Source organism: Pogoniulus pusillus, chromosome 20 (assembly GCF_015220805.1).
Source record: "Pogoniulus pusillus isolate bPogPus1 chromosome 20, bPogPus1.pri, whole genome shotgun sequence".
NCBI lineage: Eukaryota > Metazoa > Chordata > Aves > Piciformes > Lybiidae > Pogoniulus > Pogoniulus pusillus.
The window spans coordinates 15914537-16058715 of NC_087283.1; the positions used below are offsets into that span (position 1 = coordinate 15914537).

At 38.9% G+C, this 144179-nt stretch overlaps 2 protein-coding genes and 2 long non-coding RNA genes across 6 annotated transcripts; 1 reads left to right on the plus strand and 3 right to left on the minus strand.

Annotated features, from left to right (window-relative positions):
- Positions 1-408: 408 nt before the first annotated feature.
- On the minus strand, positions 409-7268 carry SNX20 (sorting nexin 20). The gene is made up of 4 exons (XM_064160361.1): positions 7188-7268; positions 4577-4754; positions 2972-3123; positions 409-1692 (listed from the first exon to the last, which is right to left on the minus strand). The coding sequence occupies exons 2-4, from the start codon at positions 4740-4742 to the stop codon at positions 1024-1026; spliced, it is 987 nt and encodes a 328-aa protein (XP_064016431.1). The 5' UTR covers positions 4743-4754; positions 7188-7268; the 3' UTR covers positions 409-1023.
- Positions 7269-12375: 5107 nt separating this feature from the next.
- On the plus strand, positions 12376-39764 carry CYLD (CYLD lysine 63 deubiquitinase). 3 transcript variants are annotated; one of them, XM_064160363.1, is made up of 17 exons: positions 12376-12511; positions 17971-18631; positions 19326-19628; positions 20502-20607; positions 22061-22159; positions 23202-23318; positions 24850-25229; positions 26654-26819; positions 27632-27773; positions 28322-28444; positions 29685-29776; positions 30863-30929; positions 31430-31562; positions 32099-32207; positions 33195-33313; positions 33907-34123; positions 35528-39764. In XM_064160363.1, the coding sequence occupies exons 2-17, from the start codon at positions 18125-18127 to the stop codon at positions 35710-35712; spliced, it is 2865 nt and encodes a 954-aa protein (XP_064016433.1). In that variant the 5' UTR covers positions 12376-12511; positions 17971-18124; the 3' UTR covers positions 35713-39764. The 3 variants fall into 3 exon arrangements, with proteins under 3 accessions (XP_064016433.1, XP_064016432.1, XP_064016434.1); XM_064160362.1 differs by lacking the exon at positions 12376-12511 and adding an exon at positions 12895-13162; XM_064160364.1 differs by lacking the exon at positions 12376-12511 and adding an exon at positions 12899-13162 and having other exon boundaries at positions 19326-19493.
- A 1454-nt stretch (positions 39765-41218) lies between these two features.
- On the minus strand, positions 41219-60658 carry LOC135184519 (uncharacterized). Its single transcript, XR_010306078.1, has 3 exons — positions 60504-60658; positions 42930-43017; positions 41219-41294 (listed from the first exon to the last, which is right to left on the minus strand). It is a non-coding gene; the product is annotated as an uncharacterized LOC135184519 (long non-coding RNA).
- Positions 60659-110315: 49657 nt separating this feature from the next.
- Positions 110316-138432, minus strand: LOC135184223 (uncharacterized). The gene is made up of 7 exons (XR_010305918.1): positions 138322-138432; positions 121904-121979; positions 119871-120009; positions 118505-118576; positions 117852-117964; positions 115259-115305; positions 110316-110346 (listed from the first exon to the last, which is right to left on the minus strand). It is a non-coding gene; the product is annotated as an uncharacterized LOC135184223 (long non-coding RNA).
- Positions 138433-144179: the final 5747 nt, after the last annotated feature.

Below are 144179 nucleotides of genomic sequence, written 5' to 3' on the forward strand. Positions count from 1 at the left end.
AACAGGAGTTAATAACAAGTATGTGATAAAGATCACAGGATTCCCTGTAAACAAGATGCTGCACTGCACAGAGAGCATCTTGTCTGCATATGTTTCATAAGTAACTAGGCATCCTCATGGGCTTCTTTAGTTATTTTAGAAAGTTGTGTAAACAGTATTATCTACTTAATGCCCCAAATGGTATAATAATTGATATGGAAATGGGGCAAAGCTCAATAGATCATAACACAACTCTCCAAGGACTCTTGGAGATGATCTGCTCAGATTTTATTTGAATTTTCTTCCAGCTTGTATGTATGCAGGCTGTGGTTTGTTAGACATACCAGACAGATGTTAGATGAAGAATATTCTCTTTATTTTTTTTACCCTTTTTTTCCTAGAAAAAAAAAAATAGGAATTTATACTTGGACTGTTATCTCTTGTAGATATACTTCAAAGCTGAAAAATGAGATCGTACAGAAAAGCTCAGACTTGTGTGCTGTTGTTGAGAAAAGTAGATTATACCAGATTTCTAACACATGGTAGTATGTAGTGGTTGTGTGATTTCTCTTGTTTAGACTGCAAGAGCAGGGGAAAGAAATGCTGGAGTTCTAAGAAATTATTAAAACTGGAAAAATGCATTTGAAAATAGTTTGTTGTTTCTCTTTGTGGGAAATGATATTGAAGCCTGCTGTGTTTGGCTTCAGCTAGAGGAGTAAAAAAAAGCTACATTCAGTGTACTAAGATGCATCACTTACATTGTTCTTGAAAGGAAGTAGTTTTCACATGAGCAAGCAATGTCTCTGATTCTGCAGATTCTTAAGTGCTTTATTTACTGTATCCTCTTGTGTGTGTAGTTTCACACAAAGTAGGTTAAGTTTGAAATAGTAAAAGCATAAATTGTTCTTTTGAAAACAGAAGCTTTAATTTTTTTCCCCTAGTAATAGAGAATTATGTTAGCCAGACAGGTGATTTCCAGATCTTGCTCTTTCAAGAGGAAAAGGAACTAACTACTTTAATCTTCTATGAACTTCCTTCTTGTGTTCATTGCACGTACTCCCGCACTGCAAGTTCTTTCAGGGTAAAAACCCTTACAGGATCTTTTTTTGCCTTCCATTCTTCCAGTTTTTCTTGCAAAGACAGAAAATCCTTCCCAAGTTCATATGCCAAAGCGATCATTGTTTCTAACAATGGAATGTAATACCTGTGACTGGTATGAACTTGAAGGCGTGATAGAGCTCTTTCTCCGTATTCAAAGGCACTTGCTGGATTGTCCAGGTCCTTGTAGCACACCACGATAGCACAGAGAGTAGGGACAACTGAGATAGGGTTGCCTCTCGTCAGCCTTTCCTGCAGCCCAACCACTTGTGACAGGATTTGCAAAGCTCTGGTGTACTGGCCACCCCGCAGGCAGCCATATGCTTCCCGAAGCTCTGGCCTTGTTAAAAAGTCAAGAAATTGTTTGGATCTTCGGATATATTTCATAGAATATAGAAGTCTCAGGTAATCCTTGAAAGCTAATTTTCTCTCGTTGATTATTTCTTCTGTGAAGTTCCCTGTTAGAGTTTTTTTGGGAAAGGTCAAATCTTCCATTTCCTCACTGAACTCCTCCAGCAGATTTCTGTGCAGTTTCTCAAAATCTGAGTAACGCCGTTCAATTACAGACTTGTTGCTGTCAAAACTCCCTGTTTGCAAAATGATGATTTTATACATCTGAACACAATAAAAGAGAAAAATAAGTGTGAGATGGACCACTCTAGTCCCAGTGCAGACAGATTTTCTGTGCTACTGCTTTGAAAAGACTTGTATACTCCACTTGCTTGTATACTCCACTAGACGAAACCTTCCTGCACCAATTTCATGGATGTAATCTTCTCTACTCCTGTGGCTTATAGCAGTGCTGCTGAATCAGTTGCTGCCTGTGATTATGGTACAAGCTCTGTGTAACCCTGATATTTAAAATCTGCAGTCATCAAATTAATAATTCCCACCTCCTGGTATTTTGTGCTTTTGTCACCAGATTCAGCCTTGGCATGTAAGTAAGTTGCAGATAAGCAATGCACTAACAGACCCCATCCTGCAAGGTGCTGGGAACGGTGAACTACCAGCAGAGTGAAAGACATAAAATCACTTACAAAGCATTTCTGTGGCTGTACTTTGTGTATAACAGCCATGGATGCTACTAGCAACCATCTTAGGGATATAGTTTAGTGTTGACCCTGGAGTGCTGGGTTGAGGGTTGGGTTGGATAATCTTTGAGGTATCATCCAACCATAATTACCATAATAAACGTGCTACTAGCAAAATGGCTGCAAAATAAGAGTGTGTTACGTGTGGTGCAGATAGATTCTCTTCTGATCCTGATCCAAGCAGTGAGGAAGACTATATCCTTAATGTGCATAAAACAGTGGAGCTCCATTGAGGAACACTGAACTATGCCACCACACACCAGCTAAGGACAATGACTGTTGCCCTTGCTGGGTTTTGAATGATGACCATGTTCACATTTTACTCCACCCTGTTTGCACTGGATTATACAGCCACTGGAGCAGTTTCACTCATGTCACCTGTTTTCTTTGCCACTGTGAAAGGGCACAAACCAGTACTAGCATGCTAGTCTATTCAATTCTCTTCTGTGTTCTTCCTTAAAGAGAAATTCTCTCTTTTAATCTTCATAAATGAGCTCTACAGGCACTCCTCGAAAGCTTTCTAAGTGTGAGCTGACTTCTCTGATCTCTTTTCATTTGCAAGCACTGTGACATCTTCCTATACTTTCCCCTGCTCCCTGCTGAAAAGTGTATATATGCCCAGTGCATAGCCAAAACAGATCCCCCCAGCTATGCCCATATGATCAGTGAGAACAGGTATGGTCACTGCTTGCAAAACTTGGCTCTTGGTAAGGCTTTCATGTAGTGAGGCATGCTGTATGCTGTGCAGACCCCTGTAGAGTGAATAAAAATTAATGATCTTATACATTAATTTCTTAGCTTACCACATATTTAGCTAAGTGATGCTCTACAATTCTGGTTGAGGGGATTTCAAACAGGAGTTTGACTTGTCTGCATTGGCGTTTTTCATTCCTCCAGTATTCTTGAAGCTCCTTAGTGGTCATCGAGGAGTTGGGACCTAGGCATGCATTGGAATCTAAAAACCAGTATGTTTCATACATCAGACTACAAACTTTGCATTTGGAAAGAAAATTCTTATGCATTTACTGTGAAAAGAGGCCCTAGAAATACTGTTATTGTAGAAACAGTACCTCAAGACTGATAAAACAAAGTAATGTGGTTGTTAATAAAGACAGGTTTGAATTCTTTGAGTAAGCTATTGTGGTTTTGGGAGATACCAAATTGACAGCAGAATGAAGTTACAGAGAAAATACTGACAAGTATTGTATGTCTAGGTTGTAACCTCAGGCATAGTTTGAGCAGGAGGTATGTTTAATCATCTGACACATATTCAATATTGCCCCTATTCAAATACTGTGTTTGTGCAGTAACAGGTGAAAGCTGAGAAAACATGAATATTCTAACTTTAAAGGAGAAAATCTGATAACCAGCTCAGCTGAAGGAGGAATTCTCACATTCTCTTTTTCTTTGTAGCTGAACTAATGTCTCATTTTGGTGACAAATATTTTATATACCTCTCTCCTTTCTTCTCCCTCTCCCCCCCATAGTCATATACACACATGCATATATAAAAATGTAGAACAGCTGGTTCGAGAGCTTGCTTACAGAGGAGCTTGATGTAGTCTTTCTAAAGGATGATTTCTCTGTATTTGAAATCTAAACTGTGGTCTTCAGGTGGCATATAGGCTAACACAGTGAATAAAAGAAGTGGAATATCTGCATTTCAGTGGGCACACCAATCCCAATTTCCAGTCAGTAAATCAGCTGAAGTCAGTCTGCAGTGTATCTAACATTCAGACAAGGGAGGTAAATGACCACAAATGAATGAGAAGATAGAAGCTTGACGCAGAAATACATAGCTCCCCTTCACTAGTCTTGCTTTTATACATTCTTAATCATTTGGCCATATAGTTTCAATTATCAAGGTCTCCAGGGTTTGGCAAAGCACATATTTCCTCAGACAGGTGGTGCCTATGCCATCTTTGCAGGCTGAAAATCTAGATGAGATTAGATGTTTTGGATTACATATGCCATTGTATTTAATAACAGATGACAGCAATCTTAAGTACAGTAAGTTCAATGCTATCTCTTCATAAGGCATTTGAGGAACTACTGCTTTAGACATGCTGTCTTTGCTGATATTACCAAGATGTTCAGATTTAATGATGTACATAAAGTGCACTCCTGAGACAGGCTATGTGATAATCACTGTTTTGGTCCTTGGTGCATGAATTAAATCTGGAATACATTTCAAGTGTAAGAGATTGAAAAGGAAAACTGTCTGTGTACATATGCACTGGGATGTACAATTGTTTCATTATTTCTAGATTATTACTACGTGCTTAATGAAGGCTTATTTTCAGTGGAGTATAGCAGTTTAATTCTGGATTACTGCTGCAATAAATAAAGCAAGGGGTTTTATATGAAAGATTCACATCATAAATAGCTACATGAAAACTAAAGTTAACCTTGCAGGTCATCTCTTTCCAGGTCATCTTTTCTCACTTGACATGGAATTTCAGCTTTGGGTTGATTTTGTTCTTCATCAGATGGACTTGTGATAGAAAATGCAGGAATTCTGTTTCCAGCTTCCAGAAGTTCCCTCTCTGCTGTGCAATGTGAGTCTTGTTCCATTGCAAGCTATTGCTGAAAGATTAAAAAGCAAGAAAAAAAGAGACATTTCTTATTGAAATGCCTATGGAGGTGTTCCCCAAGGATCAGTGCTGGGTCCAGTCCTGTTCAATGTCTTTACTGATGATCTGGACAAGGGGATGGAGTCCATCATCAGTAAGTTTGCAGATGACACCAAGCTAGGAGCAGGTGTCGATCTGTTGGAGAGTAGGAGAGCCCTGCAGAAGGACCCATTGGCAGAGGCCAGTGGGATGAGATTTAACACGGCCAAGTGCAGGGTTCTACACTTTGGCCACAACAACCCCAAGCAGCGCTATGATTCTATGATACAACCTGGTAATCTCTTTTATTGATTTATTCATTGTACTCTGTAAACTTGTATGTCATAAAGAATATAGTAGTAAGTAGAATTACCTACCAGTGAAGAGCCATTCCTATTACCATTAGAAGTGTTTGGATAGCTTTCTGGCAGATTAAAATTCACCATGAATCGATTCCTGTGCATTTGATCTAGGAATACCTGTGCTAGCAGGGGGATTGTACTAGATCATCTTCAGAGGTCCATTCCAACACCTACTGTTCTATGATTCTATGAAAACCATAAGAAGTTATGTTGAATAAGATTTGGTAGGGAACAGCATTCTTAACTATGAATTCTGCCAGAAACTTCAGTGTGGGCAGACTTTTTGTCCTTGTATTTTGCCCTCAAGCTTGCAAGTATGAGTTCAGATTAAAGTCTTGGAGGTAGGTAGTATAACTAGCAGCCTGGCTCTCTTACACTACTAGAATTTACTGTTCTCAAGACTCTACAACTTGCCATCTGTTCTTAATCACAACCTTAGGGCAAAACAGGGTAGCATCTAACCCAGCAGATTATTTTTGTCATATTTCACTGTGTTAAGTTCTCTCCAAAAACTTATCTCTGTGCTGTGAGAATAACTAACTGAACCTGACAATGGCTAGGTGGAAGGAGAACTGAATTTTCTAAGTATCTTCCATTTACTTGTTTTTATACCCTATATACAATATTTGTAGAAAATCTCTATGCCTATGCTGCTAGGACTGCTATTTTACCACATAGTGATAAAACACCTAACACAATATATTCCTAATCCATAGCCCAGGTTGTTCATTTTGCTGCATAAACATTTCCCCAAGATGGTTTTTCCGTTTGTTTGTTTTTTGGTTGCTTTGTGTTTGTGGGTTTGTTTTTTTTTACGTACCCACCTACCTGGTACATCATTGTGTTGAAATTGGTTCTAATAGTGTCCTAACAGTTTTGCCAAGGTGCTGTTTTCTGTGAGTTAGTACGAGGGAATTCTTGCTTGCAATCCAGCCAGTGGGTGAAAAGCAAGTAACAGAACAACCTAGTTCTAAAATCACCAAAGTCTCCCTGCTACAAATGTAAAAACAATGTCTGAGCAGTGGTTATTAAGTAATGTGAGTTTGGGACAGGGATGTTACTACATATTATTTCGCCTCCACTTGTCTACTGTACCGTTACGCAATGCTGGATACAGAGGTGAGGAAATGCCTTCAGAAGGCCAATTGATTTCTCACAAACTACAAGGCTATAAAAAGAAAAGCAATTACTTTCCCCACTGGAAGCAATGGAAGTGCAAACCACTTCCCTAAACAGAAACCCTTCCTTTGCCTAGCTTGGATAAGCAAGGGCATACATGTTGTCATCCTCCTTAGTAAGACCATTGTGGAAGCCCTTGGGTTTGGATTTGAGACTAGGAGGTCAAAGTTCTCACTGTTCTTCTAGTCTTTCTTAAATTCTGGGGGTTTTTTAGGTTGTTTGGTTGTTCTTTTTTTTTTTTTTTAAACACAAAGAGTAGTGACATTATTGTGTAATTGCTCCATTCTAAAAAAAGCATGACAGTTTAATCCAAAAGCATAAACTTGAAATTATCTGGGTTTAGTGTAATCTCAAATACAGCAAATGAAATGAGGAATCTGAAAATGGATGAACAAATTGAAATTACAACTTTTTCATAGTTGTGAGTTGGTATAACCTTATAAGCAAAACTGTATTCAAGATATATATATATTTATATATAATTTTGTGCCCATAAAATATGTATGTTTGTGTGCATATATATAAACATGCCACTTCAAAAGATGACTTACCAGAGAAAACACAACACATTTGTAAATAGAATGCAGAAGTGAACATTATGATATACGTGTCTTCTGCCTTGAATGTATGTCTCCCTAGGAAACTGTACTTCATAGAAACAGTTTCATTTTCACAGCTGAAAATCACTGTAAACACTTTAAAGTAAGCTACAGTTTATTTTATGTATTAGAAAATTCCAAAATTGTATAAGAACATTGCCATAAATCACACAATTTTATTTGGGACACTCACCCTGTTCCATTTTAGGGTAAGTGCCACTCCTCAACTCTACGTCACACTAAAACCAAACTGTACAGAACACTCACCTGGAAGCAGCTGAAGAGCTTTTAGTTGTGGTGCATGTGAAGTCTGCACGAAGTCATGAAAAGCCTGCTTTGCCTTTTCAAAACACACAAAACTACGTCTGTGTTTTCATCTAGCAGGCGCATTCTGTATTTCACAAAAAGGAAGGAAGAAGCCTTGATTAAATCAGACTTCCTCCTCCAATTGGCTCACTGGTTCAGTGCTGACTAGTTACGTGTGAAATCCCCTATCTGCCTCGAACAGCCCTAGTGCCGTCTGCTGGCAAGGCACGGCCTGCTGTCCCCAGAGCAGCTCCATCAGTGAGGGCAGGTTTGCAAACAGCAGTGTCAGGATTACACATGCAAACACAAAGTCTGGCAAAGCAAAGTGTTCGGCAATAGATATAAACATAAGATCAATGGAAACTTCTCTGCATGCATCTCTGAAACAAAAAAAAAAAATCACATTTAGCAAAAGAGGGATGAAGAAAGAATGAATCAATATGTAAACAACCTTCTGTGGAAAAACTTGCCCCTTGGGGCATCTTTAAAATACAACAGCCTTAACATCCAGTTCAGGAAAGAAAACGCAGATGGTACCACAATAAAAAAGCCTTGCTCCATGTAAACCCGCACTTCTGACAGCACAATGCTTAAACATATGATTCATTTCAAGTATCTTCTGAATTAAAGTTCAAAAAGGAGCATTATCCTATCTGACATGACTACTAAACTTGAAATGGGCTCATGTGCCTAAAATTAACCTTCATTCAACTGAGGACAAAATGTAGACGAATGGTGCATTAATCCACACGTTCTTCAGCCCAGATTCTTGTGCAAGTTCATCTCACTTTGGAAATTTGCTTTAAAGCATCAGGATAGCTATTTCTGGGGTAAATGCTATCTTTTTTTAGTAACGTATGTTTCCCCATTGCCAAAACTCACTCACTGAAAAAACAAGGGATTTTAATGCAGCACAAATGTGGAGGCAAACATCCAAATGACTACATGGATCCCGCCCCACACATTCCTTTAGAACAAACACTTTAAATAATGTAAATCTGAGGCCATAAACTAGCAATGCTTCTCTTCTATTTGCAACATAAAACAATGCCAACTTTAACTTGGATTCATTCGAAATGTAGAAGTTTTGCCAAAATATCTGTCCGAATGATGAAAAATCACTCCCAGGCAGCTACAGCCACCCTGGCAGAAACCCTAGTGTAGATGCCGTTATGCTGGCAAATGCCTTTAGGCCTTGTAGTGTGTTCCGTGAGGAAAGTGATTTAAGTGAACACCAGAAAAGAAATCTGTGCTTGCCAATACAGCTCTGAGGTGTAGCTATACCAGCCAACCCTTTTACTGTAGACAAACCATGAGTTTCTGGCTTGAGTCTCATTCCTTTAAAGTTAGATTTATGGGTTTGGTTACAATTGTAAGCAAAATCCAAAGGGGATTTCAGTGTATTTCACTTATGTTGACAGTTCACAGATGTATCTAAGCTTTGAATTCTGAATCTGTTAATTTATGTGTTGCCATAAAGCAGCATATTATTTTGTGATGCTTAGTTCTATTGTCCTGCTCTTGATAAAGCTAAAAGAAAAAAAATGACACTTTCCAGTATATTAAGTATTTGATTATTTCAGAATATCAAGGTTCTAGATGAATTAACCTGGATAATAATAATAACAACAACAATAACTTAAAAATGAAATCTGTTATGTGTATGGATGACTGACATGAAGCGATTTACAAATCAAGGATGTTCTGTAAAAAATTTGCCTGCCTCAGTAGAGCAAACTTTTATGGTCACAACCAGTACCTGAAAGGACTTTTCATGCCCAGGAGCTATGCTATCAGCATGGTTAGCAGACTGCTCCTTTTGCTCCCATGAGCTCAGGTTTGGTCCAAAGAGTCCCTGGCCCTTCATTGGGACCCGCTGTTAATATGGCAGCATTTTACTTTCTGAAATGTCTATTTCATGAACATATTAAAAAAAAAAGGAGTATACAGCAGCATTTGATACCAGAATGCATAACTACTATCTTTCTTTTTATATTCTCAGTTCCACTTCCAGTACTCCATCACTGTGTTAAGGTGGAACATTGACACTGGCAGCATACTTCTTGCTGAGAGATGGGTAAGTGCACTTGCACCATCAGTTCATAATGCTGTGGTAAATTTTAATGGAAAAGCATGCTTTGTCATAGTTCATATTCAGTGATAGAAAAGGGATCCTCATGCACTGGTTCACTCAGAGTTTGCATTCTGTGAAAGCACTGACTTTGGCGTACATACAGTGTTAAAAATGCATCTGCCAAGGGATGTGGAAAAAGAGTGCTCTGCAGTAACATGGGAGTGAGGCAAGGGTAAAAGTTAGACTACAGTTCATATAGTGTTTTTAATCAGCTAGGTCCTCCATACCAACTCAAAATGAAAAGACTCATTTTAGGAAGACTGAACTGAAAGTTTATGCTGTGGTAGCCAGCCACCAGACAAGCTACCCTTGCAATGCCATGTTAAGAATGCCTGTACTGAAAGACTGTATTTGCCTTCTTGATAGTTAATGAACCAGAAGGGATTCCTGCAATAGTGAAAAACATCCTGCCTTGATTTATATCCTTTATTTAGGCAAGTCACATTTTCCCAGACAGATTCCATAAACCCAGACAGATACAATATTTAACCATAGAATACAAAGCTGGTAGACCCTGGAAAATTGTGAGATAAACCAATGTTATATACAAACTACAGTTTAGCGCCACATTTTATTGGCATTTTATTATAGGCACAGAAAGGTCTTACTCTTGTTAAAAAATGTGGCTCCAATATTACAACTACCAAACAGTCTTCTCTCCTAAGAAATACAGCTTCAAGCAACCTTGGAATCTGCTTTTTTCTTCTGTAACAAAACCTTCTTTATTTTACCAAATTGTACATTGAAACTGTAATGAGAAAATAACAAGAGGAGACAGAAATACCTAACACATTTATCAAAGTTCTCTTTTGTCACTTAACTAATATTTAGGAAGTGCTACAGTGTTGTTTTTGATGCTTCTATAAAAACCTTTCCTCTCTTCTCTAATGCAGCTGAATAAATACCTACCATTTCCATGTTTGAAGTAGTAAAAATATTCAGCTGCTCTGCAGGAATATTCTGCACTTTTGGGATTGTCATGGGCTAAGATGTTGTGTTAAATGAATACCATACTCCTATCCTGGCACAGCATAAAATTCTGTTCCATATTCTCTATATCATGTTTAATTGTATGGCAGTATGTCATTTCAAAGTGGAATTTGTTTACCATCTTTCATTATTGCAAAACATGTCTCTTTTAACAAGACTGTGGTTTAAAGACATAGTTTGCTGTTTAATGGCAAATATCTCGTGCTGGTGTTACTGACAGGGTTTTCAACATGAAAGAAACATAACAGGCCAGTTTTACACTGCCAAAGCCCTGTTATCACTTTACAACTCCTTTATACTTCTAAAGGAGTATGAAGGAGCTTTAAACAGCAGTCTTGGCCGGCCTTTCATCTCTGGTTTGTCAGTGACACAGAGCTCTAACGCAAGCCCAGTGGGTCAATAGGATATTAACTTGGGTTACATTTCACAAGCATGATTCGTTCTGTATGACAATTCCTAAATGGTCTGTGCTGGTCATTTCTCCTGCTGAAATCATAAAGAGTTAAGTACATAATTACATGCACTGGAAAAATCTTTTAAAATATGTGGGGTCTGAGGTTTTAGGTATTCAACATCTAATTATTCCTATCTAGTATTTTGCTGGTTTATTCTTAGAATGTATCTGTCCCTTTTTCTTCTCAAATATAATTGTGGTGTACTTAGGCTAATACCTACAGTTGCATTCCATATGTAATTTTTTTATACCCAGAATGTATACTTATTCAAATTTGGGAAAACAGGATTTATAGCAGACATGCTACTTCATTTTGGAGTAGCATAAAAGGCAGTTCCACAGTGGAGGAGAATGCAGCTGCTGTGCATAGATAGCCACCTTGAGGATTAGCAGAACATCACTTGGGTTTACTGTGTGCACTTCTGCAAAATGAAGAAATAGAATGCATAAAATTTAGTATCTTTTTACTAATATTTATTATTTAAAAATAACTATTATTTTAAAATTATTTTTTGCTTTTGAGCGACTAAATAAAATTATTAGTGAGATCATTCATTCCATAGCAGATGGAAATCTCCTTGCTTCCTCAAGAGTTTTCAACAAACTCCTGCTGGTTTCTGACACTCAGGCTGTGTCCTGTCCACCTTGCACACACCCATGCTAACAAAAGCCTGTATTGTCCCTTCCTGCTAAGATCTGTGCTAGTGACACACTGATGCTTCTGAGCTCAGATGTGAGCAATCCAACCTTGGTCCAGGGCTGCATTGGATCTGCTTGTTGCTTTCTAGATTCTGGAGATCTAAAAACAGAATGGGATTAAGTGGGACAGCCTACAGTTACTAAGTTATATCAAAATATGTATTAAAGAAATGTTAAAGCTAAGAAACTAGGAAAGTGTTTGTCTTGTAACCACCTTAGGTGTGTGGTCATAGCCACACAAAATTCAGACCTGTTTTTAAAAGGGGAGTTCAAGAGCCAGTTTAGAATTCTGTGCAATGAAAAAAAAAGAGAAACCTCTCCTCTAAAACTAAGTGTTGTCTTCTGGAAAAGCTGAAAGGTTACCTAGAGTCCTTAAGCATACTCATCCTGTTTAAAAAATCCATTTTATTCTGGAGTTTATTTAAGAAAAGCTCACTATATATAAAACCGATGACAAGTGCATAAACCAGAACTGTGTTCAGACAACAGTCACAGTCAGAAGTAGGTCAGCTTAAGTAGAGCTACAGTTGGCTTTTATTAAAGTGTGTATCTTGAGTAAAAATATTTCAAAACTGAGTATCAAACCCAGATTAAATCGGAGACTCATGATCAGTCTTCAGGTAACTCTGCAGCCGCCTGCTTCACCAGGGGTACTGGAGATGACCTTCCCAAGTTAGTAAGCGGTGGAAAATGCCGCGACCTGGACACAGCACGGTGTCTAGAGGCCCTGCAATCACCTCGCCGCCGCCTCGGGCAGATACGGAACATCAGTCACATTCTTTCGGTAGAGTTGGGGAGCTTCCCGGATGCAAACTGGGCTCAGCAAGGCCGAGAAATGTATGTTCCCTCTCCCACACTTGCAGGGCTGACGGCTAACCGGGCGGAGGGAGGTGCCCCGCGAAACCCCAAGACGCCAGCACCCGCGGCGCCCCTCGTTCACAGACCCAGAGCCGCCGGATGATGGGTGCTGATCCGCAGCGAGACACGGCCTCAGCTCACCGGATGCAGGTGCGAAACCGCCACTGACCACCCCTCCCCGGCCGCTTCCCCAGCACATACACGGGCCCGAGACCGCCGCCCGCTGAGGCCCCAGAGAGCACGAGAGGGCACAGGCCCGGCCGCGGGCACCAGACACCCTCAGCGGCGCAACTGCCGCGGCACGCGGCCCGTGCAGCCACCCCCGCAGCGCGCGTAACGGCCGCTGGGGGCGCGCTCAGCCGCTGCCCAATCAGCTCGGCTGTAGCTCCCAACGTCCCGCCTCCCTGCTCTGGGCGGCAAATCAACGCCCTCAAGGGGCGCGTTCCACCAACCGCTCTCTCCCGGCCTCCCGCCTCCTCCTCTCTGCGGCTCGTACAATCCCCATGGAGTGGAACCTACGAGTCACCGCCTCGACCTGGCGGCACTCCTCGCCAATCACGCCATGGAGCGATGCCATCGTCGTGCTGTGGTTGGCTGTGTGAGAGGCCCGGGGACAAGAGGGCGGGCTTACCCGGGGCAGCAGGGAGCGTTTCGCCGCTTGGAGCGTTAGGCTGCTGTGACGACGATGGGGGAGTGCGGAGCGGGCTGGGCCTCTGGGCCGGGCGCCGCGGGACTGTGAGACGGCACACGGGAGGTCCCGCAGGCGGGCGGGGCGTCGAGGCCCGGCGCTAGCATGAAAAGGTGAGTGAGCGAGAGAGGGGCTGTGAAGGCCCGGCGCTGTCGTGGGACGTTGCTTGGCGCCGCCAGGTCGGGGTGATTAGTCTAGGTGGCACGGCCTCGCTGCCCCGCTGCGTTCTCCCCGTGGTCGCTGGCCCCGTCCTACAGGTGTGGCGACTGCTGCGGGCGGGGCCCGTACTTTGGCGGCAGGGCCGCGGGGCTGGGCCGCGGTGGGCTCCTGGCGGCGGGGTGAGGCCTAGCGGTGCGGCCAGCTCGAGCTGGCAGTAGCTCCCTTCAGGGCTCGGCGGGAGTGCCAAGCTTGGGCCTTTCGTGCGTTTCTGATAGTTCGGCTGTAAGCCCTGCCCGTTGCTGCGACTTAAAAAGTATTTCGAGCTTTCCTCTCTTGTCCTGCGCATAAATGCCCGGAGAGGGACTGAAAATACTCAAAGCTGAAGCGGGCGACGATAATTATTCTCAAAGCCAGCCTTGTATCGAGCCTTGTGACTTGCAGGTTTAGTACATGTCGAATCATACCTTGCTAGGCGATCAACAGGCACATCATTTAAATGTGATGATGATGAACGAAGTTAAATATGTTTTGGTTTCTGTTTCAAAATACGCATTTCATTTTACTCAGGGGACTTGCCTGTCGAGTCGACAGAAGAGTTCTTTGCAGAGCAGTGATGACGGTGGCTTTGGTTTATACTTGCCAACTGTAGTAGTTCTAGAGTGTTCTCACAGTTGATAATGTTTTTTATCCTTCCCCTGAAGTAGAGTATTTGTAGCACCATACAAAAATGTGGTTTAGTGGAGTTCTTTGTGTTTTCACAAATCATACTGCTCATACTGTTCTCTTGTATCAATATATCAGTGGCTGTTTCGAAGATATGATTTCTATTTTTCTGACTCATGCCTTGTATTGTAGTCACGGAATTCTGTGTACATTGAGATGCAACGAAATTTATTTATTCCTAGCCTTAACCTTCCTTTGAAAACGATTTTTGGGCTGTTGAAGAACATAAGTTTGCATCTCAACTGTTTTAAACTTGGTATTTAGAGTGAAAGCTTTAAGTACAGTCACTTTTGCCTTTTCAGTGGAATCAGAGTAAGACTTTCGTGTTTATGCAGAAACTTGATAGCTGATTCAAACACCTGTCTGTAGTTGCTGCAGGGTACAGAGTTCTTGTATTTCATAGCTAACTGGTTTTACGGTGAGAACTCTGTAGTGGCAATAGTAATGGGAAAGAAAAGAAGTTAGGGAAGATTTGAAGTTGGGTGTCTTACTATGGCCTACCTCTGACAATTTTTAATTGTTTTGTTTGCCAAAGCATGTCTTGTTGCAGCTATAACTGCGTTTTGCCTGTTGCCTCCCAAAAACCGTTTGCACCTGAAAATAATTAAGGTAGTGGGTGGAGCAGAGCAACACAATTGAACAGGTGTTGACACTTCAACATTTGTGGTGATAGTGAAGTGCTCTTTGGTATGCATAGAGTTTTGTAGTTGCTGCTATGTGGTGCACTTGACTTGTTGCTAATCATGATTTGTTCGGTTCTGAAGTTTGTTTGTTCTGAGAGCTGATAATTTATTCTGATCTTAGTCTGACACATGTGTGTTCGGCAAGTACACCTGACTCGCAGAATAATCAGTTCCATGATCTCAGAGGTCATTTCCAAGCAAAACAATTTTGATGTGGTTCTATGAAAAATGTCTATAAAAACCCCAATCTTAAAATCAGTGATTCATGTACCTGAATTTCTGATATATTACCAGAAATTCACATTCTTTTCAGCAAGCTTTTCTGTACAGTTAAAATCCTAATTTATCAATGTTATTATTCTAAAAGAAGAGAACTCGGGGTTTAGAGCTGTATATTTTCTTTGGCAGGGACAGTGGCAGTAGATAAGTTTTCAAAGAAAGGCATGTTATATAGTAATAATGAACTTTGTCATAATGGAAATCGTTTTGATACAGTATTCAGTGACTTAACAACTCCGTGGATAAGTAGAGCTGTGAAAGGCTGACCATGCACCCTATAAAGTTAACAGCTGTGATTAGGTTATATAATGACAACATGTTTTTGCACTGAATTCTTTACTACTAAACACGTGAAGATTATGTAATATTGCAGCAATGGACCTGCAAGCAGAGTACACTTACTGAAGTATATAACTAATATTCTAAGAAAAATAAATTAGAAATTATTCTTTAAGATCTTGAACCAACTTCTCCTTAATATATTGTTTCCATGAATACCTATGAAACTTAATTATTCCTAGAAGTGGAACAGAAAAGGCATGATATCTGTATGTCAGGGGCAGTTATTCGCAGTATTTTAGGAGTTGATTATCTTTGGGGAATTTTTTTCAGAAAGTAAAGTGTATCAGCCTTTGAAAATTGAGAACATAAAATGAAATTATTAGGAATAAGACAGCATCTGGAAAAACAAGGGGAGGGAGCTAGGCAGAACTAGGATGGAACTCTAGAGTCTGAGTAGACCTGTAAAAAATAATGATCATGTAATCGTGTTTCCTATGGGATGGAGAGATGCTATTGTGTTCTTCATTAGTTCCCTCATAAAACACTACAATTTCAGTCTGCTACTGTGTCTCGGTTCTAATTTAAATTCGCAGAGACTCAGATAAATTTGATAGAACCAATAACAATTTGTAGAGTGCCCTCCCCTCTTCCCCCTCCTTTCCCAAATAAAGGAATTAGAAGTAGAGAGAGAGGAAAGGTAAGCACACCCAAATAAATCAATCTCACTCGATTTAGAAGTTAAAAAGAAAAGTTTAACAATAACTTAAAAGAGGTATCTGAGGTAGGGAAGTTACAAAAGGTTAGGGAAGGGAAAAATAGCAAATACAAAATGTATAACTACAACCCGAGTTTGTGATGGTGGCTTTGTCTGCATCGTGGGTGGTGGCCACGTGGTAAAACTGCTGGTAATGGTGGTATGATCGAGGCAGGGAGATGCAGAGAGGTGCCGAGTGGGTGCAGAGCCTGAGGAACAGGAAGTCCCCCTGCTTTTATGGGACAGGAAGGGGGGAGTGGGCTAACCATCCCCTGGTGGTGTTCAGACCCACCCCTGGGGAGTGGTCTAGACCACTTAGGGTCAGGCTCAGGGTTTCTCTCCTTGGAGTGTTAACCCTATGCATACTGATATCAGGCTTTTTTGTTAATCATCAGCAAACTTTAAAGCTCATTAATGTATATCAAACAAAACTGCAGAAAAATATTTTTTAACTTGAAAAAAGATTGACAGCGTACCAGACTTCATTCCAGTGAGGTCTGAAACTGTCCAGATTCTGTCCCTCAGATGTTAATTACTTTGCAGATGCATATAAATCCTGTGAGCTGCTGCAGCAGTGGTGTCAAAGTGTGATGATGACACTGACACCCACGGATAAGGTCTGTGAGGAGAAGCTGCTATGTTCAGTTTGAATGGCTGTGTGGTACAAGAACCTCACGAGGAAGCTCAGCAAGTCAGCACAGAAATGTGTGACTTGCTAGTGACTGAAAGGTGCTACTTTGCATCAATTCCAGGTCCTCTGTGTTTGTTAGTACTTTTCTTTGTGGAAAAGAGTTTTGTTAAGTACTCTGTCCGTTTAAAAACATGATGAAAGTAGGTACAGTACTGTAGAATTCCATTGCTCTCTGATGGCTTCTGATGCTGGGATCTAGCTGAGCAGGAAAAACAGCAATAACTTCCCTGATATTTGAATGCCATCAGACAGAAGATCTGGAGGAGTAGAGTAGCAAGAGGAGGCACAAGGACAAAGAGTATTTGCTTTTTATTTGCTGGAGTTAAGGTTATAAATAACCATTGAGATTCTTCTTTAACTGTATGCAAACTGTGACATCACAGATTACTGACAGGGAAATTGACATTACAACATATTCTTAACTTGTACATTACCCTTTTCTGTCCTCCTTAGGAGAAAGAAGTCTGGTTAAGGTACTGTAGATCTTTTGTTATGTATCCAGTATGATCTGAACTGTACACATACATATGCGTACATGCGTTTTACTTTTGTATCTGCTACCATGTGCGAGGAACTTCTATCTTCAGATTGTTCTTCTGTAGTTTATTGACTGTGAACTATAATTCTTAGGATGACACTTAACTAAGGTGTTTTCTTCCAGAGTATTTTAGTACTGAAGATGATCTACTTCCTACATCATTGAAATGAATTACCTTTCTAAAATGCTAAAAAGAAAAGCCTCTAGGTTTTTCCTCAGAATTTCACATTGCAATGCAGGCACAATTTGTTTTTCATATGCTGTTGATTGCTTACTGGAGCTATTTATATTATTTAAAGAAATGGCTGTTATAAATTACTGAAGATTCCATTTTGTATTGCTCTGTACATTGACTCAATTTTCCACTTCATTAAATCAAAGTGTTATGTGGGATGAGAGATTCAGTGCACTTTTTCAGCAGTAAGTACACTAAAACATGAGAAAAGATCTTCAGAGTGGAAAGCTTCTATAAAATATTGTTTGTAAACTCAAGCAGCATATTTATTCCTGTTCAACTGAAATTAAGATTTCTTTTCCCTTTCACTTATGTGTGTTTCCTCCTTTTCACTGCATTTTTGCTTGGCCCATGCTTGAACATTCACAGCAGTAACAAGTAGAAATGGGTATGTTGGTCATCAGCAGTATTATGTCTGTTTGAATACTATGCTCACTGTTGGAGATTTTGCTGAACTATTCTTACTCTGTAGAAAGAGTGAGGTTAGTCACAGATTTACATGATTTTCTGTTATGTTGCTCAAGACTAGTTGCAGTTCTCTGGTTTAATTTTGCCTTTCCCCCTTTTTTTATTCTAGGCTTTCTGCTCTGGATTTAGTTCTTTGCAAAATGAATATTACATTGTTCCACAAAGGTTGGACCCACCAGTAGAATTTGTCAAGAACAGCACATGTAAATCAAGAACTTATTTTTCTTCAAGACTTTTGTGCAGCTTTAAAAGTTTTAAGCACAATGAATTCAGGCTTATGGAGTCAAGAAAAAGGAAGTTCATCTTACTGGGAAGAGCGGATCTTTTACTTGCTTCTCCAAGAATGCAGTGTCATAGACAAGCAGACTCAAAAGCTCTTGAAAGTGCCCAAAGGTAGCATTGGGCAGTTCTTTCAAGACCGTTCTTCTTTGGGACACTCCAGAAATATTCCTTGTAAGGGCAAGAAACTGCAGATCGGAGTAAAGATTTTGGAACAACCTCATGCAATCTTGTTTGTGGATGAGAAAGATGTTATAGAAATAAATGAAAAACTAGCTGAGTTGCTTTTGGCCATTACTAATTGTGAGGAAAGATACAGTCTGTTTAAAAGCAAAAGCAGATTAACTAAAGGCATCCAAATAGATGTTGGCTCACCTGTTAGAGTACATCTAAGATCAGGAGATGATAAATTTCCTGGAGTTGTTCGCTTCAGAGGACCCTTAATGCAAGAAAGGTCCCTAACAGGGATATACTTTGGAGTGGAGTTGCTGGTAAGTTTGTTGGGTTTTTTTTGTGAGGAAGAAGCACCATGTATATTTTGTAAGATGAGCTAAATATCTATTTAAAGAGGCAGCCGTAATTTTTTTTTAAGGGCTGATGGCTTTGTAGAGCTCTGAAGGTCAAACGGCAGCCAGTTAAGATAGAAGATGTTGCTGTTGTGTGCTCCAGTGATGTGTTTCTGCAAAATTAGTATCAGCCATAAGCTTTTGAAGGATTAGATTCAGGGTGCTACTTTTGCACTCAAGGTACATTTCTCAAAGTCTTCTTTAAACTTTTCCCAAATTGTTTGCAGTTCCTGCTAAGAACCTTGGGGAGTATCAGGCCCAAGTATGTCTGAAAATCAGCTTGCTTTATTTGGCACCCAAGTGGAATTTTTTAATGCTGATGTCTAGTATGAAGTAGTCTTGTATTGATATGGCAAAAATTTGGTGGTGGAAGATTTGCATCAAAAAACCCCATGCTTTTCCAAGTGGAGAGGCTTCTGCCTGCACCTGTTTTCTGATGACATCTTACTGTTTGTTCCTTAAGAGGGTGCATGCACTTGCCACAAATTCTGGCAATAGAATTCTCCCAGTATAGTGACAGTAGATTGGGCAAGTTCTTACTGTATTTGCATAAAAGACACTGCTCATTTTTTGTCTGTTGTTTTTTTTTTCCTCTGTTTCTTCCTCTTCCAACATTTAGGAAGAAGGTCGTGGTCAGGGCTTTACTGATGGACAGTACCAAGGCAAGCAGCTTTTCAGATGTGATGAGGATTGTGGGGTTTTTGTTGCTTTGGACAAACTGGAGCTGGTGGAAGATGATGACAATGAACTGGAAAGTGACTATGCAGCTCCAGTTGACACAATGCAGGTAGAACTTCCTCCTCTGGAGATCAACTCCAGGGTTTCTCTGAAGATAGGAGAGAGTATAGAGTATGGGACAGTTATATTCTGTGATGTCTTACCAGGAAACGAAAGTTTAGGATACGTTGTTGGAGTGGACATGGTAAGAAAATAATCTGACTTTAATAACTTTTGCATGTGTGTTACCTAGTAAATGACATGCAATATAGATGAAGAAACATTATTCACAAGCTACTTCAGTGGAGGCTGACCTAAAATGGAAAATAAGCACTTGTGTCCAAAGATGCCTCTTGGTGATAATTGGGTGGTTTTTTGCATCAGGTAAATGGTATCCTATTTGATGCTAAACAGTTCAGGAGAAATAACCGGTTACTCTGAGGAGCCTCCACTGAGCTACTTGCAATGTTAGATGTCAGTCTTGAAGTAACAGAGTTGAGTGTTTGTCTTGTGAGACTGGCTTTGTACTGCCTTTAAAAAAGTAAACTGGATGCCTTTGTTAGCTATTTTTAAAAGTTTTTTTTTCACATGTTTTGATGTGTTTGACATCTTACCGTAAAAATACTGAGTTTTAAGTTCAGAAGTTCATCTTTCAAGAAAAAATGTGAAACTTGTAATAAAGAATGATTTCTAGCACTTCCCCCCCCCCCCATTTTAAACAGCTTTCAAATTTTAGGTAGTTAAAAAATATTTTGGATTCATTGATCAGGTACTTCCATTTTCTTGATTGCAGTAACTGTTGCCGAACAGTGCACTGGAATTGTTCCAACTAGTTTATAGAGAATGGATTTTAGTAGAATAATGCTTATTAAAATAGGAGATACTTCCCAGAAGAACAGTTTTTGTGTTTTGTCTTCGTAATCTGTAATGTTTGAATGTTCTAAATAGAAAATTTGTGACAGGGAAGAGTAGAAGTTGTCAGTCCTTGCACTTTCCTACTTTTTCCATTCTTAAAGTAATATTCTGTACTACGTAAATCCTTTCTCAGAATACATGTAACATGTTTTTCTGTTTCTAGGATAATCCTATTGGAAACTGGGATGGAAGATATAATGGAATACAGCTGTGCAGTTTTGCAAGTGTTGAAAGTACACTTCTTTTGCATATCAATGATGTTATTCCAGGTATGCTCTGCTTTCTTAACCAGAAGGCAGGCTTTGATAACATCTCAGCCTAGGCACAGTTACATGATTAAAGTAACACTGCAGAATGAATATCCTACATTCACTTCAATTAGTGTAACCTTCTGTGTTATGCTTCATTTTCCTCCTACTCTGCTATAGTCTCACTAGTAGACAAGGTTTAACACTGAACAGAATACATGTCAAATTGTGTAGTATTTACAACACTACACAGTTGTATAGTGTTCATTAACGTGTTAGTGGGAATCTATTTATTTAACGTTGTTCGGTTTACTCCAGGAGTTTAAATATCTCGGATTAGAAAGATGCTCTTTGTATGCTGTATTGATAGTCATGCATTCTGTAATGACTTGAAAATTCATGGGACAACTGGAAAATTCACTGTCCACAGTAATTCACTGAATAGTGTTAACTTGTAACCACTACAGTTCCTCTTCTGAAGAAAGAAAATGTTAATGTAAAACTTGTTTGTACTGTATCTGGAGACAAGTACTAATGAGTCTGCAGTCTTGTACAGCCTGTGGTCCATAACCGTTGGTCTCTTTACTTTGGCTAACTTTTCTTATGTTCACTTGCTACTTCTTGTTTTAGTTGTGTGTTTTTGCATGAATTCTCTTTTCCCTGAGGAATTATAGAGATTTCCCTATTTGTGGCTGTTTGAGCTAGATTTCTAGCTCAGACATTAAAAAATTTGGAACAGAGAAACTTAGAAGTGGAAGCTCTGAGGGAAGAGGTGAACATTCTAGGGATAAGTCACATAATGGCAGCAATGGATAAGTTAATATAATTTCATTGGAGCATCAAGAGCTTTATGTCCGGAAGCACAGCTTGTACCTTCCCCTTGCTACTTCTGCTGTGCCTGCTGCTGTCTTGCCCCCACCGCTGTTTTGGCTGCTGCTGCTGTGCTGCTTTGACACTGCTCGACCCCTTCCCCATCTTTAAGGTTATTATGTTTCTGTAATAGTTTATTCTCCTTGTACTGTTATATTTAGTTTAAACTATAAGAAATACAATTTCATTTTTCCTGACTTTTTTCCAAAAATCTGTGTTGTAGTGAGTTTTCCAGGGGAGGGATCCAGCCTAACCCAGGACACCATTTTTAGGAAAAGAACAGTTGGTTTACATGTTTTTGTAGAAAGCAAAGTTTATAATCTCTTGCATCTGTTTCCTATAATGGAAGGATGCACATACATTGAAGAGCATGAAGTCTATTTTGATGTCTCCAAGAAACCACGGTAGATCTCAGAGTAATGTAATTGCTGGTGTGATAGAAGCAAGTCATATACCCTTAAAATGGTGGTTATGTGCCAAACAAGGATTTAATCCACTCAGTTTTACAATTTTGGATGCTGGACCTTGGTTCATGAACTTCTCTGTGACATAGTGAAAGCATAGAAAAGGGAAGCTAATATTCTCTTTATATACCATGTCTTAGAGACTGTGTCACAGGACAGGAGACCTCCCAAGCTTGCCTATACCTCAAGAGGTGGTGGTGACAAAACCTTATTCAATCATAGTAAGCCAAAGGCTACAGGTATGTATGGGAAGTGATATTCTTTACCTAGATAAGAGGAGAAATTTCTATGACTTATGAAGTGTTGCCTTGCATTTTCAATCAGTTACAGTTACATATCAACTTAAATTTCTCTGGAAGCAGTATGAGGATTTAACCATAATAAAGGTGGTGGACAGTTTGAGTTAAGATTGCTCAAAATACTTCAAATTTAATGAAAAACAGTTTGAGATTTATAAAAAGATTCAAAACTATATTATCTAGTTGTCTAGTACAACCAGCTCAGGGCTGCATTCTGATTTTCCAAAAGTGTGGTGTGTGGTTGGTTTCATTGGTGGTGGATGTGTTTTTCAAGTTGTAACTAAACCTAATTTACTGTTGTTTTCCTCTTCTGCAGGACTAGAAAAATCCAAATTTGTAGCCCAGGAACAGTTCTGCTTAATAGCGAATATGTTAGTTTTTCTGTTACTCAAAACTCAAGTCAAATTCCTGAAGCACAAGGTTTTTCCTGACACTGGTTTTACACAGAGCTGAAAACCTACCTGGGGAAAAAAAAAATCTGGAAAGGAAAATTTTATTGATTTGTATTTTAAAACCATAACCCAAAATTCAGTGTATTTTGAGTAGCTATTTTGGCTTATAGAGTACTAATGACAGTGCAGTTTGTAATTGGACTTTAGCATTGTATGCTGGCAGAGATGGTCTTTACTAAAGTAGCTGTGGAATTGGATTGATAATTAGTTTATTCTGAATTTGGTTTTTTTAAACAGAAAAACCTGCTTATACCTTTTGTTTATAGTCATGAAAATGTTGCACTTGAGGAGCATTTTCTAGTGCCTTTTCAGGTTGGTGACTTGAAATTTCAGCTTAGAGGATGAAGTTTGAGAGAAACTTCTGCCTTAATGCAAGCTTAGAACCACGTTAGCTTTGATGGGAGAGTTTGCTGTTTTGTGGGAAGGTGTTTTTGTCTCCTTGTCTAACAAATTTACGCTATGGAATGTGCGTGTAGCTAACCTTCTGTTAATAGAGATTCATCTCTTTAATAAAATACATTATTTTCCAGGATCTACCTCTGAACCTGGGAATAGAAATAGATCAGAAGTCTTCTACACATTAAATGGCTCATCAGTTGACTCTCAGCCTCAAACAAAAGCAAAACCCCCATGGTATATTGATGAAGGTAAAGAAAGATGACGGCCTTTCGTGTAGGCATATACTTTGTTTAAAAGACAAATCGAAACTAGAGTGAATTGATGTTCTTCAAATAAAGCAAGTGTGAGTTTAAATTTAAAACAGTTGGATGTTGTCTTGGCAGAAGACATGCTAGATCATACAAAGAATCTTGGAACCCTCATGAAAATAGGCTCTGTCTTAATTGACAGACCTATTATGTTATCCTGTGTGTAGATGACATTTTTGGCAGTGTCTGCAGTGCTGTGGAATGCCTATGTCTTGCAGGCAAAATAATAGCTGTGACTTGGAAGGAAGGTACACTTATAGCCAAGTATGCAGAGAAGTTTATTTTGCTGTCTTTTTCTAGCTCATACTACAGATTTAGGGGAACTAGTATTCTGCCATGCCACCAAATCAGTCTGGAGTAGGGGAAGAAAATAATCTGACTAAGCATACATATTTCTTTAGTATTTTAAAAAGTTTTTTTTCTGTAAAATCTCTTTGAACTCTTACAAGTATGCATGCATGTACTTAGAAGGTCAACTTATTATTAATTGCTTCCAGATAAGTTTGTTCTTTTTCTGGTCAGCTTTTCTGCAGTGTGGCTGGCTTTCAGCAACTGAAAAGTAGATACTAAATTAAGACTGTTAATTTACATTGGAAACCTGTAACAGTAGTGTCCCTTGAATTCCACAAACTGTAAAAGAAAATGGGTTAAAATTGTTCTTTGTTACCTAACAGATACTGTTCCAACAGTTTGGAACTCTGTTTGAATATACTTTATGATAATATTTAAAATAAGGTAAAAATCCTGTTTAGAAAGGACCAAGGAGGGAAACATTTACTTTAATTTTTGATCACTAACTTCAGTTAATAAAACTGGAAGGAAGGAAATAGGTGAAGAGACTTTTGCTCTATCGGTACCAACTTTGTACTAGAGACCATGTAGAAAGATGCAGAACACTTGTGCTGTTACATCTCGTTGTGATCTTATTTATCAAGCACTACGTTAGTCATGACATGTTTAAATCCTTTATTCTTTATAGACACTGATAGATTGTTTGTGTTGGAACCAGAGCGTATTGTGATAGAGCCAGAGGAATAAACACTAATCCATTTGCAAATCGTGTCTGCAAGCAATTACTTATCTTGAATGAGTTGTGAACACAATTCTTTCTGCAGTCACCCGGTCCAATGACTTCCTCTTTTTGCCCATTGGAAATCATAACCCTTGAGGCTGTTGCACTTCAAAGGAAAAAAAAAAGTTTTCACTCTAAACCTTTGTGTAGTCTTTTGCTAACATCTCCTGTTTATTTCTGTTGGTTGCTGTAAATGTGGTAGGGCTACAGTAGTGTCTTCTCAGCCAGCTCAGTCTCACCGGTGTTGCCAAGTGAGAAGCTGTTCCTCATACAGGACACTCATTAAATCAGATGTGGTTGCAGATACACTTTACTGGTTTGATGACTAAGTCTTCCATTTTGTAAATCGGGGGAAAAGCCCCTCAGTATTTACTGACCTCTTTGTTTTGATTTTAACAGTTGCTGAAGACCCTGCAAAATCACTTACTGATTCATCTCCTGGATTTGGGCATTCTTCACCACCACTGCAGCCTCCTTTAACAAACTCTGTGTCTACAGAAAATAGATTTCACTCCCTCCCTTTTAGCTTGACAAAAACGTCAAGTACTAATGGCACTATTGCACATAGTCCTCTCTCTCTATCTGTTCAGTCAGTCATCGGTGATGTAAATACTACAGCTAACCAGGAGAGCCCAACAACAGCAGGCCCACTTGGGAACTCGCATGGTCTTGAGGCAGGTTCCCTAGCTGAAGTTAAAGAAAATCCTCCTTTCTATGGAGTCATCCGCTGGATTGGCCAGCCCCCTGGAGTGAATGAAGTGTTAGCTGGACTGGAACTGGTAAATATAAACTCTTGTCGCTAGGAATATTAATTGCATGTCCCTGGTTTTGTTTGTGAGAGTTGGTGCCTGTATGCTTTACAATGCAGTCAGTCAGTCAGTTTGGAGGAGTTTGTCCGTACTCGTGGCCATGCAATCCCCTTATGACACAGGTAAATTCTTGGGTGAGTTCTGACTTTTCATGGCTGCCCCAGGCAGGGTATGAGTTGTCTTTGTGTTGCAGTGGGTAATTGAATTTGTAGGACTGTTTAAGTGACCAGTGGGCCAAAGGGCACTCCTTTAAGGTATGTTAGGGAGAGGTAAATTGAACAAAAGCCAACTGTTTTTAAAGGCTCTTTGAAATGCAGATTTACATGAAATACCCTGGCTTTAAGAATGTCAATATTTTGTTTCTTTGTCTTTTGCATACCAGCAAACAGGCAGGCAGAACCCTAACACTGTTTTTGGTAATGGGTGGTAGTGACATTGTTGATTTGACAGAATGTTCTTCATGTGTTCTGTGGGCCCTTTGTCAGTTCCCAGGTGCAGCAGGCATGAATTTGTTGCTATATACTAACATTGACTCCGTGGCAGCTGCCAAAAGATTGCGATTGGCTAACAGCTAAATGAAAGTGATGCACTTAGGGAGATGGGGTTCTTTACTTCAGGATAAAGCAGTGTATAGATATGTGGAACAACAAACACCTTTAGCAAAGCAGGTGAGAGTGTGACTGGAATTTCAGTTGCTACAAGAGGTCCTGAAGCTTGTGGGTTCTTTGGGTGAAATTCAAGCTGTATGTTGCCTCAGACGTTTTAAGCCTGCGGTTTAGTGTGCCTGGATTTCCGGCTATGTCTGTCACACATTTCTGCATTAAAACCTAGCAGGTTTTAGTAAGTAGACAATACATCTTAAATCATGTTAGCTACATAAGCTGTTTCTCATATCTAGTTTGTGTAGTTTTTCCTTGGTGTATGTTCTGAGGCAGGAATTTTACTGCACAAGCTACAGTCACACAAAGTATTCAGATGCTTTGTGACCTTTGTGACTGAGTTTTAAAAGGCACACGTGTGTGTGTGTGCTCTTCCTAACTACAGAAGCAATCTGCTGTGATGGACTAGCTTAACCAAGTTCCTGAAGTTCACTAGGTTTAATTCTTGCTGTCCTTTCCTACCCCCTCCCAAGCTGCTTCTGATACAATTTTTCTTTAATTTTGGATGGAGTGAAAGTTTAAACGTAGGGGGAAAAAGTGCAACTCTTAAATTTCTGCTGTAAAACCAGTTAAAGAACACCTTAGCTGAAGCTTCATATACTAAAATGCAGGAACATTGTATATCAAGCTCTAGAGTACTTGAAAGGGGTGGCTTAGGGATAGATACTTTTCCAAATGTCATACTGCTGAATTCTAGAAATAACAAAACCAATTAATTCTGCCTTGAATTTTCAGGAGGATGAATGTGCAGGTTGTACAGATGGGACGTTTAAGGGAACTCGCTACTTCACCTGTGCTCCAAAGAAAGCTCTTTTTGTTAAACTCAAAAGCTGCAGGCCAGACTCCAGGTTTGCCTCCCTACAGCCTGTTTCCAACCAGATTGAACGCTGCAACTCTCTAGGTACTGGGCTTCTGCTTAATACTTACCAGCTGGGAACGGACAAGGGTTTTGGTTTCATTTATTCCTGTAATATGTTCTTTGTATTGAACACTAGGAAACCTGTACAGGTATTACTTAAATGAGTTTAATATAAGTTCAGTCTGTATAGAACGTAGTGCAACTGTGGATTACTTTTGTTATGCTTTTAAAACAAGAAGATATTCATATATTTAAAGACATAACACTAAGGAATTTTTTGTTATGCTGTACATTTTTTTTTACTTTAGAAGCTGTAAAGCAGTCTTTCTGAAGATGGTATTTGCAACTCCAGCAATATGATTGCATTATCAGAAATAAAGGCAGTTATTTTTTTCTCTGTCAAATTATTTTTTATCTAAATCTTGAAAGAGAAAAAAACATGTGTTATGGTGGAAGTTTGCTGTGAAATGCTCAGGGTTTTTTTATAACTTCAGATATTATAGATTTCTTGGGTCACATTGTGTATTGCCTGGGACAACAGCGAATTAAAAAGTGATACTTGTAAGATAGTGTGAACAGGGCATTTGTAATGAGGAGAGAACTTCATTCCTAATGGGTAAAATTAATTTGGTGCTGCAGGCTTTCTGAAGCACTGTACCGTGCATTGTCAGTGGAATGTAAGGCCTTGTTCTCTCTGGAAGACAGTGAGTCTCAGCTGTGATAAAATGCTGTTCTATTCCAGAGAAGGAATGCTTACACTAAGGCAGCAACTTAGCTGTAGAACATTAATAAGAAATTCTCAAGGGGGATAAAACTTGAGGCTTTAAAGTGTCTTTTGAAAAAAAAAATTTCAGCCTTTGGAGGTTACTTAAGTGAAGTGGTAGAAGAAAACACTCCTCCAAAAATGGAAAAAGAAGGTTTAGAGACAATGATTGGAAAGAAGAAAGGTATCCAGGGTCATTACAACTCCTGTTACTTAGACTCCACCTTATTCTGGTAAGTTCTGAATTTGTATAGTGACATCCTGTGCTAGAAATGCAGAATTCGTGGTCTTTGTTGTAATGACTGTGTAGTGCTGTGCAGCTTCTGAAGTTTTGCACTGCAGTTTTTGACATGTGACTGTGCTCTTCTGATCTGAACAAGCTCTGCAGCATATGCTGTGGAACATGAACTGCTGATAATGTCCACATTGTACTGGCCCTTGTGTGTCTATACGCTTTTTGACTGAGTCTCTGGTCTGTAATGGTTGAAAAATTAAAGACTATGCAGGCCTGGGGGTGGAGGGAGGGAAATGTCTCATAGAACTTCATTGCTGAATGCTGCCTGGGATACTGGTTCTGTGCTTTGCTGCAGAAAGAATACTGGGGTAGACTCCTACTGTTTAGTACAGCTATGTTGTCCTTTGTCCATAATTACACTTCTGTGAGTTTAAGCACTTTAACTCTTCTGTGGCTTTACTTGGTTTTTTGTTACGTTGCTTAGGTATTTAAATGGTTATATCTTCCAGAATCAAAACAACCTTACTGTTTGCTTTTTCTTTGTAGCCTGTTTTCTTTTAGTTCTGTTTTGGACACTGTGTTACTCAGACCTAAAGAAAAGAATGACGTAGAGTATTATAGTGAAACTCAAGAGCTGCTGCGGACAGAGATTGTGAACCCTCTGAGAATGTAAGTAAAAACATGAGCTACTCTCTGGTCTCATGTAAATTTTACCCTAGGTCATGCTGCAGGCTCCAAAAGTTTGGGTAGCTTCTGCTGCCAGTCCATTCAGTTTGTTTTTTTCTTTGAGTATTTTTTACTTGTTTCCAGGGTAAATTTAATCAGTGCTAGCTGGAAATAATTCTATTTGGCACTAAAATATTTCCACTAGTCTCTGTTTAGAAATGTAGTCAGCATAAAACTATTGTAAAATTTATATAGCTATGACCAGAAGAGCATTGATAAATACAAGTTACATTTGCTTGCAGTATTTGTATGATTTTAATGCTATCCTTGACAAGAAAAGTATTTGAGCTATCTTACATAGAGTTTTGTAATTGGATAGATTTGGCAGGGCTTCAGAAGTTTCACTAATTTTAAACAAGTGGTCAAAAAGCTTTTATTTAAAGAACTTAACATGAGCTTTGCTAATTTCTTAGACACAATAAACAAAGGAAATAGGGCAAAAATCTGCATGGAGAGTTACTTGATGTTAGTTTTATTTTTTGTTAAACATGCAAAGAATACAGTTGTAATGCTGATACCATGGGTGGTCACTGAACAATTTAGCACAGTTTTGATTTCTGGAATAAGTAGATGACTCCTAAACTCTTGTTCTTAGTAAGAATGTGCAAACTTCGCCTGGTGTGTTCTAAGGTTCTGTGGTATAGGTAGTAGGTTACACCCCAAGCAGACAAAATCTCAGGTGGTTGAGAAGGACAAAGGTCTTACTTCTGCCTTTCCACTGTACTTAAAATTTCCTTTGCATTTCTTGTAAAGTTTTAGCAGAAAACTCCTTGCTTCTTAGGTCAACAATACAGCTCTGTATCTCTTTCTCAAATACTTATTTTGTTGTTGTTAACAGCTCCCGTAGAGCTGTTGTGATGTGATATGCTGAAACTGTTGTATTAAGCAGTGCAAATTAGGGTGAAAACAAAATTGACTGATCAGTTGTGTAACAGCTATCTGGGTAAGTTAATGTTGTAAAACAGCTGTGCAAGAACATTGAGCACTGCCCAAAATTTGTTCTGCATTAAAAAAACCTGAAAGTCAGAATGAACCTGAGAAGTCAAGACATAGTTGTAGATGAATATTGTATGCAGTCAAAGGAGGATTTGGAAGCCTGTATTTCAGCATTTAAAGGCGCTTTTCCCCCTTCTCTGAGTCAATAAAAAACTAGCTAATAGCTTCTTCGACCCATTTATCTTAGATATGGATACGTATGTGCTACAAAAATAATGAAACTGAGGAAAATACTTGAAAAAGTTGAGGCTGCATCAGGATTCACTTCAGAGGAAAAAGGTAACTGGGGAGGTTTTCCTTTCTTTGAGCTTTTTAAGAATGGTAATGTGAAGGAACTGAAGTACTTTGCTATATATAATTATGCCAAAACGAAACACACAAGTATGTCTCTGTAGCAGTAATACCTTTATCAGAGATTTTGAGTGACCATTGGGTGAGAAAAAGGTTATCCCTGCTTCTTTGGGTCTGTAACCCTAGCTGAACAGTTTCTGCTGTGACAGTCTTTGACTGGTTCTTTCCTTGCCTTCCTACACCCATGTAACTCCCTTCTAGCAGTTAGGGGCGATCTAAAACTGTTTCTCAAATGAAGACACTGATAAGACAGGGATCTTTCAGAATATCACTTTGGTCCCTGAGGTATAATCTTTGCACTATGACATTTCATTGTCACAATGGTTAAGAATGTAAGTATTTTAAGAAATAAAAAGTGAAAATCATGTTAGAAAAATTGGTTCCCAACCTTTTGATCTTCTGCTGCATGTGATTAGCATTAGCATTGTATTCTGGAGCTGTTCAGTGTTCTCCCAAAAAAACCCCAAATTTCTTTAGAAATGCTAAATGCTGAAAACCAGTATTTATTGCAACTTGTGGCAGGAAGAAACATTCCAGAAAATTCTGTGTTGGGGCAGAATAGACCTCTGGGAAGCTAGTGTTGGCTGCATTCATAATTAGAGAGCTTGGTCTTTGGATGAACTTGGTGTTACTGTGTGTCTTGTCTAAGTGTTGCTGTTGCTAGTCACCATTCTCTGCAGTTTCACTGTTTTCTTCTGAAAGCTTTTATTTCTCCTGGAAAAGCTGTGGGATGCCAAATGATTCCTCTGAAATACAGAGCATCTTTTTGACCTTTACTGGAAAGCTTTCTTACCCCTGTCGAGCCTGTGCCTTTTAGGGCCATTTGACACCAAAAGAGTAAATAGAGGTTTGTGTCATGAAAATGTTGATAGCTTTATTAACACTAGAGGATTATGGCAAGCTGTAAAAATGAACATTTTTTTCCTGTTAAAATTTTAATTTATAATCACTCTTGAAAAAATGTATCTGCTTTTGCACACTAACAATACTTCTTCTTTTCCCTTCCCTGTCTAGATCCAGAAGAATTTTTAAATATTTTATTTCACCATATTTTAAGAGTTGAGCCACTGTTGAAAATAAGGTAATCTTTTTCTTTTTTTTTGAACTCGTCTGGTTGTAGAGGCTGATAAGGAGAGACTGAATGTTTAATTAAACCCAGTCTATCTTTTAAACTCCGTACTTGGACTATCATACTGAATTGTTGCTGCTCCTATTGATGTTTTATTGCTAAAACTCTTGCCATTTCAGTGAAAGCTGCTTTAGTGTGTTTGAGTTTTTGATGCACGTTCTTAGGATGTATCCCATGGGCATATGTTTTTAAAACATACTACAAAAGTGATGCTGCTTTTGTTTTCTGAAATAAAGTTCTTTACAATCATCCTGCGCGTAATACTTGATTGCCTGCTATCGAAGCACTTTGTTGTTGCTGGCTTTGGCTTTTTTATTGTAAAGCACACTATGTTTCAATGCATAGAAGATGTTGAATAGACTATTCTCTGGAAGACATTATTTTCTTAGCATGCAGTCGTCATTACTGTAGAGCTTCAGAACCTGTTTGTTTTGTTTTAAATGTGTTTTTAGATCAGCAGGTCAGAAAGTACAAGACTGTTACTTCTATCAAATTTTTATGGACAAAAATGAGAAAGTTGGAGTCCCAACAATTCAGCAGTTACTAGAGTGGTCGTTCATCAACAGCAACTTGAAGTTTGCAGAGGTTGGTGGCAGCTGTTTGCTTTGTTCAAAGAGATTATGCCTAGATATTTGCTTATTCAGCAATGGGACAAAAGTAGGATTTGGAGTGAGAACAAAATGCAGACCTCTTGGAAATAGAAATGAAACTCTTTTAGAGTTGACTTAGTGACCTACATACAACCTTTGGCTGAACAGCCCAAACTAGATAAAGAATTACCAAACCAAATCTTAGTTACTGCCAGTAAAGTTGTCTTAAGAACTAATGTTTTGAAATGCCTTGTTTGTAAAAAGATTTTATTTCTTCCTCATTCAAATGGAGGAGTGGAGTCTAGTACTTGATCACGATTGGAACTTGAGACAATTGACAGTGATTTAGATGCCACTTTACTGTGTTTTGTAGTTTTTTTAGCTGTACTTTTAGTATTTATTTTGCTTACCATCTTGTTAATTTTGAAGTCAACGGGCTCTAATTTTAAATAACACACATATATTGATAGCATGTCTCTAAATTTACATAGTTCTCAAGCTCATTACGTTATACTCTGGCATTTCACCTAGGCACCCTCTTGCCTGATTATCCAGATGCCTCGCTTTGGAAAAGATTTCAAAATGTTCAACAAAATTTTTCCCTCCTTGGAACTAAATATAACAGACTTACTGGAAGACAGTAAGTATAACATGGTGGTGTATAGCAAAGAGAGAGTTACTGAGCATGACTTAGAGTGAAAACAAGTACTCCAGGTACTTCTGGTGGGTTTTTTTAATTAAATAGTTGACAAGGTCGTGTGAGATGCACAAATGGAGGAGAAAGTAAAGTTTATTGGCCAAAATGTTTCTGTGTGTTTGTTTTTTTTGGTGACAAGTTATCATTCAGAAGAATGTATAGAATAACTTGATTGCGGTGTTTAATTCTCATGTATCTGTACAACGAATTTCAAGATGATGATTATTAGCAGGAACACAATTCATTAATATGTGTATCACTGATTGCTTAATAGGTATTTTTACGGTGTTATCTACATCAGTTTGTGCTGCTTGTTTCTAAGCTTTTGGTCATGAGTTTGTCAAACTCGGGAGACCTTGCGGTTCTTACAGGAACCTGCAGCATGCAGTGGTGGTGCTCTAACTATAAATCTATCACCATTCTTTGTGAACTTAAATTTCTGGCATTTGTCTTCTACTGAATTTTTCATTGTCTTGCCTAAGGAGAGCGACAGAGTTAAATTTGAGATAAAAATTAATTACGGAAACTGTCATGGCCTTTTCTTTGACTGTTGTGGCCATCAGCTTACAGGATTTACTGGTTGGTGTTGGTTTTTTTCCTGGAGTAGGGAGACATGGAGGCTAAGCCAGCTGTATTAATGTGATGAGAGAGGACTGACTTGATTAAAAAAGCCTGGTTTTACCTGTTCATGCAATTAACAGAACTTCATTTTTATCATCTTCTGTTTTGCAACTTAACACTCTAGCAGTTTTTCCTTTTATTCCACATTATGTCAGTATATTTCTGCTTTGATTGGCAGTCTGGCTTTAGCTTTTTTAACTTAGCATTTCTACACCAAGTAGTTAACCTCTTTCCTTCCTGTACCCTTTATTTTAAAACCAAAAAGCAGCCATCCCACATCGGGGCCTAATGTCTTCTTTAAAAATGCAGCTCCCAGGCAGTGCCGTATATGTGGAGGACTTGCTATGTATGAGTGCAGGGAATGTTATGAAGATACTGATATTTCTGCTGGAAAAATCAAGCAGTTCTGCAAAACGTGCAATACGCAGGTAAGGTCTGGTCTTTGGTATTCTGCTTGGGGTTAAGCCAACTGGTACCTGCTCTAATAATCGGGAAGGCAGGAGATCATAGTGAGACTCTTGTCAGCACTAGTGCAGCTATGTATGCATAACAAGTAAAACTTAGCCTCTGGGGACAAGGCAGGAGCCTCATTTGTGTCTTCAAAGGTATTCATCTTGTTTCCTGCTAAAATCATGGCAACTGCCAAATCCAGGACTGAATGCAGGGGAGTGGTAGGGAGTGAGTTTTAGATATGCGCTACCTTGTTTGAACTGCTTCATTTTGAGAGATCTTCGGTATTTTGCGTGAAGCTGTCACAGCCGTGGCTTGTTCTCAAGCCTCAGTATAGTAGAAGATTGTGTTAAATCTGACTTCAGTTCTAATCTTAGATTTGAGTTTTCCAAGCAGTATTAACTGCACTGGTGGGAAAAAGTAAAAGACATGTTTATTCTGCTGCTGTTACTACAGTTCCTTCTCTAATATCATTAATCTTCAGTTTAACAGTACTGTTCGTTTTACCTGCCACTGAAACAATCTTATGGGGTGCTTTTTTTCCTCTTCTGCCACGTCATTTCAATTGTAGGTTCATCTTCATCCCAAGAGGCAGAGTCATAAATTCAATCCATTATCACTACCCAAAGATCTGCCAGATTGGGACTGGCGACACGGATGCATACCAAACCAGAAGATGGAGTTGTTTGCTGTTCTCTGCATAGAAACGAGCCACTATGTGGCGTTTGTTAAATACGGGAAGGATGACTCCGCCTGGCTTTTCTTTGACAGCATGGCAGATCGGGACGGTAAAGCTTTTCTTTATTCTTAGTAGTTTCCTCTTATTTTTCACCTACATTTAAAAACTACTTTACATTCCAGTGCTTTATTTTGGGACTATTAATGTTATTTAACTTGATGCATCTGATGCTATTTCATAGCAGCCACTGATTTGCATAATCTGAATATAACCTAAATTGGATACCTTGCTAAACAGAAATTACTGCAGAAGTTTTTTAGCTGAAGTCTTTATACATTTTTCTGTACTTTGGGTGCTTGGCAGAGAGAATTAAGTAATCAGCTGCAGGAAGGTGTTATTTCAGTCTCCATTTAAGTGCATGTGCACCATTATCACATAGCAGATATTTTTATTGCTTTTCCTTAAATGCCTTGGTATTGGTGTCCTCACATAATGAAAGAAATAGTGGCACGTTGCAACATCCATACCATTTCTTTGAATCTCTGTAGAGTTAGGATTGGAAAACAGTTACCCTGTAATAATACAAATGTCAGTAGAACAACTGTTCTCTTAAATACTGCTGCATTAAATATGTTTAAATAAGGATTCTGTTCAGGTCTGGCACATGAGAAAAACAGCAATAGTTGCAAGTGTCAGACATAGTGATAGTTCTTGTGTGAAGCATTTTTTAACCCCTCTATACCAGTATTAGTTTAATGGGAGCAGAAGAATGTTGCCTCCTATTGAAAATTGCTGCAGGATTGAAGTCTCTTTCCTCTAACAGCCAGAAGGACACAAGCTTTGTTTTGGAGTGCTTGATATGTGCATGGCTGAAGTCTGCAAAGAACCACTTTATTTCAGGAATGTAGCTCAAATGAGATACTCACTACTTTATCTCCTGCTGATCTTAGCGGGGGTCGCATCGCAAATGCTTTTTCTTCAGGAAGTGCTGTAAGCTGAAACTGTCTGCTGGAATAGAGAGTCATGAGTGTCTGTACTTGTGTTGCTCGACTTTGCTCGTTTTTAGATGGAAAATGTCCAGAAGCAAGCTCTACTTTAGCCTTGCAAGCCAGGTACAGACACTCATGGTTTGGACGTTCGTCAGCTGTTAGCTGTTGTGTTAATGAACACATTCAGTAGCTTTGAGGTGGAGTCATTCTCACAGTTGTACAGATATTTTTTTTAAGTATTAATGAAAACCCGAAGTTGTTATTCTGGTGGGGGCTTGGTTGGTGTTTGTGCAGGTACACGTTTGTTAGCAAACACTCTAAAATTTGAGACCAGCTGCAATTTTTTTGAACAATCCAGCTTTCATCTAAGTTTACCCTGCAGCAGTCCAGAATGGCACATGTAGGAATTTTTAGAAGGCATTTTCAAGAATTGGTGATGCTGTCACAATTAGAGCGCATCATGAGGGCAAATGTTTGTAGACACTTTCCTGATCTATTTCTTTTTCTTTCCCTGTGGTCAAAAGGAGGTCAGAATGGCTTCAACATTCCACAAGTTACCCCATGTCCAGAAGTTGGTGAATACCTAAAGATGTCTCTAGAAGAGTTGCACTCACTGGATTCCAGGAAAATTCAAGGTTGTGCAAGAAGACTACTTTGTGATGCCTACATGTGCATGTATCAGAGTCCAACAATGAGTTTATATAAATGAACTCTGTCCTCTGCAAACCTGGAGAAACAGTGTGGGGTTGCATTTGCTGCATTTTTTTGGTTAGTTTTAAGGCAACCGTTGCCGGCAATGGATGCGATGACAAGGAAGGTGTCGTGAGCAGAAGGATTACTGTTCCAAAAACTACATGTGGAATTCTGTCATTGAAGTATTTTGCACTCTAGGAAGTGTGCTTGTGTGTGTTTGTTTTATAAACAAAGTGAAGTTACTAAAACTTAAACCTTTAAGTGCATTGATTATACATAGGCTTTCTTGAAATGTTGAAGGTGGAATATTAGCAGGAGAAACTTCCTTAGTCCATTGGGAATGTAAAGCTAGAGATAATGTTCTTGCTTAGTGCATTTCTGTGGACCAAGGATAGTCATTTTCTTGTGTTTCTTTACTGTCTGCCCCTCCACCTCTCCCTACCCTTGACTGGTTAGCACCACATATTCTCTCTATCTCTCAGAGAAATTTTAGACTGTTCATAGCCTATTAACTCTGTTCTGTTACCCATCTACTAAATTCTTTTCAGTTCACACATTTGCATCTTCAAAATTGAACACTCAGAGATGTGGATTCCTAGCTTGTGAAATTTAGGCACACAGATCGGCTATCTGTTAACTTGCAATTTTTGGAGTGGGGAAAAAAGAGCAGAGAGGGCATTAAAGAGAAGCATAATTGCTGAAAAATAAAATTAGAAGAAGACATCTGTTAACTTTCATTGCTAAGTGTCTATTTATAAAGAAACAGAGCAGTCTGGAACAGAATAGCAAGTTTGTACAAGCGATTTGAGGACAAAACAATAAAACAGTGGATTGCCTCAGGGAGCATTACTGAAGTGGATGATAGCCCTTGGTAAAACAACTGACTGCTGCAGTACTTTAAGCTACTACCTGGAAAGATGTTGCCCAGCTGACTCTTCATTTAGGATTACTAATGAAGAGTATAAATATCTGCCTGGAAAGCTGAAACTGTAAGTAAACGCAAGTCAGAGTTTTACTGTATACCAAGTACCTAATGAAAACTAACTTGAAAAGCTGCAGAATCAACGTTGATGTAAAATATTCTACTTTGTTGGTTCCTGTTTCAAATGAAACACTGCTGTTTTAGTTGCTTCTTTTGTCTGCGCTGACTGGCAAACTTGCAACTATATACAGTAAAATCTGTACAAATTGAATATATACGAGCTGTACATTTCAACTCTGAGATGTTTTATATGGAAAACATCCTTTTTGGGATCAAGTCTGTAGAAGGAGAAGTCACAAAAAGTAACAGAGAAACAAAACCCACTTTGAAATAGCCACCATTTTAAAGGCAATGGAGACTGATCCCATAGTGTAGAAAATTTGATTACTTTGTACTTCATGGAAAACCTGAAAGTTTTCTTTGAGACAGGCTATACCACAGAGCAGTACTAGAGAGAGGGTTGAAAACTGCTTGAAGGACTAACTTACCTAAAGCAGGAGGCTCTGAGGGATTTGGTCTGTTCCATTAGCATGAAATGCACTCTTATGTTTTCACTCTCTAGAACAAGAAGGTAGTTATTAAAAGTGTCACTTTTGCTTTTGCCTCTAATAGTCTTCTGGCTTCCGTATTCCCTTGCCTTATTTACCTAGCCTGTGCTCCTTAGCAAACTGCTCTTTAGTTTCAGTACTACGATCTCTTGATCTCTGCTGAAAAATTTCAGTGAGGGTTTAGGTGACAGACTTGATACCCTTCTGTCAATGGAGGGCTTGTCCATTGGCTCCTCCTTGGCCACACAGAATTCTGTTCTCAGACAGCAGCTGCAGCTTTTATTGAGAAAGATACCATAGAAGCATCTCATGGGCAATATAAGGTTAAAAAGGTGAGCTATAGGTCTAGACTAAGCACCTCGTTTATGTGAGGACACTGACATAAGCAAAGCAGAATAAGGTAACCTACCTTCGGCATACTGAGGAGGATGTCCACCCACAGCTTCTCAGTACCTCAAGTGATGTTTTTAAACAGCAGTTTGCAAGAAAGAGCAAAACAGGTCTTGCACAAAAGAAAAGGCAGTTAATGATAAAAGAGACTCTCAGCTTGCTGCTGACAGTTTGCTGTCTTCTCACTCCTAAGCCACAGGGTGAGATTCAACATGAACGTAGTTGGTAGTGGCACCCCTTCTGAACAAAGAGCAGACGTAAAGGCTTTACAAGATGGAAAAAGCACAAAGCAATGTTCCAGTGTGAATGTCTGGATTCTTTCCTATCTAGAGTTATTTTCCAGTTTTCCTTATGTGTTAACTTTCATACTTCCATGTGCCTTGCACTCATGTCATCTCCTCCCCCCCATATATGACATACTACCTGAAGTTAACAGTGAACCTTACCTCTTCCTGAACTCAAGAGCCTTGGAACCGCTGTGGCCAGCAGGGAGATGTGGATTTGCCAACCATATTTAAGTTTTCTAGATGAATAATCTTGTAGCAAAATACCTTTTTTTGTCTTTTTCTCCCCCCATTTGTAAATACTCAATCTCAGTTTTCAGGATGCATATTCTGTTAGCAGAAGTGAACTAAAGTGGATGGATGTAAACAGACTGCTTGGGTTCTGCCTCAAATCTTCTGGCCTTGGACTGGAAAAGAAGTTGTGAGAAACTGGTAGTAGAAACACACAGAAAAAAGCCCTTCACTTAAATGCATTACTGTTCATACTTTCTGGTGACAAATACTGTGTCTTTCAGGCAGTACTCTGCAGCCTGCTTTTGGTCCTACTTGATACCCTTGCAAAATGGGAAGTAGTTTTGCAAATGGTATACAATTACAATGCTAGTTTATTGTTTGTTATGATAAGCAGCGATGTCTTCTATAGCATAAAAACCAGTTTGTTTTGACAATTGAATCTTTTATCATATGAAGTACTGCTTCATGGTGGGCTGTTGGATTGGAGTTAATCTGGCAACGTGAACGAAATATTGTGGAAACTAACCCAAATTTTTATTTCCTTTCTTAGAAAGGAGCACACAGACAAAAGTGAGTTCATGGTGAAAGGAACCTTGTAAAATAACTTACATATAAGGGAAAGAAGCGTTTTTTAGCACATATTGTAGGGGAATTGAATATGCTCCTTTGAAGAAAGCCTGCATTTTAAAGCATCTACTGCTGTTAAATGCAATGCCCAAAGACTCTGGTGACTAAGCACCAAACTTTTATGTGTTTAATGCATTTGGGAACCTCCCAGTCAGATGTCTTTTTCTTATATGGTGAATGTACCCATAAATTAATAGCACTTAGGTCGTGCTTCGTAGTTTGGCTCTTAAGTTCTGCTAACAATGGCCTTAATCTGTGAGTAGGAGAATACATAGAAAATACAGTTCTTGACACTGGTGTAGAAACAAAGCTTCGTAATGTGTAAGCTTTTATAAATGGGGAGAAAACTTGGACCTCTATACAGCTCTTGGTACCTACTCTACTAGCCATTTTTAAAAATGGGAGTTTGCATAGGTAGAAAAAACCTCTAATAATAATAATAATGAATAAATCACTGCTTTGCTAAATTACTAATTTTGAACACAGAGGGTAAAGAGAAAAGGTATTAGTTAAAGGTGATGCCATACACATTACTAAACCAGAACTCAAACACCCCCAAGGCAGGGTGAGAATGCTTGTCTTTTGGCAGGGGGGAGAAAATGTAAGCACTATTTGAGTAAAGGCCTTTCTAATGTGTGATACCAATCCTGTGCTCCCGAAAATGTAGTGTGTTTTACTGAGCAGCCTGGGAGATTTCCATTTTAAGCACGTACTATGTGTAACAGGAATTACTCATAATCGTAAGTGGTTCATTTCAATGCACTTATTTCTCTTGTGCACTTTATACTCCACTGAATAGATGAACATGGTCACCATGATCCCTAACGATATAGCCTGTTTAATACAATACTGAGGCACAACATGCTGCAAACTGGAATTTTATGTTTCAGAACTGAGTTGGTGTAAAAAGCAGCTTGAAAGCTTTGTGGGTTTTTTCCACTGTAACAAAGCATGTTCTTCTCTGTTCTTGATGTTTTGCTAAATAAACATCCCATGTTCTGTGCACAGAGTCTCTTAAACTTAGAAAGGCTGTCTCACAGTGTTAGGGAAACAAACCATTGTGTCAGGTTGCCCTCAAGTAGCCTTAACTTCTCCTCCCGCCCAGTGATAGAGCAGAATTAGCTGCTGCTGGAGAGGAATGTACCATGTGCTCTTTCTGTATTAATAGTAATTAAAAATACTATTCCTATGGCTCCTTTCTTCAGGGGCTTGGAGTTTTGGGAGTGTCATAGACTATAGTGAATACAGTGTTGCACTAGCTTTGCTTTGTGTACTCGGAGAAAGATTTCTTAAGTGTGTTTTTGCCAGTCTCAATTTCAGCAGTTCTAGGAAACTTGGGAATTACTGTACTGTATCAAAGCAGGTCTCTGTATACCACTTGTGTCCTCCTAGTTAGTGCTTGATCATGCAGTGGAAAAAATGCAGGCTGCTGTAGCTGACAGTGGCTTGCCTGTGGGGAAAACTCAGTTTACTTGTAAATGCTGAGTAGGCCACCTTTTTCGACCCTAGATTATAGCTCCTCCTGGGATCTTGCTCTAGCTTCAGTGCTGCTTCCATAGCTCCTATTTAGAAGATCTGCACACGAGTTCTTTGTCTAGGGAAGTACTGCTCTCTAGTATTTCTAGGTTTAAGCTCTGAAGTTCCCGAGTATTGCAATACTACTAATAATGCGAAAAGTCCTACCTGGGACTGTAAAAGGAATGCTGTTAGCATCTTAAGAATCCTCATTTTCATGCAAGTACTTAAAAATAGCTTTTCCAAATGTTTTAGGAACTGTATTACCTACTTCTGTAAAGAGTTACCGCCTTTGTTTTTCTTAAGTAAGTTTTTCTTCTGCAGTAAGGTTGCTGTTTGACTTTTTAACAGGTGAAGCCGAACCCTTCAGTGCTCAGAACATCAACATTCTTAACAGCAGTACCATCCATCTTTTATTTCAGCAGAGCTGGGTACTGCTGAGCGGCTGCAGCCTTACCTGTGCTTCTCGTGTTCAGTCACACGAGGGCAGTGCCTGCACCAGCTGGAAACTTCTTCCCTAATGCTAACGTTACGCCTTTTTAAACCGAAGATTTAAATGCGTGTGTGTCAGTACAGCTATTACAATCCCATCTTTAGTGTGCTTCTCTTAAAAGTACTTTTCAGCTAACAGAGTTAGGTACACATAAAACTTGCACAGATGTATGCATGTCAAGGTACACCAAACCGAATGTGAGGGGCCTTTAGCTCAGCGTGGGGCAGTGTGTTAATTACCCCCGTGTGTCCCCTGACAGTTCATAAACGAGGTGCTGAAGATTGAGCTGGTGCCTGCTGCGTGTTGGGGCAACCCAAGGGGCTGGGCTGGCACCTCGCACACCAGCTTAGGTGTCGGCAAAGTGGCGTCAGGTCCTTCTGCACCACAATGCTTGTCGCTTTCAGCCAAGCAGTACAGAGCAAAGCTCTGGTGACAGCTACTGAAACAGGCTCTGTTTGTGTGACTAAAGCAGATAGTACTGGCTGATGCAAAACACCTAGGTGATCTTGGGGCATTTGTAGAGCACTGTGGAAGCGAATGAAAACTAATCAACTTGAAGGCGGTAGTAAATCCTCTAACAAAAAAATTCATGCAAGAGCATGGTAGAAAAGAGGCACAGTGCAAATAGGTCTTCAGTGACTTCATGAGAAGCAAGGCCAGCTGTGGCTGCTGAACTTGCAGCCCCTGTTACCCCTAGTTTCTTCCTCAGAGAGCTGCTCCTGGCTAGCTCAGGAAATGGGAGCTAGCTGAGGCCCACCTTTCCTGTGGGCTGGTGCAGGAATTGGTTTTGTGGGCCAGAAGGGAGTCAGGGTAGATGGAGTATGCATCTTCAGCTGTAGTGTTACTGGTGCTTGGGTCAGAGAGCACCTGATGGTCACTGGCATCAATTTGCTCTTCAGGCAGATTTTTACTGAGATGGAGATTTGGTGTGCTCAGGACCCTGAGGCTGCCCCATGGAGCTGCAGATGGGAGTGCAACTCCCCCACACCCACCCCAGTACCAGGTAAGCCTTACTGCTGTCTGTGGAGGGCTGTACTGCTGGGTATTGTGGGAGGCCCCAGTGGGTGACTGCTGGCACCAACTACCTTATGGCTCAGAGTGATGCTACAGGTGCCTGTGCCAGCAGGGCACAGCGTGGGCTTCCTGGTGTGGGTTGGTCCTGATACAGTAGGGCGGTGCTGCTTAGGGTATGGCTGTGCCACATAAAGCAAGTAACTATAAAAAGGGACTAAAGAGAACATGCTGACTACTGAGCCACAGCACAGCAACCTATGACCTCTGCCTGCCTATGTCCATGACTGGAAAGGGTGCAGCCTGCCAGTCCCACCTCAGCCCACAGCCAGCACTACAGGTATTCATGGATGGTAACAAATAGAACGTAGTAGTTCCAAGATCCGCTAGTGCTTGCATGCTATTCACTAGGTAGCATCTCACATTTCACACTGCATGGGCTTTTTTTAACCGTGAAAATTTTCCCACCTAGCAAAGTAATTTGCAAAAGGTAATTTTGTTTCTACTAACCTATTATAATAAGTCAATGAATATATAAATTAAAATGCATCAGTTAAATATATGATGAGATGGGCAACAACTATTAATAAATGCAGTGCTAGTTGCCCAGAGGTGAACAGATTTCCCCCCTCCTTTTGAGTCAGGTAATGATCACGAAACAACCAGCTGCTAAACATGTAAATGAAACCAAGTTCACACTGTAATACTGTTCTTCAGCCTCATTATCATTGTCACATTATCGGTTCTTCTGTGACTTTTCCTCTGAATTTTTAAAGACAGGGAGGGGATATGCAATTATTTTTAAACATCCTTCTACCAAATGACTGTCTGAATGAACCCAGGCATGTTGCAAAGGTGTTAGCTCCCTTCAGTAACCTACCTAGTACAGCATGAATTAGTTTTATCCCAGCAGAGCTATTACACACCCAGTGCTGATATATAGGAAAATCCCAAAGAAAATGCTGAGGGATGGTAGTCCCTTTAAAACAAAGTAAATATTCATTATTATTAAATATCAAATACAAACCAATCCAAGCAGAGTATAAACTAGTGTATGTCCTAGTTTTAAATATGGCTGTAAATTATGAGGTAACTGCTACTTCCAGTAGTTTGATGCTGCTGTTGGGAAAAAGCAGAATGACTTAGTACCTTTTTGCCCGAGTTCTTCCTGCTGTGGTAGGTGTGCTCCAGGATGTGTCAGGTTTCTTCAGTTCCCATCTATCTTCAGTACTTTCCCCTTCAAAATTAAGTGCCAGAAAGTAACCATTTCATAGGGACATGCTGATTTCTTTTTTCAGTAGCCACATAAGTGGATCCCTTGTCACTTCGGAAAGTGCACTCTCTCTGTCAGTCTGTCTGTCTCGCCTCTCCAGGTTTGTCTTTACCCACCTATATGCTTTACCACATGAGATCACATTATTACAAAAAAAGTGTTATTGAAGGAAAGTGTAATTAATTTACTGACTTTGCCCCAGCCTGAGCTGACTGTGGCAAGAATGAACATGGGACTGAGGAGACAGGGCACTGCCCCAAACATCAAGCTGTTTATCTAAAACTTTCTTATATTTAGAAGAATAAAGATTTTCTCCCTCTCTGCGCACAGTCTGAGAATTTCAAGGGCAGGTCATTAGTTAGCTGCAACTTCAATGAAGCTACAGTGGTTGATTTATTGAAATAGATGGCAGGAAACAGAATTATCTTAGCAAATTAGTCTGGCTGATAGGAAAGGAGGCCAGTAGATAAGACGCAGTGCTGACTGCATGCTTCTGATGGAGCTGCACTGATTCACAGCTGAGGATGAGTTGCTACGCTTAGGGAAAGCGCTCAGCAAGAACAAAGAATTCAGCTATGAACGTGGCCGGGAACTGCGTGCAGTATGCTACCTGGAAGCACTGTCCTTGAGACTATCTGGCTGCCCTGCAGCTTCTAGCTAAGGTAAGAAATACTAAGTTTTTATACAATTCAAACACACAGCAGAAGGCCATTTCACAGAGAAAGCTGGACAACTGTTTTTCAACGCACATATTGCAGTCAAATATACTTCAGCTGTATTTATCAACACTAGTGAAGCTACTTCCTTAGTTTTCCATTGCTGCTTGCCTTTAAAATGCAACAGCAGCTTTCATGAGGGGGACCTTTGGCTGTCAGTTGAGTAGTGGAACTTTTACTAACAATACATAGGTTTAGATGAGATCTTTCATACAGACGAAAGCAAAAGCATCCAACTCTTCAACACTTTACTAACTGGCTATTCCCAGTTTTCTTGTTCACACAGGAAAAAAGAAAGCAAGCCCAATTTAATAACTTCACTGTATATGTTACTTATCACTGACTGCAACTGTAGTGCAGAGAAGCTCTTTAGGGGGGAAAAAAAAGGAAGATATAGAAATCAAAAGCTCATGTTTGAGAGGAATTTAATTTGGGAGTTGTGAGCTGCAAGAATGAGGAGTGGATTTGTGTGTGTGTGCCCATCTGGTTGTGTAGAGGGCACAGTGATAATAAAATGAAGCAAGAGCTTGCCTGCCATACATCATCTGGCCACCACTCCCTAGAGCACGCTGGCCAGAGTCGGGACTGCAGGACAAAAGCCTTCAGGTGACATTGCTGATGCATTGCCATACAAGGTGCTCAGAAGACATGAAATGAATATCACATTTTCTAAGCCGGCATTAGATGTGCCTCCAACTTTATGTTAGGCTGCTGAGGATAACACGAAGGATTTCTTTCAGTGCAAACTCTAACTTTGCCAGGCAGCCCTAAAGGGTCCCCCTCCAGACAACTCATGGTTTTAGTATCTTCCATCCTTTAGAAGCAATTCCTCCCCACGTTCTGGGATGCCCACAGTTTGGTCAGGGATGCTGACTGACCTCACAGAGAAAAATTTTGGAGCTTAGTGGAGTAATTGATTTTATGCACAAGTATAAAAATTCAGACTCATGGAAGACCTCATCATAAGATCGGGCTGAGAAATGTATGCAGAAGTCCCAGTCCCTGCAGATACTGGTATCAGTGGGTTTTTGCCACCTGGAGCACACCTGGATTAATGCATTTATCAACAGCGTGTAGAAATAAGTGAGCAACAGTTTTCCACTGTTTAGTAGCATTCATCCTGTCTCTGCAGAGTCTGAGAAACCTGCTAGACCACTTACAGCCAGAGCTGATGGCCACCTTTTTCAGTTCTTATGATGACCGTGAGGAAACTTAGTTACACATATGGAGAGAAACGCAATGATAAACATAAAAGGGGTGTGGGGGAGAACCCTTTCTGCAAGGTAAGAACTCAGTGATAAATAGATCTGTGAATATTTCCCAGCCTCATTCCTCACTTGCCAAGTCTGATGCTATTTTCATTAGGTCATGTTACCATACGTGTCATTTTATACAAAGGTGCAGTATATCACAACTGGAGGTTGAGGTGCTTGTAGTGAACACAAATGAGCTTGTAATGGTCCATCTGCTTTGATTTTATTTAGTGATCCCTCAAGGGCTGGAAGCTAGAGTGAGAATAACAATGCTTCAACCCATCTGCTATTGTAGTACCAGCTCCAGTTGAATTATCACATGTTCTGAGTGGCTGGCATATGCTGTGACATAAAGCTACAAGGAAGTGTTGCTCTCCAGCTGTTGTGTTGACAAATACTTTTCAGCCAGTCATTAAGTTCAGCTCAATAACCAGGGGGGAACTGCAGCTAAAAGTTGATTATTATTTTATTTTAAGCATTAGAAGTCACTAGTACAATATATTTTATTTAAAAACGTGTCACTAAGGGCACACATTGTATATGAGCCATAACAATAAACATTTCTTTGTGATGCCCATAAATTTTTGTGTTATGGGATTGGATGGGCACCTCTGTAACTGACAGTGTAAATCTTAGTAATGAAACTATGGCTAACCTTGTTTAAGAAGTAGCACATGTGAAGCTGTGTATGTCAAAACTTGCTGGCTTAGCAGTGCCATGGGCCATGACCATGGAAGGAACAAGTCAGAGATTATCTGAGCCCATATGAAGTGACAGATAAATTTTCTTCAAGATGAGGGAGAAAGCAACTAGAGACCCGTCTAAAGACCTCTCCCTGTTGGATGCAACAAGTTCATATGGCTTATCTGGCATTGCTCCTCATCTGGCCTGCAAGGTATGACCACTGTTTTTTTCTTTCCTCCCTTTTCCCGTGTTTGTGGCTTGATGAATTGCTCAGGACACTCTGGAGATACCATAATTTGTGTCCACACAGGTAACTGCTTCAGAGCAAATACTAGAAGAGTATTTGGGGATCTCTGCTGACAAAAGTCAGATCCTTGCCTTCTCCTTCCTGGCTCTCCTCCCTGTTCTCTCTGTGCTCTGAGGGTATGGAATCCACCACTGTATCTGAGAACAAAATATAAGGAATTTCCCACAGATTCCAAGGCCAGATGTATGTAGGAAACTTGAGGCCTCCTGCACAGTTTAATGCTCTTCTACTTCTGCAGTTAATGCATCCAGAGAGCACCCAGGCCTTTCGGACACTCTCCACATTCACCAGATACATGATTAGTGAGAGTAAATAAAAATCGGTTCCCGATAGCCAAAAACACTCTCCAAAACTTTCATTGCTGCTGACAGCCCTGCCGCAGGTGGAGAAGGAATTAGTGAGAGGTTACAAGCAGAGGACACTAAATGACAGTCCCAAATCCTTACAGAGGCAGGATAGGTGCTCTGGAGCATGGTTCTTGTGCATTAACCATCGCATTAGGGATTCGGGTCTTAAATACGCCTTAGGCACGTATTTTGTCTCTGAAAAACAATAGGCCCTGTTCACACTGAAGCGCTGCAGCTCTGGAGGTTTGTATTTCCTATTGTATCCAAAGACCTGTGGGTGCCAGCTGTCACTGGTGCTGCCGTTGTATTATGATCCCCTGGCTAGTGCAGGAATTGTTGATTACGTTGCCTTTTGAATTAGTTGATTACCATGAATAATAGGCCAACAAGCCTGTCAGCATTTTGACTTTAACTATAACTGTTACAATTAATTATGGGTTTAATTAGCATATATCCCTAGAAGTAGAGAACATAATACTTCACGGGTAACAGATGATCCTGCAGCTGTAACATAAAGTGTGATACAGGTTGGGGTACAGATAGTTATTAATAAATGGCCCCTATTGTTTGAGGTCCTTATTTGTACAAATTAGCAGGCATGACACAATCAACCCAAACTGTATAATTTATAATAATTGATTTCATTTTGACTGACCACCAGTCGGCCTACTACATGCCCTCAGAAGAAAAATAGCCCTATTAGGATAAGTTTAATCCTAAACATAGCTAATGAATCCTATTACTTTAAGGTCATATTTGAAGCTTTTGTTAATTGTCAGAACCATTTTAAATTGATTAGAGTTAAATTAAATCAATGTAATGTTTAGAAAAACAATATTTCTAATGGATGAGGCGAGGCTGACCTCGAATAAACATATTTATCAACCGATTTCAGTGAATGAGAAGGCTAGCAGCTGGGCTCATAATTCACAATTGTCTATAATATGGGAAATGTCACTATCTAGGCAATTAATTATGTCAGGTAATAAATCTGTTGCTCACAGTTGAGCATTTGCCAGTTGGGGTGACAATCCCCTCAGCAAGGTTATGATGTTTAGAGACACTTTGCGGTAGCAGAACTACATACAACTTTAGAGGGAATGAATGTGCTGTTTTCCTAACTGCCAGCATGCCAGACTGTGACAAGTTAGTACGGAATAATTCCTCTACCAGCTCATGTCAAACAACAAGGATATTCTACAGTGAAAAAGTTTTGTCAAACAGTATTTGCTAACGACCTTTTTGAGGCTGTAGTGGTCAGAAGGCATTAACGGTTCCTTACAAACCCCTACTGAAGTGATTGGTTTGCAGTAAATACACTGAGTGGCAAGATGCATATAACGACTAGAGAAACGATTCTTTTACACAAGCCTGAGAGTGTGAGAAATGCAGAATGGGTTAACATGAACTAGGCTGCATGATATTTCACAGGTAATGATGAGTGCAGTTTAATACAACAAGGCATAGGAAAAATGATACACAGAAGCAGGATCAGTTTAAGGTTAATCATGCACTCAGCAGCTTAGGAAAATGTCTGGCATTATTGCAGACAAATAACACAAAACATCTGTTCTCTGGTTTATGTTTTGCCCCAAAAAAGAGCAAAGGTAAACTACATTTTCCTAAAGAAAGGGTGAGAAAATAGTTTAAGAATGGCACAGCAGTAATCAGAGACAGGTAAATTCTCCTTTGTATAGTATTGGGCTTGCAGCATAAGCTGTCTTTGTTGAACAGCTCACAGAAGAAAAGACTAAGTGTAAGTAAAGCAATATGTGATTTCTATCGAAAAAGAGTAGGATACATGATGAGAAATTCACTACATTAAAAAGAATCTGCAGCACTTCAAAGTTTCCTAATGCTTTTTGAGGTGCTTTACTTACTCTCTAGAACTAGACTTTCCACTTTGCATGTTGACTCAAGATGATTGTGGCCATTTGAGCTAGATTTCTAGCTCAGACATAAAAAAAAAGGGAACAGAGAAATTTAGAAGTGGAAGCTCTGACTGGAGAGATGAATGTTCTAGGGATAGGCCATACGATGGCAACAATGGATAAGTTAATATAATTTCTTTGGAGCATCGAGAGCCTTATGTTTGAAAGCACAACTTGTACCTCCCCCTTGCTGCTTCTGTTCTGCCCACTGCTGTCTTCCTCTGCCACTGTTTTTGGCTGCTGCTGCTTTGCTGCCGCTTGACCCTTTCCCCGTATTCCTTTCCTTAAGGTTATTGTATTTCTGTAGTAGTTTGTTCTTCTTATGCTATTATATTTAGTTTAGGCTGTACAAAGATTACAATTTCATTTTTTTTCTCTGACTTTCCGAAATCTTGAGTTGTAGTGAATTTATTTTACTGGAGGAGGGATCTGCTCTAACGTATCAGAATGATGTATGTGTTGTGGTCAGCACGCTGAAGCCACGCTGTGTTTGCAGCGAGAGAATAATCCTGTTACTGAAGTCTAGCCTGCTTTTGAAGCGTCAGCTGTGTTTTCTTACTTCGGATTCATCCGTAAGCTTCATCACTGAATTTGACCGTTAGTCCTGAACTGGACTCATAAAAGGTCATATTCTGATACTTGTAATCCAGCCAGTTCATACCATCTCTGCCATTTTAAATTCTGCATACAGAAGGTATGATGCACTTGCAGGGTCACGCCGCACTTGCATGTATACGATAGACATTTTGGAACTAAAGTGTTGGCTTCATGAACCAGGTGTGTGCCTTCAGTGAACCACACCAAATGCCTTGTAGCAGTCATGAGTACGTTGTGAATTTCTTAATCTTGAAATAGATCAACAAAGTAGTTGTGAAAAATAAGTACTCAAATGCAAGTCATAAGCTTACAAACAATAGGAACAATAGTCATAGTGTACAAATAGCCTCCTATGAGAAGAAGAAAATGCAGAGGCCTAGGCCAAAGAAGACAGATCGTGGTTACTGAAAGGTCCCGGTAGCAGGTTCCACCCAGACATGTCTTAGGAGACAAAAACTAAGAAACATAACTAGAGGTCATCTGACAGGATTAGTGCTTTCATGTGAAGCACCCAAAACTCCACCCTATGGACAGGGTTCTTTGATCTCTGCTGCTCCTCTCATAGAGGCTACAGGCAAGGCTCAGACCACATTCACTCTCCCATGATGAGAAATGTTTTGGTTCACACAGTCCAGCTTCCCCCATGCTTTGGCATGAGTCTGCTTTGAGGGCTGGTCTGCTGCGAAAAACAGCTGCTCAACCACCATGCCTGATACGATTGAGAACGATGGATCGCAGTAGGTAAAATCCAGCTTTGCTTTCTATTTGGGCTAGACTCTTCTAGACTCTTACATTAATCTGTTTGTGTTACCGAAAATTAAACAAGCCATAGCGCAAGAGAAATTTGCCCTAAGACACACAGACTTCATTTACGGTGGGCTGCAGCTCATACCTGACTTCAAATCTCTGGCAGACGCTTTGCAAACACTGCTTGCAATTAAGCATTTAAATGACAGTTGGCTCCATTTGTATATAACTTACCACCAGGTTTGGAAGAATATAAGAAAAATCAAACCACTGGCTGAGAAACACAGAGCTGCTTTAGGATATTAAAACAACTTGTGTGCGAGAGAAAGGAGGAGAGACTGTGTTTTTGTGTGTGTGTATACAATGACTATTTAATTTCTTGGCTAAAAGTCCTCCCCCCCCCACACCCCTCTCCTACATGGCGAGGAAAATTGCTCTTCTAACCTGTCTTCAAAATGTAATAACTTTGCTTGCAACCAACCACTGTAGCCCCTGACTGGACTCTGAATTATTACTGTGAGACGAAACATTTCTTTAACAAAACTGAGTCCTTTAATATCCCCCATCTCTGTTATTAGATGGACGAATGAATTTTACTTTGAACATAACATGTGGCATTGTCTGAAAATTGCCGGTATGAACTTCAGTTGGCAGGTAGTTTCTTGCTCTCCTCGTCAGTGATTGCCATTTATTATATGTTGCACCTTTATCTGTCAAATACTGCAGAGCGCTATATTGATTTGTGTCTGCTGCAAAGCAAAGGTCACTTTGATCAACATACTACAAAACCAGAAAAAGTAGGGTTCTGACATTTCATTACCTGGGAAAAAAAGGACTAAAATAAATAAGAATATGTTTGAGAACAGAGCACTTCAATATCACACTGTGCAGTAACTGTAATTAACAAAAGAACTGCTCTATTGAGGTTAAAGAGAAAAAAGAGAAGGCAGGTTTTCTTGCAGGGACTCTTCTTTACATGAGTGATTCTGTAACATTGCAGCTGTGATCTTACTGAAGGGTTACATTCATTACAAATCAAACACATTGGCTTCTCAGAGTCAGACTTTTAATGAGCAAGAAAACTCAGGGACTCTAGGAAGCGGGGAAGATTTTACAAAACTTCTAACTTTGTCTAAGAAACTCCAATGAGACTGGGGACTTTGGGTGCTACACCCAGGTGAAGTGATGGTCCCAATCTTAGCAATGCACAGTCAGAAGACAAAACAAAGCATAGGAGCTTGCTTAAGATCCACGAAAGGCAGAGCCAAAAATTCAGCCCAATCTCCCTTTTCCAGCTCTAGCTCCCAGGAGCTTGGATGTCTTTCACAACTACCACACAATTCAAAGATTTTTATGGAAAGTGGTGTCCCAGTCTTGTTATTTTCCTTCAGGCCCAGTGTCTTTGAGGCAACGCCTATGTATTACTTCACTGGGATCGGCAGATACTTCCTTGCCTCGTGTAAATAAAATAGGCCTAACATTTCTGTGGAGGTTTTTCATTCTTGCAGAATCTTCTGGTTTACATTTTGGAAACTTGCTTTTAAAATCAGCCTGGCATTTTTTCATAAAGCATCTGGTTTTGGTAGCAACAGTTTTGCATCTGTGGGTTTGCTTTTTGTTTATTTGTTTGTTTTCCCACATGCAGCATCCAGATGCCCTCACTGAGTGTACTCTCAGCTGAGCTGCTAGGGTTTTCCTGGAGCTCTTACAAGTATTACTGCTCTACCTGAATACAGGTAATACAGTGGCCAAACTGCTTTTCCATCATGACTGCTGTGAAGTTTTCTTTTTCCTGTTTTTATACATAGCATTTATTTCTTTACCTGAAGCCACATTTGCATTGACATACAGCAAGCAGTTGCACCTTTTGTTACACCTTCGATCACTGGGTGCGTATCACAGCTTGCATGGCATACGGCAGTGCTTATCATGTCAATAACAAAGGCTGAATAATGCAATTCTTGGTTGTAATTATCTTTTATTATTATCAAGGGTCATTCCTGGGCTCTTCATCCTTTCATCTCATGTGGAATTTTGGGCTTCCTTATTAATTAAATAGCCAGTGTGATTGAATTAGCCAATTAGCTCAGCCTGAAGGGATGAGCATTGATCCAAACAAAGGGGCCTGACTCCATAAACTTGTTGCTGTAAGGAGAAGTTTTGCCGGGAGCTGGCTGGCAAGAGTAGGCTTGTAGGGGCTGGAAAACTGTTGTTTGCCTATCCTGATTAATTTGCAATTATTGGACCAGCTTTAAAAAAAAAAGTATTGGGACACTATCTTACTAGGAAAGTACTGTTTATCCAACCTGAAATCTTCCAGAGACACATTTGATTTCACTAAAAAAAAAAAATCAACCAGATGTTGATATATATGGTTCTGCTGTAACTTAAAATGTGCAAAGTTTAAACTGAAAAAAGGGAAAAATCCCTTTTAAGATTAAGAAAGGAGTCCTGACTGTCCTTAGGCACTGGAACAGTTTTGTTGTAAAAACCTGCATCGCAGAAAATGTTTGTCTAAGCGAAAAATTAGACTCCGGTCTCGAGCCGTTACTTTGGCTAAATAACGTACGTTCCCTAAACCTAAAACCCCACACAGCAACAGGGCTGTGCATCTCTCTGGGGTCTGTGCCTAAAAGGCGTGCTGGATAGCAATGCAAATGCAGTTCATCTCTCTTGTGCCTCACTGTTCTCATTCTCTGTTTTCCTCCCTTTATCTTGACATGTTTACTATTTTCCCTACACTGTGCTTCACTGAATAGCAGATCAAACTTCAAAGCAACTTTTAGTTTGAAATTTGTTTCCAAGCTCCTAAGCTATTCTTTTTCTGACAGCAGTGGATAAGAAATTGTCACTACCAGTGGTGACATGTCATCGGGAGATACGGGAATAACAGATGGGCAGCAGTGAGATAGCAGGAAGTAACTTCTTTAAAAGACTGTGTTGACATCACCAACTATGAGAGCAGAGGTAGAATGACCCCGAGAAGGGAATCCAATCTGCTCTGCTCTTTCTGACTCACAGGTGCTTTATTTATTTTCATACATAGATCCTACTGGATTTAAAATTGTTTGGAGCATTAAAACTGCTATGTTGGAATTCAAGGAACCTATTAATAAAGGATTAAGAAAAGGATAAATGGATTTAGCCACCAGCTTCAGTGTTTTAAGTGATGCCACTAAAATGCTAACTAGGACTACTGATGTAATGGGCATAGCTGAATACCATTATTAAGAGTCAAGAATCCTTGATTACAATGTAAGATCAATGGGTTATGACATTTTGATGTCAAGCTGATGGATCTGACTTTCTAAATGAAGAATAATTGATTATGGCTCTTCAAAAGTATGGCTCATAATCAGCAGATGTAGGCAACTCTTGACACCAACCATGCATAATACCTATTACGGTATGTCCCAAGTCATTGCTAGGAGTGTGTGGCCATGATTTTTTAATTATTCTGATTACTGCAAGATATTAGAATATATTACATAAAACAAAATAGTGCATAGTGTCTACAAGGAAAGCACCAGAGAGGCAAGTGCATTTTGTATGTAACAGATGGTCCACACCATATAAGAAACCTGTTCCTTCTGACTGCAGGAGGAAACCGACATAAAGCACAACATGGGCTTCATTTGCTGCACTTTATAAAAGTCTGTGATAAATTTCTCTTCTGAACCAGGAATGGCAAATACCCATAGGAAAACAGATTTCTTGATTTATAGAGAGCTGAGTTAGTGCTAATTACTTTTGAAAATCTCCTTTTATGCTGCACACTTTTTTTTTTAAATGTGTGTTTTATTTATAGTACATTACAGTTCAATCCAAAGTTTTCCTCCAGGGTGGAAAATTTACGTACAGTGGATAACAATGACATGGCCATGGAGAATATGTTAGATGCATAACGAAATTCCTGGTAATAAAATAATGCTGAGTAGTCCCACCCAATACCTCCTCTGTACAGAGCTCTATTTTTGAAGGAAGTTGATATTACTAACACCCTAAATCTAATTTTATAAAGGTGTTTAAATGTAGTCTGTTGACCAATATGTTATATTTTGTTGTCTCCTTCAGAATTCTTGGAAAAGCCCATGGCCTGTGAAGGAAAATTCATCACAGCCCCTTCCCAGTGAGTCTTTTGCTTCTCTGGCCATCAAAACCCCGCCGCCTAGGGGGTACCTTCACCTGACACCTGCCTGCTGTCAGAAGGTGCACCACTCTTCTGGAGCTACATAGCTGGTAATGTGCCTAAAAAGTCCCTAAGGCAAGGTAAAAATCAACTGTATGTCCTTTCTCCCTGACTGCTTCCCTTCCACCTAATGCATTAGTGTTTCAGTTTTGTTTTGCTTTTTCATTTTCAGTAATTCTCCTATTTGATTTTACCTTTTCTGGAACACATCTGTATAATTTTTACTCTTCCACTTGATGAAAAGAGAGGGAATTTAACTGTGAAGACACTTTCTAGAGGACAACAGCTTGTACTGCTTAGACTGTAAAAAATAGGAAAAAAACCCCAACCAAACAAACCAAAACCCAAACCTGTAAAGTCTACTTACTGCTCTTAAAACTCTGTGTATATTTGCCCTATAACCTAGTTACTTAAGTTAATGTGGCTTATTTGAACAATATGGTTTGGGGTTTGTATTGCCTTGACAGTTATTCAGCATATAAAAGCTATAGCTCAGCCATCAGAAAGCAAAAAAAGGACATGAAATATCATCTGTTATGCACATCAGCAGATCTTCAACGTTGTAATGTTAACAATTACAGAAACAGTATTTCAGCAACGTGACACTCAAACTGCGTTCCACGGTCCACTGTGGGTCCACGAAACCATGTTTCACTGCTTTCCAGAGACACCGAAGTGTGTGCCTGTTAGAAGTCTGCCAGGGTGTATGCACCCAGATAGTAAAGACGAACAGTGAGGTGCAGATGACGGACATATCCATGGACATTCATAGATAGACCCATGAGCGTCCAAATGCAGGACCAAGCCTACTGCAAGTACTGTTTAGACTTGATCATCTTTGAACTGGCTCCATGGAGTACGTTCATTGTGCTTTCCTCTAAGAAATATATTCATGTATGCCAGTAGCACTTACTAAAAGCATACATAGAAAGCTGTGGTAGCTCATCCCTGGACTCAGTTTCCAACTTTAAGCCAAATTTGGTGCTCAAATTCCCATGGAAATGTTAGCTCAGGGTGACGAAAGCAGCTACTCTAATCTGCAGAGTGCTTGGGACAATCACTTTCTTCCCTTATTCATTTCTGCAAGGTGTTAACCCAGAAACGGTAATCTAGGTGTCATGAGGAATTATTGAACTCCTTGTGTAAGAAAGATCTGTATAATTTGCTGTGAGTGACATCTCATCTTAGTGTCACAAGGAGGTGATAGCTGGATGATAACACCACTTGTTTCTTCCCTCATCAAAAAGAAAAGCCTAGCAAACCAGGGAAGACCCTAGCAAAGCATCAGAGTTGTTTGTTATATTAATTATTATTATTTTTCAGACTGTAAGAAAGCTTTGTGCTTGGTGCTGTACAACAGAGGAACGAAAGATGACCTCAAAAAGCTTTCAAAGAAGAGCAATGCTAGCCACAAAAAGATGGACTGACATGATCCTGGACAATACAGTAGTCTGTGAATTAAAATTTTTGCTCATTTCCATAGCGTCAAATGAGTCAGTTCTGATTAGCCGAGCCTGGTTTAAGAGCTGGAAGAGTAACACTGCCAGCGTGAGCTGGAGAGCAAGTGCAAGAGATGATAGAGCTGTGTAATCATCATGACAGTTGGAAAGAGAAGATTCTCCTGCACAGTAAAGAAGCTCCTACTCTCTCCCAGTCCTGAAATCCATTTTTTGTTAGGATGAAGGTCTGAAGGACGAGACTTGAAGAACTGGATAACAGTAGGTTAAACAAAAACCCAAGACTCTGCTGAATATAACTGGCAAAGATTTTAACCACTGCATTGGCAAAGTACAATTTGAAAGGAGTGCTGCTTGTCAGTGTTGCAAAGTTAAGTGTAAGATTTAGAGTAGGAAGCCGATCGCAGTTTTAGGACATCAGGAGGTCTTATTCCATCAAAATTCCTTCTAGCCAATGAAGAATCAAAAAAAAAACCCCAACCAAGCAGTAATCTATGGTCCATTACTTAGGCCATCACTTGAGTGTTTCAAGGCTATAACTTATAGATGTGATTTTCCCCACCCCCCATCCCACCCCACAGAAAACTTGTGATTTTATGTGCTTTTTTATGCATGTATTAAACAAATGGCACAGCTGAATAGCTTTTCTTAAAAACTGGACATTCACCAAAAAGAAGTTTGCCAGCACAGACAATTAGGCTTTCTTCTTTTAACAATAGATTGACTGACTGGCACATTTGAAATGCGAGCGTATTTTTTATTCCCCCGTTCACCCTTTGAGCTGATAAACATGAACAATGGGAAACAGCTGGGACAGGAAAACATTTTAGTTTGTATTTTCAAAGCAAGCAAGAAATAAACCCATCAGTGGGAGCCAGATCACATCTTCTGCCTTAGGGGTACTCAGCAATTGGGGGGAACAAATACGATCCATATTTTTAATCAAACATTACATATTTATTAATGTGCAGCTGGCCTATTGTGTGCATGATTTCTTTTTCCCTTTAACGCTGTGCTGCGTCCGTCAGCCTGACATTGTTCTGTAACTGACATTACTCTATAAGGATCTGGAAATGCACAGATTTAACAGGAATCATTGAGACAATTGCTTTCTGTATTATTAGGTCTGTGTGACGTAGGTAGCATCTGAAATTCAATCTCAGAAGAAAAATAAGATATTGTTCTATCAAGGCAATTTTGTGCACCTGTGATACAGTAAGAACATACACCCCCACCCCCCTCTTTTCCTCCTCCCTTATCTAACTTCGTGGCCATTTAATGATGTGTGCCACTCTTTTGTGAAAAATGTTTGGGCAAATGTATTTTGATGCTTATTGAGATTAAACTTTCAGTACGTCTCCCCGGTAGCAAAGGTTGGGCTGTTCATTAGTTGGAGGTTTGGCCTTGTCAGGTTCCATTGACTGTTGGCTAAAAGGATCACTTTATCATCATTTGTCTGCAATGGAGACAGTCTTTATTCAGCCTTGATTCCTCTGGGGTCACAGCTGTCATAACTTCACTTGCTTTATAATGTAGACCCCAGTTTTGCAATCCCCTTAGGTAATTGTTTGAGAGATTCTGTTTACCTTAATATAGGTAACATGTAATGTATAAAGGAATACAAGGAAAATTAAGGGATTATATTGCTTAAAACATCTCCTTCCTAACCTACTGCTTGGGATCAATCATTTGGAAATTATGTTAAACTCAGTTCCTATTTTGAATGCAAAAGGAAAAGATACCTTGTCTTTATCCCCCTGGAGTTTCCCTCTTAGATGCAGATCCCTAGACAGAATCCTCAGGCCTAATTTTCCACTAGTGAAAGTTGAGATAATGCCACAGATTTTGGCAAGGCTACAGCACTTTGGAGAAAAAGGCCTTAACTTTCAAGGTCCTGTCTCTAAAAGAAGTCTGGAGAAGTTTGGGCTTGTCTTTATTTTGAGGGTCTACTTTGGTTTTAGCAACACACTAAAATTTGTAACACAAAGTACAAAGATGTTTCATCATGAATAACGTATTTCCTATTTTTTGGTTCTCTTTTCGTTAGCTGCTTGAAACTGCTGCCTCCAACCTTTTTACTACATAATACATTTTCCTCACAACCACAGAGACTTCAGTGGGTGACGCAGGAGATTCTTTTGCTAGGTCTCAAAGGGAGCCAACGCAAACTGTAAAATTCCCTCCTAATAGCATGTTGAAAACTCCCTTTGCTACACTTTGAGCCCCAGGTTTTTGGTTCTTTACTGGGCCAAGACCTAGGCATTGGCTCACTGCTCTGTCTGCAGAAGAAGGACTGCCAGCCAGCTACTGTGCAGGACTTACAGGCAGATAATATTCAGGCTCCTTAAGGCAAATGTTGTTCAAGAGGTGGCTCCTCCTCCAGTGTCCTGGAATACCAGCACTGAAGTGAGGCACACGTTCTATGCCAACGATTTGCTGAAAGCTACATTTTAACTCAGCTTGGAACAGGAGCCTAAGGTCCAAGTGCTAGTGCTTTTTTTCAGGCAGAAATCAGCAAAATGAAGGATGTGCTACATTTATCTCTTCTCCAAGGGGAACACTCAGCCAGGGTCTCTGAGGAGGGGCTCCGTCTACAGAGCTCATCCAGTTTTTCATCTCTTGATGAAACTGAAATTATTTCCCAGCAAATGAGGTCAAAGAATCAGTTTGTCTTTATAGCACTTAGTAAAACATGCAATGTTTTACAGAACATACAACAGCTTCATCAGGGCACCGAGAGTAGACCACCTCCATTAGGACATCGTGAGATGCCCATTTTTGAGTGCCTTGGTAACTGATACATTCGCCTTGCAGGTTAGATGTTTGCTGTGATAGAACCAGCACCGGCCTGACTGCCCAGAGGAGAGGGGCTAACCACTGTCAACACTGGATCTTTTAAAAAGAACTTGCATTGAAGGAGGAGGGGAAAAAAGCCAGACCTTGATTTTCGCACTGTTACTACTGCTTTTACAAACTTTCCTCAAATCTTCTGGCAGCACCTACTTCTCATATCTTTGAAGCATTTACACAAAAACAATGGTATGAGCAACAGAAAGTTGCCACACTAAGTTCTTAGCAGCTTGACCAATAAAGTGTTACTTTTCACTGTTTAGTTTTCAATAGAAAGAATGTTACTGTAGTACACACGAAGAGCGCACGAAAGAACCAGTTCCCAGCAAGAAGTCCTAGTATATAGGTACGGGTCCAGACCGACCTCTTTGCAGGTAATTTCTCAAGGGGTATAATTTCACAAACTGTAATTATTAAAAGAAAACCTAACAAAAAATTAAATCCACCTCATGGTGGGAGTCTGAACTTTAGTAGGGGAGTTACACTTTCCTTAGCATTTGTGGAAGTTTGTGGAAGCTCAGACACATGCAATAGTCCCACACCTTCCTCTTCAGGAGGATTCAAACACCAAATCCTCTCCACAACTCACTATTTCTTTTTCAGACTGTTTCCTGAATAAGTGATTGCACTTTTAAAACACAACATACACTCTATCACCATCGTATTCTCAGTCATATCTTGTGTGTGCTTTTGTGCACCAGCATGTGTTGATTTTCCCAGTCACTATCTTAACTAGAAGTTATGTCCATTTAAGCTTCTAATGCAATGTCAAAATTCACTGCACTGTAGTATCTTAATTACAGTTGGAATTTGATGAGCAAACACAGAAATGGAGCCATAATGCTGCGAAAAGTTTCTCTATAATCATTAGCTTTCAGTACTTTAAAAACTATTTTCTCCCAATATCCTAATAAGAAATCAATTCAAAACAGAGAAAATAAACATGGCATAGGGGAAAGACCAAACAACCCCCTTTCAAAGCCATCTATTAAAGGGCTGCATAAAGACTGGATATAAATACTTGTTTCTATGTGCACTGCTGTACCATCCAAGAAAAGAGCCTTTAAGACAACTCATCTTACAAAGGAAAATGTCACTAGTTATAATGTGGATCATTAGGTGTACTACAGTGCATTCATCTGCTTGTACCCCACTTTGATTAGTATACAGCAAAGATGGCCACAAGCACTCAGAAAGTTTTATTGAGGTTTAAATCTTCATTCAAATGATGTAAAGGGGCATTGAATGAAGATTTAGAACTCTATAAAGCTCCTTGGCAGTGTCTGTGGCAATCTATGCCACATAAAAACTGAAATGTTTCTACTTTGTTATTGAAACATTTCTCCTGTAATTCTTTAATATTAGGTAGCAGCCTCAGTGTTGGTACTTTACCACATCTGGGAGTATTTCTCTCACTGAGGAGCTTGCCTGCTATCAATTGTGCAGGATATTATAGAACGTACACACTGTTGATGTCTAGGAGATAATGGAAGAGGAATTGTTACTGCAATTATATATTATTATGCTTTTCAGAAGATAATGTGGGTTCATTCATGTGAGTATTTTGAACTAGCAAATACCCTAATTACTTACATGTCTGTTAAAATCCTAAATCCAGTGAACGTATCTGACGTACTGTTGCATTTTTATCTGGTCATTTGCACACAGACTCTTTATTATTTTCCTCTGACCTGCATGAACTGTGCAAACAAGGAACACAAGTGGCTTGCACATCTCCTTGGCAGTTTTAGTCTAAGTAAACACTCAGTGAAGTACAGGCAGGGCACTGTAACCAAGTGTGCATTTTTCCGGAACACAGAATTAGCCTGTGCAAGAGCAGGATAAATGCAAACGAGCTGACTGTGCCGTAATGACAATTTTACGAAACCGAGAGCATGTGTGTTGTTCCAACTGTCCTCGGCACTCCCTGCTAGATTGACACAGGATGTGTGGCTCATTATTCACCCATTTGCTTAACCAGAAAACAAAGGGAGATGATTAAGAAACATCAGTATTCTGAAGCAGTGATCAAGCTGACCCAGTTGAGGAGCAAAGAGCAGCATGCCCAGCCAAGAAACACTACAGTTGTCTCACGTAATAACTGTAGACTTATGGCCAGCATTGCTTTGCAGACTTTCCTGAGGTAAGGAAGCAGCAGGATGGAGGTAACAACAGACAGGGTCCTGTCCCTGCAGCACTCTCATCCTCACACCAAGTGACAGAGTATGTTTGGAGAAAAGATGCATGCTTTTCTAAACTCCTGCTGAATAATCCACTAGAGGGAGCTTATGTATAACCTCTGCTAGGCCAATTATGTCAAATGGCTTGGTCTTGCATATCGAACAAAGATGAGGTGATTGTAAGTGGCTTACCTGCCTTGCTACTCTTCTCCACCTGTTGTCTTGGAGCTTAGAAGTGGCATTCTTGGAATTTGTAGTTCTAACCACAGCAGTATTTGCTCTTCTCAAGTGGAAGCGGCATTCGCATTGGTGTTAGCTGACATTCACCTTCATCATTGACACACTTCAACCTGAAAAAGAGTAGCCATTGTTGAACAAACACTTCAGATGGAAAAGCATAAGAAAGGTTTACCTTACTCTGTCTTCTGTCATTGCCTGTATAAATTCTGCCTGTAAAACAATAATTCAATCTCCACGATTCTCTCAGAGGAAACAGGCAAACAACCTGTATTGCAAACTGCTTCCTTTTTCCAGCAGGACAAGGCATTCAGCACAGTGTTTGCCCGGGACTGCTTGCTTTCCAAGTGAAAAGCTGTCTCCTTTCTCTGGGAAAACAGCTGATACAGTATTTGGTGTCCTTCACAACATTTAACATGCAAACACCTCCAAGTACTTCCTACAATGACAGCTAATAAAAGACAGCTTTAACACTGTCCTATCAGAAATATGAACTTTAGTTTAGAAGCAAAAATGTACTTGCAGTTACAATTCTGGCTAAATCTAGAGATAAGACACTTTCAAGCTATGTACCCACACAGTACAGTCTAGCTACGTACTCAGATACACTATCAAAAAGCTTATCACAAAACTTAAAATTGCCGTATCCTTTACACTCATTTTGTTGCCTTTTTTCGGTTCTATTTTTCTGTTAGAAAACTTATGACTACACTTCAGCTGTCACCAGCTTTCAAGGTTATACTGATAGGAATGAGAAACATATTCCTAATCTGCATACCAATGCATTGAGAATGCAAAGGCAGGCTTTTTGCTATTGAATAGATGATGATAAGGTCTTAAGTCTTTTGAATTTCTTGTGTTGTACTTGTATTATCATATGATTTCTTAAGCCAGAAATGAATATGTAAATTTCTTGCCACTGACTTGCTCCAAAATAATGGACATTACACTTACACAGTGGCAATTCAGAGTGTAAAATTGATTAATATTTGTTTTCAAAATGACATGCAATGATGTATGGATCCTTTTACAACTTAAATTAATACTTTAAAGAGATGAATGGTCTCTACAGAGAATGTTAAAGGTCAAGCTGAAAAATTTGCATATTTATATTACAACCAACTGATAATAATTGTCGAAACAGAATGTAATGTGGTTCGTTTTTCATTTTAATCTGGTTGTACTCAAACACAGGACCTCATTAACTTCCAGCAACTAATACAGCATTATCAGTCCCCATAAAACAGGCTTGCCTTGAATTTATGAATTTCAAAGACTATTTCCAGTGGTGAATCACTGTTAAACACTGGGTCAGCCACTAGCATGTGCACTCCGTGTCATATGCCATAGAAGCATGAAAGTTACACCTGGTCTAAAGTGCTTGAGAACGCCATGGCCAGTTACTTGCTTGCTGGCATCTGGAGTGGAATTTGAAGTGCAGGGTAGGTATCTTGCCTTTGATGGTTGCTCAAAGACAGATCATCTGGTTTTTTTTCTCCAAATAACTGAAGTCAGGAAATGCAATTTCATTCACTTCCTACATTAGGTAATATTTTTTACCAGCTAAAAAAAAAGCGCAAGAGATCGCAGAATTACAGAATACCAAAGGTTGGGAAAAAACCTTTGGGAATTATTTAGTCTGACGCCCTTGCAGGTCACCCACAGCAGGTTGCAAAGGTGGGTTTTTTATTATCCCCAGAGGAGAAGGCTCCACAAAGTCTTTGAGGCAACCTGCTCCAGTCCCCTCTTAAACCTGACAGTAAAGAAGTTTTGCTTAAGACACAGATTTTGCCTAAGGAAAATGCAGAACACTGGATAAAGAAGGTAAGAGACCTCAGAGGGTATTGAGCATACAGCCCATGTAAATACTATTTCTTTTGAATTTAGATAGCAACAGCAAGAGAATTAGTATATCATTTTCTGAGGAAAAAAACATGATACAAGCATGCTGTCAACCTATTTTAGGTAGTGCATTGTACCAGGCATTCTTGTACCAGATGTGTCAGGAAAATGCACTTCTTTAGAAGAATCTTCACAGCTTGGTTAATTTCTCCTTCTGAAATGCATATTGAATCTTCTAATATAGTGGCTTATGTTGACAACTACAAAAAGGGTAGGTATTGGGTTAGGGTTCCTACAAAGAGTAAAATTGCTAAGCTAACTTCCTGTAGCCCAAATGTTGTCTTTAAGCAAAGAACAGGTTGGTTACATCAGCCACTTGGATGCTTTACACAGCCATGGGCAAGTCTTGAAAGGCTGAAGTAAAAAAGAAGGAACTTTACAGAAACTCTGTAAAGAACGTAAACATCTACTCTGCTAATAACAGGAGCTTTTACTTGAAGGAACTAAAATCTCAGTAGCTGTAACTGTTATTTCCTGTGAATCTATCCAGACTTCCCATTATAACCTTATGAAGAACTAACTTGTAGATCTTCCTGTTAACTGCCAAATACCTGAAAGACAATCTGCTCTAACTGCACAGTGACCGGACATTCAGTTATGGCCACTTTGTGATGTCACAGGGATTGACTCTTTGGATAGTTCTTGCAAAGTCAGTAAAAATAGGCCACGTGAATTGCTGAATTCCTCAGCTTTATGGAATGAACTACATTGCATCCACAAAACAAAACCACAAAAAGGACAGGCAAAGTAGTAAAACCTCTCCTTCAGCATATGAATTCATTCATCCTACATGCTGGTCACTAAAGAATGGCTAAATAATTGTTTTTTTTTTTCATGTTGAAGGAGATGTTCCTTCATACAGAGCTCTGTTCTGTGACCTGTGCTACAACACATTCCTAACTAACTTGGGAAAATGGAGAAGTGCCTATTCTGTGGGTGATTCAATTGCTAATTGAACATTACCTAGTACAGACAAAATTTAGACTGATCAAGACTTTGAGAAGAATCTCTGAGCAACTTGGTAATAAAATGGCTGAAGAGGTAAGATGCTGACAGAAGAAAACATTGCATAGTTGGGGGGAAAGAAGAAGATCATACCCCAGACCAGAAACACAATATGTAACTCTAAACAACACATTATCACTTTGCTAAGTGAGGAAGTCAGTATGGGCAGTAAATATTAATTCAATGCCTAGGCAAGGAATAGAAAACCCCCACCATTTTATATAAATGCTACGCACAGTTTGTGAGTGCTTCTTTCTGTTGCACCTCAAACGTGGTATTACAGAACAGCATAGAAAAAAAATAACAAGGACAAGCAAGACTTTGAATGGTTTCTGAAAAATTTTGATTAGGAAGGGAAAGTCTGAAGGAAGGAGTTGTGAAGAGTCCCATAGAGACGTGCCTGAACATGGAAGAGATGAACTGGGAATAAACAGCCACCATTTCTCATACTATATCAAATAGGGAGCAACCTGTGAAATTGGAAAGCAGTACATATGTAGAAATACATATTTCTTTACGTGGTTCTTATTTAAACCAGACTTCCATACTATATTTGGATGTCAAAATCATGGGTGGATATGTGGGTGGTTCACAAGGTGACTGGAGAAAACTCATGCAAGAAATGTCCAACAAGGATTATTGGACAAAATTATATAGATATTTTGGATTAATTTTGGATTGCTGGAAATAGTAAGAACACAACAAGAAAAACTTAATTTTGTTGCTCCAGGCTTATGATTGTTTTTTTGGAAATGTCTACAGGAGACAGGCTGGATGGACTGACAGACTGGCACAGCGGCAGCAAAATCAAGAACTGGAACATGGGAATACCTGTTCTACTCTAATCACAGCCAAACAGACCACAGAATATTTTGGTTTTCAACTGCACCAAACATGCTGCAAATTTCCTCAATGTAGCAAAATTCTTAGCTAGTAAGCCTGGACATTTCTAGTATAAGTTCTGTCAGTCCCTATGAAGCAATGAGGGTGAGTTAAGTCATCAGAAATAAATATATATACATGGAAACTGTTAGCAATACTGTTCCTCTTTTCCCTAGAGACAGCTCCATTGCAACAGCCTTGGAAAACACACGCACACACAGAGGCACACGTAGAGCAACAATCAATAGATACACTTAGAAAGCCTGTTATACCATGTTGTGCTTCATGGATTTTGATAATATCAATCATAATTGAGTTAGATATAATCCCTCTGACTTTCAGTACGCTGGGGTCAGCTGGGGACGCAATGCCTCACTTCACATCAATTACCACATATAGTAAGGTGGTGGTAAGCAATTCCGTTTGATAGTTTGCAGCTATAAATAATTATATGGCAATAGCAGTAAAGTTGGCTCTTGGGCACAATACAGAATCATGAATTTTCATTTACTTATATCTCAGAAGCTGTTAGGCCTACTCGTTTCAAATGTGAACACTGATTAGATAGACCAGTCTTTATATTAATATAGTATTTGCAGCTGGTAGATGCTTTTGAATGAATATTTTACATTTATTCTTATTTCACTATAATATTTTCATTACCAGCACGACCACATGATGTAAAAGGTGTGATTAGAAATTGCTATGACAAAGCAAACTTGTTCCCATGCTCCTTTAACGTTTTGTGCCACCCTTCATTCAGTTGAGGTGGGGTTTCAGTAAGCTGTATAATTCTGAGCAATTTGAAGACATAGAGAGTAAAGCAGGTTTATTAATCAGAAGAGCGGTGCAGAAAGGTTGTAAAAAAACCTGCCTTTTTTACCTCCTTGCTTTGGCTGGGTACCCATTCCCTTATAAATGTTGCAGGTCACAGCATGCTCTGTGTTTTAAGAGCATTGGTTAATAGACACGTAGTGGACATATATATGAAGTCATATTAGGAATAAGGTAGAAGCATGGAAAGGAGCTTAGCTAATTTAAATTAGAGAACCAGAAGATAAGCAGGCTGAGGAACATCTAAGGAAGGCTGGATAAGTGCAGGAAGAACAGGATGCTGATGAAGAGAAATGAAAGAAGTACAAAATCCAGTCTTCCTAAAACATATGGAGGTACCTCCATGGCCCATAAAAATGCAACCAGAATTCACTTGAAGCTTTAAAAAGCAGTACAGAGGTGGGGACTGGAAAGACTGAAGATTCAAAATAGTTTGAGAATTACAAAACTCATTTGACTTAAAAGATCACTCATTTAAAGAAAAATTATAATCAAATGTTTTCCTAAATGTGATGAGTGTCAGTGTAGAGGGAGAGTGTTCTCCATGTCTTCTCTCACACACGACACAGATAAGATATTAAATATTGCAACAAAGGTCATATTTTTGGATGCTTTTCTAGAATTGAACTGTACATGAATTTTGAGGAACACCTACTATGCAAAGCTTTTAGAGACAAAGAATTTGATTCAAAAGAAGCATAGACACAGCTGTCTGGTGGTTGTCCATTGAGAGCAGACATTCTAGGCACTTCTGAAAACTAAGCTGTATGCTCTCTTGAAGAGTGTCTTGAAATAATGCTGAGACTCTCTGCAGAACTAACACACTGTGATTCATTGATTCTTGTCTTATCACAAGGTGGAAAAGGTTGTGGAAGTGAAACATATTTGGTCTGTGGTAATTTCTTCATGTACAACATATTCCTGGCAAGAAGAAACCAATCACAACTAGCAGCTTCTGCCATATACCATATTGCACCACTGGTCAGAGAATGAATATAAGAATGTTCCACATTCTCTCCTAGGGAATTCTGTGGCAGAGCAGATGCAAATTTCACTGCTGAAGTTACTTTCATAGGTGCATATGCCACAAGAGTGTGTTGCAGAGCACTCACACAGAATTCTACTAGCAGCTTATAAATGTCATGGGGCTGGAGGTGCTCTAAAGGAAAGAGGGCAGGGGAAAATGGTGCTGGGGAAATGAAAGGAATCAAATGCAAGAGTGCTGATGTGAAATGAGGTGGGCATGGCTATGCACCATTAGAAGGCATTTAACAGTCAAGAACAGAAAAAAAAGCCTCATCAGTGAGGTGTTGCCGTGGGACCTAGCTTTTAGTTAAGAGTCTTCTACTTTACATCACCCCGAACCTGAGAAGTAATTGTGAAAACTAAGAGTGTTTTCTCCAGTAAGAAGAATAAAAAAAAATGTTCGGCAACCTGAGAAAGAATGAATCTGGGGGAAAGTCTTTTAACCAGGAGAAAGATTAATGATGACCTAGCTATTTGAACAAAAGTTAACAATTTAAAGGAGAGGCAGATTACGTGTGCCAAAGGAATGCATAGCTGTCACCAGTACTAGATGAATCACTACAAAATACTTTCATAAAAAGGGGAGGTTTGATCCAGTAAGAACTCTATCTTTACTTATGGCTTGACAGGATGCATCTAATTTTAATAACACGACTTATGTAAAAACTACGCAGGCATGGTTTTGAAAGGCCCAGGTCACAGCCTGTGGAGCAGCATCTTGCTGATCAGAGAAGTGGTATTTAGCAGCATGAATTGAACTGCAATCAACAAGGAGCCTGATTTGTGTTCCAAACTAGTGTTTAGCAGCATGATCTAAACTGCAATCAAGGGAGAACTCATAGAATTTTCTAGGGGGAGCAAATGGATAGTTTCCAATCTCGTTACACAAAATATTTGCAGCAGTTGAAATTAGATTGGAAAAGATCCCAAATTATTTTAACATGAGATCTGTAGGAAGAGAACTTTTGGAATATGTGGCAGAGCAGCAACTTGCACAAAAGTAAAGGTTCTAGTAAAATATTTACTCTGAGCGTGCATTTCAGAATTCTTTGGCATTGCATTACTCGTGACATAACAAGCAGGTATTTTGTGCATCTATTTTTTGTTTACTCTGTTATTGCACTAATTTCTCTGCTCTGGCTAATGTTGCAACACCTGCCCAGGCTGTTGGGCTTTTTTTTCCCCAGCAAACTATAATGCTTCCTGGAAAAATGGCAACGCATCTTGATAAGGTGGCCTGTGTCATAAGCCAGTCTCCTGATGTCACTGATCAGAGAGCTGAAGGGCATCACATAAAGAAAGAATTGCTAGGTAAAAGTATTGTTAAAGAATTTGGCATCCTTACCATGAACCTGATACACTGTGCAACACCACAGCTGGCACTGTTTTCCCTGTATTTATGTCATCACTCTGACACTACATTCCAAAGCTGGTATTTTGCAATATTCTCACAATTTAATATTTTACCAATCGCCTCCATGCTGATTTTGTACATTTTTTGCTTGTCTGTTTTGATTCTTCTCCTAACTCAATCACAGTTAATAGTGAATCCGGAGATCTGGCTACCCGGCCTGTTGCCATACCTCTGCATATTCATGAGTAAAATCTTTCCATATCCACATGGCAAACCTTTCAAACTGTCATAAGGAAGAAATAATCACCTTTTCTTTAAAACCTAACAAAGCCCACCAGAGCTGTGTTCTTTGTATAATAGTTAACATTGCCACTAGTAATCAATTTATTTTACTGGTAAAGACAGTATTCTCATGACAAGTCAAAGACCTTTGGAAACAGTACATCTGTGCCTGCTATTTAAGCACACACAGACACAAAGAAGCAGAATATATTAGAAACAAAAAATATGTCAGCTTGTATAATGGTCCCATTGTTTGCTCCACCAGAGAGGGATTGTGCCATAACATATGACGCTGAATGTGCTTTTCTTGTTCTTCAGCCTTCATAATAAAGTATTTGATGCAAATACCCTAATCACACGGAGAAGATGCGGATGTTGTCCTTCCTTTCACTGCTGTCCCTGTTGCTTTAAGAAATCCATTTTTATGAATATTAAAAAAACCAAACAAGCCCAAGCAACAAACCACAAAGAACCCTCCCCAGCAACTCATCAGAATCCTGCTTTAATGTTTTACTTTTAATAGCAGGTGCTTGATTCACACTTGGCTCTCTATGAGCCCCCTCTGCCAGACACTGAAGCTAGACGACTGTAATGTTCAGTAAATGACACCTGTCTTGCAGCTTCTCCTTTAGGCTGCTTAGTTACTTTGCATGGGATAAAACAGAAGAGGCAAGAAAAAAGCAGAGACCAGGATACATCCTATGCAAATATAAAATTGCTCTGTGCAGCATTTCCTAATGGGTAGTGCTCACAATGTACAGGGTTTCCAGAGGTGTAGGAAGAGGTAGAATAGGTCACTTCACTCATTTATAACACTTTACTTCCTCCTGAGCAGAGGAAGTCTAAGGTGCAATTCTGAATACAGAAGGTGACCTTAAATAACAAGGAGCACATTGACCTTTAATTACACTGCATGGATCCTAGAATTATCCAGTACTAAAACAGCTCACCCAGTTCAATATTTCTGTTCCTACTCATTCATTTATCAATGCTTGATAAGGAATGGGAAACAACTGCTCACAAGAGAAGCAAAATGGCAGGAATAACTTTGGAGGGGTCTACGGCTTGTAATAGGGCCCAGCAGCAAAGGGCTATCACAGGCTCACCTTGGCTACAATCTGGGAAGTGCCATTCTCTGTTGAGAGGCAACAAACTGCTTGGCAAGCCTGCCTCTTCTGCGGCGTGTACGCAGCTCTGTGCTAACGTTCACACACTGCTCAAAAGCTGCTTATTCTTCTGTAATCAGAAACAAATGGGATGGGGAAGCACTCCTCTGTGAAAGCATACTTTGTAGTAATGGAGCTACTTCTGCCTCCAGCCTAGTCCTAGCTGCTGCACACCTTGTGAATTTTTGCAGCCACCTTCTGGATAAACAAGACAATTTCCAGATGACTTTTGCCTCATGAGACTTCAACACATTCTTCCCAAGTCATTTAGTAGAAATAGAAGAATTCTTTTCTGTCTGTCTGGAGCTGCTAAGCAAGGACACGGCCGGCAGATACTTCTCTCCTTTCCCTTTCTGGGTGCTCGTTAATAGGGCTATTGAACGCATGTCTACATGAGAGTATTGCACACGGGGCTTAGCAAATCCATGTCTTCCATGCTATGCTATCCAATCTCGCACTTCTTTTCCTCATGAAAACCAAGGACACCTCACGTGTGTGTGAGCCAGCTACTGCGGAAAGCCGTAGCACACCAAAAGCAACTTTAAACCAACGCTCATTACATGGAACAGCTTCAATATTGCCTGCTGCAGCATGCAGCCACTACGAAACAACCAGAAGTAAAACTGGAGACGCAATTAGAAAGGTCTGTTAAAAGTACCTGATATTATGCGTGTAGGTCCATGTGGCCATTAATGTCTGGCAGGAGCAGAAGGGGCCTACAGTGGAGAGCCTAACGGCTGGAGCTCCTCGGGACCCATTAACAACCTCGGCAACCCTTCCCCCCAGACACTGGACAATGTAACAGAATTCCTACATCTCAAAAGCCCACTCTATAAACAGAGATGAAATCTGAATATTCAAACCTTAGGCCCTCCTGCTGAGCACAGCTGAGCCTGCCGCAGCTTAACTTCAAAGGCAAGAGGGCCATGAGAAAGGAAGCGAGGCCTTGCGGCACACACTTGACTCAGCACTGGGGCCTGGCTAAGCTCCGCGGCTATTGTGTGCGCTATTAAACAGCGCCGTAATGTACACAGCAGAGCTCCGGCGCCGCAAAAACAGACTCCGCGTTTGGCTACTCTCACACAGGGGCAAACGCACCTAATTATTACTTGACTGTTAATCTGCATTTCAAAAGGCCAATCCAGCTCTGAATACATGACTCTTATAATGTGACTTACTGTGGGCTAGATACAAATTTAGGTTATACACTGAGAGTAGGACATAAACTTTTCCTCTGCTGTTCCAGGGGTTACTTTGTGCTGGGACCAGCTTCAGAATCCTGGAGCATGTGGTTAGGACTGGGCACAGGACAACACCAACTCCCACACACCTGATCTGTGCGGTGAAGCCAGGGCTGCAAAGCTGCTGCTGACCAGGGATAGAAATTGTGATTCCTGGGGCACATCTAGAGTCGGGTTCACACTGCAAGAGTCAAGGCTTTGGTGATTAAAAAAACCCAAAACATTCAGGGATTTGGCAATCCAGCTGCAGTTGCCTCGATTGCTCAAGTATGAAGTTGCATTTTCGGTATTAGGAGCACGTATTCAAACCAGCAGCACTTCAGATGACTGTCAGTGGTAGGTCCTTGTAACTGAATGCTGTCTTGATTTCCAACTACTCCTCATCACATTCCATACCCCCAAAAAATTAATCATTCCCCCAAAATATTTCCCAAAATGGGATGTTTGAGATTCAGACTGCAATAAGGTAATGAACTTTGTAAGGGAATAGGACAAGAATAATCTTTTGTCTTACTGTGCCTTGTGCTGATGCCTAGGAATTATACCCAGTCTTCCATCTAGCATACCACGCAAGTAAGAACTTCACACGCTCGAGCTCAAGCAGGTGGTGGATTTACTTGTTGCTTCTTCTATCCTTAATGGGAACACACACATTTATCCTTGGCTCACACTAACTTCTCTCTCTGAGCTCTCAGATTGAACCCTGTTATGCCTTCTTAGCAGAGCACTTTTTGACTATAAAAGCTAAAGTTATAAAAGAATGCCTAAGTATCTCAATGTGTCCTTGTCAGGCTGTAACAGCATCACTGCCTGTCACTGAGTGCAGTAGCCCTCTGAAGTCTAGATGGTAGCAACAGAAATGTGGGCTGATAACACACTGATAGGTTCAATTTTTCACTGTCAGTGAATGAATTTTGATTAAGCAATTGCATTAAAAGTGAAAGGCTTGCAAGAACATGCAACGAGGGGAGTTGCAGTTGGGAAAGTCATCTTTACGTGGAAAGCAGGCACAGAAGTCTATCCTCATGGGTATCTTTAAAGAATACAGATCTGTGATTAATCTTACTGTCCATTTTATGTCGTATAAATGTCACCAAAATCTCAGCATGTATCTGGCAGTAAAAATACTTGGTTGTTACGAAATAAAAAAAGTGAGGTGATGATGATAGTTTTCCATAGTTCAGCACATTGTTTATATCACAGATCGCTGGTTTGGGGCTAGGAAGAGTAAAAGTAGAGAAGAGGCAGTCATTTCGGGCCCTGATTCTGAAAGCTTTACAATCTAATTTAACAGAAGGACTTGCACGTACGAATTCCACATGCACAGCTACGTGTGAACTCAGGCACTAAATATTTACTCAGTAAACTGTCTAGCTGGCACACAGCTTTGGCTCAGTAGAGCATAGTAACAACTATAAGTTGAGCTGAAAATTCATATAATCAAAGAAGAGTCTTTAGCAGAGATTATTTTAATAAGGCAATAGGCCAAAAGATCTGACACAAAGTGGCATCTATAACAAGAAGCCTTTGCCTTAATACAAGTGAATGCATACTTGCAAGCAAAGATCCTGGCTTGTGCCAATGAAGACATAAAGTTGCTTTTGTTTAATTGCTGTCCACCTCACATGTTATCCTACCAAGACTGAACACAACAGAATGACCATCAAGAAACTCAGTTCCTTTAACAGCTCTGAGAGATCCCTCCTCTTTGCATTACAGCCCATTTTTTCCCTCTCCTCCCCACCTGAGAAGCAGGCATAAGCCACATTGTTATCTCCAATGGAACTTCGAAGGCAGTACATCAAAGAAAATCTTCATCTGTATCTGCCTTCCCTCAGCATCCTGTGAGACACACTCTTATTAAGTCCACAACATTTAATAAGACAATAAAGAGGTAAGAGCGTGTCTGGAAACATGTCAGTGAGATTGCTAATGCATAATTTACAGGAAAGCAAAAACAGGTTTTGATTTTGAGTTGATTATCTACTTACATCATGGTTTTGAGATGATTAATACAGTTATATTATGCTCAGCCAGCCACTATTTGTGCAATGACAGATTAAATATTTATTTTAATTGCTACCTATAAACCAAATTTGTTCTGAAGGTGCTGTTAGTGTATTTATAAAACATGTTTGATGTTAGCTCAGTTGATTAAAAATTGTAGTTAATTAGATGAACAATTTATCACACTTTTTCTTGGTAATCCTAGCAGACCAGTCAAGGAGCGAACTGAGATGGAGGAAAGACATCCTTATCAAGATCTCAAAGAAGTGCCCTCACACCAAGGATGGGATATGTCTGATGAGAAAACTGTCCTGCTAATGATGAGCCTGATGGATGTAGATGCAGAGAATACCAGTGTAACATATCACAATCCAAATTTTCCAGGCCATCATGACCCAAGCATTGCAGAGTGGGCAAGAACATCAACACTATTCACTTATTGCTCACAGCAATTTGAGGTTATACTGATTTTTTTTTTTCTCCAAGGTGTTCAATATAGAGCAGTATTTATTTTTTAAGAAGATACCCCAAAAGTTAGGATTTTGAGGAAGAAAAAGACAGGTAAAAAAGCCACCTTTTCAATCTGCACAAATCACTCAATTCAAAGTTTTCATACGATTAGGACATTCGAAAAGCTACTGGTTTCAGATAAGCAATACCTAGACACCTCACATCACACTATTACACCTCACATCACACTATTTCAGGGCATTTCAAATATCTATTCTTAAAGCATATTTTATTACAATTACAACGATAAATATTTCCTTGACAAAAGAGACATAAAAAATGGATTATAAGGAATAAATTTACCTATGTCATCTTTTTTCCCCCTTCATCCACTAAAGATGGAGAAAATGGAAATCGAAATTCCTCAAAAGCTCTGAGAGCTCCTAAAGCTATTGCTATATTTCATGAGAAACCAAAGATATCACCTTGTATAAATTTATTAAAAACTTTCTCTTAGTCATGGCAGATAAATCCAGGCACATCTACACTCTGAAGGAGAGCTCCTGAACACTACTGCAAATGCAGAACACCTCTGATTGATGTCTACAGAAGATTTTATTTTCAAAGAACATAAAAAGGTGTTAGGAAATAATTAAGAATACTATAAAACCTCCTTTTCTATGTTATTTAAAGGCGCCTTTATAGATTCATCTGACTGTTTTTAGAGAGAAAAAATATTGCTCATTATTACTGGACTTGTGACTGGGAGTCAATTCTAAATGCAACTGTCATTTTAGCTTAGGTGAAAGTAATATTCATTATTAAGCACAGGTTAGCTGTAGATGTAACAACCAATTCCTTCTGTATCATCGATGGCAAGAACTGATGAGGAGCACAAGTTGCATTACAAATAAATATGAGTAATTCCTTCAGCATTATTTCACGTTTAAAAAAAGGATCTGTCAATCTGCTCTAAGAACTGAAACTACTCTGATACAAAACCATGAATTAATAACCAGCATCAAAGATTGTCTATGGAAAAAAAAATAACCCTTTTCCATTTGGATTGTGCTGATAACATTTATTTTTCTCTTTCCATCTGGAAACCCTGTGGGTATCATGAGAATTGTAGCGAAGCTGATTGGGGTCATGTGTGAGGGCACTAGGATCAGAGCCAATGTCACGTCTAGCCCCCTGCAGCTTCAACAGCTCCCAGAGAGAGTGTAAGTACAAATCTGTGGCATATTGGGAAATGAGGGTGGTAACAACTGAGGTCAGTGGCCAGAGTATTTCAAATAGTCTTGAGATCAGGGATCAGTTCTTAACTTGCAGCAGATATATTGAATGGAGTTTCAATAAGGAATGAGGTTGTCTCCTGCAGAAATGATGCTCTAATCCCATTCCTTTATGAAATTTGGGTACAATCACAGAACTACATGAAGCTCATAAATGGCATGTGGAAAGCCTTCTGTCTTAATCTGGCACAGAATTAAGAATAGCAGATCTCATGCTTCTATTTTATTTACTCCTTTAACAGCATTGCCAAGAAGAAAATTAGAATACAATTAAATCAGTATTTTAACTATAGCAAGAATGAGTTTTCCAGTCCCTCAAAGAAAGGCAGAAGTGACAGAAGTCTATAGCACCAGGAATAACCATGGGCTTCCATACACTGCTCTTGCAATGACTTGCTGAGACAGAAAATATGTGGAAAATGTGCTGTCTATACAGTATTTCGTATCATAAAGTATGAATTGATTTGTCTTGTATGAAATTGGATTTCAGCCATAGGAGCTGTGAAACACCATCTCAATTCAGCAATAACAGTGAACCACAGAGTTTAAAGGTGCTGCTCAAGGTTACAGAAAATCAGTGAAAGCTGGGACCCTCAGCCCCACTCTCTGCCCTACCTTACAAAAAAAAGTTAACAAACAAGTACTGGTACAGTAGCTGTGAAGACACTAACAGTCACTGCCTTCAGGCAACTCTGTTGAAGTCAGCAGAGAACTTTGAGAAGCAGCCTTTCCTATAAAAGCATCCACAACTGCCATAAAAAAAGACTATGGGGAAAAATCGTGCAGAGTAGCAGATGCCTTCTAAAACTACTACCCCAAAAGCCTAACTGCTGTGGCACACTTCAGTGCTCTGAATGCAGTGCACTAATCGCCCTAAGCCTTAGGTCACTGCCATGGGTTGAGTTGGATTCGATGATGATAATCAGCACCATACTCTGCCCTCACGCCAGCTTCAAAATGAAAACGCTGCTTGGAGCAAAGTATTATGGGGCTTGAAGTTTGTATTGCAACATGAGAGGCTTCCTGTCCCAGTTTCTGGATTTGAGGTGTTGGGTTTTAACACTGCTCAGGCTGCAGGGAGATCCCTGGCTTCTGCTGTTGCTTTCGCATTTTGCTATGCTTTTCTGCAACTAGGCTCAGGTAAGGCTCAGGTAATTGGACATTGGATCACCGTCAACAGAACTCTATCTCAAACCAGAGGGTTCTGGTGTTACTTTCCCTCCAGTCTGTGTGGGGAAAGAAGGGCTTGTGAGAGTGGGCTATGTCAACCCAGGACAGCCGCAAAACCACTTGGAGCATGCTGAAAGCAAGACATAGCCAAAAGGCCCCTCTCTCACAAACTCTAACTGATGGTTAGAATACAGTATAACTTCTGCAGTGAGAGCTGCCAGAATACATTGTGCTCCTGACCCTGCTTTCTGCCACAGGCCAGCACCCAAGTGGCAGCAAGATCCAGTCCTTCCCACCTCGACTCTAAGGTGTTCAGTGTCCCTTGGAGGAAGGCTGGCTGGCAGACAGCATGAGCTAGGTGGGCAGCGGTGGCATTTTGCAGCGCTCCTTGGATTCTGGTCCTGGTTCTGCTGCAGGATTGGGTGGATGTGCCTAGGTAGCAGGACTGGACTATGCAAATTCAAAGCTCCCTGCCTCCCAATAAAGCTTGCATCACCAAGCTTGGATCATATTCTTTCTTGCTTGCACCTTAAGAACCATGTGGCAAGACAAAAGAAACTGAAACCCTGCCTTCAATTTTGCTTTTTGAGTGCAGCTATCAACATGTCCTCCTTGGGGAATTTGTGCCTATGGATGCAAGTCCATGAATCTACTAAGCCTATGTATGACATACATTAAAGCACACAGATCAACCAAGATGCCAGCTGTTGTAAGCATGTGAAACCTTCTTGTGTTCTATTAGCAGCAATTAAGTATGCCCAACTTCTCAAGAGTATTGGCAGATTCTTTAATTGAGGTGAAAATGAATGAGTGCATTATCCTGTAACGGGAAGCATTTTTCTAATTGAAATAGTTTGATAACTTCATTTGACTTTATGACTTTTTGTGTAGACAAAAGTGAATTCTCTGGGCTAAGGACTCTGAGTGACTGGTTATCATCTCCAAACGGGGTATATTCCAATTTCATCTTGCCAGTATGCAAAGAGCAACCAAAGATTTAACTTTTCATCTTTCCTAAGAGATGAGTGTTTTCATCCAATGTGTGGGCGTGAGATGCATTTATGTCATGTGCATTGTTTCAGATCCCACCGTGAAATTAGCGCTCTTAAAGTGGCCTTTCCAAACAAAAATCTGTTACGTGATTATTTGGCACTTTATGTGCATGTTTATAGACAGGTATGAAACTGTACATACATGTGTATGTCTACATACATATGTATATAGATCTGTGCAAGAAGGAAACACAAGTCAAAAACTGTTCTCTAGTCCACCACCTATACTTTCAACCTCCTCAAAAAATACAAGTTGCTGAAGGAGCATATTATTTTTTGGTCTCTCCCCAGCAGCACTGCACTGTTACACTTAAAGCTTCAAGAGCAGATAAGCACGTCCAGGAGAAGTCCAGTGCCCTGTTACTCAAAGCCACAACGTCGTTAATCGCATGGTCTCAGGCTTTCAGTAACAGTAAACTCAGCAGACAGCCTTCAGAAGAAGGGTCTCGTACGCTACCCTGTGAAATTATTGCTGGACTTTTAACTGTGCTTTAACTGCCAAACCAAGAACATTTCCTAAGTTGCAAAATTCTTTACACTGTTTCAAGGTTTCTTTTTATTAAAGCAAATTATAATTAGAATATTTACCCACTGTTTTTTCACATCAGGTTATGACAGCTGGCCCATAGACTATGCAATGTATAGTCTGTTGCCTGAACCCTAGCACGTAAAAGCAGATTCTATTGAGATTATCACAGATGTGGATACCTGTCTAACTACAAGAGCTATCCACAGCACGGAGAAGTACAGTGGGGCAACACAGAGCTGTCTGAGACCTGCTGCTATAGGCAAGTTCTGCACTGCTTACTGGAGCCCAACCACAAGACAGGTGTACTCAAGTGTTCCTGCACTGGCTAAGCACTCCCAAGACAACCACGCTTTTGGGCGCCAGTTACAGGGAAGGAAGGTCAGTACCCATATGTTTTAAATAGTCTGTTTCCACATGAGAAGCCTTCAAGGTTCGTTTATATCCAAGGGCTGCAGATATTCTATGCTATCATTGTGTTCTTTTGTACCTTTAAGCTGCCCTTTTCTATTCCAAGCTCCCCCACTCCCACTTAATATGTTGCATCTTATTTCATGCTGTGACACCATTAGTGGAACCTAATCTCCTCTCTAAAGTAGACTATTAGTGTTGGTAGGGGCCACTTATGAGGTCATACGCTTGCACAACACTTATCTGAAGTAAATGCCTTGTAGCTAATCAGGAAAAGGTAACATGCCATCGTCCTGCCCACAGCCTCCCAGCATCCAAATTCCACTCATTTATAGTGATAGAAAATCCAAGCAGTCAAAGCTTTGTTGTTTGGTTTTTTTTTTCTTTTACGTGACAGAAGCAGTATCCCTTAAGTGACTAGGATAGAATGAGAAGGGAATAAACAATTAGGCAGGGCTGCTGGAACAAATCCTTCTGTTTCATTTTTCTTCTTCACTTGTCTCAGTGGGAGTAGTTTTACCTCCTATTGACACCCATTGTGCTCTTGGCTGCTCGCTATGATGCAGCTGTTTTCTTAATGCCTATCAACCCTCTGCCTTTTTACGACACAAAGGTGACTTGTTAATACAAATGTTGTTGAAACCTTATTAACAGTGAGCCCCAGTTGTGATCAATGATACTGCACCTTGGCAGGGAATGTATCAATGCTTATGGATTCATTTAAAAATCATCTGCACAAGGGTGCAGATTTTTTATTTAAAAAACCTACCCATAGGAAATATGCCTGCTCTATTAGACTGACATTTCAAACTCTACGGGGTGCAGTAACACAGTGTTATAGTTCTACTGTTTCCTCTGATACTTAGTTGCATACCTACTACTTTCTATCCAGAGACTAACCATATTTAAACTGAAACTTAGTCCTTCAAACCTAGTTATGCTCAGTCCTCTTAATAACGTACTTCAGTGCACCTGTTCTTCCCCAAAGGTACTTCCAAAGGCAGAACAGTCACATGACTCTCAACACCCTATTTATTTCCTTATCAAAACTTCAGCCCAAACTAAATATTACCACGAACTAAATACCAGCTGAATTGTCTCCAGACTGACTAAGCAAAGTGATGATATTATTTCAGAAAGGATATGACCCATCCAAGCTGTATATATGAATGGCCACACCTCAAAATGCTATTGCTTTCCAAAGCACATATACAACTTTAAAAGATGACAGACTGGTTCTTCTTTCTGTTATGGCATCACTTACATGAATGCTGGTCTAGTCACACCAGCAGCTGTGTGGTAGTGCAAAGTGGTATGTGAGTAAAAGCAGAGCAGGAATGATGAAATGTTACAAAGACACATGTAACTGACACTAGAGTGTCACTAGAGCCACAGAAAAGTGCCACATTCAGATGGGAAATAAGCCCAAGCAAATTTTGTTCCTCAAACATTCTCACTTCTTGATCAGGGTATTCCAAGTTATTTCCTACTTAATCCACTCAACCAGAGACATGATCATTGGAGTATGCAGGGATCAGTTCACCCTAGAGAATAAAAGCTTTTGGTGTTCAAAACATGAAAGCTGAATCATTCAGAAAGTGAGCTACACTGCTATTGTAATTCTAAGCAGAAGAACTATGTAACACAGCTGCTTCATGCTTTGAAATCTGTTTCCAGTGTGCCAGTGTCATATATCCCTCCACTCCAGATCATTACACTCCTGCATGAAACTAATCAACATTACAAATTGAAATTAATCTAGCAAGCACACTGTTTCTCATTATAAAATTATTAGGTTCCATTACACTGTTTTAAAAATCCACACAGGGATTAGCTGGAATTTTGACAAGTGGCAACCACAAAAGCAAGAACAGCTTTTAATGCCCAATTTAGAATTCTTCAGATTTTGTACTCCTGTATTTCGGACCTTTGGTTTGTCAGCTGGAACTCTGAGTCACCGAGTATTTTATGGTGTTCAGTGAACTCCAGTATGAGTCATTTATCAGCTTTCAAGTATTTTTGGAATTGTATTATTTTGCTTTAAAAATGCAGAAAAAAATTACTAGCAGAAGTGATAAAAAGCCCAGCCTTGTAGATTTGATAAGATCATGTGACAGAATCAGAGCATACGTACATCAGCATAAAAATTAATTTAAGCAAAAATTAGGTCTACAAAGGAAATGAAGGACTCAACAATGAATTGTTAGAGAGTTATTGTATTCTGAACGGGACCCATTTACTGGAGCTAGTTATGGTTGCCAAAAAGTTCTTGCCTCAGATGCTCTCCGTGCTTACAATACTTATTTCCATACTCTGCTGCAGTGTACCATTTCTACAGCATTCTGCAGCCACGCAAGATTTTTATGAGCACTAACTGATTAAGAACTCGATTGTAGGAACATCAGATACTAAATAAAGTGTATGATCCAAAGGTAATTTCAGTTGGAGACAATGAAGAAAAAAAAAAATCCCATTGAAAACAAGTAGCCCTGCTAGAGTCTGGGACACAGAGAACTACTCCAAGTGCTGAGGAATGATTACTCCTAGATTTACATAGGGGAGTTTGTTCTTTTTCTTTTAAATAGTGCCTAAAGCCATTGTATATCATAAGCAATAGCTTCAGCACAAGGACCTGAAGCATTGGCCTCCCTGGAAGATAGAGAAAATAAAACTATACAAGACACATGAAGAGCAGTGGCAGATAATGAGGACCATCCAATGCTACTTTTCATGCAGGATCAAACTGAATGACACTTAATCATGGTTCTCCTGAGAAGAGATCAGTTTTGGCTTTCGAGCAAAGCTGAACTACAGCCACTTGGATTGGAGAAATAATGGGAAGCACTGTGACAAAATCTGGAAGTTTTTCCTCTGTTGAGAGCCAAAGTTCTTGTGTCACAAGATTTTGCCTCAAAGAGAAAGTTTCCTTAGATGCATGGCTGTGTTGACACTCTTATTCTTGCTTGAAAGTAGCTTTTCATGTGTTGTTTTGAAACTCCTTACTAAGCAGTATAAACCAAGTCAAATAAGAATGGGCTCATGGGGCTTCTTTGGATGGAATTAACAAATTTACACTTTAGTGAACTCTGAACAAGCCTTCCCTGAACACACAAGATCTCGGCCAGTGAGAAGTTCACCATTTTACAAAATAAAGCTTGGTCACCTGGACATTAACTGGATGGACACCTGACCTTTCTCTTTGCAGTGGGAGCTACAGATCCCAAGCCTGATCCCAAATGTCCTTCACTGTTGTCAAGTTTTTGAGTGGCTAAAGGCTGAATTATCTGCATTGTCATAGTGTGATACTGTGAAGAGAGACAGTAACTTCCACCCAGTTTGTCCCAAATAATTTTAATATCCCTTCCTACTGCATATCCCCATACCTACTGCTGATAAAGAGTGTCATGCAAGTGATGGACCTCTCTTTCCATACAGTTAGCATTCTGCTGCAAGCAGACTAAAGCAGTGGAGAGTCCAAAGATCCCGAGACTGGTCATTCAGCTTTTAGCACACAACTCTCCTATGAAGACAGGTATTATTAGCACTAGCAAGGTATCTTTTGTGAAATACTTGGTCAGAATACTATGATTTGTCACTGTCAAAGAAATGTTTTCTTATTGAATTTTTAGAATAGATCCTCTGTTTGAACGAGAGGAAGAGAGCTAGGGCTAGATTCTTCACTGGCAACAGAAGGGTGTTCAGTGCATTGAACCATTCAAAGTAGAATGTTTCTGCACGTCATTGATCTGATATAACAGAGTGTAAATGAGGTGTATCTGGAAGAAAATGGTGACACGGCAGTCATAACTCAAACTATTAAAAAGAAAAAGGTTGCAAGAACTTTAACTGTCTTAATGCAGAAAATGTACCTTTGAGAAAAGTTTCCCCACACGCTTCGGCATTACTGCACTTAACTGATGAAAAACATTAGGGAAAGATTTTTTTTCTATCACCAGAAAATCTGTAAAAGTAAGATTGTTGCTTGGACTTCAAACTCCTTCCTGTCATGCATAAATGACAGGTGCCAGTTGCAGCAGTTTTCTGTTCTCCTTTCTGGAAAATTTGAATGGTGCTCCTGTGATGAAAGAGCCGGCTGCCCACCCACATTCACAGCTACAATAAGAAAGACTTCTACGATCTTTCTTACCACATTTTTTCGTTTGAAGGTAAATTCTCCAATGTCAGGTTTTAGAAAAATGACTGCTTAAAACTCAAGAGACTAACAATAAAGGTGGTGTGGGGGTTGCAGCTGGTCATGCTATCCTATCAAATGAATTAAACCAGGTTTTCATCCAAAGGTAAAAAAACAGGTATTGCATATCACTTAAAAACAAAGGATAAATATTTCATTAGCATTTTGGATGACAGGTTGCTGATATTTTTGCTGATGTTTTTCTGACAATACACCCTTGATATTGTAACAGTGTTGTCTCAGTCAGCCTAGTACATCATGTAATTCATATCGTTCAAGCTTGTTTCAGGTATGGGTTCCTTTTCCATTAATTATATTCCAAACACATGTATACGTACCAGAGCTGTTGGGATGTCTATTTCTATTAGTTTAACAAGCCCTAGTATTAATGAGATTGCTCTATAATTGAACCTTTTCATGGGTCCCTTGGTGATGAAATTATGCTAATCTGAACCTGCAACCACAAGGCATCCATCATACTTGATCAAATAGTAAACATCAACAGTGATATGCTAGGAGTGTAAATGTGCCGTTAATTATTACATAAATAACCAAGCCGCATTATTTCATCTCTGTATTTGTGCAACTCAATAAAGTGGGTGAAGACTCAGTGTACCAGACTTCCACTATGTGGCAGCATGGTCCACTCAACAACAGTCTGAGCCCGTAAAGACTGTGGAATCCTGAGGCCTGATATACTTCTGCGTGTGTATGAGAGGAATGAAGGTGGATGTAGTTCATCTGCTCTGAGCCGCTGTTGTGGGAAACAAGGATACCGATCAGTTACGTACCTTTCAAAGGGAAGAAGCATGCCATTTCCCAGCTGCTGGAGCCGTTGGCTACTAAAGCATGTGTGCTTTGGGGATCACCAAGGGTTTTAAGTGAGGGACACAGATCTGCTACAGGATGATTTATCAACTTCATGTTTGCAAGCTTAAGCACATAAGATCTTACATACCTGCACTTGCCAAGATGTGAAGATTTGAAGAATGCTGTGTTCCTGTAGGCATCGCTTCCCACCTACGGTCACACCGCACTAAAGAAAAGAGGGAAAAAAAATTATCAGGCCACTTTTAATTAATAATCCGAGTAGAAACAGAACTGTCACAGTCCAGACAAAAAAATAGCATGCTTTTTGTGTCCATATTTTTATTAGGTGCCCTGTACTTTAGAACTGTCTGCATATCAATGCAAGATGCTTCTATTTTTTATTTCATATACACAGAGGTGAACAGGAGAAAAGCAAAGATTCTTATTTTGTTGGTAGCATTTTGGCTTGACAAATCACAGCCCCAATATTTATCTAGTGACCAGAGTATTCATCCACAATTCATCTGCTCTAGGCAAAATATCTTCCCAGAGATCTTAGGAGTACTGTGATCGAGATGCATACTTCACTGATGTGAAATACATTGGTGCCAGATGTCAGGGAGCAGTTTCTTAAAAACCAGGTAACGTCTCCTTTTTGAATGTACTTCACTAATTTTTATACAAGGGAGTACAGTGTGGTGATTATATTTGCCTTTTAACCCAGTTTGACACATGCCTTCCCTCTGCACTTTTAATAACTAGCAGAACTATTTTAACTGTATTTGTGGGAACAGACATTCTGTAAGCCATCAAGCTACACATTCAATTGCTACCAAAACATAGGGATATTTCTTGTGCTTTTTCACTATCCATTCCATAGAGGGAATATATCATTCGATGAAGGAGCATTCAACAATATCTTCAATAATTTTCGAACATAATTAAAACTAAGTTCTCTGGATTGATGCAGCCCTGGGGCACTGCAACACAGAGCACAACGAGTTGCTCACAGTTGATTCTACCGCTGTTAAAACCAAGATAGAGTCCTTGTGGCAGGGCCCGTTGCGGTATTTTGTTACCTCTACCAGCAAGTGAACTACAAAACCTCATGCTAATTTAACAAGAAATATGTTGGGACAGTTCAGTATATTTCTAAAAACATTTTCATCAGGTTTCATCTCTTTAAAAACATTCCCATTTTAAGACGTTCCCATTTAAAAACATGAGTCCTGAGTCTTTTATATGGACAAAGACACAGAAACGAGATGAGAGAGCATCGCCTCTCTGAGCTCCAGGCTTATTGTGCATTTATTCACATCCTGATAATGACATTTTGCATTCCTGAGATAGTTTGTCCCAACTTTCCCTTATTAAAATTGATTTATTTTGAGATATACAACAATAATGGTCAGAGTTTCATAATCCAGAAATAGCACATCAAAAAGTACAAAGACATACTCCGTCTTGCAACTTCTTCCCTTTCAACATTTGTGTTTTGAAGTGGAAGCACAGGAGACTGCTTGTGCAGCACTCCTCTTCAGAAACTGCCACATTCTGTTGCTGCTTACTTAAGCTAAGCAACACAAATCAAGCTACTGGGAGCAGCACCCTTTGCACACAGCAGTGCAGATTTACCCAGACATTTTTTCCTGTTAAGAATTGCCACTGAATGTAGTCACAGAAAATCTACCTTAAATTATGCTAGGAGTGAAAGGAGTTAAAACTCTCTCTCTGGTCTCATAAATGCCTTACAAGTCAGACGCTGGACTCAATTCTGACATTTACTCTGCCGACACTGCTCATTTCAGCAGCCTGACTTACTCTAGTTTCAAGCAAGGCTAGTGGCAGGCTCTTTAAGAGATTTTTTTTCCCCATCTGTTCTTTTTCTTGTTTTTGACAGCATTGCCTAATGCTGCCATTTCACTCACAAGTGTTTCTGTAAGTATCTCCTGCTGAATCAGCAGCTTCTCATACTGACTGTAGCCACGCCAGATATATCAGGTTCACCCTGCTCTGTGCACACCTATGAGTCTTAAACCGTACAGAGAAACCCTGTGATTCAAAAAGTAAAATATCAAAATGTCAAGGGACTCCAAAAATTGAAGAGACATGAAGAAAGAGAGTACCCACATCCAGAAAAAAAAACTATAGACAGTAAATAAGAAACTAAACATGGCACACGCAGTGGCAGGCACTGTTCCTACAGATCTGTAGGTGTCCCCTGAGTCTGCGTAGGCTTATACGGAAATAATTTGCTCTTCACAAAGACTATTCCTTCCCCCTGGTGAGGTAATGGCACAACTACCCTAGCCAAAACAGCATCAGGGTGCTTAGAAATTCTGTCCTGCAGGCATGATTTCCACAAAAGTGTTTGCTTTCAGATCCCTTTTTTTTAACCACAAATGCATAGTGTGAAGCTTGCAGCCTTCAGAAACATCTGGATCACTATCACAACATAGGCCAGATGCTGCACGAGAACATCCTCAGTTTGGGTTGAACTAGGACATTTTTAAATACTCACATTCTGCTCTCAGTGTTTTCAGTCTCAGAGAGACCTTGTACCAGTGCTCATTGTCTCCCTTTTGGAAACCTGGATTTTTTATCACCTGAGCTTCTCTAATTTCAGATTCCAGTTACTGAATTCAATTTTTATTTCTTTCTATATTGATGATTCCTTTAACAATGCAGATATATAAAACAATCCTCTATTTTTCTGTTGAACTATAGCAATAATATACCATAAGCATGGAACTTCTAAAGACAGAAGTTTCTTAAACATTTGTACCATTATTTATCATAATAACCAACTCTATTACATACAGATTGCACATTAAAGTCACTCACTGAGGTCTCATTTCTTCTTGGCATTTTAAAAATAAAAACTTCAAACTATTCTTACAGTTCCTAGTTTATAGTTATCAACAGAAACCTGTCCTTTCTTTGTTACATAACTCTGTATCTTTTAGTTGTTATTTTCCCTTTGCTTCCAAACAACAGCTCGCACCTAAAATACTACTGCTTTCTTGTTAAACATAAAAAAAACATAGACAAGAATTCAAGCAGCCTCCAACTATAAATGTTTCTATTTAAACTAGAAAATCTTTACCTAATTTACACCTTTATTAATTGCATTATTATTGTTTATGGAGACCTCCTAAGTTTCAAATCTTGATAATACATTTACTTTGACTAGCTGCTTGGTTCTTCTGTTTATAGAAGTCACCTGTCATAAGATCTGTCTGCAGTAACACTGATCCTTTTTTATGTGAGACAAATACATTTTCAAAGCACGAATGACATGCATTTGGACTTCTCTAAATAAGTTAAGTTCTGTTCTATTTTCCTAGTCATACAAATCTCCCCATTAGAGTTCAATAGCAACTTTTGTCCAATTTATTATTGACAACCAATTAGGATTCTTAACTGTTTACCAGAAATCCGCAATTGTTTCTTGCCTGCATATTCGATATTGCAGAATAACATAGATATAATACTTAATCAGTTTCCCTGATGACAAGTATGTTCATTAAGAATGACTATATAATCATATCATAGAAACATAGAATCAACCAGGTTGGAAGAGACCTCCAAGATCATCCAGTCCAACCTAGCACCCAGCCCTATCCAATCAACTAGACCATGGCACTAAGTGCCTCATCCAGGCTTTTCTTGAACTCCTCCAGGGAAGATGTCCCCACCGCCTCCCTGGGCAGCCCATTCCAATGGCAAATCACTCTCTCTGTGAAGAACTTCCTCCTAACATCCAGCCTATGTGTCTATCTAGATCATTTTGCTCGTGTCAAGGATATCCCTCTGCAGTTTTAAATCAATATAGTCCTGATCCTTCCTAGACTGGGAGTTACCCAACCAATCAACCAAAATACAATCAGGAAAAGCCAGCACTTACATTGAAAGCCAATCGAGTTAAGTAATTAGTGCAAATTTTCTGAAGTTCCCATAATTCAGAAACCATCATTCAGACATGTCACTGCCGAAATTCTTATCTCTTTCAGTATTCTGGTTCTAACTAATTTATCTCACAAATCTCAAGATGAATGCCAATTCAATTGCATAGAGATTTGAAGCTTTCAAGAAGCTACACTTCATACAAAACAATTGACATTATTTTTCCAGATACTCAGAGAGTCACAGGAATATCAGTTGGAAAGAAACACTGAAAGTCAGTGTTTCCAATCTTCTACTTGGGCAAGGGCTTCTGTTAGCACTACAATAGTCAGGTCTTTCTGTAAATGATTCTTGCAAATCAGCACAGGCCGCATAACACGTCTGGGCAATCTGTTCCAGTTGCGCAGGCATACTCAGAACATCACTGTCCACAATAACATAACTAAGGACTCTGAACTATGTATGTGCTGGCTTCGTTGGGAAAGAATCCCAGGCCAGCCATGAGCTGCAGGTCATTAGCAGCTCTGAGTCAGCCAAGGCAGCTGACGTGAGTTGGTTTCATGTATATGGCTTTATGTCTTGCTTTGACCTTGGTAATTTCATTAACTCTGTTTTCATTTCAACTTGGGGGTCTTATCTAATTTTCCTGAACCCCCTTTTCTGGTGGAAAGAGGTGATAGAGCAACTGCTGCAATTTAGGCCCAGATATAGGCTAAACATATGTAACATACTGCAAAGACCCATTAATATCAGAGATTTTCATGTAGTCTTGAAAATCAAATGCCCACCTTATTTAGATATAGATGGGTGAATCTGACAGTTGCATCTATCACAAGAATTTGGTCCATATGTCAGCCTATAATATTAATTTTTCTCCCAGTCCATGTAACATTTTCAGATATCTTTTTTCCTCGCAGCTGATTACAGAAGTTACATGCATCTGAAGTTATTTCTGGCGCCACAGTAACAAAAGTATCAGTGCACAGCACTGGACTGCAGAATAATAATAAGCTGAACTTTCAAGGAATTCAAAATCCATCGGGTAACTATTCCAAAACTCCTGAAGCAGATTTGGTTTTGCACTCTTCCTAATATCTCGTGCCTGCCAATACCTGTCACCCATCTTTTCATGAACATCTCAATCAGTACAACTGAGACAAATTAGATGCCTGTGGATATTCTCATGCATTAAATAGATATGCATGCTCAGAATCACTAAGGGACAAGAGAGGTGGCCAACCAAAATAAAGCACAAAAATGTAAACGTTACATGAAGGGTTGGTATTACTGTTTCAGTGATATCCCAGGGACAGAGGTTCTTAAATTCCAGCTGAAAACCTTAGAAGGCAGTGTCTCAGAGAGCATAGCTGTATGCATATATATGTTTGCATGTACTTAAATGGCCCTCTTTTTCCACTGTAGCTACAGAAATAAAGTAATTTTCTTTTAGATCAGCCACACTAACCTTGCTGTCACTGCAGCTGGATTCTTATCAGGAATCAGACAATGTAGTTTTAAGTCAGACCTGCTATCATTGCTCTAGATGACAGACTGAAATGGTTTCCCAGGAGGTATGATACTTGACACTGCCCACAGACTGACCAACTGCAACGTTCTGAGCACCTCTTTGAAGAGGTGAGGATGGATAGGCTATTACTCTGGGATAAGGGCAGTATACACTTTACAGCCTAGGAGTAATGATTACAAGCTAGAATTAAACTACTAGCAGTCCAGCTGCTATGATAGAGGTCAACGTTGTATCAGGCAGTTATGGAAAACAGAGCCTAAACAGGTTTGCATAAAGCAGCAGTGTGGCCACATAGACCTGAACATGTCCTGGCTTGCCCAGACATGTTTTTCTGCTCTCCCTCCCTCTGTTGTCGGGAGAAGCAGCTGCAGAAAAGGAAGACAAAGGGGCCTGGTGCCTTTATGTCTGTCCAAACTTCTTTACGGGGTACCTGAACATGTTCATACACTTGTGTTCTGCCCAAAAAGGTAAAAGCAAGCCCTGACTTCACTTAATAGGGCTAAGTTTGTCTAACTGCGATTCTGATTGGCTAATCTGTGTCCAAAGGCCCATTAGACTCAGACTACATAGATAAAAGAGATGAGCAGATAGCTGCAACGTGCTTGCTGCTTCCTCCACTGCCTCCTGCCTTTATTGTGCTCTCTCTGTGACAATGCCTCAATGCATCCTGCCATGCTCTGCTGAGCTATAAGCTAGCCCTGCACTCACAGCCTCCTCAGCAAAATTTTGTAAACTCTTAAAAGAATCCTAGCCTTCTGTCCTAAGCAGAAAGGAGCTTCCTAAGTCCATCTAGTGGGCAAGAGGTATATTGACTGTAAGAACTTCTCTCCCAGTTCAATTGCGTTTAAAGCTGTATTACTGCTAGTTATTTGTTCTAGATTCAGTTATTCCTTTATATAAAGTTCTCATGACTGTTGCAAAGAACCTAGTTAAAAAAATTCTTGCTTGAGTAGTGAGAATGCTGAATATCAAAATCAGCAAAGAGTATTAATTTGGAAAAAAATCCCATCTCACATTCATTAACTCCACTCCATAACAAGCGGAAAATGACACCTTCCCTCCACCAAGCAGGAACTACCCAAAAATGATACACAAGGCACATGACACAGTGCAGCAATCAAAGATGGCCAGTCAAAATGTTGGCACTTACAAAGTGTCACCACAGTGCCTGTAGAGCCTGGAAGCTGCTAAATTCATGCAGTCTCCAGAGACAGATTTTCAGGTTCAAACCCTCAAACTTAGTCATATTAAGTGGGTGAAACTTCATGGCATAACAGCAGAGTGAGCAGGGAAGAAAACAGAGTCTCTGTAGAAAGAGGAAGGAATGGCTTTGGAATTGGATGTGGTCAGGAAATTCAGCTGACAATCTCCAGAAGTAAAGTTACCATGGGCTGGCCTCCTGCCCTAACAAGACACCCTAACTAGATTTCAGTCTGGAAATGTCCACAGGACTCACATGAATACACCTACCTTCCCCTTCCCACACTGGGCTGTCTACTTAATGCCCCAACAAGCACAACTTTTGCTAAGCAGTAGAGTCCGCATTTACCAAATACAGAAACACAGAATTTACTGCACTAATAACTGTTTCCAGAGACATTTAGACTACTTAGCAAAAAGCTGACACTAAACAACTTATTACAGGTACTCAAATTCATTGACAGCCTTTTAAAAAAAACAAAAAACCTGCTGCCTCCTCCAAAACCCTTGGAGGAAAAATTAATCTGTAGACCTCACTGACCTGTGCCACTCCTAACCTGTTAGATGTTCAGGACTGAATCTGTTTCTTATATTTATTCTCTGACCACTCCACTCACTTTGTTTGCCTTCCTAGGCGTAGCCAAGCTTTTAAAGCTTTCACTGCAATCATTTAATGAGACCTCTTATACAATAAAATGCTCAAGGTCATAGGTTGAGTAAGACCTGCAAAAGATTAAATGTAGGTGTAGATGTGGTCCTACGCTAGGGAAACTGTTGAGAAGATAACAGCTAACTCCTGGCACTCTCCTTTGAAATAAAAAAAGGTTAGTAGAGGAATCATCATGTCATTTTAAAGATCACTTCTGTACTTCCTTCATCTTTTAAATTTGTATTTCCACCTTCTCTTGCTCAAAAGATTGCAGACTTTCTTAATATCACACTTCACATTAAGATCAGATTCAAATCTGCAAAACTCAGTGAAGTTGTAACAGTTAATTTTAGCCTTGTGTCCCACAATCAGGTTTCAGAACCACTATGTTCATTAATGCAGCTATGCCTGCAAAATCCTAATGTTGACCACTGAAAGAGTGCTGTGAAAAAGCATTATGCCTTCCTCAAGAAGTCATACAAAACCCCTGAAGTTCTACAACAATTGCTTAATACTTTTCGCCTGACAGCCTAGAGAGATAATACTTTTCTGGACTGGGTTACTCTTTGCTGCACAGATTTCATGGCTATACAGTAGATATATATTATCTGTGAAAAGGGGTAAATGGAAATCTAATTAGATTTCATTTTAAGTCTAGCTGCTGCAATTATGACTTCTGAATAAAAGTGGTTGTTATTTAGCAGGGTAGCTTAAGCAATGCACATAATTATTATAATTATTATGTACCTAATGATATCTAATAGGAATCAGCATTGTAAATAAATGCTGTAGACTTCAGCAGGGTGGCCTGCACTTTGCAAAAAACTAAATAACAAAGGTTAATAAATATGTTTGCAGATGATTGTTTTACAGGAACCCTGGGCAGCACTGTCTGTTGGAGATTAGCTACATTAGGACTCAACAGACCAGAAAAAATCCAGAATAATAGTCTTGATACCAGCTTATAGATGCGATGCATCAAAATAGCTAAACCAAATTCCTTCTTCCACCAGCTCCCATTTCTACTCAAGTATAACCTAGACTGTTATTTTTTTTCTCATAAGATCGCTAAGTGGACAAAATGCAATGTCTTTATGCATCAAATACTGTAAATGAAACAATGTGAAATGAACTAGATAATCAGTTCTTCTGTTCCAAGCTCTTATTTAATTTTCAGAATTTAAGAACATAAAATGTATGCTGCTGTTTGAAGAGTGGATTGCAAGAGCTGCAGATGCAGCTTAACCCCTGTTTGCACTGTATTAGCAGAAGAATTGTATTTATGTGATGAAGATAACGTCCACTGCTGATATAGATGACACATTACAGATTTAAAATTGCATGTGTTTGCAAAGTACATTTCAGTATCTTCCATTTCCAAAGCCCATTGTGTTTTCAATTATCTTCCCACCACAGCAAACTAGGGAGAGACTAATCAAGCATAATGTCTTCACATACTTCCCACTATGCCTTCCTTAGAGAGGTCAAAGGGCACTGTCAGATCATGATTGCAGCTTGCTCTGCCATGGGAAACACTGGTATGATTTACAGTTTTATAGTCTCCATCACTAAATGTAGCAATTTTTAACAGCATGCTTAGCTACAAAAATAATTAAGCATTTTATTTAAAGTTTTCCCACATGACCTTTCAGATAATTTTAACTTTTAATTTTTTTTTGTAGTGGTCAATTAGGTTCCAGGAAGGAAAAAAAAAAAAAGGATACCAACCTGTGGAAAATATCCCAACAATGTGTTTAAGACTCATGCACTCATATGAGTGTAAATAATTTCTAGTAACACAGGTAATACAGGCTGCAGATGAGGGGGAAGGGTATGGATCTCTCACATATTAGTGGATGGGTTTTTAACTGACTGCTGCCCTAGAATAAAAGGGCATAATCCAAATAGTCACCTAATTGCCTCCTGAATTGAAGGTTTGTAGGTCGGCGCATAAAAGATATCCCCAGGCGAACCTTCCATCAGATGTGAGAATTGACCACCCATTCACTCACTCACCTCTTCTTTGAGGCTGATTATGTTAAACTATCATTGCTGTGAGACTAAGCACCTTGTTGCACTTCTCTATCACATACAACAGGCAGTGGCAGTATCAGGTCATCTGAGGAGGGGAAAATTTATCTAAGATTCTGCAAATTACTTCATTTTATACATCCAAGAGAATGAGACCTCTAGGACACTTGAACAGAAACATATGGATAGAAATCATCCCTATGGATGTGCCCTTCACTGTTTCTGAAAGGCAGAACAGTTTAGAAGTTTTACCCCACTGTACAGCTATCATATACAAGCCTTACATGCAGACCTAGAAACAGCACCTTACAACATGTACCTTAGAATATGGTCCTTTAAATACATGAAGCATATACCAACAACGAGAATGAAATACCGCCGTAAACCTAAGCTAGGTTTATTAGAATCTACTAAAGGTGCAGCTGTCAGAGTGAAAGTAATTGGTCAGCTGAACATTATTTCACAACATAGAAAAAGGGAGCGATGCTTTTGGAACAAATAAGAGTGCTCCTTTCTGGGTCAGCTTTCAATGCAGGAATAATGTGAAATTATGAAGTTGATTCAGCTCAGAAAAGGCATAATTTTTTTAATCACAATATTTTTTAAGCCACAAATGGAATTCATTTTAACATTTCATGAATTAAAGATACACTTTGAAATTGCATCTAGCTTCCTAAAAGCATATATAATAGATCCATACTGCAAATTTAGGCACTAATGTAAACCCAGTTCTATTTACATTTTGATTGCTACTTCATATCTATCAATTAATGTACTGTACTCATAAAACACAACCTTCACCACCCTGCTGATGTGAAGAACTTTCATATACCTTTCAGGCTCAGTCTCTACAGATTTTGTTGGCAATGCTAAACATGAAGTTAAGTACTATATATGTGTTTTTATCTATCTAAAATTTATTTATCCAATATGCTATCAACTAGTTTTTCTTAGGTGAATACTAACCCTTCAAAAATACAGCCTAACAGAGCATTGAAGAAACAAAATGCAGCCTGTTGCATGCATGTTAATACTGCTTTAACAAATTGCACTTGAAGTCAACTGCCCTATTTTTCACTGATATTACTAATAACTTTGATTCAAAGAGCTAACATTATCCTCTTTTTATTTTTTTAAAAAGTACTCTCCTTAACTTTCCATTGGCTTTAAGAGGATTTTTTGGTATGCATCGCTAGCAAGGTGGGTCTGCCCATTACATCCCAGCAATAGGAACACATAGGAGGCCAGTGGGCTTAAAGAGTGACCCTTTAGTCAGTGAGTAAACATCTTAAAAAGAAGCCAAACCCTACTTATTTTTGCATACATATGATTTCAATAGTATTATGCAGGTGAACAAGGCAAGCTGAGCTAGTATTAATGTGTTTGTTTACATAACCAATCTGCAAAACAAGTCAAAATATGCCCCAAATGATGCAATTTGAATATTCAGATGGAAAAACAGGGTTTCCTCTCTCCCTTCTTCTCTCACCCACTTAAACAGCACTTTCAGCAATTAAGATCCAGTTTATTGATTCTTCCAGCTGCTAGGAAGAAGGTGGTTGCTTATATTGGAAGACACAAGTCAGCAAGTCAGAGAAAGGGCTTTTCAAAGCAGGCCACATCTTAGTGCTTCAAACTTCTTTAAAGCAAAAAAGATTATTTATTTAAAGCAGGTTGAATGTTGTGTTTTGTTCTGTGTTCAAATCCTTTGATAGCCACCATGTGTCTTTCCCCTGAAGCTGGTGCTGTAAATGCAAATGGTTTGTTAGTCATGGCTACACTGGACTATTTAAGCAGATCAGAGGCCACAGATCAAACTACCAGTGTGAAGTGAGGAATAGACATCAGTTTGCTTTGAGGAAAAATTATGCCATAAGGAAGCTAGCATTCAAAAACAGGGCTGGGGCATGCACGTAGGCAGTACAGCTGGCAGAGTTAGCAATCACTTGTATGCAAATAGGTTGATGAAAAGCTTTGTACCATTGCAGTGGGTCAATGCCCACCAGGGTGGATTTCATGGCACTGGCCACTGAGCTCTTGAAAGATCAGGTTGCAGTGCATCGATTTAAAAGATCTCTTGCAGAGATTTCAAACTCTGGCTCCACTAGTATCAGTTATACTGGATGAGACTGAAAATTTGTTCTGGTAACTAGAGCTTGTTCGTATTTATTGCACATCCCTCCCAAGAGCTGCCTCCTCCTCAAGCAGGAATTCTGGTGCACAGCAGTGGGAAGTTAAGATCTGGGAGTTTTTTATCTTAAAGCTTTCTATACATTTGGCAATATAATTGGCACACTTATGTGCTACCTAGACAAAGAAGCCTCCTAATTCATGTGCCTCAGTTATGCAGTATGTTGCATGTGTAATTATAACATGCTAAAACTGAAATACTGCCATTATGCTTGAAACAAGATGTTTCCATGGGCAGGTTTGTCATTACATGAAATGTCAAAATGTACAATGTTTAATCTGCCAGAAATCACTTTTCTGCAAACAGACTCCCAAAGTTGACTATAATCTTGTCTTTTTTTCTCCCCACTCCTTTATTTTCCTGCACTGAAAGGCTTCTACTGAAGACAATTAAAAGGAAAAAAAACTGAAATGGGAGCAAACATGATACCAGAAAATTATTTGTTTGTCCTCAGCAGAGGAATGAGTGGCAATTTAGGCCATCAAGTACCTTCTCTTGATCCTGCAAGGCTTGAAAACATAATTGTTTGTTAAATCTCCCTCTGAAGAAAATATATCAATTTGGGTTTGTGTAGAACCAGAAAATAAATGGATTTTTATGATAAGCCTATGTTTGGGAGGATTATTTCAATTTGCTACATAGATATGACCTACATTTTTCAAAAATCAGTAATAATTTCCCAAGAAGACTTTGGTTCTATTTATACTCATCAATTTGTTGTGATTGAGAAGAAATTGCTTCTGAGATTTGATTTTAAAAATGTTTTTAATTTCTGGTATTTATAATTTAAGAGTATATAAAGAAAGGTCATATGTTGCTTCCCCATCAGTTCTGAGTTTCTTTTTGAAAGTGTATACACTTTAGCATAGTTTCTTGGTGACTAGCTAAATGAAAGGGAAAACCTAATGTTAACACAAAACCTTTAGAGGTGAAATCTGTAGTTTTGTATGAAGGTCTACTTAAGGACACGGAAAAGGAAGAGATTACATATCAAAGACATGTTCTACTCTAGAAGAGCACCACCAAGTTGAACAAACAAATATTTGTCATATGAACTAATTTTCAGTGTGTATTACAAGAATAACTTAAGGACAGTTCTAGCTGACTTTCATACTCATGAGAGTTCTTTAATAACTTTGAAAGATGGAATTGAATAGCATGTCTCTTTAACTGCAAGGGTGTTTGTCATGGGTTTAGTTGAATTTGGTGGTGATATTCAATACCATGCTGCTGTCACGGCAGCTTCAAAATGAAAGTGCTGGCTGGAGCAAAGTATCACAAGGTTTGAAGTTCAGATTGTAACATGGGAGGCTTCCTGTCCTGGTTGCTCCTAGTTTCTGGGTTTGGGTTGGTGTTTTCCACTGGATGAGCTGTGGGGAGGTTGCTGGCTTCTGCATTTTACTGCACTGTTTTGCAAGTAGGCTCAGGTAATTGTGCATTGGATCATTTCCAGTAAAACTCAACCTCAACCCAGAGGTTTGGGTTTTTCCTGTGTTACTTTCCCTTCCATCTGTGTGGGGAGAGAGGGAGCTTGTCAGAGCCCCACCTCTACATGGTTTTCACATTTAGCTTTGCCTACTATAAGCACTTTTAAACTTAATTTTTTAATTTAAACTATTTCATGAACTGAAATTGTGGCATTTACACAATGCTTTAATGATGTCCCATGTAACGTAACAGTGACCATCAGGCCTAAAAAGCTGCCCTACTGAAATTAACACTTTAGTTTGGATGTGTACCAAGGTGCACTAGATCCCAGTGTTCAGTTATGGTGAAGCAATACTCAGAAAGTAAGTCTTTCCAGAAAGTGCCACAGATGATGTGACACACAGAGTTTCTCCCACAGGTTTTCAACAGAAGTATCTTCCCAGTGTAGTACAAGTATATTTTTCCGCTGAAGTGCATCTTCAGATAAGATATAAGAGTAGGGTTTTGAATTTCTGTAGCTACCATTGGCCCAGCTGATCATCTTTTTATCAAGCTGTTAACCCTAGCTTCTTAATCAACTACAAGACTCAGATAATTACATTCTACATTCCATCGTGTTTAAACTGCTGGTATCAAGTAGCTGTGTGATGGTCAGATTTGGAGTGAATATAGAAAATGTCACCTTTCCTGGAAGAGGAGAGCGTAAACCTTTCTATTGGATTTGTATACCAGTTGGACACTGACCTACTTCAGTGCCAAACTCTGTGTACCTTTAAAGAACAAACTATAACCATTTTGAGTAAAGTAGCCTCAATGAAGATAAAAAAAAAAAAAAATCAAGAGATGTTTCTCTGCCTTCCCTTATATGGGAGCTTTTAGCTCAGATGCTCAGCTGAAGCCAGTCTGAACAGATTTCATCACATAATTCTTTGTCTGAGGGAAACAATGGGACCCTCAAATTATCTAAACACACCAAATTCTGGCAAATGCAGCTGAACATGAGCAGGAGGAAGATACTGTGAGAACTACTGGTTAAAATACTGACAGCATGCTGCTGGTAGGCAAAAAATATAGTGTGGAAGATGAAAGTTTATGTTTAGCCTAACATATCACCTGTTTAGCCTAAGTCTTACTATGCCACTACTGATAATGCAGCATTTAGCACAGCTCTTGGAAGCAAAAGATTACAAAGATGAATGGAAGTGTGGCAGGCTGGAAAGTAAAAGAAAACTAAAAGTAACAGGTGAGAACTTTATTACTTTTAATGATTTATTAATAAATTCTATCATATTGAGAGGTAAAATGCATATGTAAACATTTATATTTAAGGTGGTAAGATACTTCACTGTCCTTCTTGAGCAAAAGTTACAGTTACTATTTCTGTACAGAAGCACAGTAGAAGTCACAGCTAAATAATCTGCATACAAGATTGCAAAACTGCATACCTGTGTCTAGCTGGCAAGCTAAATGGCTATTTGGGCAAATGTTTGCTGTGGTTGCACAGGTTAGTGAAGTGAACTTGAGATATCTGACAAAACCTATGTGTTTCACAGTAGATCAAAGAGGTAAAGTGAACTGTGTAAGGAAAAGAGGAGGGGGAAGAAAAAAAAATAAAAAGGAGTGATTTAACCAAAGAATTTGGTTCCAAGCATACAGGAAATTAACTATTAGTGATGAAGAATCAAACCTGCCAGCCTTGAATCACAGTTTGTTTGCAGACATGAAATCATCTCAGTACATATTCAAAAGCTTGCTGTATGTGTCTAACACACAGATGACTCAGGAAGTTTCCCTATGTACCAGATCAAGAGACCAATCAGTGATTCTTCCTAAGCAACACCTTCAGAAAGCATTTGCTTGAACAGAATTCCAAGAGCACTACCAACCCAGTTCTTTTCTTATAAGTTCCAGTTTTCCTGCTGTTTTAATCTCCAAATTAGATCTTTAGAAGTACCCTGTGGTTACTTCACTGACATACTACAATTTCAGGCATAACAGAGCCATGTGGTATTCACAAAAGCTTAAAATCAAAGAGTGATTGTGGTAGGCATAGGCAGAAATAAGGAACAGATACAGTGCAACTGCAACATCTTGAATGCTACTGCCAAGCCATGCAAATAAGTCTATCCTTATTTTCAGAGCAGTTACTCTGAGCTCCCATCATCTGTTACCAGTCTTGGCAAAGGGTATTGTATAAAGGTTATCAAGCAGATATAACCATACTAAGTCATAGTATTACTGATGACAGTATGAAAAACAAAGTGCCCACAAGCCATCAGGAGTGACAGTCTGGGCAACATGAACCTATTTCTTGCAAGAAATTGTCAAATTCAAAGTCTTCCATTTCTTTGTATCTCACATCAGGAAAGTCCTAAGGAACAACAAAAAAGCACTATCATATAGAAGCAGTTTTGTTCCCTTGAACCTCACTGTCAGCTATCTCCCAAAGACTATTACATAAACCACCTGGATCAGGTGTCTGATTACAATAAGACTGGAGATGATGTTTCATGCTGTTCGTGATGTCCTGAGGACTCTGGTGTAACAGCAAGGGGAAGCATTGCCCAAGAGGATGAGTGTAAGATTGTATCAACTTTATCCCTACAGAAGAGGTATTGTTCAATATCTTACAACAGCAAAATGCAGTTTGAGTCAAAGTGGTACCATGGCTGACTTTCTATTTACAACCTCAGCGTGTTTCCTAATGCTGCAGAGCAATTCTTAGCTTCTGAAAACTTCCCTAAATCCTCTATCAAGTTTCATTACAGGTCTTGACTGGTTCCAAATAAACGTGCAATAAGGAAAGGAAAAGGCCAATCCCTGTAGTAATGTTCAATTACATACAGTTCCTCACCAAAGTCAGATTGCAGTCTTAGTTGAGTAGATGGTTGGAAGCAGAATTCCATGAGGGTTTAAACTGTCCTCCACATATTTAGCACACAGATGTCTAGAACACTGTGTATGAAATACTTTTCAAACCACCATGCACAGACAGTTGCAACCTGTACAGTTAATTTCAGAGGTAGGAAGTGCATATGGCTTGAGGTACTGGAACTGACAAACACCAAATAGACCTATCAACATGCAGAAAGTAATAGTACGTGCACACAAACACATTAATTCTTGCTCTCCTCCCTGTTACACTGCCAGGGCAACTCTACTGTCCACCTGCACACCATGAGGCTCTTGAGTGACCAGTGGCAGAGCACAGCGACTTGTGCTTCTCTCCACTGACCATTTTCTCGTCACACATTTACACAGCGACAGTGACAGATGATAGACTGAGATCAGGACAGAGGTGGATGATAACACCAGAGCTCGCCCGTTCATACAGCTGCTAACCACCTTTCAGGTTTCCCAGAACGTTTCCCCTACAGCATTCAAGCACAAATAAAAAGTAACCCAGCACTGCCGCAGTCTGCAGCTGCCACTACTGCTACAAAACTAACTAGTAACTTACATAATACAAACTCTGTGCTCAAGAACACTGACAATCATGGAAAATCCAACAAACCATCTCTTTCAGGTAGAGGTTGCTTTTTTGTTTTGGGTTTTTTGGTTTGTTTTTTGTTTCTGCTACACAACTTTTGTCTTTATCCATTCTCCTCCCTCACGCAACTGAGAACATTACCAAGTTTGAATTTAATTTCACAAATAATTGCAGCTGGGCTGTTTGGGTTTTTTTTTTTTGACAAGCAGTATTTTCAGGGGGAAAAAGCAATTTTATCTTTCCAATTTTAAATGATGTTTTGTTTAAAGTCGTAGTTGTATTCAACTATAAATAAAAAGCTCTATCGTTAAAAAATTCAACTAAGTGAAACCAATGATTCACAGGCAGGTTAAACCACAGATCTGATAAGGTTGATTACTCTGATGTATGGTCATGGTATATAAATACTTGTGGTAATTCTAAATGAGCTGCTACCTCTAGACTGCAGGTGTGTATTCAGAAATGCTACCTCAGGCACCAGAAAGCTTCTCAAAGTGACTATAATAAAAGTACACTTATCATTTTGCCATGGTAGCTCAGAGATGACCATGTTCTACACTGCAGCACACTCTTATATGCTCTGCTGAAGACTGTTCTTAAGGTCCTAAGATGCCCAAACCCCAAATAATTCAAAAGAGAGTGCAGGTTTTGCAGTGAATATCTATTCTTTTCAAGTCAGCACTCTCTTAGAGTGCAACACACTATTTTAGGTCTCACTCTAAACCTCTCATTTAAGTATGCTGTTGGTGTAGTATTTTGTAACTTAATTACTTCTATTAGGATACCAAATTGTATCTGCAGACTAAGACACTCAGTACAAAACCCTTTTCTTTTGCCAAATACCAAACATGACACTGTTACATTTTCAAGCTCTGTACCCAAAAAGAAAAAAATAGAGGATTTTTATAGAGAGTCTAAATGTGTAACTAGGCAATAGGCTTCATGTGTTCTCTCCACACTCTAAACTCATGACACACCATTATCTTGAAAATTATATCACTTTGAGTTTCTCCTAGGACAAGACAGGTGGATGGTAAGGAATTACCTGTGTGGGTTTTTGCACTTTAGGCTTCCTACTCTTTGTTACTCATCTTTTAATCCCTCCTCCTCACAGATTCCTGTATACGTGAATCACAGGAACATAAAGAAAGTGAACAACAAAACCTGCCACGAGTCTGTGAACAAAATGTTCTGCAGATAGTAAGTCTCTATCAAAAAGGAATCTGAAACTGTGTTACTTTATGCTTTTAAAAAACATCTGTCAGAGGTTTTTTGGATGAGTATTGGTCCCAGTCTTAAGAATGCAATATACAGCAAAGCACACTCAGAATGAAAATAAATCAAATAAGACTTTTAAGAAAAGCTTTGTTAAATGTACAGTATTTGCCTGGATATGGAAAACCCACATATAATTTATTTACTAGTGAAGAAAGAAGTAGCATTGTTAAAAAACAAGATCAATTAATCAGCCTTACAAGCAAAACAGGGATAGTCTCTAGTTCTCAATGCAGATTTAATCTTGTAATATTAAAATTAGCAGAGTACTGACAGCTAAGCCTATGTAGTGTTATATTCACACTGTACTGAGAAAGTTTTCTAGTAATGAAGGAGAAAAGGAAATGACAGTAACAAAACTCTTGTTTCTGTCTTTGAAAGTTTGTTATTGAATTGATTTAATTATGTTTAAATCAGGTCTGTAACTAAACCCTACTGTAATTTGTCAGATCTCAGAATGCTTTGGTTAACTTGACAGCAAATCTTTGTGTTCCACTACCTAGAACACCAATATCTTCAGAAATATTCCACAACCAAGTGCTCTTACATAACTTCAGTAGATTGCAAGTCCATGGTTTCTACTGTTTTTTTTTCCTTGTCTTCAAATGGTGCCCAATGGGTTGTTTTTGCTACTCCCTTATAAGGAATTTTGATTAACCTCCATTAAGTGACTAATTTATCTAATGCTATATTCTGAGTGGTTCCCTTGAACCAGCTCCCAATTACACCAGCTGACAAACAGCCACTGCATTGCAAAAAAAGAGAAAAGAAAAAAATCCATATTTTTAATGACTCCCTTGCTGTCCCCCATATATGTCATGCCATATAGCTTTCCACCATCTGCACCTCTTCCTTTATATATATATATATATATATATATATATATATATATATATATATGCATTTTGTATTATAAATTGCCTAGCTGTGAGGTATCTTGACATTTGACATAACAGCAGGGCTGGGGGGAGTGTAAGTGCTGATCATTAGATTATTGCTGAACTATTCTCTCCTTTCCTCACCTCCTCCCTGTGTTCCCTGGAGACACAGGTGTTAATAAAATCAAACAAAATGAAAATGGGTAAATTATTGCAAGCTATGAACACCTACATTGTGCCATGCCTCACTAGTTTCCAATACCACCTCATTCTTGAGACAACCAAAGAAAAAGATGCAATTTCATCCTGTACACTTGGTGGTATAAGGAAAGGACAAAAGAGACAAGATATTGCAATCCAAAGGTCAGTGACCCACTCCCTTGTATAATTATAGCATTTCATTTATATCCTACCAGTCTGTCTTTGGATGGCTGATAGTAATTTATTAGCTAAAAATGAGCTATTAAAAAAAATTCCTTCATAACTAGTGCCTGAGCAATAAAGCTGTACAATCTTACAAGTAGATGAGCACAAGCACTAGTTTGTAATTCATTTTCTAAAAACACTAATAAAAAAATATTCAGAGGCACATCAGATCTAGAGATCTACACCTAAGTCTCAATGCTGTTCTTGAGGAATCCTGAAAATGGATTTTTCAGAGATTTATGGGTCTCAACTATTCCTGACTGTAATATGGATCAAACTGAATTTTTCACAATGGATGTACTTTAAACCTTTCTAAAATATACAGTGTATTTTGTGCTCCATTCTTCATTTCCCATGATAAAGCACATACTAAATATAGATTCCCTCAAGCAGGCTTCATGCAGCAACAATAACTATGTATGAACATTGATGTTGAACCTTTTGCTAATATATGTTAACAGCTTATACATAGATTTGATGCTTGTGTTTGGTCCCCTTATAGGTGATGCGGTAAAGCTTGGTGTAGCAAACCATGTAGGGGCTTCCTGCTTCTTTACAGTCACAAGCAAATTAAAAAATACAAATAATTAAAAATAAAGATCAACCATAATAAGCAGGTAGTTCTAGTCTTCGTTTGTCACATATGGCACTTCAGAACTTAAATGATGTGGCCCACCTTTAGTCATGAGTCTGATAGCTATCATAATTGGAACAGTACAGCAGTTTTTCACATTATAATCTACTGATTAACCAGACATTGATCTCTTCTTCCTAGTATCAAGTGACAGAATGAGAAGAAATGGCCTCAAACTGCAATAGGAGAGGTTTACTTTGAGTATTAGGAAAAAGTAAGCATTGGAATAGGCTGTCCAAGGAGGTGGTGGAGTCACCATCACTGCAGGTATTAAAAAACTGTGTACACATGGCACTTTGGGACACAGCATAGTGGCATGGTGGTGTTAGGGTCAATGGTAGAACTTTTCCAACCAAAACAATTCTACGATTCTGTAAGCACATGAGGGAAAAAACTCCAAATCTGTAGAAATGATTGAAGAATCACTCAAGTCTATTCTCATCCAATATGCCATGCAATACCAATGGCTTTACAGACTCGCTCTCTCTAGCACAGCAATGTTTCACACCTCGATGCAAACCACTAAAATGCTATATACTATACGATTTTATTAAGAAACCAAAAGAGAGAGAAATCTTTCTAAAGGGCTGGTGTAACAGAACAAATCAAGTGCTGCCCATTAACAATACTGGAAACCTAACTATCAATGCCAGATACTTCAGAGAGCTCCAAACACAGGTCACACCCAAGTTTCACTTACATGCCAGATACACTGAAATCAAGATTACAGCTTCTTAGGAAAAAAAAAAAGGATAACTTTCCATTTTGAAGCTGTCTATTTAAGCCAGACCACAGTAATTAATATTTATGAAGATGAGGGCAAGAAACATGCTCATAGCAAAAGAGGATTTTGAAAACAAAAGAACCTGTGAAGACACTGGTGGGACTGAATGAATTGCACCTGAGACATCCACGCAGCTGGCACACTGAAGTGAGATTAAGGTAGGACACACAGAAGCACCTTTTTTTTCTTTTTTCTGCTTGGATCCACATGCAGTCTAGGAGAAGTCTTGGTGCTTACTCCAAACACACTTCCCACTTCTTATTTCATAGGTTTATTTGACTGCTCCAGACACCAGCATTTGATTTCAGGCTAAGTAGCAGTGCCTGGAATGTGTTAACTTTTTTTAGTGGTAAGTACTAGATGTGTTATGGATTTTAAACCTGCATGTGTTGTGTATTTCTAGATTTATATCTTACCTAAATATAAGAAGTGGACAGGAGAGCTCCAGTAAGAGCTTGTCAATGGTATTTTCAGGTGAAAAAAATAAGAAAAAAGGTGGTTTTGATCTGCAGAAAGTGTACAAAGTGCAACAATTAAAACAGAAGGGCCAGTACTGGTAGGGAATCAACTTCACTTGGAACTCATTAAAATTTCTTTGAAGATGAAACTAATTAGATTTCAATGAGACCTTGGAGCAGAAGCTCACACTGACATGAGAATATTTAACCTGTAGTCTACAGTGCTTCAAGCAACTGATAGTATGATAAATAGTTGCCTGGCTGTAGTAACCACACAGAAGGAAAAAACAGATTACCCTAATCAAATACAGTCAGGGTGATGTTGCCTGTCTCTGTGCTCCACATTTCATTCTGCAATATTCTGAAGTTTGCAGTTATAAAAATGGAAATTCCGAGTTCTTAAAGAGGAAATTGTAAAGGATTTCTTTTCCTGTCACCTCCAAGAAAACTTTGATAACATTCAGGGCCAGTTCAGCTATGCTGATTGTGCCAGCTGCGTTGAAGCCAGTGGATCACTGCCAATTCATAACAGCTGAGCATCTGATCTAACGACAAGGATTTATTTACTACAAGCTTATTCTAGAACTTTCATCATCCAAATCCATACCTTTTTTTTTAAATTAAGGATATTTAGAGCTAAACATAGTATTTGTTGTCAGGTGGTGGAGTCACTGTCCCTGGAGGTGTTCAAGAAAAGCCCGGATGAGGCACTCAGTGCCATGGTCTAGTTGACTGGATAGTGCTGGGGGATAGCTTGGACTGGATGACTTGCACTAGTGACTAATTCATATACATATTTCAGGATCACCACAAAGCTCAAGCCAGGACTATACAGTGCTTTATTATACAGGCATTTTTATGCTGTTTATTTTAGATGAAGAAGAAGTTGCTCCAGACAGTGCAAAAAAAGCCAAATAATGATGTCAATAGAGGCCTAAAGCAGAGCAACTTCATTAGGCAACATGCACTGTAAACAGTGCTTTACAGTTAGATCACTGGAAAGAGTCAGAAATGGGAGGACATTTACACAAAGCTCCATGCCATAAGGGTGTATAATGTCCAGAGAGTTGGGTGAAACCATAGCTATGAATTCTATGATTCCATATCCTTCCTCTTAAGAGAAGGTGGCATTTACATGGTAAGCAGTATGTAAAGACAGTGGGGAAAAAAAAACAAACCAAACCCAAACCCTCAAAGAATTTGCCATTTAATCTCACTGCACCTTCCTAAACAGGCAGATCCTGAATATACAGTGCTCAGCAATATTTTATCAAGCCTGGGCAGAATTCTCTTACAGAAGGAACACCTGAATTCTTTTTAGCATATAGGTACTTTCTGCATGAATCAAGAATATCAAATTAAGACAATACTTTGTACTGTGTAAGAGATTCCCCTGAGGAGCTTTACAGACACATATTTAGAATACACCACACAAATTTTACACCTTTCTAATCCTAGGCAGTGTTTCCTTTACCCAATTTTTTTTCTATTAACAAAAAGATACCATTCTTATGCAACAGTTTGAAGTTTGAGAGTACACCTGGTGCCAGCAACCAGTGGCCCCGGTGGTCCACCACACGGGGGGGTGCATCTATCCCTTCCTTCCTTCCTCCCCCCCCCCCCCAATATTGCAGCCTCCTTCACTCACAGCCAGATGACTTCTCCTCAGGCATGTCTCTCCATATCCTCACTGCTCTTGGACCCTGCACTGCACGCAGTCAGCAACCTTCTCTTCCTGACCAGCCTCAGAAGTGGCACTTTTCTGCGAGTCAAACTCCTCCTCTTAGTTTCCAGCTGTCCCTCATTAAGGTAACAATGTGCACACCGCCCAGGCTTGCTTTCCTACTTTCCTGCCAGTACTGGTAGGGAATCAACTTCACCACAGTTATGTAAACAACAACAAAAAACCCATTGAATTCTAAAAAGAAATCATCTAGGAAGGAAAAATTAAAACATTTTATGTTGCATGTACTAAAGAAAGAGGAAGTTATTTTCTTCATTTCTGCTCTATAAAGAGCATGTTCTAGGAAGAGTAAGTGGTTATGTGAAGCCTTTTGATTTTGAGAATAATCTTTGCCTTTGACAAACAAGGTTTCAAGTAATATGTTTCTGCACACTTGAGTTGCATAAGCAGGCTTTTGTAGGTCCACAGGACAGCTAGGAAACTTGATGTAATCACTTGATCACCCACACAATGCTTGCCCAGTATCCATTCACATCTAAAAAGACACATACAGAAAAACTAAACTCCATACTTAACTACCACAAAATACAAAGATCTAGCCAGTTGTAGTTACATTAGCCCTATAAACAGTTTTCCAAGAGGTGACGACTCTAAGGCTCCACATGAAAGAGAACAGGAAAGTCACTGGACAAGTATAAAGCAGGGGCAGGCCAACCCTCAAGAAAAAGCTAAGTCAGAAATAGAGAACACCTGTGGGAAACTGATGCAACACCTGTGACACACACTCAGCTACTGCCAGTACTGCAAAAGGGGAATTGTGCATGGCATTCTCCTTTTGCAATCTTACAGAAAGATTTGGTTTGAAGAATGAAGTTTCAATTGGTTTGTTTCTCTCCTTGTAATAAAAACTCTATTAAACTCCAAATTTGACATAAGTAATTAAAAAAAGAATCAATCTAATTCTTTAAACAGTGGTCCCTTTCAGTAAAGTATCTCCCCATATCTTGACATGGGCAAGGTTTGATGCAAGGGAACCATAAATTTGACATTTAGCCTCTTGGATGCACAGCTGAGGCACAGGTGGCCCAACAGTGCCCTGTCAGTAGTGCAGAGCTACAGTGATGTACTGATTATTACAGAGGGGAGATTTTTGGCTGTACACTACATATTGTTTTCAAATTGCAGTGTATGAAAAGAATGGTTTGAACCATCAACAGAGCTTGATAGTTAGAGCTTGACAGAAAAGACTTTAGAAAGTCAAAGTTTTTTATTTAAATGAGAATTAAATCTTTGGAAGGGATGATGAGGAGTGACTGTCACAAATACATAATATAATTTGCTGGTAATGAAAGAAATGAAAGTCCAGTTTCTTGGCCTGGTAAAAAAAATGCTGGAAGTCTGCATTGCTCATATCCCAGCTGATTGCCTGTACTACCCAAGAACTGTTCATCTTGGGCATACCTATCTTGAAGTTCCCTTTCAGACCTTTTACAAAGCACATGATGAAAATATCCATTGAATTTTACTTTTCCACAAACCACTTGCAAGGGGAGGTGACCCCAAAAGCGAGGAATGGAGGATGCATCACCTGGTAATATACTCTGTTAATCATCATAATCTTTCTGAAAAATCTGTTAGCTGATCAAGTATCTCAGATTTTAAGATGCTAAGCACTAGCTACAAGCTACTAACAATATTATTGCAAACTAAGTCTTTTGCTGTCATTTTGCTGGAAATTCCAACACTGGTGAAAATCAGAAAAGTTTGATAAGAGCCTGTATCACTGGAATATTCCTCATCTGCTTCTCTGCGAGTGGCTGCTCTGTACAGAAATATAGTTATTGTGTTACATGGAGCTGCCGAAAAAATGAAGTTACACAAGATTGGTTCCATGACTGTTCTAAGTAAGAGTAACAAAGACAAGGCCATTACAGTGTGTCATTGTCACAAAGCTCTGTCCCAGTCACTGGCAAAAGTTCCAGTTGAACAATGTGCTCTGCAGTTGCAAATGTTACCTCGGGATTCAGCTGATTTATGTTGCAAGTAGAATTAGAAACTCCTACTATTACTTTAAATAATCCAAGCAAACATTTTAGTAGAAGGAAGGAGAGAAAAAAAAAAGGAGAGAGAGAAAAAGGCTACTAATATTAAAGTAAACTTACATAAAACTCTCCCAGAACACTACTGAATAGTTGTCACTCTAAATCCCAAACATTTGACATTTCTACCACAAAGTAAAGATATTCCATTGCTGTATAGCCCTAGAACCAGACAATCTAGGACTAAATCTGAAATCAGAGTTCAGGCACACTGTAGCATTTAACGTTTGGAAAATCCTCTGCTCTTGTAGTATGTGTAATCCTATTATGTTAAATTCAGCTCTTAGTTGAACTTCACATCTGTCAACATAGAGTGTACAAGGCACACATCAAGGGAGAATTTAGCTCAGCATAGGGAGAGGTTTAATATTTGAAATACATTTTATCTTTTGAAAGCCATAAGTTTTTCCAATAATAAATGTTGAAACAAGACTCCCCAGGGTCGTGCAGTCTGTGTTCTTTTGCATTCAGCTAAATGTGTTATTAAGGAACTAAAATAAAGAGAAATATTGTCATATGCTTATGTAGTGTAATATGTTTGCTATCATTCTTCTGACACTTTGGACACTTTGTTTAACAAGGAAATCAACATCAACACCCTAGCTGCTGAGTACTTCCAGCCTGAGAGTTTGTGACGAGCCTGGATTGTCAGCTCACAGGCTGTGTGCGTGCCACCAAGCCAAGAAGCATACTGAAGCACAGGGCAGGAGAGAACTGTCTGCCTGGTGAATGGTAGATCTTAAGCAGCTGGTAAAACAGCATTGCTGCAGGCAGCTGCTGGCCGTATTTGGCAGACAACAGCTGCAGACATCAAAGAGAGTAAAGGAGAAAGGAAGGTGGAAAGACTGAGGTAAAAAGGAATTAAACTTAGAGTGCTTTTATGAAGTAGAAGAGTTACTGGGGAGGTGTGGTGTTTTTGTTGTTATTTGGGGTTTTGTTGTCCTTGCCTTTTTCTTTAATTCTATAAACATACTCTAGTATTATCAATTTGCCCAACTTCTAAAAAGAGATGTAAGAAATACTTGCAAACATACACATGGAGCACTCAAGCATCTTACTGGAGTCCCAGAGGGTTAATCCCATACAAAACCCCCTGGGTTCTATTGAAAAAAGATGCTCCAAAAATCTCAGGTAGAATCCTAAAGGTATATTCCTTCAGGTAAGTAGAAATCACCAGAGCAAGTAAATTCACTGTGACCAGTATTTACCATCATTACAATGTCTTAGTTTTCTTACACTGGGTACAAGGAAATAGAAATCATAGCTTCTTACAATGTTTAACATTAGAGAAAAAATCTCTATTTAGCACCAAACCAGAACCTGATGAGGCATTTCAGTGTCACACTTGTTTATTAATGGAAGCAATTTTATTGCTGTTTATTTTTTTTGGAGACAGATTGCCTTTATAGAGATTTTTGGTGTAACAGTTATCCATAGAGCTAGCTACCTGTCCATTTAAATCACAGGCACTTATGCACTTGAACTTACTCTATGCTTGCTTGATAATTTGTCTCTGTTCTACACAAAGACATTATCCTCCAACAAACAACGCAACTAGGTAGGTGTTTGAGCAAGTGGCAATTCTCCATTCAGCTAGCCAATTTAATGTAAGATACACAATATTTTATAAGACACTGATCTGCAACTGCCTTTATACCTTTAGGCTTTGGAAGTCAATGACATAATGGTCTTCATTTATTATAAGATAAACACTTTCTTTTTAAATAGCAAACTGTAAACAACCAATCCAATATAAAACCCACTAAACAGCTCCCTTGAAGGTCTACTGGAGATTGTCTAAGGTTGCTTTGTGTTGATACTTTACCTAGCATATATGGAATGTATAGGAATGTAACCTCTATGTACGTATGCCTATTTTTTATTAGTCTGTTGGAACACAGATGCAACTAGAATGTTAGAGTTGGATTCCAAAATATTTAGAAAATAATGAATTGGGTTTTATAAATATTTTTACCTGAATATTCAGTAACATAGTTGCTGTCAAATGTAATTCAACCAATAGTCCTCCTCTCTTTTTCTCTTATTGGCAAATCTGAAATTATTTCAGTTCTGCAGTCTTGCTCATTCAGAATTCCCAACTCTCAAAACATGATTGCAGAAGCCTTGCTGTAAAGCTTAAATCCACCCAGTTCTCATTTTCTGCCAACAACAGCACCTTCTGTTTATGTTCACACTGTATGAAATGTAAATATCATGGCATGGCTCGACATCAGCACCTGAGTCTGGATGGAGCTAGGACAGACTGGTCCATGCACCACAATCCTGAGGTTTAGATCTCTAGCTCTGACTTCATAGTAAACTCAACTGCTAAGCTATCAAGTCTTCCTCTTTTCTCATTGCCTAGAGGCTCCATCTCCAGTGCATCCTACTACTGAGCAAGCTCTGCTCCAGCAGCCTTTACTCCCTAAACTATGATCAAGACTTAGAAGCTTGTTTCTCCCTGCAGTCTTAACTAAGGTGCTTTTTAAGGCATGCTATTACTCAGAACCCTGCCCAGCTTTGCTATCACCAGCCCAGCACTTCCAGAATACAGTCAAATGTGTATCACTTAAAACTTCAAGGGCTAATTGCTCAGTAAGGAAGACTTTAATTGCTGTGAGATTAAAGCTTTAACTGCTAAGTGGCTGGGAAAGTTCCAGTTCATAACAACCAAAATTCACTAATATAACATTTTAAAATGCCCTTGCATAAAAACTGGTGTGTGAAGGCCTAGATGTGAGATGGTTAAGTGTTCCCAGGATTAAGAAAAAAAACCTGACTGAATTAGCAATGGCTAATTTGAGATTAAATAAAATCTCAGTGTTCATCTTCAAAATGTCTAAATTATCAAAAAACATTTTCCTCTCTCCTTATCCATCTTGAAAACATATCAGAAGAAAGATATTCAGTTCCATCCTGACCCAGTCTTCAGGATGGAGACTGTTGCGTTCTCACACTGATAGGTTTACTATTGATTGTCAAAGCTACTGTGTAACTTGAACTTTTCTCACCTTCTAAACCAGTACTCCCACCTTGATTATCACAACTTCAGAGGAAATACTGCCAGAAATGAAGCTAATTCCCTGCAGATTATATATTCTGCTCTTTTACTCTGGGTGCTAATGGAGCTGAATAGAGGTGCTTTGTGACAAACAAAAAGCCTTATACTGGATAATGAAAAGAAGATACAGACAAGTTGAATTCAGCTAGAAATTAGACCGGACTGAATTCCTCAGTCTGCCTTCCAGTTTCTAGAAACTGTAGAGACAACATGAAAATATGTAAGTCTATATTCCTTATCATCTTTCCATGGAATTTAGTCCCTACTCAAAATTCCAACCTATTTCTTTAAGATCTCTTTCATGTCACAAGAGCTTTGCAGTGGGCTTGGACAGTATTCCCAAACACAAAACAAGCACAGTGGCTCTTGCTTTTACCTTCAGAGTCACAGTGTGAGAAGCTGCTGGCGCTCTGATGTTCTGTCACTTTTTAATGCAAACTCTGGAAGTTCATGGACACGATGCTGCACAATCTGAAGAAGATAAATCACAGTTACTTCAAGCCAGCTGACAGCAGTTTAAGCAGCTGCAATCATCAACCACCAAGGGAGTTTCTTCTTTTATCTTACTAAATGCAAAAGTATACCAGGAGCTGGTAATATGACTGGACTATCAGGAGTCCTGCTTTTACATAAATATCAGGCAGCGGTAAGTAAATTCTGTTGACGAAATGTAATAAAACAAAGACGGTTTCAAATATGACCATTCCCTGATGCATTCTGTAGCCCCGTCTTACTCACTTATTGCATGCTGCTGAGATTATAAGGTTTGCTTTTATCTGTCAGAAATCAATATTTCAAACATCGGATAAAAGAGGAAATTGAACTGGGAATAGGCTGAAGTGCTGTAAAAACTACAAAGCACAATTATCAAAAAGCACTTAAAGTACTTAATAGGACACACATATAAAAATGCTCAAATTAATGTCAGGGAACCATAATGAGAACTTTTTCTATGCTTTTTGATCCAAATGCAATGTAATTCGAGTGCAGCTTGGTCAGTCAATACAGTTTTCAATTTATATGAAACCCCAAGGATTTCTAGCAATCATTTTGCTAGAACCAAACCATTACATATGATTGGTTAATATTTCAATTTATTGAAAATACATTATTTTGGGTAAAGTGTTTAAGTTGTTGAGATTTAACCATTATAAACAGTTATGATAAAAATAGATCTTTGGGTAAACAAAGACCTTACAGTCAAGCTTTTAATAAACACTAGTATAACTAGAAAATTGGATTTTAAAGGGAGTAGACATAATAAGGAAAAACTGCAAATACAGAGTGGTGAGATGAGAAGGAAATGTTGTGTAGAACTGATCTTCATCAGCAGGCATTAAGCTGAGAAGGGATCTCGTTGTCAATCATTGGAAACCATGGTTATTTTATGGGAAAAAAGTTCACTTTGGTACTTTCCCATTAGATTTAGATATTCATTTATCATCTTTAATGCTACTGAGCAGGAGGGATTTACAAAACTATGCTAAATCAGAAATCACTGCAAATGAGCGTACGTGTCTGTATGCACATACTAGCATCTATCAAAAATAGACTGTGTGACCTTAGATAATTTGATAGGAAATATGAAGAGCTGCAACACACAGAGGAGGTATAGCTATGGTTTGAGCAACAATGACCCATGCTAATTAAATGGCTATATCAAAGTGTATCACTCTCTTTTCTAACCTACGCCCCACTTTTCTAGTTAGGAATAACAAGGGATTCTTGGGAAGTCTTTTTTTTGTGGAAAAATTACTCTTTAACACTTATACTTTACTTCTATAAGTTAACCATGGCACATTTTTCATGTGATGGACCCTTAGCTCAATCACAATTAAAATATGCCTCTTAAACTACATGAATTACACGTGACTCCATGAACTTTGGATCTAACTGTGGTTTCCACTAGAAAGATGTTTCACTAGTCAAACATCTTTTCATCACCTCTTCTCATTACAGTTTTGAGCCTAATCCAGTACAATTTCTTGATTATGACAGGCTGGAAAACAGAGAAAGTAGGTAAGTTCAAATTTTGTTGCTTCTTCATTTTCAAGATGCAAAATGGAACTTCAGTCCCTAGATTCCTTATCTGGGTCGTAATTCACTGTTTTAAGTGCATCCTCCCTATCCTTTACAGTTCTTCATACATCTTGCACTATTCTGCTTATCTCCTCATCAGTCTTCCTCCCTTCCAGTATATATTTTGTTCAACAAACACTGCCATCCCAGCATACTATTCTGTTCTTCTGGCTTTCTATATGTCATTTCTGTCCCCCCCCTCTGCTTATTTGACATGGCTTGACCTTCCTAAATCAAGTTTGGAAGCTTGCTACCTTTTCAAATTTCAGATATTTTTGAATACTTACTTTTAGTTTAATGCATGTAAGAAATTCCATGATCTACGAGGATTAAATGTGGACATAAATGTGAAAATAGTAGTATTTCACATAAAATATCCAGACCAAAAGTCCTTCGTTTAACATAATTTTTAAACACGTAGCTAAAGAGCAACATATGCACAAGACATGCAAAGATAAAGCAGCTGCATGCACATAAATTGAAACTGAACAAAAAGCCAGAAATGCAGCCATGAGTATACGATCTGAAAAATGACATATCATTTACTATCCACCTGTAACTGCTATCTGTTCATGAAGTAGGACAAAGCCAGAACAACATCAGCCAAACCCCAGAATCTAAACTCTGATTGGCAATGCAGAAGTTTTGTTTGAATAGCAGAAAAAGAACCTGGGAGCAAGGACAAATGTATCTGTATAATTTCAGACAGTTTAACCTGTTTGTGCAGCTCTCCAAAGACAAAGAGTTCAAAATTCCCCTGGCAAAGGTTTCAGTGCTTTATTACCTTACTATTGTGAAAGTTGGGTTGTTTTGTTTTTTTTTCAAGGTCTAATCTGAATCTTTGCTACTATAACTTAAATCCTATTTCTTGGCCTACTTTATGTGATGGAGAATAGGTGTAATATTCTATTTTGTGGCAAATTTGATTACATAAACAGTCACCACAGTTTCATTCCAACCCCACTCTTTCTGTCTGCCCTCATACATCATGTTTTTTTCTGAGAAGTGCTCCCAGACCTGGAATACCATTACAGACAAAAAGAATAATGGTTTCAGGTATTAAAACTAAGTGAAGATTCCTGTTGCCATCCAAAGTCTTCTGTAACTAAAGAAATCAAACTCTCATTCCGTCAAAAGGGCATAAAGCTGCTGTTGCTTCAGACGGAAATCCTTTTACATCATACAGCTTCTTTCCAGCATAAAGGTTATGTGAATAGTACAGTCAGGCCCTAATCTAGACAGATAGTGATTTATGCAATTCACCATGTAAAAAAGGTGTCAAGACTCTTTAAACTTAAGCTGCCACAATAGCTAGCCAAAATCTGTCTTCTATAATTCTGATGGTGCATACCTTAAGCAAAATGCAACATGATTCAGTGGGGAAAGAAACACCCAAACCCAGTGTTTTTACATGTAAAAATAACTTTGACAAGACTAAAAATAAATAGATCAGTTGGATACCATATTCATTTTGAATGGTGTTTTGAATTTTCACATTTCCTGATTCAACAGACAAAGCATACAACCCTTTCTAAATAAGATATAATTTCAAATAACAAAGTAATAAAGAGCTATTTTGGTTTATAAGACAGCTTGAGTAGAAAACATAATATGATCTGGTAAGGCAGTTGTAGTTATGGCAGTAGTAATTGCACAATGCATTTCACAGAACATTATTCTATTGCACCTTATTGTATTTTTTCTTTCAATTATTAAATTTAGAAGCTTAAACTCAAAAGCAAATGCACTTGTCTTTACACACTTGAATTGTTACTGCCATTTAAAGCTAATCAATGTTTTCCTTTAGTACCATAATAGCTTATTTGCAAAGCACCTCTTTTAGAGAAATTTACATGGTATTCTGGAAGGAAACATGTTTCACATTCTAAGAAAAACTCTCAGTAAAGAGGGCTTGATTCTCATCTCAAAGTTTAGTGCAACACTGCACAGTCAAAATTGACTTTGAGGGCTTAAACATGTGTGCACAAAGAGAGTTGCTGGGAGATTACACCAGTGTGTCCATACCAGGGAAAAATCTGCACTGAACACTTCTCACACTGCTAGAGAAGCCCAGGAAATGAATGTGAAAGAGCTCAGGATATAAATGCATGCATTCACTAATGTGAACAGGGAAGCAAATGGTTTAAATCTTCTTATTTAACCAGTGCTTAAATACGCATCTCTTGGAAATAATATACCAGTCCTGACAGGGATGTACAACTGCATGAAACTCATAGGAACTCAAGGTCTCACTGAGTGGTGGAAAGCCCAAGCTACTCCAGTGGTCAATATATGCACTCAGAGGGCAGTTTGATACAAACAGGATCGTTCACACCACTTCCTCCAGGAATGTAAGGGAGATTTCTAAATGACTCTCTGCAGATTCCTCCAGGCGAAGAGCAGAGAAATAAAGCTAAGCAATACAAGCGCCCCTAATATCTCAACTTCTGTAGCTATTCAACAAACAGAAATCTTAGTGAAGGAAAACTAAAGTCACAAGCAGGCTCTTCTTCATTTTCAAGCAGGTAACTAAGCAGGTTCAGGCTATGTCTGTGCAAACCCATTGATTCCAGTAGGATAGCACATCTATCACTAGTATGAATTCATAAACACAGGCTACTAGGGCTTATAATATCTACCACTAGCATGAATTTATAAACATAGGTTACTAGGTGAACATTTGTAAAAAGCTGTTACATTGCCTATGATCAGAACTGAGAATTTTATACAGTTTGTCCCATGTGTCTTGTTTAGCTTCCTCCATGCTACAGGCCCATTGCAGCTCTGCAAAATATGTATCTCATTCTATCTCAAACACAACATTTTCCAGAATACTCATTCTGTATCACGACACCTTCTGCTTATACTTCCAGAGTCTCTACTCTTACCTTAATCTAAGGATTGTTCTCAGCTGAATGTCACCAATAGGAATAGTGGTAGCAGGTGACCTGCTTTCCAGTATTAGTCACACAGTAGATGAAGCTTGGGCCTGCTCTCTGAAAGCTTTGTAGATTTGCAAGTATGTGTTAAAATCACACAAGTATCTGACTGCTTTAACTAGCATAGCTGCAGTATAGATTGGGTAACTGCATGCATAGAGAAGTAAAATCAGCAGTTACAGAAGTTATATTTCAGGCAGAGGAGTATGATTCTGTATGCTCTTCCCCCTCTAAATACAGTGTATTCTTCAAAATATGACTCTATTAGAGCCATAATGAGAAAAAAATTAAAGGGATGCAGAATTTGAATGCCAAGGACAGGAAGTTATTCATCTCACCAGACAGATCACAGCAGAATTGCTTACCTATGGAAAAGTGCAGGGTTCAAAAATATGTGCATTTCAAGATGAGCCTAGCAACAAAAAAATAGATATTAAAATTAATCAAAGCCCCTAAAATTTCAATTAATTATAATAAGTTGAGTTGAGGAGTTCAGAGTGCCAAGCTTTGTTAAAAGCAAGAAACAGATTTGTAATTAAAAGCACTGGACAGAGCAACTGTCCATAAAGTAGTGCAACAACCTATGCCAAAGCATTCGCCACCTCTTATTTTACTGCTTAAGACTGAATAGACTGAAGTCTTGCTCCTTTGCTAAGTTACATGTTTCAGAATTAATCCTGTAGCCTGCAGCAGGTAGCAGATGCTTTATAGGGTGACTCAGAGCAGACAGTCACCTATTACTGCTCATTATTTAATAGGATTGCTTTAACTCTACAGGGATTGCCTTCGCTGTTGGACAGTTCCTCTTACAGGTTCATGTTTTCACAATTGTTTCCCAGGGTTTCACACCTGCATCTAGAGATTGCATTGACTTCAGCTGGCTCAGTGTGTAACAAGCAGCATCTGGGAGAAATTTCTTGTACAATTTGTCCTAGATGGGCTTTGCCAAAAGCACATTTTGGTTTGCCTTTTTTTTCCTTAATAACTAGAGATAGTAGCTAATTGTCACTTGTGTACAGCACCGAAGGAAAATATGCATTTTATGACCAAAAAAGCTGTGAGAGTCCATGGTATTATCATGTGATGGATAAGATCACTTTGTTTGTAAAGTTAAAAATACATAAAAAAATGCAGTGTAGGACAAAGTTTAACAAGGGCTCGTATGAAGGACAGAGGTGACAAATTTCCCATGCTTAACTAGAAATTGCAGAGATCCTACAAATCTGAGGCAGACTCATGCAACTGGAATTTACTTAAGTTTTGCTGAGCTTAATTTCTTCTTCAGTAAGAATATTATTCTTTTTCAGCAATTCTCTACTTCTGTGAACATGATTTTCCTTTGGTTGATCTTTGATTTCAGAGAAATACGTGGAGTAAAGCAGTGGGAAAGGTTATCTATTTTAACTAATTCAAGAAACTCCACTGACTTCCATAAAGTTATTCCAGATCTGTTTCATTCTAACTGGTAACAGATTTTGGTTCAGATTCTTCTATAGCACCAAAAATCTGCTGAGGTAACAGCTGCCACATTATACATAATATTATTTTCTGCATATGTCTGGAATCATATTTTGCAGTGCACATATCCATGAATTGGAATTCTATTATTTTAATCATCTAGAATGCACAGCCAATATTTTGCATTCATAGTCTTGACAACAGTTTATTAGAGGTCAGCAGAACAGTTTGGCATTTTATCAGTTTACCATCTGTAAATGGTGATGATGTGCAGCATCCATTGCATACTACATGTACTCTCACCTTACAGAAACTGGTTCATCCCTGATTTCCTTTTATTATGCAAGAATCTGAATTTAATTTTATCTTCCAGTCTTAGTACAAAGCCTTTTCAGAAGAGGTATTAAAAAAAGCACAAAAACCCTCCACCCTTCATATCTAAAAAAGAATTTACCAATCATATTAATTTAAAATAATTAAGATTGAGGTGATTGAGAATGAATTTTAGGATTTTCCCATTATTTTCTATTCTGGCCAAAATAAATTCCACTCAAAACTATAGATTATTTCCTCTCTTTAAACACAGCAGAAGATGGTGAGATAGCGCTGGGTAGATGCACAGTAGTAATGGGTTATGGAGATTTTTCTCTCTTGGGTCAATCTTATGAATCCAATCCAAGATAGCAGTGATGAAATGTGTCATTTTATGGTGTTTAGCATGAAATCCTGACCCTAAGAGGTCAATGGCAAAACATCAGTAGTGCCAGGATTTTCACCTTTTGAATCTCTGGTGTGCAAAAAAGAATTAAAGTCTGACTAAGCATCCATTGACTTTTATGGCAGTTATACTAGGTTCAAGGTCTAGTGCTGCTCTCTTCAAGCTTTGAGCATAAGAGCTGGATCTTTGGGATGGTTCAAACACTTAAAACTGTAGCACTAAAACTACAAACTTTCAGCCTTGAAGCAAAATGACTGATGGACAAGATAATATAGTGATGCCAAACATGCACAGTATCAAAACAATACCTAAATGCTATGTCCTGCTATCACTTCTGTTGCCCACTCCTAGGCTTACAGCAATAGCACTTTTAATCCACACCCCACTTCCAACCATTTCTTATTTCACTTGTGAGATCTAGAAGATTGAAGTCCTGAAGCCTTTTCTGCTGGAGAAACCACTATACACAAGCTTTCCTCTCAGGACAACAGAAGGACAAGCAGGCATTCACAGAGGAGCTGTGATTGGGAAGCAGTCTTATACTGAGGTGTCCAGAGGCATTGTCCACCCACCATGTCAGTCATACCTAGTCCAGACTGTGCTCCCTTTCAGTGCAAAACGAAAACTGAGCACCTCTGAGGTGACTCACAGCTGCTGCCCACGGACCTAACCAGTGTCAGCAAAGGTCCAAACACTGATGCCTAAAGCACACCAGCCAGGCAACACCGAGGAAAGAAATAAGCCTTTAAAGCGAGTTCTTTTCAGCAGCAAAATAGACTCACCCATGTGGAAGCCATAGTATGAGGTACTTCATGAACAGAGGCTTATGCCTTTTCCATAACTGAGCAGAGTTCAATTTTTCTAACTGGGACTGGAGAATTTGTAGGCAAGTACTCTGTGAAAGAAGATGAAAAGCTATCTTTGTATCTAGTGATTATATTGGCCAGAGGAAGTATGAGACATTGATTCTTTTGTCCTCCTTTATCAAACACACACCCTCTTCCTACACTGTCTGGATTACTCCACTCCACTAGGCTGAGCACTGGATAAGGACTGCTTTCTCTACAGTTATTAATTTCTCTTGTTTCTTTATCTGAAAGAAAAATCCTTATCCCAAATGACAGGAGGTTCCAAACCTCATGGACTACCATGTTTGTGGCTCTCAACAAATTTAGCATAGATTGTGGTTTCTTCTCTGCACTCTGTCTAATTTCATTTATGGTCAACTTCCAGGAAGTTCACTACCACAGAATATGAGATTTTTACACAAATAATAATCCTTTGTGTTAAAATGACTAAATTAACAAAACAGAAGTCATCAAATGTTCTTCCTGGAATGATAAATTCAAACAAAATCTTTATCAATTCCCTCACATCAGGCAGAGGTGGCTTCTTGTTTTGTTTGGTAGCAGTTTGTAGAAAGAACATTACAAACCATTTATAGCCAGGGGTTGCAGGACTCTGACTCTCAACTCTTGCAGTTTTTCAGGCTTGATAAGGCTCAATTCTGAAAAGGAAATAAGAATACTGTTCAAATTTGGAGTGTTTATCCAAACTGGAAACATCCTCAATATTACATTATTTGTTCACGCCCCTCAAAAACACTACAAGTACACACATATAAGAATTATGCCTTGCTGTAACATGTACTTTCCAGACATATCTCACTTGTGCAAATGCACAGCTCAGGCATGTGTTTCTGAAAGTATTTAGCTATGCTGAAAACCACCCAGGAATTAAACTAGATGAAAGCATGCTGAAGAAGTTGTTGGAGTTTAATTACCTTTTCCTTTTTCCTCTTCAGTGGGAGTTCTGAATTCTGGAGGAGTAAAATTTCAGTCTCTACTGTATTGAAATGATATTTTTTTAGCACTCTAATCATTGTCTCTACTTGACTAAGACATTTCTGTGCTAAAGCAGGTGCATTTACTTTTCATGTATTATTTTACTAATCAATTGAAAAATTACCTCCATGAATGACAGAAGTGCAGACCTTTGGAGTATTTCATTAAAAGGAGCAAACATTAATTACAAATCCAGCCCAACCTTTGCGGACATAAATTATGGGAAGGATCTATTTTCTCCATGCTTAATTGCAAGCAGTGACTAGCTCTTTAAATTATTATCTCCAAGGCATGAATGAAATTAGAATGGATTTGACGATATTCTCAAGGCTTATTTGTATCTAAATAACTTGGCTGTGTACTATCTGGTGACATAAGGAAAATTAGGTGAAACACCTTTGAGGCTCTAAACAGTGGCTACCGTACCATGAGAAAAATAGGACTTGCAAAATCAAATTGGACCCTTAAAGTCTTTGCAGTCAGAGAAATCCAGTGCAGTTTTAACAAAGGGGTGAATGATATAGCCTATATATTTTTCTTGTAATCTAAATTCTAAAAATTTTAGGTGTTTGTAGCTTTCTGAGGCATTAACATCTCAGGCAGAACTTTCCAGGTTAATATTTACATGTCAAGAAAAAATAACTCTTTTTCTACTGAAGTAAAACACTCTTCTCATAAAAAAAAAAAAAGAAAGCTCACAAAAGGTAATTACTTGTTTGGAGTGCAATTTACTTGTGTTAGAGAATAAATACCAAGCTGAGCTCTCACAATATTAATCAGTAACCTCAGAGAGGGCATTACCTTAAAACGCATTCTATCAACATTGATATGTTTTGTGAATCACATGTAGATATTTTAACAGTAAATTCAGATAAGCTGAAAACATCAACAAGTTCAATTCCCCCCAGAAGCCAAATTTTTTTCACCTTTTAACTTCTAGATACAGTATTATCATACCTCTCTGCTGCCAGAAAAGCCATCTACAGCAGAATTGAAGCTCTGCAAAGCTGCATTCTGGGAGGTACAGAGGAAGCCCAATTCAGATTCAGAGAGCTTACTTGTCCAAGATACTGCATAAAAAGCAGGGCAGGGGAACCTATAACAGGAAAAATATTCTGATATGGCATTGATTTTGTACCACATTTTCTACTGTGACAGACTTCTTAGGCCCACAGCAAAATATTTCTGGTACTGTTGAAGGCTCTACAACAACATAAGGATACTTGAAAAGAAAGGCTATTCCACTGGAAGGTTCCAGCACTGAGAAGGCTTCACGAGTGTCATTCAGTGTCTTGTTTAGGAGGAGAAAAAGTGAGAAATCTTATTTGCTTGGACTTTGGAAGTATTTATGTTCCTTTTCTACTCCATGGTATTTAATCTTAATTTTTAAATGAAGGGTTAAAGATTGATCAGGAGCTTGGGAAAAGCAGTCAAGCAGAGGATACTGGGGACAGGATGAACCCTTAACCATATTTCCTGACAAAGGCACTACTTGGCAATCTGTCCCTGGGAACGACAATATCATAGGTAACCTATTTGCTCTGGTATGTAAACCAGAGCATCACATTTAAACCAGTGCATCTAAAATGAAGGTAAATATGCTACGGGGATCTCCCCACCTACACAGGCCTGAGTAGAATGTATGATTTTTAACATCCCTGGGCAAACTCCTCACTCTTAATAGTATACCATTCAACTCAAAACAAAATGTGATGACTCCTTTTCCCCATAAAACCATCCAATCCTAAAATCTCATTTAGATCTAGTCACTGATCACCATGTTTTAAAAGAGAAACATCAATAACAATTACTGGGTTTAACACCTTGCAGCTTATATTTTCTCATATAAGGAAGAAGCACCTCAAGCATGATGTGAAACTACTAACACAAATATAATTTATAAAATATAGAAAGATTGGAGAAGAGAAGGAAGGAAATTGGCAAACTGGGAGTTTTAAAAATTAAGATACCTTCTTTATCAGGGGTCATGGAAAACATAAGAAGAAGATGACAGAATATGTACTCTCATTCAACAGATACATCTTTTTTCACCCTCTGAACACAGAACTGCATAAAGAACTTAGCGTCAAGCTGCAAAGACTGTTATTTGAAATACTGGCAAATAGTAATTTCCATCTAAATATTAAACACTGGCCTATTAATGATTGCTTTATAGTCTAAACATAGCTAAATGCTTATTCAGACATTGTAATATACCAAGACAACATGCATTAGTTACAGCTAAGAATGAGTGTGAACAAGGATTGCAGATCCCAATTCACAGAGCATGCTTCTTACCCAGGGATGCTTCATTCTTTCTGACCTGGGCTCGAGCATTTCATGGAATAGGTTGTACCATACTGATGGGCACAAGTCATAGAGACTTTGTGTATGACAGCAAGGACAACCAGATGGGGCTAATAATCAGTTTGAGTGCACCTCTTACGTCAGAATTACAGTGTGTGTCCCATTTGACTGGAGGACCCAGGAACAGTTCTTCCAGAAACTGGTACAAACACAGGCTACTCCCAGAGCTCACATAAAGACAAGATCCCAGGGCATATCTGTGTACCTGCAGCCCGGTTTCAGTGCACAAGTCTGTGTGCCTGGGCAGCAGCATTGCATGGAAAGAGCTCCTGTGACCACCAACAGGGCTGCAGTGATGCAAGATCTGCTGGGTAACTCCAAGTTTTGTCTGCAGAAAAGATGAACTTGTAGGGTCCATCAAGGCCAGCACAGCTGGACTGCAGACCTCAGTGTGACCCATGCTGTGTGGGAACAGAGAAGCCCCTGCAGAGAGCTTTCCAGAGTTTCCATGTGCTCCCCAGGAAGGTGGTGTGTGACTCACAGTTGTCAGCCATGCTGGGGTTTCAGCAAACAGCTGACAGGAAGGCTGATTGCCCTGACCACTGCTGATCTGCATAGAGTTACAGACACATAATGCTGGCAAGAATGAGAATGAGCACTGGGGACTGCAAAACACAAGGTACCTTCCAGTAAGTTATGTGGATAGTTCTCATTCTGCATTTTCCTCCTCTCATCTTCTCCTTCTTGACACAGCAAATTCTGAAATAAAAAGGAAGAGTAGCAGCAATAGTATCTCCAACCAAATGAGAGTACAGGGAGAAGCATCAGTTCAGCGATTTTGAAATGTGTTGACTGTGTCACCAGCCCACATGAACTTGTCTAAACTAGTCTGTGCTTGTGTTTCCAGTTAAAATCTGTCATGGGGAAAAAAATTATTGCTACTATTATACCCATTTCGGCCAGCTCAACTATTAAAATATTCACATCTCCTGTAAATTGTGAATAAACTTGTGGCACATTGTGTAATCACTCTGGATTGAACTCTCGAAGGACAAAGGCCCAAAATAATTCATATAGTTTCTGGTCTTTCTCTGACAGCTGAATACGAATAACAATTTATTTTGGCCAAAACAACCAATTCCAGGTGAATTTATGTCCTTAATGGGAGTTCTGCCATGACAAATAAGAAGGGGATGTAGCTACACAGTTTGGTGCAATCTAATCAAAAGTGGAATATCTTAAATCAAAAGTTTCAGCAGGCTTAAAGGTTCCTGCTAAGCTCCTTTATTAAATCTTCATAATAATGTGACAAGCTAGAATTCATATCTTATACTTTACTAAAAAGAGGACAAATAGGATAAAAAAATATTGAGTAATAAAATTTACCTTGGATTAGTTTCATGTAAACATAAAAAAAATCAACTTCTCAGTACTCACATGAAAAACATAATGTAGTTAATATTAAATACAATGATTATGCAACCTACTACCTTTACAGTTTGTGCTCCTGTGTCCTTGATTTTGGCTCTGTTTTGCTTATGATTAATGAATGACTCACCTTCACTACTCTCTCATTTATTTCATACCTCATTATGAATTTGAAAAGGTCAGTTTGTTAACTGAAAACAGCAAAACACGCAAGGAAGCTAACAGTGTTTGCAAATCCAAATGGCATGTTTTTATAAAGCAATTGCTATAGCCTACTATAATATCTTGTTTTAATGGTTTACAGCTCCTAACTGCTTTTGATACAATTGTGAAGAGTGTACATTACTTATTCCCACAGAAGAACAGATGAAACTTCTGCATGGGTTTTATATGAATATCAGGACCGTCTGTGTACTCCTTATTATACAGTCACACACAAGCCACAGAATCACAGAATAGTCCAGGCTGGAAGGGACCTCCAAAGGTCATCTAGTGCAACACCCACTGCAGTCAGCAGGGACATCCTCAACTAGACCAGTTTGCCCAGAGCCCTGTCAAGCCTTCTCTTGAATATCTCCAAGGTGCCCCCTCCCTGGGCAGCCTGTCCCAGTGTTCCACCACCCTCACAGTAAAGAACCTGCTCCCAACATCCAATCTAAGTCTGCTCTTCTCTAGCTTGAAACCATTGCCCCTCATCCTATCATCACAGGCCTTTGTAAACAGTCTCTCTCCATCCTTCTTGTAGGGCCCCTTCAGGCACTGGAAGGCTGCTATTAGGTCTCCCTGGAGCCTCTTCTCCAGGCTCAACATCCCCAGCTCCCTCAGAGTGGCACCTGGTGTACTTAACTGTTTTCTAATTAAACTTGTCAAGGTACTACGCTCTAATTTTCCATGGCTTCTCATTAATTTTGCTTGGAATTAGTTTACCAGTGTTTGTTAATTTACAATGTTATGTGATGCATTAGGACAAAATCTAGGCAAGGAAAACTGATGGAAGTTTTGTGTACATTAAGATTGTAACTGTTAAGGCAAAACCACTAATTTATTTATGCTAAGGACAAAGTTTTACACCAGCAGATCACAGTACTAGTTTGTTCTTGTTATATTGTTTTTTTCTGTTTTGATAATTAGTTTCAGCTATAGAATTTGGTAGCTGCAAAATAATATCTTCAGAAAAAGAATGGTCTGGGGAACATCAATGCTAAGTCACATACTGTAGAGCACTCAAAGGCCTAAAACAAAAAGGCCATCTTTTATCTCAGTTTACTGAGGGTATATTCTTAAATCACTTGGGCATCACTGTCAGAAGATGGCAGTTACCTACTACAAAAACCCGCCTGTGCTAAACTGATAGCTTGAGGAGTAGAATATGCTACCTAGAGAAGCTCTGGGAAACTCCATAGGACAGTTACTATCACAGCTGGCAAACTGCCCTGGAGAACGTGGTAGTGGCACAGAAATCTGCATTTGGACATCAGGCAGTTAATGCCGTTCACAACATTCACCTCTACGACTATGCACTGGAGCCTGTGCTGTCCACAGAGCAGTGGCTTGTGAGGCTGTTTATGGATTGGGCTACACTCCAGAGTGTATAAACATGTCCCATGTTAAGTTTAAACTGGATAATCTGGTGATTTCTAGCACCACAGCTGGCACTGCACATATTTCATCATGGGCTAACCCACTCCCTCCAGAAGACTGTGCAGTCTGCTTGTCTCGTCACTTTGGTAAACTTGTCTACATGAATAAATGGAGTTTAAAGTTCTGCAGCAGAGACCTCATTGTGCAGAGCCATCACTTCTAACTCACTTTCTGGCTCATACTGTGTATGCAGCAAGCATTTACACCTACTATTTTGGCCTACTCTGATGTGTAGCTGGATTACAGCTGCATATGTACATCAGATTGAATGTTAAGGCTACATTTGTCTGAGAGCAGACCAGACTCTTCAGAAACAGAAATACAAAACTCAACTTCAACTAACTGCACACTTCTTCACTCTGTACAATACGCATGGCTGTTTGCGGTGCCAAGTTCAACATGTTAGATGTTGTGTCATCACCAAAAATAATATCACTGAGCATGGCTAGTAACTGCAGGCTGACCTTCAGCCTTGGCTTTGCTTAATATCGTACATTTATGTTTTCCTCCCATTTGTTCAGAACTGTTTGTACCATGGATTATTAATCTATAACTAAACATTGTCCTTGGTGTTCATCTAGATGACGATAGTTGGAACCAATGCAAATCTATTATCTTTTCTTTGAATTTTGCAAGCATGTTCACTACAGGCCTTTTCTCCTTCTATGACTTCAGTGAAAACTGCACAAGAAAAAACAGTTACTGTTTAAGATCATTGTTTTAAACCATATCCTGCCTATGAGGTGGTGAACAGCTTACCCTTATAATCAACAAAATCAAATGTCCAACCCAACACTGTATTCTTATTCCTGCCAACATCTATGTTAGTTTTCAGTGAGAACCAAGAAAGAAACAACACATTATTAACAAGAAGTTAATAATAAATTTGACAAGAGTGAGTATGTAGGGGAAAAAAAAGGAAAAAAATTAATCAGTGAACATTCCTAAACTTCCTGAAGTTGTAAGAACTGAGTTTGTAGTGGACATGGCAAAAATAAAAGTACACAGAGTAGGTCTGAATGTATTACTACAATGTTTGAGTGCCACCTTTAGTACAGAATGATCAAAACATGTATAATATGGAAGAAGTGAAGTTATGTAATACTGGTTCACCTCTAAGGATTTAATCTTTAATAAGGGTCTTCTTGTTTAAACAGTGAGAGTATTTAGTCTCCTCACTTAACTAGAACACGCTTCTCAAGGCAAAAGCTTACAGATAGATAATAACACTCTGAAACTTAACAGGTGTTACTTCTGCTGCCTGAAGTGTAACTATTTTAAAACACCATTTACCCTTTTTTATTATTTATTATTTATCCTAAGTTTCTTCAGTGACTACCAGGTGTCATTTCCACTCAAAACAATCTATATGGCTTAACAGGACATTTATGATAGAATTTGTATAAAGGATTTTAAACCAGAGCCTGTGATAAGTCATTAGGATAGTCTAACACTTCTAAAGAGAATTTCAAGTTAGCCATTCTCCCACATGTTTGTGGAAAGCAAACAGAAACAGGTAGTTTCTGTTGTTTGCACATCCCAAGAGAATGAAAACAAGTCTCCTCAGACTATCAAAAGCACTACACGTTTTGCTCTAAACAAGAATAATCTTCCCAAAGCATCCTTTAATTTTTTTTTAGTCCTCTGTAGAAAAAAAAAATGTTTATAAAGCTAGTGAGAAAGGATCACTGTTTTTTTCAAGTGATAAAATCACACAGCAGCAATGTGACATTGGATTATAGGGATATGCCTTCCCAACTGCATTGAGTATAGTGTCACAAAACAGCACAGAGAAAGAACATTAACTGGAAAAAAAATCCAATTATCAGCATCTGGAAACTTGATATGCAAAACAAAGTCCAGAAGAATCCTAACTCACACCTTGCCTTTCCTTCCTTTATTGCTGCCATGGCCCATGACTCATATGTGGAGATACCATGCCAGAAAGCCTGTCACTGTCCCTGTTTGGAGCCCTAGGAAACCACACATCAATTCTTATAACACAAACCTCTGAATTGATGAGCTGCTTGAGGGAGATGAATGGCAATATTCTCACTCCTGTTACTGAACAGACTAGATTTCATGCCTGCATCCTACATGAGCTTAGCACCATAAAGAATTTTAAGAAACATATTTCTGTGTATACCAGAAATCAAGAGTGCTTTCATACCCAGGTAGCTGGCAGAGTTTGTGGCACAAGAAATACCCAAATACATTACAAAGTGGGGGGAGAAGGGAACCACAGCTCACAGAAGCACAGCATTCAGAAATCTTAATGTGAGAGCTTACTTTTCGATTGATGTTGTTTAGAGAACCAGGCCTGAATCTCTCTCAGCTCTACCATAAGATGACATTCATATGTTGCTAACTGTATATAATCACACAAGTAATGCTTGTTTTCAGACTGCCAGCTAATCTATCATGCACACATTTACATTGCAGACTACTACTTTTTGACACCTACTAGGGTACCCCGGCAGCCCAAGGACAACATGCATTATGTAGATTCAGGGGGTGAAAACACCAATCTCATAAACACCACAATTGTAATCTGCAAGAAATGATAGAATGTCAGATTCTGCCCTAAAGCTCTGTTGAGACAAATTCACCAATGTTGTGACTTCAGGCCCAGCCTCAAATCTGAATATGTAAATTATATCTCCGGACCTCTCACTTTAATAGACACCTGCAAAACTGTGGGAGCGTAAGCTACTGTTCAGATGACTGAATGCACTTTCATTGCTTTTTGAAGACTGACTTTACAGTAAGTAAGGATGCAGAATACATGAGGTAGTCAAAGAAGAGGTCTTGGGGAAAGCCAAGTACTTGCACATTTAGCACATTTTACAGATAGGAATGGAAAATAGGATGTAGATGTCGAAAGAGGCAAACAATGAGGTGACTGGCAGCAAAGAACTCTGAGATAGAGTAAATGTGAAGGTAAGACAGAATCGAAATAGTGAACCATCTGCTTTCCAATGAAAACAGCTCTGCTTGTCAGCAAGATCCAGAAAAATGATTTCTTAGTTGGAGTGTATAACCGAGGGAAGTAGCTTTTTTGCTATATGAGGTAATACACTCAAATGATGTATGACTTAGAGAATAGTGTGGGTTAATGATCTTCAGCTGGATCAGGGAGTAAAACAAAGTAATTTCATAATACAGAACATGATGGATTAAATCATGTTAATACTGGGTATATACATTAAAGAAAATGATCTTTCTGGCATACTAAATGGCAAAATAAAAAGCACTTTTAGTAAGTTATATGATTAATTAGTCTGCCCTTTTATTTATGTACCATGATAAAGTAAAATGTACTTCTTCTGGTTACCTCCCAGGCAATTACTGTAAAAGTTATATCGAATACAGCTCCATTGTATTGCACCAGTCCATCAGGAACTGCAAAGTAGGTCCCTGTCTTTAAGTCAGGTTTTTTTTCCTCTCCCTTTCCTGTCCTTCTTGATAGAGGTTGAGTTTTTGTTTTGTATGTTTTTTGAGTCACAGAAACATGAGTTTGAACATGGCATGCTCACATACTGAAATAAGGCAAAGATTGCTTTGCCTTGAGTACAATCAGGGAGAATGCAAAAAATGACCCTGAGTGAAAAGGTACAGCTCAGATGTAATTCAGAAAAACACTTAAATGTGAGATTATGAATGCTCAAGTCCATACATATTCTGAGCTTTTTCATTTCCTGCTTTCACAGGTTAGCTGTGTACCTTGCAAATTTCTACCAAAGGTTCAATCACACTCAGAATCTTCTAAAAAGAAACTGGAAATGGATTTTCAAAGGAGATTGAAGTCTCAAATTTCAGAGATAAAGGTACCTATAGAGAGAGGATACTATTTTTGAGAATCGTTCCTTTTCCAGCCTCATTTTACAAGCTTTTCAGAAACTATGTCAATGTAAAATGCAGAAGTTTTCCTTAGTACCAAATTTACCTGGAAGGAAGAGAACCTATTGTTAGCATTGAATTTGCTTTCTTAAAATCTTAGAAGCCTCTAAAAATTGGTAAAATGCAGGAGTTAATGAAAAAGTAATTTAAATTATGTTTGAAAAAAAGAGAGAGAGAATTTGGCAAGCTGAGAGTGAGTGGGTTATTCTATTCTATTCTATTCTATTCTATTCTATTCTATTCTATTCTATTCTATTCTATTCTGGACTCCTAGTTTTTCTTCAAGCTGGATTGCATGGACAATTTTCTAATGCTAAATTCAAAGTTCAGGTGGGAAATGCTTTGACAGAGAGAAACATATTTCTGAAAGCAGCCCAGCGCTTACATGGATTGATTCTGTTTCAGACTTGCACAGAAAAGCGAGCCTTGATTCTAAGCACTACTACAGCAAGTGCTCTGAATTTCTGCGTGAAATCCTCCCAACATTCTAATTTTGGTTTCTCTCACAGAGTCCACCCACTGATAGTGTCCTCTGACTGAACTTTTGTTTGCTATATTGCTGATTCTTCAGGAGGATCACAAAGACATTAACTATGAAGACTTTTGTATGCTATTCAGCAGTATCACATCTCTACTACTTTTTAGAGAGAGCAGATCTATTGATAAATATTCACCTTATATCATCAATTCATTCCAATAAAGTCTATAGCTGTTAATGGCTGATTATATATTTTTAAGCAGTTTTTCAGCCCAGAAATACTGGATAAATATGGGCTAGAATTTCCAAACAGATATTGAGGTTTATAAACAGAAAAAAAACCTTGATCATCTGTCCACAACTAGCAAATAAACTCTGATCCAGACTTTTAAAAGACATGTAAATTATTAGCTGCTGGTGAGATTGCTGTGAGAATACACAAAATGTATCACAGAAAAACCTGCAGAGCGTCTTCACAGTGTTGGTCCAAAATAACATTCCATAATTGCTATATTTTAAACTTTGTGGGATATTAACACAGTGTAGAGGTGTGACTTTAAATTGGTGTTTTCAAGTGCCTGTGATGTAGGTTAGGGGTTTTAAGCAAACAGCAAGTATTAAGTCTAAAATTACATTAATTTATTTGCTGCAATAAAATCAGATAGATTAGTTATTGCTCAAACTGATCCATTACACAAAAAACCCAGCCTTTATTTTAAACATTAAAAAAAAGACAAAAATCTGAGAGAAGTGCTCATGCTCTTCTACTCCATTACTGTTGGCAAGACTCAATGAGAAATGCAAGATATGTATAAAGACTAATTTTGCCTCATTAAATGACAACACCAGCGGTTCCTCTTCATCTCTTTAATTCATTTCTTACAGTTTTTCTTGTCACATCCACTTGTTTTATGGCTTACTAACTTCCAAGTTACGGTCGTAATTTATGGTCAAAATTGAGTGGTAGCAAATCACAGAATATTTTCATTGATTACCCTAAATTGTCTAATCTCCTGTATGTTTTTAGGACTTGATTGGGTGGTATTTACTGATTGCCTTCATCTAATTTAAAAATCAATCAATAGCAACAATGAGATGCAGTGGATAAATCGAGTCTAATGCAGCATAACTGCAGCAAATATCCATCAAAGGCTCATTCTCAATCAAATTCGTGGGAAGTTTTAATACATAACCCAAAATGTCTAAAAGCCTTACTTCTAGAGCGCATCATTTTAAAACTGCGCTCTGCAATGTGTCGCCTTATTGCTCTTGCATTGTCTATTTAAAGCAGTTTTCCACTGCTAAAATGAACATATTTCAGTACTATAAAACTGTAACAAACAAGAAAAAAAATGTCATCAGCTTTGGTTTAAAGGCACTTTGTTCCATCTTACTCAATATTATCTGTATATAATAATGGGAATTAACATCAGCTTTTCTTATAAACTGCACGCATTTTCTCTGAGATAAACATTCTAATAAGTGTCTTGATAGGAAATGTGTTTTGTACATTGAGAAATCAATTCATTAAAGTTGTTCCTTACTTTGTTCTTTTTATAAAGCATTGTTTATTTCCCAAAGTTTTGGATAGCAAATGTGAAATAAACTGTTTGGAAGGCAGTATTCTTATTTCTTGACAGTATCGGGGCAAAGATTTATCAGGCAGCAAAGGACAGAGAGCAAATGCAAACACTTTTCTTTTCCAGGTGTCAGCAGTACAAATGTAAAATGCTTATTTGTAATTTGTCATGAGAAAGTATGATACAAAAACACCCAAACATTTAATTTTTTAACTAGATGTGGACCTCCAGGTTAACTCAAAGCAGTCTTTCTACAGGCAGAGAGAGATAAACAGCTATGCTCAGGTCAGAATTATGCTGTCATTTACAGCTGGATGAGGAGTTATCTTGGAAAAAACATTTAAAACTGACCTCTGTTCTTGAAGGAATTATAATCTACACACAGAAACAGGCATTTAGTACAAAAATTTACTCAGTGAATATTCAACATAGATATCTGAGGAGATTCAGGTTTTACATCTTGTCAACAGGAAACACAGGATACCCTATACACTTGGGCATGAGAAGGTTCTGGCTCATGCCTCCATGTGTTAATACATCACCAATAAAGGAGAGCAAGCTGAAGGGTTTGGGCTTTTCTACAAATTTGTTTTTATTTGATTTTAATTTAAGTCAAGGATGTCTATTAGTAGACAGACACTCTACTTTTTTTTTTTTTTTTTGGGGGGGGGGGCTATATTTAAATTCAAGCACATGAAATAATCAGTACAACCAGGGAACAAAGTCTGAAGCATTATGCAAAAGGACAGAATGAATTTCAGCAAAGACACTCATTAAGCAGAACTTTGAAAGGGAAGAGCACATATCCTTCCTAATTATTGGAAAAGGACAAGAGACTGACCAGAACCTAAATGTTGAAGCTGCACACATCAAGACCTGCTTTGTGTTAAATTTATAGCTGACTGGTCTCTGAGACAGGTATTAACACCTGTGATTCTTAATGTAAGAGGAAAACACAGAGAACATTTACCATCAAGCTATCAGTCTTATTTTCTTCTATGGCTTAAACATGTCTCATATTGTAAGGATTGATCTTATCAATGTTATTTTCATTGCTTTCTACAGTTACGATTTTGCCTGGGATTAGAAGAAGAATGGGACAGTGCTGAGGTACTAAATGGGAGCTTTCCTTTCAAGTCTATTACACTTTCTGACCAAAAGAAGCAAGGGCAATGCATCTTATGAAGTGTTTTTCTCTTTTGAGAAAACAAGGTCCAAGAGCTTTGGATGGTTCTGAATTCACTCTGATGCAAATTCTATGTTCCGTTGCTTATCAAAAGGAAGTACAAGTTACATGGCTCCTACGACCAGAACTGCAGATATGTACCAGGCTGGGCAAACAACACCTACCACTCCAGAAAATGACTCCGCTGTTCTTTGTTACTAAACACTCTTGAAAAATCTCAGGTCCAAGCAACAGATCAGAGCACACATTACAAACATAAAATAGAAGCACCAAAGAGAACCCTACTAGCAGTCCGCTGTTTATTAAAATTCTGACATTCTGAGATATCTTCTTGCCAAGGGCCCTCTTACAATGACATCTGTACACTTGTCATTACAGTGCAGTTCACATTACTTACATAAACATGCCACAGGGAAACCATGACTGATATAATTTTTATACAATTGAAAGGTAGCCATTGTGATCATTAAAACAAACCTGAGAGAGCCTTCTTGATGATGGAAAAGATTCAGTTACTTCTTCCTTCTTTGTGGGTCATTAGTTAAAAGGGGAAGGTAGGGGAGGAGGGAGAGGAGGCCATATACTGCAGGTGTTTTATCCTTTGTAAGGAGACTGCGCTGAGACAAATGATTCTAGCTGGCATTTTGTACACACCGGAGATTGCTTATCGATCCAGATCAGAATATTCAGGCTGGCCCCGGGGAAAAGGCAGAGTATTTTCTGAGGGAGTTAATAACCTGGCAGCTGAGCTGTCTTGTCCAATTCACTGAACCTAGGGCTCTAATCAGGCCCGAGTTTTTATTTTGAGAAATCTTGCCATATGTGTCTGCTAGCTGCCTTCCACTCTATTGGAGCAGTGACAGTGATTGAAATGACAGCCTATAGATAGAGCCTAATCAAATTGTTTATTATCAGCCTAAATCAATATGTATAGATTGTTGAAACATCACTGTCATGCCATGGAAAAGTCATACTAATACTACATGCTGTAGGTGTAATTCTAAAATGTATTTTTCCCTTCTAAATTACATCTGAGATTAACAGAGTAAAAGAAAGGAAATTATAATGGTGTATAAGACAGTGAAAAATACACATGTTTACACATTTCAATAAAATAGCAGTAAGGATTAATGTTAAAATGTCATGTCGTGCACTGCTTAAATATGTTATCATGTTCCCTGTACAGAAGAGAGGCAACAGCTATGAGAAAGGAGAAAGAGACTGAAAAGAGAAATGCTTTTCCTTTTGTATAGAAAAGGAAAACTCTGGAGAGGTCTGCATAAGCAAGTTCTGCAGCATGAATCAAATACCAACACACTAATAAAGCAAGTTTTGAGGCAGACTACTGTGAGGAAACATCCAGTAATGTGAATTCCTTTGCGACTACACAAGTATTCCTCTCAAAAGCCTTCAAAATAGCTTGCACCATGAAGTCTTAATGATTTGATACGGAGGCTAGCAGGGCAAACCACTTGCATTTTGAATTTAGGAAACAGAAACTAATTGCAAGCATCTAAAATTTAACCCAAGAATTGGTTTAATAAAATCCCCTGTATCTTCTGGAGACCCTTGGGTACTCTGCTCAGAAAAGAGATGCAGTGAATCAGAATCTATGGTCTTGATAAACATCTCAAGAAGAATTGTTGAAGCACTAAAAGGTGAGATGAAGAAGTGCTATTCCTGAGGACGTGGCACTGATGGAAGTCTCTCAAATTTGGGAAAGGACCAGCAATCTTTTTGGCCCTGTGAAGCTCACCTGAGCAGTATATATGTGGAACTCTTTTTTAGGGTAATTAACCTGAAACTGGAGTCCTTGTGGCTGAGCAAGAGTCAGCTGTGTAGATTTTAACTTCTGAAGTAGGTCTACCGTCAGAATTTTGCATTACCTAGTATGTCCTGAGGAATAATGTATTACCTTCCTCTTCAAAAATACATTTTTCAAAATTATTTTCAAGTACTCTGACAAGGTTAAGGGACCATAACCTTAAATGATACTTTTCACCCTGAAGAATAGTGGAAAGTAACCTTTAAGTTGATTGATCTTTGCAATGCAATACATTCCTGTTTGAATCTAGAATCACAGAAGCATTTTGGTTGGATAGGTGTCAAGTCCTACCTTTGATGATGGCCATAAAACCAGGTCTCAAAGCACCATGTCCACACATTTTTTTAAACACCTCCAGGGATGGCAACTCCACCACTTCTCTGGGCAGGTCTGTTCCAATGCCTGACCACTCTTTCAGTAAAGACATTTGTTCTAATCAACCTAAACTTGCCCTGGTGCAACTTGAGACAATTTCCTCTCATTTGGTACTAGGAAGAAGACACCAACACCCACCTCACTGCAACCTCCTGTGCAGGCAACCGTAAAAAGCAATGAGGTTTCCCCTCATTCTCCTCTTCAGACTAAATAACCCCAGTTCCCCCAGCTGCTCCTCATATGATTTGTTCTCCGGACCCTTCACCAGCTTCATTGTCCTTCTCCGGACCTGCTCCAGCACCAAAACCTCCTACTTGTAATGAGGGGTCCAAAACTGAATACAGTATTTAAGGTGCAGCCTCACCAGTGCAGACCTCACTCAGGTATAAGGGCACGATTACTTCCCTACTCCTGCTGGATACACTACTCCTGATACAGCATTTGTAGAACAATATCCTGACTGGAAGCCAGATTCATTTCCAGCCGGGCTTTGGCAATTCCAATTTTCTCCCTGCAATACCATTTTCACTGTGTGATTACTGGATTGAGTCAAATGTGCAAGAACTTTCACCATCATGGCATATGTATTAATAAAAATACCATTGCCTTGTAGGTACTGATTTAAGGTGGTATGTTTTCCCTTGGATAAAATGTACTGTGTGTATCTTTATTACTTTTATTATCTTTGGCTGACTGATTCTAGGAATTTTCCTATTACATTCAAAATAAGAATCTATTCATTGCTGTTTTAAGAAATAGAGGTACTTACTCAGAATTATACTTTAGCATATACATCTCTTTAAGTACATGCTGAAGTCCCTCCCAAGTCAGGAAAGAGGTTAACTAGGTGCATATCCTTAAGTTCTAAATTATTTCAGTGGGGCCTTCCCTTGTCTTGAGTTTTGGACATACTTGCAGCATTCTCATGGCTAAGCTTACAGTTATGACTACAGGTGGCTGAGCGTGGCCCACAGCTGGCACAAACCCAAAATTTAACATTACTTTAAAGTGTTTTGATTAAAATCCAGTAAAGCACTTAAGTCTACACACGGTGCTGATTTAACTGTCTCAGTTTATATTGCACACTAGTGCAATTTCCTAGCATGGATACAGTTCTGCTAGTATTTATCTTGGCATAACTTTGCAAGACACATTTACAGAAATGAATGACACTGAAAGTCATGGAAGGATAGGGCAAACCTGCAAGAGATAATGCCAAAATTGAATACTGAAAAGGCTACAGCTCATGGGCAACAGAAAGGGGAAATACCAACTACAGGAAAATATTCTGTTAGTTTTCTTCAAGAGCACAATGATGCATTATGGAAATTTTGAATTCATGTACTCTCTTCCCCAAGGGCCTACTTTGTTCTCTAAAGATGAAACACCTCCTTGGTGATGTATTTTATTTACACAGTAAGAACAGCATCGCTAGATCCTCTGCCCTGCAATGAGTTAAGCCCCCCCCAAATCTTATGACTTTCAGCACAGTGGCTCAGCTGTTACTGGAATAGATGATAAGTTTTGCAATCACATAGTGGTGTGCTTCATGATCAGCAGTGATGTCATTAACTAAATCCAGTTAACATCACAGCAAAGCATTACTTATGCTCAGGCTCAGAAACTTTGCAACCTAAATATCACAACCAATAAATTACTATTCTGATTAGAAGAGAAAACATAGTATAGTATAGCCCCATGCCCCATAAAATATCTACACACAATACTACGTTACTTCAGATGCATAAATAATTGATACACGATATAAATCAAAGCTGCAAAGTATGCTTCAGTCCTCATTAGATTTAATAGTTCCGTACCAAGATGCCAAGTACCTCAATGAAAACTCTAGCCAATTTTAGGTTCTTCAAAAATATAGTATTGAAACAGAGAAACACAGAAAAGTGCAATATTAGAAAGTTCCAGATTCAACCTACACTTCAGCAGCACAAAGAGAGATCAAGAACTGTGATGGTGAACTTCTAGAAGAAAGAGTTTAAGGAGTGGTATCTGTTCCAGTAGTGTTGGCCATGCTGCTAAACTGAATTGCAGTACCTAGTCTCCATCAACTAGGAAAAAAAATCTGCTGTGCTGCTTGCAGATTTTGCTGGAACCATCCTACATTCCCAGTCTCTGTGTGGAGTTATGCATAGAAGAGATGATATATGTTCTCTTCAAACGTCCAGATATGCTTCTGGACAGCTAATTCTTTCTGCTTTAACACAAGACAAAGTGACAGTGACCATATGCTGATCTAACATGTTAAAATAGATCTTTAGAAGTGTAAATTAGTTCCTAAATTAGTATCAGTATATTTTTATTTTTTACTGGAAGAGGGTGAGCACAACTTGGAAAAGAGATGTGGGGAAAAAGAACAAAACAAGAAAAAAGAGGGAGGATATGGAAAGAGGGGGAAAAAATAGGGGGAAAACAAAAAAAAAGAGACTTCTGAAATACTTTGTGAAGCTTACCTTGATAATCACTAAGGAGAAAATCAGGGATTTTATTTGTAGAGAGAAAATTGCCTAAATCATCTGGAAAAACTCATTGACCCAGTCAGATTGTGTGAAGCTTGCGATTAAATAGAGCCCTGGGCTCTCCTGCCTTATGCACTTGTGCATCTTGCTGCGAATACATAGCTCAACAGAAACAAAAAAAAACCATTTTATTCCAATAAAACACTGCAATACAATGGTTTTTGCATGGGCATATGTTACTCCTCTTTAGATGCCTTGGAAACATTACATTCAAAGTTTGTTAGATGTAAATTCATAGACATTACTTGCAAAGAATTTCATACTTTCATGACTCAATTATTTTAAGTAAAACAACAAGTTCATCAATTCTACATCATATAAAATAATCAAACAAGAAAAAGTAAAGTAATTAAAACTGAGCAGTGAGACTGATGAGTTCACAGGTAGAGAAAACTTCCTGCAATACATATTCAGGAGCCTGAATAATTAGGTATATTTGCAGAAAGATTGTGAATGTGCCATTCATAGTGTATCTATGAGATCAAATAATGTACATTGCTCTTGTGCTTCACTCTGGACAACTACAAAAAGTTAGGAAGGAAAGATGGTCCTGTGATTTAGAGCATGGGTCAGGAGATAGGAAGAATCTTGAGGTTTTTAACTACCTATGTAGCTCTAGGCAAATGACTTGACTTCCCATCTGCAAACCAGATTTTGTATGCTTACGTGAGCTAGGAGGATGTGGATGCTAAGAATGCTCAGATGGAGGGCACAGAAACAGGTAATAGTATCATTTCAGATGTGTAACTACAGAACTTACCACACCACAAGTGTTCCATATAATCAAAGCTACAGCATACCTCAACCTCTGTCTCTACCCTCATAAAGATGTGTGTTTGCAAAAGGCCTGCATAAGCTTCTTTGCCATTACTAGGCAGAAACTTGTATTTCTAGATTGTTAGAAATTCTTAGATGCTTTCATCTGTGGAAGCCCAACGAAGCCCATAATCAAGTCTGCCAAGTGCAGACTATTGTCAATGCTAGTCAGGATCTTTAAGAATAAATTACTCTTTCTGAATACTCCTAGATCAGTTTCAAACGCTGTCATTTGAACTCATACTAGCATAACTTCCAAAGTAGAGAGATGAAACTAATAAAATCAATCAGATGAGCCTGGATTCCCCAAGTTATGATGCCTTGTTTCCTTTCAAATCCAGAATCTGGTTTAGGTTTGGCAACACATGATTTTTGGATTAGCCAGAATATTTCCAAATAAGCACTTAAGTAATCAAGGTATTACTTCCATGAGTGAGACTTAATGAGCCCATAGCAACTCTCAGATCAGTAGTATATAACTACAGATTATTTGCACCTCTGGAAGACTGCAGGAAAAGTACCATGTAAGTAAATATTCTAAACAAAAGCTAGTTTTTACTGTTTACCCAGCACCACAATTAGGAATTATCTTCACTTTCTGCATTCTGACTAAGAATGAGCTTAGCTCAGTTCTCCTTTGGAACAAATGTGCTAAGTGACACAGAGCCAATGAGTAGCAGCAGATGATTGTGGTAACAGAAGTGAAAGAACATGGTGAAGGTCTTATATTGATTCACTTTGCAAATCCTTTCAGATTTTGTTTTCTTAAGACTAAGAGGACACATCTAGAGAGACTGACATACAACAGTTGAACCATTTTGGGTAGTTTTTGTTGAAATTCTTTGTCACAGACACAGGCAATAATGGTATTAACACTGTGAGATTAGCTCTAACATTGAGTATATATGGAAGTGTGTGTACTAACCTTATCTAGTGAATGAAACCCTACAAAGGAAGAAAGAAACAAAAAAACAAACCAAATAAACACAAGGAAAAAGTCACCTTGTCTGTCTGGATAACGTTGTCATCAATTAGTGTGACATAACAACTGAATGGAAGGAAAACATACAGAACATCAGCTTGAACCCAAAACACTGATGAGGCAACCCATTTAAAGTAATCTAATTCTTTGTTGTTCCTCCTCCCTCAGGCTTTGCTTTCCTGCAACGATTGCAACTGTTTTCAGATGGAGATGTAACCATCTCTGCTCTCACTCTGAACTGATGATTAAAACTTGAAAGTTTAAAAATATTTTGCCACCTAAAGCACAGTGATCAAAGCCACTTACTCCAAAACATGCCTTCTATCAGAGGTTTACAGTGAAAAGATCCTTACCGGAACGCATGTGGATTTGACTGGAACTTTCTCTCAGACCCCCTGAGGAGTCATTGTGTGGGTGGAAGATCAATTTTACATTTACCCTCTAGTTTCTCTGAAACCATCAGTGAGCCTGTGAAACGAGGAGCACGCCACAGAATTAGAACATTATTCATTGCCAACTTTCTATTCCTCTACACTTGTTTGAAAAGAACAAAGCACATGCCATACTGACGCTACTTCAGACAGCTAACACAATGAGCTCTCAAGAGTTTTCATCAGTCTTCAACTTAAGTAATATTAGGTAGTTTATAACATGGTAGCTCTTAAGGAGCACATAATCTTGGAGTACTTAGTATACACCACTAGCAGTGAAAATCATAGTAGGACAGTTGTTTCTTCAGCTGAAGACTTTTCTCCTTAGGCTGAAACCCAGCCAAGTTCCAATCCCATAAATTAAGCCTTCATTCTTCACAGAAAGTTGTATTTCTGTAACAAGTACATTAACAAGAGTGACTTTTCCCTCCAGGCTCTCATTGTTAGATTACTCTTTATAGTACATTTGTCACAGAATTTCTTTTTTAATTTTTTTTTAAAAAGTAAAAGTTCTGAAAGATAATATCAGCCTGACAGATCCAGGAGAATGGCACATTTAGGGGAAAAAGTAGTGGTCTGAAAAGAGGAAAGTGAAAACTGAAAAGTGAAGAACTCTTTAAGGCCTCCTAGTTCATAGAATCTTTTTCTGCTTGAACTACACAGGTCATTAATATCAAGTATTGCTTCTGTATCTCTTTGAAGAATTTCAGTGTTAGACAGGTTCAACTATGAGAAAGTTGATGATTTTGTCTTTCAAATAGCTCAGTCACTGAGTCAGTGCTGCTCCCAAGGGTGTAGTGCAACATCCTGGGACCCACTACAGATAGGACAGAAAGGTGGAATGTTTCCCAGTCCCTGGCCATAGCCACGTCCTAGATGGTGAGGCAGTGCTGGGACTGCTGCAGGGTTTTCTGAATATTAAGGTATTGTTTCTATCTCACAATTCAGGAATCAGACAATGAAACTCATACCACTGTGAAGAAAATTTTGGCCAAAGGTCAGGAATGCATCTAGTCAGAATATTGTAAAAGGAACTTAAAGTATACATCTTCATGTGAAAATGAAAAATCCTATTTCTAGCCAAGTGCTATGCGTAGAAAACACATGACAGAGATGTGCCTCAGCTAATACTATATGAACTTTTCAAAGTGTCTTGTAGTACATTCATGTTTGTGGTTTCCAGTTGCACAGCTAAGGAAGTATTCACTGTACAAACATAATGGCATCAATTTTATCAGAGACTGCCACCAGAATATCCATTACATCTCTTATCAAGCCATTCATAGCTATGGATTCAAAAGGCTGAACTACTCCACAATAATTATTTGCTGTTGGATTTTCTTTACCATCATTTGTTTATTTAGTTATGTAAGGTTTACCTTACCAGGTAAATTAAAAACAGTTACCTGCTTTCTACAAGAATTGTTTACACGTCACAGGAAGTACCAAAATCACATCAGGTTTCTAAGAATGTTCAGTCCCATGGCAGTTACCACATTCACTAACACAGTGGTTTCCCTAACACACAGCTTTCCAGTCTTTATCTTCACTGTTGATGCCAAGCTGCACAGCTTGGCAGGTCACACCCTGTCTATGGCAAGTGTAGGAATCATCCTGTCTCCTGACACTGTATGGTGCACATATTCCATACTTCCAGTCTAGAAGCCACTAGGTGACACAGCGTAAGGTATTTTCTGGACTGTGAAGCTCTGTCACGTTATTTTATTTCCCTGTGAGCTGTTGTCTGGTGTTGCAACTTACAATGTGTCTAGTAGTTTTTGGTCACCCAGTCATGTTTTTAACTGAAAGTCAGATTTTGCAAAACTCAAAACCTTCTGAACTTTTACCTTTTTTTTGATGTTTGCTAACTAAATAGGGAGGGTTATTATAGAGTACATGTCCCATGTCACCATGAGAAAAATCAATTTTCCTGGGTTCTTAGAAATGCATAACTACTTTGGGGAGAATAACAGCAACAGTCACTGCAAACTCTATGTTTTTTGAAAGGACTCATGATAGAGGAAAAAAAGTTTGTAAAAGTCCATCTAATGCTAACATACCTTCAGAAAACAATAATGCACATTCTTAACTAAGCTTTGATAAAGATTTACTTTGCAGTACTCCCTATCACAATGCACACTTTCACACCAGGATTCTTAAGGAAAAAAAAAAAAAACACCCAAAAAAGTTAAAAATGAAACTGCCAAAGGAAGGTTATTTATGTTCAAACTGTACTGGAGAAATTAGTCAAGGGCAATTCATGCATGTGAAAATATGATTTCTAAGACTGCCAAGGTCGATAAGACCTTAGGGAGTAAACGCTAGCCAAAAAAATCAAAGATGCCTAGAGGCAGTTTTGAAGATGAGTGGCAAGGCTTTAATAGTTTCAAAAAGCCTGCTAATAATCCAAACAAATAAGCAACAAAAGAAGAGCAAATAACTTGTTTGTAAAAGGAATAAACCACTGTTGGATGTCTTTCTCCATGGTTTGCCTAAGTCCAAAATTATATGCTTCACTCCTACATTTCTGTCCCACGATTTCTGACATTACACCCAGTTAAACCAGAGAAAACAGTGGCACTTAATCAGGCTGTTTAAGGACAGTTCATATGGTTCATGAGGTTTTTTGCTTGACTGCCTGAGCCTGTCCTACTATTTTCCTTGTGATAAGGTTCCATCCCACACTTACGGTAGGATTATATTTCACAGAAGCAAGTGACTAATTCTGTTGCCAACCTGAAAAACTAATAAAGACAGCATCCGTCTAAATGAATCAAAACAGGCTGTAAAACTATTTTAATATAAAGAGAACTTCTGCACCTTGTTGGAGCATTTCATCTTTTCCCAAGATGTCTAAATGGAAAACAATTTTACCTGAAAATGCATGCTAGATAATGGGGGTTTAATTATGTTCCCCCCATTTTTCCCCTGCTAGATGAACAAAAAGCAAACAGCTGCTTTTTTTCCTCCCTCCTGAAAATTGAAACGTGTCAATTTTAATTCCAAACCCCGAACTAAAAGAGTACTTCTGACTAGCTGGCTCCAGACACTGCTTTGTATGTCAGTGTTTGACAACTAAACACCCCTCAAGTTTCAGGTGGTATTTTCAAAATACTAGGTAAGTTAGTACATCTGCATTTCCAAGTATCCAAGGCTGCCATTTAACACGTCACCTGGAAAAATAATTTATTGGGCCCACACACGAGTACCATGTAACCTGCACTATGGTTTACAAGCTGGAATGATTTTGTTTTACAGGACAGTTATTTGGCCTAATTCTACTCGAAATTATGCCAGTGAAAAATTTGGAAGAAGTCCATTAAAGACAATAGCTCTATGAAATCAGGGTAAAAATAGACTCAGGCTCACCACAAAATTTCATCATAATTGATATTACAAATTAGACCAGTCTTCTGCTTTTCCAACTGGTAGCAAGTGCAACCAAGCATCAGATACTGCCTAATTCCAAGATAAAAGGTGCCTACATAAAGCCTTGGCTCTTCCACAAAGACCTTGTCTGATGTGACACACACCGTGCTGACATCACCGTATGCATGTATATCCCTAGCTCCCTGGCAGCACCTCATCATGAAAATGTAGAAGGAAAATGAGAAATTCAGAAAGGGATTTTTTCATTGTAATAATATTTATCTGCAAATCACTTAAGAATTATAGATTCCTTTTATTACTATCATAATCTACTTTGTCTTATATAATTTACGCTTACCTTTTCTTGTGAGTTCGAGGATTTCCACCACTTTAGATCAGTCAGGACTTTGTCTTATGTTTCCTGACAGGGCTCTTGTGCTATACCAAACTGCCTTTCCCCGAGTATGAACTTGTGCTGCTTTACAGTTTTTTAAAATTCAGAAGCTCCTTTCTGGGGACAGCAGTATAAATAAACTCAGGCTTCATGAAGTGGGTTTGCTTCTGAGGTGCTTTCAAAACTGATGGCTCAATTTGTGGTCTTTACTTCTCTGCAGTAGAACATTCTTGCAGGATTTACTGAGATGGAGGAAGACAGCTTGCATTTCAAGATGAAACAAAAAAAAAAAGGGGGGGGAAAAAAGGGCAAGTTATTATGTGATTAGAAAAATGACAAATATTATCCACTGCTCACAACCAGTTTTTATGATCTCCAAGCACTGAATAGTAAACACACAGTAAGTAGTACTCAGGTGCTCTACCTGATAGGAGTTTATTTTTTTATGTCAATCACTAACATAATGTATTTCTGTAATTTATTTATTGCAAGACTCAAGTCAGATGCACAAATAAAGAAGAGGACTATAAAAATACTGGTAAGTGAAATTTAAATCCAGTACATGGTGAATGTATTCTCTAAGAGTGTAAGCCAACAGGTGGGGTGTTTTTGTTTTCTTTTAGTTCTGAAAACAGTGACTTCAATATGTACTCAGATTGGAAGCTTGTGAACAGAACTAGATAATATATTGTGTTATTCATAATCTGTCCTGTACAAATTGAGCCCAGCATTAGGTCACTGCACAGGCCACTGTACAGATCTGAGCCACTGACAGTGGGAGGCAACAGAAAAGAAGTAAGATGCTGTATCAAGATAGTAACACGGGGATTTGATCTCCTGCTTAAGAAGTGAGCTAAGCTATTATTACTTTCTTGGGAAATTCGCACTCTAGAGTTAAGAAACATAGCCCAGCGACTCTTGTCCTCTCACTTCTATGGTTGGTGTTACACTAGGAAATCTTGCTCATTGATTGAGTTTTTAGATTGTCATCTGTTGCTAACCAACAGCTTCACGGAGCTCACATGTATATAAAACCCAGTATTTTCTCCCCACGTCCACTGCACAACTGCCTGACGTGAAAAAGTACATTTCCATTACAGCACACGTACAGGTTGATAGCTTTCAAATGATCCCATTTATGTTAGAACTGGTAAAGTGATATTCTATTATTTCATTGAAAATACACTGAGACATTTCACATTGTTTTTCATTTTCCTTCTGTTTCAATATTCTTTTAACTGTGATTTGTGCCATCTAACAACTAAAAGTTATCCAAAATAATCATTGCACATTACATCCATTATGTTAAAGATGTTCTGTGTTGATAAAATGAGATTGTTTTATGAATAAAATGCATTGGGAAAATATAGCTGTCTCAACAGCAATTTTGTCAGTTAAAAATACAGCAATATAGCTTGAATTTCTACACCTCAGTGCATCTCATGAAGGAGTGAAATGCTTATTAGATGGTAGCACGCATTATTCTTCAAATCTTCTTTTATATGCCTATTTTAAGTATTTGATTATTGCCTGGCTAATAATAGGTGCTTCTTCAGTCAAAGAACAGACTAGAGAAGATAGTGAGAATTGTAGCATATAATTGTTCACTGACTGCCATTGAAAATGTTTAGCTACTACTGTATGACAATCTTACTCTGGTGTCTGCAGTCACTGTTTCATGTAACAGCAATTAAAGCTGTGGGAATCAGGAAAAACCCACCCAGAGAGCAATCCCACCCCATTAATATTTAAGTGCATAGAAGACTCCAGAGAACAGACAAGCCCACCTGGGGCCAGTGAAAAGAAATCACGTCAGTCACTGACTTATCGGGGGTGGGAGATGGGTGGTAAAAAGGCAGCTAACCTCCCAGTTCCATAACGCTGCCTGGGCACAGCTCATTCCCTGTGTTTCGTTCTGCATCTTCACCTTGGCCATAGTAACCACACAGAGACGCATTTTGGCTGCCTAACTTTGAACATGCACCGAACTGCATCCAAATTGAAATTGGAAGGGGAC

What these genes read in the sequence shown, in the direction of transcription:
- CYLD (XM_064160363.1), top strand. Translation starts at nt 18,125, where the DNA reads ATGAATTCAGGCTTATGGAGTCAAGAAAAAGGAAGTTCATCTTACTGG. An exon ending in TTAGACTCCACCTTATTCTG is followed by an intron (nt 27,774 to 28,321) that starts GTAAGTTCTGAA and finishes TTTTCTTTGTAG; the next exon opens with CCTGTTTTCTTTTAGTTCTG. An exon ending in GCAAAACGTGCAATACGCAG is followed by an intron (nt 33,314 to 33,906) that starts GTAAGGTCTGGT and finishes TTTCAATTGTAG; the next exon opens with GTTCATCTTCATCCCAAGAG.
- SNX20 (XM_064160361.1), bottom strand. Translation starts at nt 4,742, where the DNA reads ATGGAACAAGACTCACATTGCACAGCAGAGAGGGAACTTCTGGAAGCT. An exon ending in GGAAAGAGATGACCTGCAAG is followed by an intron (nt 3,124 to 4,576) that starts GTTAACTTTAGT and finishes ACTGGTTTTTAG; the next exon opens with ATTCCAATGCATGCCTAGGT. An exon ending in ATCACTTAGCTAAATATGTG is followed by an intron (nt 1,693 to 2,971) that starts GTAAGCTAAGAA and finishes TATTGTGTTCAG; the next exon opens with ATGTATAAAATCATCATTTT.